This window comes from Lynx rufus, unplaced genomic scaffold, assembly GCF_022079265.1.
Source record: "Lynx rufus isolate CCGP_SWC_20201006 ecotype Redwood Valley unplaced genomic scaffold, mLynRuf1.p SCAF_10, whole genome shotgun sequence".
Classification (NCBI taxonomy): Eukaryota; Metazoa; Chordata; class Mammalia; order Carnivora; family Felidae; genus Lynx; species Lynx rufus.
Window position 1 is genome coordinate 70,576,452 of NW_025814824.1, and position 121,896 is coordinate 70,698,347.

Genomic DNA, 121,896 nt, shown 5'->3' on the forward strand with positions numbered 1-121,896 from the left:
GCAAAAATATACAATAGAGAAAGGACAGTCTCTTTAATACATGGTGTTGGGAAGCTGGACAGCCACATTCGAAAGACTGAAAATAGTTCACTCTCTTACAACACACACAAAAATTAACTCAAAATAAGGACTTGAATATGAGACCTGAAACCATAAAACCCCTTGAAGAAAACAGGTGGTAAATTCTTTGATACCGGTCTTGGTGATGATTTTTTTGTATCTGATTCCCGAAGCAAAGGGAACAAAAAGCAAAATAAACAAGTGGGACTACATTAAACTAAGAGGCTTACGTACAGTAAAGAAACTATCAACAATGTGTAAAGACAACCTACTGAATGGGAGGAAATATCCAAATCATGTATCCAATAAAAGGTTACTATTCAAAATATATAAGGAACTCATACAACTCGACAGCACAAAAACCCGCAAACAATCTGATTAAAAAATAGGCAGAGGATCTCAATAGACATTTTTCCAGAGAAAACCTACAGATGGTCAGGCACGTGAAAAGGTCATTAACATTAACATCAACATCATGAATCATCAGGTTAATGCTAATTAAAACCACAATGATATATCACCTCATACCCATTAGAGTGGCTGTTATCAAAAAGCAAGAAATAACAAGGTTGGTGATGATGTGGAGAAAAGGGAACCCTCATACACTGTTGATGGGAACGCAAACTGGTGCAGCCACTGTGGAAAACAGTTTGGAGGTTCCTCAAAAAATTAAAAGTAGAACCCCACCATATGACTCAGAAATTCTACTTTGGGGATTTATCTGAAGAAAACAAAGACACTAATTCAAAAAGATATATGCCCCTCCATGATCATTGCAACACTATTTACAACAGCCAAGATATGGAAACAACCTAAGTGTCCATTGATGGATGAATCAATAAAGATGTGTATATACACAATGGAATACTACTCAGCCATAAAAAGAATGATATCTTGCCTTTTGTGACAACATGGATGGGCCTTGAGAGTGTAATGCTAAGTGAAATAAGAGAAAGAGAAATACCGTATGATCTCACTTGTATGTAAAATCTAAAATAAAATAAAAAAGCCAAAACAATGAACAAACAGAACAAAACACAGAATGGTGGTTGGTGGGGGGAGGTGGTCAGGGAGTGGCTGAAAGGGGTGAAGGGGGTCAAGAGATACAAACTTCTAGTTATAAAACAAATAGGTCATGGGGATGTAATGTGCAGCATGGTAACTATAGTCAGTAATGTGATGCATATTTGAAAGTTTCCAAGAAAGTAGATCTTAAAAGTTCTCATCACAAGAAAAAAAATTTTTTTGTAACTTTGTACAGTGATGGATGGTAACTAGATTTAGTGTGGTGATCATTTCACAGTGTATACAATTATCGAACCATTGCATTGTGCACCTGAAACGAATATGAAATTGTATGTCAGTTATATCTGAATTAAAGAGAAAGGGCCAGCTACAATTTTGAGGCTTGTCTGCCTGGAAATTTCCAAAGGGACTTTGTGCCTTAGTAAATATTTTCAAATTGCCCAAGGTTTTGTAAGATAACAGAGCCATAATTGTGAAATTAGGTTAGAAAACAACAACAACAAATAGTATAGTGCTTTGGCTGGCCACATGAACATGCTGGAGCCAGCAGTGGTGTGGGTGCTCATGGTTGTCCACTCTGTGGATGGATGGCTTTTGCCCTTGTGGTCATATAAACTCCTGACCCTGAAATTCTCTATCTGGGCTACTTATGAGAAGCTGCTTGGAGAATAGAATGCCAATTGTATAGTGCAGGGTTTCTCAACTATGGCACTATTGACATTTTGGACTAGATAATTCTTTGCAGTATGGGGCTGTCCCATATGTTGTAAGACACGTAGTGGCATCCCTGGTCTCTACCCAACAGATGCCAGTAGCACCCCCCTGTGCCCTATCATGGCAATCAAAAACGTCTCCAGACTTTGCCAAGTGTTCCCTGGGAGACAAAATAAACTCTTTGAGAGCCACTGATACAGTATAATGTAAGGGTTACCTGACCAAATACATTTCTCGTACTTTTGTCATTAGAGATTCATTGCTTTAAGCCTTTGCTTTCTTTCATCCTTAGGGATTCATTCTTTAAGCCTTGAAGCCTTTTTTATTTTCCAGAATCTCCCAAGAAAACACAGTTTCTTGAAAAGGGTAAAGCCTCAAGCCTGGAATGGCAGGTGGTTTTCATCTCTTATGTCAACTCTGACCAATGGGTAGTAGGCATCCATAGTACTATCTTGGGAAGATTTCTGAGGCCGCATTGGAGTTTGGGGGAAAGGACACCATAATGGATGAGAGTTGTCTTTCACGTGTAAGAGGTGAGGGATACGTGTGTAAGGAGTTTTGTTACTTCACATCTGTGCAGAGATTCATTCATCAGGCCTTTGTCTGGGATTGTAACTACTCCCAGAGCACCATTGACACATGGTCACTGTGGCTTCGTGTATTTGTCAGGGCAGGTGCCAGAAAGGTGTCTGAAGACGTGTCTTGTCTACACCCTGCAGAGCTGTCGTAGGCACTAGTAGAGCTGCTGAAGTTGGTTTGATGGGAATAAGCCACAGGAAGCACAACGAGAGAGGCCAACAGGAGAACTTCCCATCCCTCTTGCCCACTTGGTTATAAGATTCTGGAGGGCAAGAGCCATGCCGTTTGCATCATGACCTACCTGCTGCCTTCTGTGGTACCTTTTGCATTCTGTCAAAACCTGCTTAGTGACACTAAGCAGGGTTCCTAACCTCTTCTGTATCTTGCACCCTTCGCAGTCTCGTGGACTCAGAATAATGCTTAAATGCACAAAAGAAAACACATAGGATTAACAAGGTAACCTCTTGTGCTGAAAGACAGAAAAATATTAGAAAATTGCAGTAGGAAACAGATGTGCTACTTTATGATTGTATTAAATAAAATCCAGTGGCAGCTTGAATACATAGTCCAATCTCAAATCATTGATGAGCATAAGTGATATTTTGAGTTATCCCAAACAGCTATAATGTGAGGGACAAAACTGTGATTTCTTTTTTTTTGTTTTAAGTTTATTTATTTATTTTTAGAGAGGGCAAGAGAGTGGGGGAGGAGCAGAGAGAGAGGGAGAGAGAGAATCCTAAGCAGGCCCTGCATTGTCAGCACAGAGCCCCATGCAGGGCTCGAACTCAAGAACTGTGAGATCATGACCTGAGCCAAAATCAAGAGTCAGACATTTAACCCACTGAGCCACCCAGATGCCTCAACTGTGATTTCTACCTATGACAAAGTCATTAGTATGACATTCCTGAGGCCTGTGCTTGTGTTCATAACTAAAGATGATGCTAAATTTTAGCTAGAGGTTAGTGAAAATAAGCTTTAACTGGATGCCCTGGTTTCTGACTTATCCCTAGATTCCCTAAATTCTTTCCTAATTGGGCCCCTGCATTAAAGGCTGCCTCCATTCTCTTGCCTGGCACTTGTCCTGCCAACTTCCTGGGGGCTCTTGCCTTGCAAATTTCTTCCATTTCCATCTTCCACACTCCTTTCCACCTAAACTCTCCCAGCTGGGTTATTTTTTGGTTCCTGTCTAAGTTCTCCCTGAGCTTAGCAAGAGAAGAGAAGCTTTCAGCCCTAGCTCGGGGGTTCCCTGAGCTCAAGATGAGAGAGAAAAGTGGGCACATCATAGATGCCCAGTGAATGCTTGTTGAACTGAAGAGGTCGCTTTGCCAACTTTGCCTGCTGCTGTTGGATGATTGGACTGTGTTTGAGATCCGTCTACTCTTGATGCCTCCCTTCTGCGTGGGGAGCAGCCAGTATTTCCAGTTAGAGCATGACCTTTCGGTCTGGTTTGCCCAGTTGCTGGAGATTGACAGAGTAAGATTGTGAAGTTTTCCTCTTCAGGAAGAGACAGGGCTGGGCACCCATTGTGACTTCAAAAGCCACAGTGAGCAGTGGGAGGGGTAGGACCTTGGACCAGCAATGAGCCCACCACCTGCGCCTGCATGAGCAGCTCTGCAGAAGCCACTCCCTTTCCCATCTCACACCTTGCTCTGGACCAGTGGGGCAAGGGGGCGTGCACTCAAACCAGGCAGCCTGGGGATTGATGATTGATCCATGAGAATTTCATAAGAAAAACAAACAAAAACGGGCCATCTCTAATTTACTTCCCTCTCATATCAAGGGCACAAAGTTCCAAAATGTGCACCTGTGGTTTTCGCCCAGTGAATACATCTACCCAATTTGGACTACTGTGGCTTCCCTGGTTCTTTTTGCGCCTGGATTGTCATAAAGGATCTGTAGTGGTTTCTAGAGCTGTCTTAAGAGAGTGCCACAGACTGGGCAGAAATGTAGTGTCTCAGAGTTCTGGAGGCTGAAAGCCTGAGATGAAGGTGTCACCAGGATTGGTGTCTTCTGCAGGCTGAGAGGGAAGGGTCTTCTCTAGGCTTCTGTCCTTGACTTGTAGATAGGCATCTCCTCTGTGTTTCTTCACATCGTCTTCCATGTGCATCTGGCTCTATGGCCAGATTTTCTCTTTTTATAAGGACACCACTCATACTGGATTAGGGCCCACCCTAATGACATAATGTTAAGTTGATTAGGTCTGTAAAGATGCTATCTCCAAATGAAGTCCTATTCTCAGGTAGTAAGGATTAGGAATTCAATATGCCTTCTTTGGGAGGACACATTTCAACATGTAACAGGGTCTGTGTGTGGTATTAGATGGCACCTGCCTGTCACAGTGATGGCTGTTTGCATCCTACTCTGCTTCTGACTCTTGCAGTAGAAAATGTATCCAAAGGAAGTGGCCCAGGAACCCGTAAGTAATGGTTCCCATTTGCCATTAATGCCTCAAATTTCTACCCTTTTTTCACACTCACGACTTCCTTTTAGCATCCACAACCCTCAGACCTTCTGTCTCCAGTCAAAGCCTTATACCTGGAAAGGCCCAGAACAGCATTTCACACTAAGGTGTAAGGAAGAAAGCTTAAACATTCTGTCCCTGTGAAAGCCAGTTAAAAACAGGGCAAGGCTATAAACTATGTCACAGGGGCTCAGAATGTCAACTCAGCCACCATCAGTGCTGTGTATGTTTTGTTTGGGACCCTGGGTTGTCCCTCTACGTCACCATAAGTAATGAAGAGAACATTCCTGGTGGGTTCACGGCTATTTAGAGTTTACAGAATTGTCTCACTTCTTTTATCTTGTTGGAGCCTCAATGAACAGGACAAGTATTATTTTCTGCATTTTATTTCAGAGGAAACAGCTCAGCTAAGCAAATGGTCCATGTGCCTTTGGGGCAACATCATCTACATCTCTATGCCAGCTCTCTTTCCACTTCCCCCAGCATACCCGTTCTGTCATCTTCCATTTCCCCTCAGAGTTCCCACAATGTGGTTCATGAAGCCTGAGTCTCTGTCTCACTGATCCCCTTGCTCTGCTCCAGGAGCCAATCCTGGTCCCTCATGCTGTCCTCGAGTGGGCAAAAAGTAGCCTGCCCCTGGTCAGGGTGGCCAAGGTGAGAGTCCCAGGTTTTAAGGCCAAAGGGGTAGCACGGGCAGAGGCACCAGGCCTGTGATGGTGCAGAGCAGCATCAGGAAACCACACGGAGTTGGGTATTATGGAGCATCCCAAGAAATGAGGCTAGGACAGGAGGTTCTGGGTGACAGAAGGCCAGGTGTGCCAGGCAGGGGGCCAGGACTTGCCCCGTGGGTGTTGGGAGCCACTGAAGACCCATGGTTTATCAGAGAATATTCTGGTGGCAGAGTGGAGGCAATATGAAGCAGGGAGCCACTATAGGTCCCACAGCCCCCGCCCAGGGCCCCATCACTGCCAAAGCTGGTACATTCCTGAAGGTTTCTGAGGTGGCCTCTCTGGTCCTTCCATGCAGAGGTCCTCTTTTGCTTTTATAATTGCTTAAATCACTGTCTTTATACTGAAATCCAGAAGCAGCAGCTTAACCAGCTTCAGCTGAATGCCTTAGAACCCATGGAAGCCAATTTGGAGGCTGAATGTTGGAGGTTATTTCTGGACATTGTGACATCCTGCTCAACTTTCAGAGAAGCCTGGGAATAAAGGGGTGACTCAGCCTGTGAGCCTATTTTTAGGGAAAGCTGAGGATTCAGTGTGGAGCCACTCAAAGTCCCCATTGCCGGCCCATGCAGGGTGTGCTATTGGTGAAGAGATTGCTGGGCAGATCTCTGGCCAGATTGCTGTATTTATCATCAACTGAATGTTACCCAGCATTCCCACACACCAGCAGGAGGTTTATTGATTTGAGAGGAGGGTGTGAATCCAACATAAACAAACCTTTAAATCAGAGGAACATGTTTCAGGGCATTTACATGTGAGAGCTGACTTTAGAGCTAAAGAACTAATACCATAAGAGCTCCTGTTTATTGGGTTTTTCATAGGTTTACACACTATGGTAAGTGTTCTGCGAAAGTGTAACAGGAACATCGATTCACTGTGAGAGGTATGGTATTGTTAGCACCATTTTACTAGTGGGGAAATGTTAACTTCAGGAGGCTAAATACTAGCCTGGGCTGGGTAGCTGAGTCCAGGTTTGACCTGAGATCTGGCTCCAAAGTCCATGCAAATGACCACTCCAGGTTTGGCAAATAAGTGGCCCCATGCTGCCATTTGCTGACTGTTTGGTCCTGGGAATCACTAATTTACCATGGAATTATTTCCTGCTCAGCTCAGATTTGCCCTCACAATTCTTCTTTTTTAAAAAAATTTTTTAATGTTTATTTATTATTGAGAGACAAGACAGAGCGTGAGCAGGGGAGGGGCAGAGGGAGAGGGAGACACAGAATCTGAAACAGGCTCCAGGGTCTGAGCTGTCAGCACAGAGCCTGAGGCGGGGCTCGAACTCAGGAACCATGGGATCATGACCTGAGCTGAAGTTGGACGCTTAACCGACTGAGCCACCCAGGTGCCCCCCTCAGGATCCTTCTTAACATAGTGCTCTAGATAGTCACTGTGACCAAGTGAGCAGCATTAGTACTTGAGATGAAGCCCATCTGTCATCTTATTTTTCTCATTTTGTTTGCTCAAAATAGAATCTTTAAGTCTGGAGACTTTTTTGTTGTTGATTTCTACTTATAATCTTTTGTTTCCTAAATATTTGTAAGAGAGCATTTAACACGATTTCCTTTTACAGTCCGTGGAGTCTGTTCTTTAATAGGGGATCCTACTGCCTTGGAGGGAAGATGATGTTTTAGGGTCCAAAGCCTTGGTATGGACAGTTAGCTTATGTATTGGTGTCTGTGGTGATGAGTGGAAGGTGGAGAGTGAACTTCAGAAACTTGGGCCATTTATAGCAATAAATCTTTCAAGTAGCCCAGCCTGATTAATTACAGTAGGATGGTGAAGGGGGTGGGGGATGTGGTGTGAAGGCTAAGAAAGCAAGATAACGGGGCAGACTCTGGGGGAACGCGCTCTGCTTCAGTTGCCGTGAAAAATGTCAACTCAGCGGGCAAGCTTGTTGTCCTAAAAGTATAACAACAGCTGGGGCTGGAAGTCCCAACAGGGAGAAAGGAGCTCCTTAAAGGCAAGCTCAGACAAGAGAAAGGGTAAAGGGAATCTCCAGGTTGGGGGCCAAGGAAGAACCGAAGAGCCATGCAGCAGGATGAGATAGCATCCATGTAGGAGGAAGTCCATGGTCAAGATATAAAACTGGAACATTAAGAAATAATGATAGAGGGGCACCTGGGTGGTTCAGTTGGTTAAGCATCCGACTTCGGCTCAGGTCATGATCTTGCAGTGAGTTCGAGCCCCACGTTGGGCTCTGTGCTGACAGCTTGGAACCTGGAGCCTGCTTCAGATTCTCTGTCTCCCTCTCTCTCTGCCCCTCCCCCACTCATGCTCTGTCTCTCTCTCTCTCTCTCTCTCTCTCTCAAAAATAAATAAACATTTAAAAAAAGAAATAACAATAGAAATATTTTGTTTAGGCTATTTATACATGGAGGCTAGCATGATCTCTTTCTAGCATGATTTCTTTAAGATTACAGATAATTGAGCTAAAACATAGTTGAAGAGTTGAAATGGATGGAAGGTAGTACATATGGATAACCAACACAGGATATGCTAAAAAAAAAAAAAAGAAAAGAAAAAAGAAAGGAAAACTATTTTGCTGTGCTTAAAAAAAAGAAACAACCATTGCCCCAACAAACTCAAGTCAAGAAGCAATGGAAGCCTGTTAGCAAGAGGCAGGCTCTCATTCTTAGGCCTGGGCTGTAGAATCAGGCCCCCTGGCCCTGGGAATAGGATGGGAAGAGTATGACAAGACTCACTCTGAAATCAGATCAGGGCAGAGCTGGAATCTACACACTATTGCCCGGACTGGGTACCCCTTGGTGAACAGCAGCCCTCTCCTTGCTCATTATGTCTCATTGAGCCTTATTTTTGGGTGTGGGTATAATGCAAGCTCAGAGGTCCTTTGGATCATTTGAATCCAAACCAGAAAAAGGACTACTTTGCAGATGGTTTTACCTTACCTCTGAAAGTGCTGGTGATTTGCCCAGCAGGGATCAGAGACCTGATGGCTTCCCAAAGCTCTGATATTAGACACATCCCATCCAGTTTCTCCTGTTTTCTCATCTGCTCAATAACTTGATGGTGGTGCTAAAGGAACTATGGTGTGTCTGTGGGCTGCATAGGAAGGCTGCAAGAGGCACAGACCCAGTCCCCCATCCCTCACCCTGCTTCTCCCTCCAATAGACATGGTAGGAAAAGGAGATGGAGAATGGAGATGGCGGCTTGGCATTCTTAGGGTCTGCATTTCATGGGTATGTGCTCCTTGGGAGATAAGGAAATAAATGAGGTTAATGGATATCCAAATGATGGCAATGGCCGTAAGTATATTCCTTGGAAGTTGAAGCTGGGTGGCTGTGTCCCAGAACAGACCCCTAGAGTCCAAAGAAAATCAAAGGCTGTCACATAATGTAACTGGCCACCCCTGAAGCCCCACCTTTTCCCAGGCAGCTTCAGAGAAATAATACCCAGCCCGAATCTGACGGCTGAATTGGATGGCTGGGTTGTGGTAATACTGTTGCCAAAACTACTTGGATTGTTTCCCCAGGGGGCTTAAGGAAGCAGCCAAGTTTCCCGCTTCCCCCTGAGTTAAGCAGAAATCCTCACCTGCCTGGATGTTGTTATGTCTGTGTCACCTCATCACTGCAGAAAATACATTTCAACCTCCTGTGGCTTATTTCATGAAACGGAGCACGGCATCGAGGAAATAAGATAGCCAGCATGGCATCGCAGCAGGTCAGAAATAGTATCATCTACATATTTTGATTATATTTTACAATTCAGTTTACACACAATTGGAGCTCAGTTAATTAACTCCAAGCCATAATATCAGTCTGAGTTTGAATGGATCTGCATTTCAATAGCCTCTTCCTCCAAAATAATATTTACATGCCCAATAGCAGCCTATCATTCTAATGCCAAAATCATGGAACTTGGTTGTCCTCCCCTCATTTTTCAACAATTGTTATTATTTATGCAGTAGTAGTGAAATCAAGCGGTTATCATTGGACTTTTTTGTAGATGAGGTTAATTTGTCAATTTCCTGCCAGTCTTCCATGACGTCTAGTTCACATTTTTCTGGTTAGTGGACAAACCGGAATGCTAATGATGGCAGAGCAGAGAGGGGTGGCCAAGTTTACTTCTGTGGATTTTACCCAACTCATGATTGGGTGGTTTTTTTTTTTCCTTTAGATTTTCCAGGATAGAGGATTTAAAAAATTTTTTAATATTTTTTTTTCATTCAAAAGCAAAATGTGAAATGGACAAAAAAGTGAAAAGGGTGAAATAATCTAAAAGTGTTCACTGTGGGGCCTGACAATAAATATTTTAATATTTTAAAAGAAAAAATGTGCATAATCTCAACGCCAAACAAATTTGGGGGATTTTCTTTGGATAGATTGTATGTATATGGTTGTAATTATACTCCATATAAATGTGACTTGGAGCTGTTCCATTTAACGTTTTCATGAACATTTTCTCATGCTGTCGTAAACTCTTCATAAGTACAATTTTAATTGGTTGTGTGTTCGTTGGGAGTACATTTGGCTGTGAGTACCAGAAATCCCAAGAAATGATAATTTGAGGGTTTTTTTAGTTTTGTGGAAGACGAAATGGGGACAGCCACGGAGGCTCCTGGGATGGTACGAGGAGCTCTTGATGCACCACCATTTTTAGGGAAGGCTGCCAATGTCCAGGCATGGGGCCTTCCCAGAAGAAGCTGGAAGTTAGACCTCCTGCAGACTGAGTCACATGATTGCCCTAGCTCAAAAAAAGTCTGGGAAGGTAAATTGATGACTTTCCAGCTTCTGCAGTGGAAGAATGTGGATTTCTTAGAACAAAGTGGCCAGAATTAGAATTACCATGTCACAGGGCAGTTGATTTTTGCGTTTTCAGAATTTCATTTGGATTGCTTGCCTGGTAAGTGGCAGGATTTAAAACCCTGTGCTCCATTTACAACCATCTAATTTGGTCCTGGAAGCACAAATGTTCAACCAGCCATGAAAGTGGCATCAAAGCTCACACCAGTGGATATTAGTTTCAGGGAGGCAGCTATTAATGCAGATAAGGAAAAATTCCTCAACGTTTAAGAGCTGGCCCAGCTTAGAACTAATTACTTCATGGGACGGTGAGCAACCTGTCCCAAGATGCAGAAACAGAACAGATACTTGGTATGGAGGTGGGTAAAGTGGACCAGGTCTCCTCTAACATCTGCATATCTCCATGCTTTTAAATTTACGGGATGTTTGGTAAAATACTTCCCCAAGCATCTAGGGTATTTGCTGTGTGGAGAGCCTGGCTCCAGTGTTGCTTCAGATCAAATCATAGTTACCTGAAATTATAGGATTCACCTATAATGGTTTCACCTATAGGATTCACCTATAATGGGAAAGCTCTGCCTTGGGTTTGGAGCCAACCATTCTGTGCTCCATAAACCAGCCCTATTCAAAGTTAGACACTTTTTCCCTCATCGCCTGTTAACATGGCTCTATTGTTTTCCTTGGTGCCATGGATTTCCCCTTTTGTGCCATCACAAGTTACATGTTCCTCATGTGGACTCTATCTCTAACATTACTCAATTATAAAAACAAGGAGAAATAGAAAAACCATTGTTCCTATGATTTATTTGCAAAACTAGTTCCACTAAAATAGAAAGTTTTACTAATTAAACTCATTTTACATGAACAACTTAAAGCTCTGAAATTAAGCATAATCAATAAACAAATGAGTTTCAATTTTTGTAACTCAGTCAGCAAATATCTTTTGAACATCTTCTATTGAAGAACAAATATCTATTTGAACATCTATTTGTGGATGCTGAGGATATCATAGTAAATACAACACAGTTTCTGCCCACATGGAGCTTGCATTCTGGGGTGGGGGGTGATGGGATGACTTGCAAATAGATGAGTGAATATGTGTGTGTGTGTGTGTGTGTGTGTGTGTGTGTGTGTGTGTGTGTGTAGTGATACTTTACAAATAGACAAGTGAATATATACTATGTCAGTTGGCAGTATGGGGGCTAAGGAATGCTGGGGAGGGGATGCCTTCATAGGATGGGCAGGGAAAGCCTTACTAATAGGGCATCTGCATGACTCAGTCGGTTGAGCGAGAAGCTCTTGAATTCAGCTCAGGTCATGATCCAAGGGTCATGGGCTAAAGCCCTGTGTTGGGCTCCATGCTGAGCATGGAGCCTGCTTAAGATTCTCTTTCTCTCTTCCTCTGCCCCATTTCCCACACATGCTCTCTGTCTCTCTTTCTCTCTCTCTCCCCCTCTCTCTAAAGAAAAAAGAGATGATTTTTGAGCCGTGACATCAAACAAAGGCATGAGCTATGTAGATAGCTGGGAAGAACACACTCTTGCAACAAGGCACATCAATGGCATTAGCCCTGATTTGAGAATGTACTTGGTGTGTTCAAGAAGCAACAGGAAAGCCAATGTGACAAGAGTACAGTGGTAGTAGATGTGACCAAAGAGGTGGTGGCCAGGTCTAGATTACAAAGGTATTTAGATACCAGGATGAAGACTTTGACTTTAAGTGACATGAGAATTCATTGGAAGATTTGGAGCACAATGTGACCTGTTTTTTTTTTTTAAGGATTACTCTAGCTGCTATGATGAAACAACTTAGGAACAGGGCAAGTGTGGAAGCAGGGAGACTGGTTGGGAGGATATTATGGTAATTCAGAAGACAGATGAAACCCATCTTGGACTGAGATGGTAGCAGTGGAGGTGGTGAATGATGGGTATATTTAGATGGTACAGCTTAAGGAGTTTTCTCATTGAGTGGAAGCAGAATGTGAGAGGAAGAAAGAAGTCAAGGATACTCCAAGAGTTTCTTTTTAAAGATTATTTTTTTTTGAGAGAGAGAGAGGTGGGGGGAGTGAGTGCACACAAGTGGGGGAGGGGCGGGGGGGAGTGAGAGCACACAAATGGGGGAGGGGCAGAGAGAGAGGGAGACACAAAATCTAAAGCAGGTTCCAGCGTCCAAGCTGTCATCACAGAGCCTGACGTGGGGCTCGAACCCATGAACCATGAGATCATTACCTGAGCTGAAGTCGGGTGCTTAACTGACTGAGCCACCCAGGAGCCCCAAAGATGCTCCAAGAGTTTTGGTTTATGCAACTAGTAAGATGGAGTTTCACTTTAGTGAGATGGCGACAACGACGTAAAGGCCTGTTTTGGAGGGAAAATAGGAGTTTAATCTTGGAAATGTTAAATTAGAGATGTCTACTTGATACCCGAGTGGAAATATTGAGTGGGTAGTCAGATGAATGATTCTGAAATTCAAAAGAGAGGTCTGGACTGGTGATGCAAAGGTGGGAATTATCAACATCTGCATGGCATTTCAAGCCAGGAGGTTGGATGAGATCATCAAGAGAGTAAAAGTAGATAGAGGAGAGGCCCAAAGATGGAGCCTGGGCGGTTGCCAGCAATGTTGAGGAGCCAGCAAATGAAACTAGGAAAGGGTGGTGGGTGAATTAGGAAGAGAATGAAGAGAAATGGTGACCTGGAATTTAAGAAACTACTTCTAGAAAGAAGTGATCATCTTTGTCAAATGTTGCTGATATGCCAAGAAATTTGAAGCCTGCGGATTAACCATTAGATTTAGCAGTAGAGAGGTTACTGGTGCCCTGGACTGGAGCTGTTTTGGTGGAGAGGTGGAGGTGACCACTGCATGGGGTGGATTTCAGTGAGAGTAAGACAAGAGGAAACAGCAAGAGTGTTGACTCTTTTAAGGAATTTTGCTGTAAAGGGAAAAAGAGAAAGGGGGGCTTAGATGAAGGAGAGCATGAGCTCAAAGGAGGCTGCTTTTAGAGATATCTAGTGGTAATAGAGCATGTGTGAGGGCTGCTGAGAATGATCCAGAGACTGGGAAAAGTTGGTAAGGCAGGAGAGAAAAGAGACATCTGGAAGGACATCCTTGAGTTGGGGAGTGAGGATGCCATCCAGGGCACAAGTGGAGAATTGTCTGTCCTCATCTGAGAGTGATGGCATAGCCTGCAGGACTGACCCATGGATAGATGGGAGTCTGTGATGGTACGTGTGGATAAGCCCTTCTGACTGCTTCTGTTTTCTCAGTGAAATCGGAAGCAAGGTCATCTGTCTGCACTGAGGAAGGGGGAAGAGGTGTTGGAAGTTTGAGGTGATAAAAGGTAATATAATCCCCTGGGACAGTTCAAGCACAATTAGTCTAAGGAAATGCAATTTGATTTCTAGATACCTCCAAGGCCCTTCTGCCATTTGAGGTCACAAAATAAATGCAAAACCAGATAACACGGTCCTGTATTTCTCTCCAGCATTTTCAACAGAATATGTGCGGGTACAAATACACAAAGTGCTGAGTTTCATCTGAGTCAGTCTTTCAGAAAAATGTGATTATATTTATTGATAGTGCTATCTAAAAGCTGGCCCAAGAGGGAAGGGAAAGCATGAGGTGGGTAAGAGGCACTGGAAGGATGATAGGATCAAAAAAGTAGAAAAAGAGTACTGTATTATGTTTTGAAACACTGCATTCTTTTTTATAAATCCATTGTATTTCCAATGCATGATGGAAATTAAAAAGAAAAGATGCAATCTAGTGCCCCAATGGCCAAGGGAGCAGCAGGCTTGGCTGCAATAATAGAACTGGTGATCAGTGGAGTGTCTGGTCAGAGGGACAGAGGCTGCTAATAAGGAGAAGGCAGCTGGCCTTCTAGAACTGGGATCTGTCCAGTCCAGGAAAAGCAAACTGGAAAGAATGGAGGACAGTGAGACATGGGGAAACACCATTCTGAGAAAGGAGCAGGGGAGTAGTGCTGTGTTCTAGACAGAAATGCAGAGGAAGGATGGCATGGAATCCTGATGGTTCCTCCCGAGTGGTCAGGTCTGGATATGGGGGCCAGAGTTGTCTGTGGAATCTAAGAGACAGCAGAGGCAGCCCAGGAGAAAGGGGCTCTCAGCTTCAGACACTCTCCCCGTCATGGTCTGCACTGGCTCAGGCCATGGGTAGGATGGAGCCCAAGAGTGGGGGCACTGATGGATCCAGCTATGGAATCTGGGAAAGGCAGGGGCAGAGGAAGCCAGGAAGGGTTGACGAGAAACAGCTGCTCTCTTTCCCCAGCACAGATGGAAGGCCTAAATACCAGCACACCATTCATATCATCCATGGCCAAGTCCACATTTATTTCATCATTGCCCCATTGTCCATATTTAACACAAATCGAGACACTGTAAAGGGGAACCACAGGTCCTTCTCTTGGCCTTACTGACGTTATTCTTGCCTGGGGCAGATGTGTGTGGTGGGTTAGTGTCATGAGATGGTGACTCTGCAGGGTTTGAGTCCTCATTCAAATCCAGCAGCGTCACAGCCTTGTCACGAGAGCTTCCCGTGTTTGAGTCTCCTCATCCTTGATAGGGAAATGGCATTACCTGTTGTCTCAGTAGCCCGAGATAAGAGATATGAAAGTGCTTGCAAAAGTGCGGTGTGAGGCACAGCTGGGAAGTTCCATGGTAGGTTGGGATACAGAGGCCCAGGCCTTGCAAAATGAAGTGAGGTCAGCACAGACTAAGCAGACCAAATCAAATCTTTGATGGTTGAGTGATTTTTTAAAATGATTGCAGGTCTGCACAATTTAACAGGACTGCCCATAGTGGCTGAAAACATTTTTCAGAGCAGATCAGATAAAGCCAAGTTAGAAATTGGTCGTCGCTGTAAATCAAGTGGTAGACTATCAGTGACCCAGATTTCCCCAGAAGTTTTCCCACAGGAAGTGAAAGAAAAACCACTGTATGGCTGCCAAGCCTTGATTTGTTGAGAGCAAAGAGATCGGCACAGCATTAAAAGATTGCTGGTCTCTCAGTTTGCCCTCGTGAATTGGGGTCCACTTAATTCAGAATCCAGTGAGATATGTAAATCACACCTGTAGAATAAATGGTCAGATTCCAACCCCAGTTGCCAGCAATCTATAGCAGCCTCTGGCTGCATTGTTCTTCTGTTAGCTTAGCTAACGGAATGCTTGGGTCATTGCTGAAGCCACTGCTTTTCAATGCCTCACACTGTGAGGTCAGGATTTTTCCCTTTTTTTGCCTTCCCTTAAGGAAGGTAGGGATGGGAAATGGTATAAAAAGAGGGGTTGTTATAGGCCCTGAACTGGGAGGCCCAGAGAGCTGGTCATGAGACAGGGACCTGGATGGCTGCTCTCATTTGCACTGTAGGATACGCAGCCATTCAGAGTGGCCCAGGGCTGTGGTAGTTAGTTCAGGGCATCCTGGACTTTCCAAGAGGCCCATAAGTCATGGGAAGAACTTGGAGCCAAACTCTTCCCATCTGTCCTATGTTAGCCCTACAAAGCAGTGTAACATACCACACCCTGTATCCCAGTTGATAAAAGTCAGTCATACTCACTACAAGATGGTTCATGAGGTGGGGATCCTCCTTGATGATTCCCCACCTGCTCTTGTATCAACCTTATTACTCCCACATTCTGAACTCTTGGCAATGAAGCCTATTTTGACCCCCTTTGGCCCTTTGGATTTGTGTGTCTACTATGATTGGGCTGGCTCCCTCTCTGGCTCTCATAACCTGAGGTGGGGGAGGAGTTTAGAGTGTCCTTGGTGACAACACAGAGCTCCCAGGTCCACATCAGGACATAGTGTGTGAGCATAGTTCACACAAAAATCAGCACATGGTGCATGCTTGTACTGCCACCTAAAATCTGTACAGATCCATTGTATGGCTATGCTGTATGCACATGAAGTGTAAACACATATGTATTTAAATGTATTCTTGACATACAAGTGTCAATGATGGACTTTTCAAGTGAAGAAAAATCTAAAAACATTGAAGTACAGGCCTAGAAACCCTATATGAGTGATTGTGGGAGGATTCTAAGGCTCTGGACGCCATATCTCAAGAACTTCATAGCAGCCAGATGTAAAGATGCAATATTTGGCTCTAGGAAGAAATGAGCTGTCCCTGGAAGAATTCATTCATTCTCATCATTTACTCATCTGCAGAGTATGGACTGGTGACCCACTGGGTGCTAGGGATTCAAGGACAGCCCTGTGGAATAGATGGACTGTGCATGTTCAAAAAGAGAGGAGCATGTGCTCTTATCCATGGTCACAAATTAGTAAGTGGCAGGGCTAGATTAGAACACGTGTCTATCTGACATTAAGACTCTTCTATCAACCATTAAACTGCATAACTTCACAAGCATTTCCCCATAACTAGATGGAAAGGTATGACTGAGGATTGGTAAGAGACGATGATAGAAAGGTGGATCAAGTTTTTGCTAGGTAAAGGGTTTGGATTTTATCCTGTGGGCAAGGGAAGCTCTCAGGGAGTGATATAATTGGGTATGCACTTTTGAAAGAGTATTTCACTGAAGTACACAGAGTAATTTGAATTGGGAGACTGGGGGGGGGGGCGGCGCGGACAGAAAGACCACTGAGAGGTGGTTTCAGTGATCCAGTGATGAACTAGTGAGAGCCTGAAGTAGGAGAGTAGCCGTGAAGATGGTGAAGAAGGCTTCTTCACCTGGGGTTGAATTGCCAGACCTTGGAATGATTGAATAAGCTGGGAGAGGTATGGAGAGATACAGGTGCTAGACAGCTGTCTGGCAAAGGTAAGTGGATGGGTTGTTGGTGCTACTCATCAGGGTAGGGAGCACAGGGAGGGGAAGATATTTGGGGGAATAGTGATGAGTTTAGTTTGAACGTGTTAAGATCATGATACCTTTGGGACATACATGTGAGATGCCTAGGAGAACATTCCGGTGTAGAACTCAGGAAGGAGATCTCCTGCAGGGACTTTGAAGACTTGCATGTAATGGTAACTGCAGCTGCGGGAGTGATTGAAGTTATCCAGGCAGAGAATGTAGGATGTGAAGTCAACCTGATGACTCACATTTAAGGGATAAGGGTGGCCAGGGAATCAGGGTAGGCAGGAGGGTGGTGAGCAGGATGAAAGAAGGACTTTGCAAGAAGGAGGGAGTGATGCATAAGGTTGAAGGCTGATAGGTGGTAACACAATTTCTGGAAGTAACGTGATTGAACAGACCCACTGGAAGGTCACTGGTGGTCCTGACAGAAGGGAAAGGCTGGTCAGAGTGGTAGGATTTGGAGCTGAGCCAAGAGGAAGTGAATGAAAGGAATACTGAATGAAGCCTTTCTCTGCCAGAGTGGTGGGGTTGTAGAAAAAAAAAGGAAAGGAGTGAGAGTTTGGCTAGGAAGGGTGTCAGGGTTAGATGGATTGTTTTTTGTGTTTTTTTAAAAGGACAGGAAGTCAAAATTTGGAGATGAAAGAGCAAGTTGACGATAGAGAAAGAGGTAAATGCTGCAGGTGAGTGAAAGGAAAACTGATGGCACAGGATCTCTGAGAGTCATGAAATGATGGAATTCAAGGCACTGGTGATTAGCTTTTTATCTATAAACAGGAAAAAAAAAACCCAAAACCAACAACCCACATTGAGTTCTTACACAAGCTAAACATAAGCTTGTTCCAGGGAGGAAGTATCTGCTACTGACGCTAGAGAATTGACAAAGAGCAGGTACAAAGATTGCTGGACAGTGTTGAGAGCCCACCTGAGGCTGAAGACCACAGCTGGGTGGTAGCATTCTCCTGCATGCTGTTCTGATCTTCTCCAGCACGCCGTGGCACCCTACATGGGTGTTTCATCTTGGGAAATCAGTCATCCCTGACTTGGAATTCTTCTGGGTGGATATAGATCGAGGTTATTGGAGAGGAAATTGTCAATGGACTGTGGGAATAACGGTTGGATGACTCATGCACACAGACACTGAGGTCACCCAGCACAACAGTGGGATTTGATATGGATACTGGGATCCAAGGAATGAAGTCATCAGTAGAGATGAAGAGGGTGACCAGAAGAACACTTGGTGACAGAGATGATAGGATGATAGGGTGGAACAAGGGAACAAGTGAGACTTTTTCCAGGAGGGCAGAGGAGTCACGGTCTAGAGGCAACATTAAGAAGTAAAAAAAAAATTGCCGAACCCACTTCCTGATCCTGGTACAGTCTGGTTGAAAGGAAGCCCTATTTTTAAAACTATTTTGTACTGTTCACTGAATCTGAAGCTGAACGGATGGCTACCAGTTTGCCTGGAGGTGGTACCAAACCTTAAAAAAAAAAGAAAGAAAAGAAAGAAAGAAGGCTGTAGGAAGTAGCCCATTCTCAGCTTTATTCACCCAGATTTATTCACCTCTACTGAATTTTCCAAATCAGTAAGTCCATATTTTAAGGAATAAGTCTTAGGCATAAAAAATGGTAGGAGTCAAATGACATGCACCATAACACTTCTTTTAATCAATCAAACTATTCTCATAAATCTCTGGTTAAAATTTAGACTGCAGCAGACACTCAAAACATGAAAACATTCCAGTTGGCACTTTTGTGGCTGTTTGACTGACACTTGGGCACAGTTGCTGGCCTTTTGGTCTGATCTGAGGCCAATTTTGATCTAGGAATAGCCCATGTGCACCCAAGGTGTCTTGTTGTCTTTACCACACCTTGGCATCTGAACCTGCCTGTTATGCTAAGAATGATCAGACGGGAAAAATGTAAATACCTCTGAATCACAGAGGTGGCAAATTTAATCTAAAAAATTATCTCAGACCTTGATATTTAAAGGGTTCATAGCCTTGGTACTCAGATTTTTTTTTTAATCTGAAAAACAAAAGCAAAAAACAAACACTGGGGTGCAAGTAGATGGTATAGGCTTGTGTACATTTGCAGTAGAAATGAGATCCTCTGGTGAGCTGTGCAGTGCATAAGGGTTGAAAAATGGAATCCAAAAAGTTGGCCGCCTCAGCCCACAGGGGTGCTCAGAACCCCTTACCATCATAATGGTGACCACTGAAAGTTTTGTGACTTGACTTACAGTGAGGAAGGTAGCACAGCTGTAAACCAGCTGTATTTCATTTATGCTTGGAAACAGGACCCTTTTGTCTGTTCCAAATGTTCTTGGCCCCCTCCCTCAATTTCATGGAGTTTGGTTGTTAGTGGATAAGTAGTTGTTGAAATATAGGTTCACTCTTGCTGAGCCTGCCACTCACCAGGACTTCTGGGGACCTTTGGGTATTGAATTTAAGACAGTGAATCTTGTTTATGATATGTGGCAAGGTAGAGAAGTCATTCAGTGGATTGACCGCATGTTCATCGTGGCTCCATTCATAGAAATGCATGGATTCCTGAAGTTAAGGGCTCACTTCCCAGTTGTCTGGGAACATAAAAGGATGTAGCGCCGCCTAGTGGAGGTGATTTGTTGGCATGTGTTCTGCCTCGCCTGTTTTTTGTTTTTTGTTTTTTTTGAATGAAGCAAGATGTTTTAACAAATGAGCTAGAGAATGCATTTATGAAATGTGGGTAGCAGTAGGACAAAAAGGTACAAATAAGCCCTTCCAAAGTTTTAATTTACTATGCAATCTTTTAATGGTGAACACAATGATTTTGAAACATGGCATCTTATAACTACAGGGGCTTTGGGGTTAATAATATGGAAAGGTTAAGGATTAAAGGCAAAGGCTAAGGTTGTGGTTACTTCTGAGTGAAGGGAGCGGGGTTGAAATTGGGATGGGACACATGGAGAGGCTTCTGGAAGTGGCTGACAAGTTCCATTTATTTTAACTGGGTGGTAGTCATAAGGGTGTTTGCCTCATAAGAACTCATTTAGCTAAACATTGATTTTATGGTGTTTTCTGTGCCTGTATTTAATTTTTTTAAAAAAAGGTAAAGAATATGGAAAGTTTTGACCAACACACTACCACCTAAATTTATAACCCTTGTAAGAGAAACCTAAAAAATCCTATGGGCTGTATGGTTTTGACGCTTTATTTCATCCTACTTTCAAAATAAGTCTTAGGTACTGATGAATACCTGCCTTGACAGGCTTGGTGGCATCATTCAAACTTAATAAGTTGTTTCCCTCCTTAGGTGTATGATGCTTTTGAGTACACTGTGTATTTTTGTCCTGTTGTGTATTTCAATATGAGCTTTCATATTCTGCATGACACAAATTTTCCCCTCCTCAGCTGCTCAGAGAAGTCCAAATTCAGTTATGCCCTTAGAACATCGGACTGCCATGGAAATGGCCATTTAGGTTCTAAGTTCATTTTTGTAACCAGTCAGAGAGAGAGAAACTAAGAATTACTTAGGAAAGCACCCCACCCATTAGAAAAATCCTTTGCAGGGTCCCAAATTCAGAGAAATTGCATTTTGTTTTAGAAGTGAGACATGAGCACGCCAGTGAGAGTGGCTAAAATGAACAAATCAGGAGACTATAGATGCTGGAGAGGATGTGAAGAAACAGGAACCCTCTTGCACTCTTGGTGGGAATGCAAACTGGTGCAGCCGCTCTGGAAAACGGTGTGGAGGTTCCTCAAAAAATTAAAAATAGATCTACACTATGACCCAGCAATAGCACTGCTAGGAATTTACCCAAGGGATACAGGAGTGCTGATGCATAGGGGCGCTTGTACCCCAATGTTTATAGCAGCACTCTCAACAATAGCCAAATTATGGAAAGAGCCTAAATGTCCATCAACTGATGAATGGATAAAGAAATTGTAGTTTATATACACAATGGAATACTACTTGGCAATGAGAAAGAATGAAATATGGCCTTTTGTAGCAACGTGGATGGAACTGGAGAGTGTTACGCTAAGTGAAATAAGTCATACAGAAAAAGACAGATACCATATGTTTTCACTCTTATGTGAATCCTGAGAAACTTAACAGAAGACCATGGGGGAGGGGAAGGAAAAAAAAGTTGGAGAGGGAGGGAGCCAAACCATAAGAGACTCTTAAAAACTGAGAACAAACTAAGGGTTGATTGGGGGGTGGGAGGGAGGGGAAAGTGGGTGATGGGCATTGAGGAGGGCATCTGTTGGGATGAGCAATGGGTGTTGTATGGAAACCAATTTGACAATAAATTTCATATTTAAAAAAAAAGAAAAAAAAGAAGTGAGACATGAGCAGGTGCACTAGTAATGCTGAAATATTTGACTGCTTTCCCTGACAGAGCATTTTACAGGGGAAATTATTTCCAAGTGATATAAGTGATGGCAAATCAACACGGGATTGTTATGTTAAATCTAACATAGTTTAATTCTGAGTTATTCAGTCGTAACTAGATTTCTTCAGGACATTATGTGTTTAAAAATTTACCTTAAAGAAAATCTCAAAAGAAGCTTTCCTAGAACCCAAATGAGGGAGGAGAAAAAAGCAATGAAGTTGAAAGGCCCGAATTGATTCCAGAAGCACTTGCCAAGTTTCCATAATGTCTCATCAGATGTTTGTGGGGGAGGGACGCTTGGGAAAAGCAAGGACTCTTTTCTAGGTTCTCAGGGTAGGAAGTGAGATTTTGATCTGGTCCGTCTGGTCTTGTATCCCCATTCATGTCTTTTCCCTTATCCTGGACAGATCTGGCCCCCTCAATAGATAGGCTATCATGAGAACACACATTCCAGGGACATCTCTTCTACCACATCACAGAACTGCACCAACCTCCTACTGGTTTGGATATACACACACATGCTCAAGTGAAGACTGAATTTATACATGTGTGTATTATGTACTTTAGGCTGGTGGTTTTGTGTGTGTTCCTTTTTTCATTCTTTTTTTAGTGTTTATTTGTTTTTGAGACAGAGAGAGACAGAGTATGAGTGGGGGAGGGGCAGAGAGAGAGGGAGATACAGAATCCAAAGCAGGCTGCAGGCTCTGAGCTGTCAGCACAGAGCTCAACGTGGGGCTCGAACTCACAGACCATGAAATCATGACCTGAGCTGCAGTCAGATGCTTAATGGACTGAGCCACCCGGGTACTCTCCTTTTTTCATTCTGGATAGCACTGCATATATGGAGATTAGCCACTGAGTTGGATACACTGTCCTAATTCATTTGGCATTGTGAGGCCACTAACTGTCAAAAAACAAGCTTTTAAAAAACAGTACAATTGAAACGAGAGCATCTACCCAAATAAACATGAATTAGAAAGTTTTTTTTAGGGGCGCCTGGGTGGCGCAGTCGGTTAAGCGTCCGACTTCAGCCAGGTCACGATCTCGCGGTCCGTGAGTTCGAGCCCCGCGTCGGGCTCTGGGCTGATGGCTCAGAGCCTGGAGCCTGTTTCCGATTCTGTGTCTCCCTCTCTCTCTTCCCCTCCCCCGTTCATGCTCTGTCTCTCTCTGTCCCAAAAATAAATAAACGTTGAAAAAAAAATTAAAAAAAAAAAAGAAAGTTTTTTTTAGCATTGTTTGTAATAATAAAAGACTGGGAACAATTCAATAGGACAAAAGGAAAATGGTTAAATATATGTTCACAATATGGAACATTATGCAGCAGCTTAAATAGTAAAGTCGATCTGTGTGTACTGACATGAGAGAAAGTCCGTATACATGCACACACCTTCCGTAAATACATAAAGAAGGGGCTAGGAATTTCAGAGAGGGTGGAGAAAAGGGACTCTGGTCTTTCCTGTATTGTTAGGATTTTTAAATATCAAAATTGTGTTCATGTATTACTAGTGTTCATTAAAAATTTAGCCAAACTTAAACATCTTTGGAATTGACTTTTTAAAAGTTATCTTACACCACTTGGGGGTAAACATATCAATGTAGTTGACGTTGTGAGGGTAACCTGAATTCTCATTGTACCTTTTAATCTAAAGACTTTTTCAAAGAGAGACTTAGGGTGTGTGTGTGTGTTGGTATGTGTGTCTGGGGTGCCCTAGAAGTGGATACCAGTGCCTCAGTCTGACATGTTAGTTGTCAGCTTAGGGCTCAGTCTTATCCCCTCCTGCCCAGTGTTAGCTCAAGCCCCCTGGGTATGGAGGGGAAATAATTACAGGCCAACCCATCTCAGTGTTTTCTGGGACCTTAAAAGCAGATGCTGTCTTACTCCAACATTTTTTTTTTCAAGATACCATCAGCCCCAGAGAGTCACTGGGAGGCACTCACCAAAGATGCTGGTGAGGCTAGCTGTTCTTCTGTCATTTGAACTCTGGCTTGTGGGTAGATCTTATGCCCCAGACATTGGAAATCTCAAAAGTCTCCTTCAGCTGTTGTCTTTGGGGAAAAGGAGTGGCTAGAGAAAGTGAATCCAGCCTTTTTCACTACATATACCAGTGGCTTTGTAGACCTGGATTTCATTGCTGAAATATTCTGTTCAGGGGCCACCATGGAAGCTGCCTGCACATTTCAATTAGAGCAGCATGCTGGAACTCATTTATTTGTTTGCTGCTTTGAGCTTGTCCAGGCTGGGCTCCCAAGGACCTCAGGAGCCCTAGATATAACATAGCATCCTGATTTTAGCCTAAGAAGTCAGTCTATGTCCATCTCCTCAACTTTCAAATTGTTTTTAAAGTACTCTCCTGTCGCCATACCAGGCATGACTAACCACTTCCAACTCCTGTCGCTGCCAATGGAGGTGGCCACCATGTGAGCTGCCAGGTGGAACCAGGCACAACCCAAAGCAGGGCCACTAGACCTCTCGGTCTGTAGACTGGGTGCTGAATAATATTCCTTGAATGGCTGAATGAACGGACATTCATATAATCTAGGGAAGTGAAAGGGCCCCCCTCCCCCACCAAACACTCTTAGTAACTGTGCTCCTAGGACCAACCTCATTTGGGAATAGCTTGGAGGTTGTTGTGTACCTGTCCATTCAACAAATGTTGATTAAGCCCATACTCAGTGCCAGATACTCTGCTAAGTGGTGGGGATATAGTAGTGGAAAAGGCCATCTTGGACTTCATAATTGAACAGAAACGTTATTCTGGGATAGACATAGGGTGTTGTATAACCCCACCGAAATGGTCATGTTGCTTCTCCTGTGCTCACCGATTAGCAAAGGACTGTTGGGGCCTGCCCAAGACCTCCAGCCCTGCTTTATCTTCTTCTCCTCCCTGGATATGACTCCTCCTGAGAGGGAGCCCATTCTTCTAGGTACCTTTGTAAACCGATCTTTTCGTGTCAAAAAATAAAATGCCTCGGATTCCATTGCTTATGATAGGCATTTGGGACCAAAGGCATTTTTTTTTTTTTTTAATGAAAAAATAGTTTTTCATAAGTTAATGTTTTTTCTTCTGGACCTGGGTGCCCTTCTCTTATTCATCCCCTGCCCATGCAGCTAATCAGATTTGAAGGGTAAAATAACACCAGACTCATCATTGAGTGTTTCAAGAAAAATGTATTTGTTAGAAGCCTGGGGTTCTAAGAAATAGAGACCAGATTGAGCTAGCTCAAGGAAAAAGAGGTGGGAATTGTTATCATAAGGATGCAGGGGTGTCTCACAGAATCAGAAACAGAGATGTGACTGGGCCTGTGGAGAGCATTAAAGCTGGAAAGCAGAAAGACACTGATGTCCTTTCTCTGTCTTCTCTCTGCCCATCTTCTTCATCCATCCATCTCCTCTTCCCTTTTCTCTTTCCTCTCCCCTTTTTTTCTCTGCCTCCCCCCAATATCTCTTTTTCCACCTAGCTTCTTTTGTTCTTCTGATGCATATGGTCAATCAAATATGGCAGCCTCACAGTTTCTAAGTTTACGTGTCACGAGCCCAGCCACATCACAGAGTCTCCCTTCATATCAGGTGTGGCCAGGAGCCAGAGTCATGTTGTTCCAAAATGCTCCTGTAAGTCACTCGTCTGGATGTGAGTTAGCTTCTAGACAAGGCGCACAGATATGCCCGATGGTATCTAGTATGCCTGAGTCTACACACACAGAAACACTTCTAGACCATATGCCAAAATTCCTTTCATGATTGTTATACATTTAATAAGAGATAGTCAGATGGGTCCTGCTTTGAACCCATGTGAGAGGATATGATTCTGACTTGAGCTGCAGAATTCCCAAGGTTCTTGTGATGTTCTGGGAACAGCCCTAGGTTCCAGTCATGAGCCAGAATACTTGGGTTCCAGTCACGGATCCACCATGAAATAACTCAAGGATCTTGGACAAGTCCTTGTCCTGGCTGAACCTTCAGAGAAGTAGAATGAGCCTTTAATGATATGCTGAGCATTGAACAGATTTTTTTAAAAAATCCCTGAAGTTCGGAGATTTGGGGCGGGATTTGAACTGGACCACTTATTTAAACACAGAACGCCAGGATTTGTGTTTTCCTTGGCATCTACATTTGTTTGTTTCTTGATTTGTTTTGTTGTGGCAACCTAACAGGCTATCTCCTAATTAATAAGGAGATACACTGCATACATTCCCATTTTCCAAATGTGACAGACTAAAATGCTTTCTATTCCTATTCTGTGAGTTTATATGCCAGGTATGGAGTAGCCATGTGTATCTCTTCAGGACCCATCCATGCATGAAACTCCTTGAATCAGCACAGTATTGTACAACCTAGTTTTGTTTTGCTCATCAAATGTCTGTCAATGATTTATTGACAACCCAAACAAGTGGCCCGTCCGTGTGAGTTCATGATGATTTGTGATTGATAGCACACTCTCCTGCCTCGTTTCTACCTCATTTCCAGTGGGCTCTATGATAGAAACGTGATAGAGGTATAAATAAGTCTGTTGGGGTGCAGCTGTACCATGAGCCAGAGATTTTTATTTGATGTTTACCATTATTTCACAAAAAGGGAACTCATTTCATAAAGAAAGTGAGCTCACACAGAGAAATTGCACTTTGGGTTTCTTCAGAGATGGCAAGTGTTGTGACATTGAGTTCATAGGTTCATGTTTTCTGATCCCATGGAAAGAATAATATCAGTTCCGTGAATGTAATAATGGAAGGGGGTAGAGTGAGTCTTCAGAAACAGATTTAAAATGGGCCACCTGGGTGGCTCAGTCAGTTAAGCATCTGACTTTGGTTCAGGTCATGATATCACAGTTCATGAGTTAGAGGCCTTCGTGGGGTGAGCTCCAGCCCCGCTTTGGGTGAGCCCCACTTCTCTCTCTCTCCCTCTCTCTCTGCCCCTTAGGGGATTCTCTCTCTGCCCCATGCTCACTTGTACTTTCTCTTTCAAGGAAGGAAGGAAGGAAGGAAGGAAGGAAGGAAGGAAAGAAAGAAAGAAAGAAAGAAAGAAAGAAAGAAAGGAAGGAAGGAAGGAAGGAAGGAAGAAAAAGAGAGCTAAAATAAGTTCAATTTATTGTTATTAGAAAATGGAGCTTGAAAGAGTCCTCCTGAAAGGTGGTGATGCGGCATGTGGTGTACAGGTTTTTCTGTGAATGGATCCTTTGATTCCAGTTTATCAGATGAGGTGGAAGAAATATGATTTGTTTTATAATGCTTTAGTTATTGACTTCGTAGGAGTTTGCTTTCTGCTTCAGCTCTGTTCAGAACCACTAAATAGCATACAGAGGAAATACTGCTCACTTATTTAAATGCTTTTTTTTTTTTTTTTAAGAAAGTGAAAATTCCCTATGGTTACACTTAGTTATTTATGTAGGCTCTGTTCTCTCCCTGGATGCCCACCTCACTTCCATTGGTCTGGGGAGCACATAGCCTGTTGTATCACTCTCTCCTATGAAGCCCTATGGCCATCCTCTCCCAAGGAGCCATCCCTTGCATTGCACCCAGGTGTGTCTTGTTATATCCATAGCACTTAGTGCATCTATTGCCTCTTCACCTGCTTTCCTCTATTAGATTGTGAGCACCTCGAGAGCTAGGAGAGTGACCTATTTATCTTGGTTTCCCCAGTACCCTGGAGCAAAGAGCACAGCATGTTGTAGGTTCTTGTGGCAAATGCAATTCAAGTCATCTTGGGGCTGCCCTGCTCCCTCTGGAGAGAGGATAAAAACTCAGGTTTCTAAGTTCTCTGCCTGCCACAAAATTCCGGGCCGAAAAATATGGAGTATCCCTTCCTGCGCACGAAAAAAGTCTTCTATTTCACAGTTTCAGGACTGAGATAACCAGTTTTGCTTGATAATCCTGTCCACTAATTAAAATCAATCCATTAGTCAATTATTAATTTTAAGAAAAGAGCCAATACAAAATAAACCTTGGTTTATAATTCAATCATATAAAAAGTTGACGAGTTAAATTAGGCAAACAAAAAACTGGAAGAAAGACAACATTGAAAGGAGAAATAATGACCTATTTGCACTGTGTGAGTGATTCTTCATGAGCATATGTTCCGGTGGGGACGGAGTGGGAGACTGATGAATTTACTGAAATCTCTACTGGCGTCTGGTTATGATTTTAGTGTTTAAAGGTTCAGTTGTTTTTCATGCCTCATGGCCCCTAAGCACAAGCCAGATTTATTTATCTGGTGGTCAAAGAAGCCAGGCTCTAGGTCACAGAAGGAGAAAGAAAGAGGTGACCGCATCAGACTCCATGGGAGACTCTGTGTTGGTGGCTTTATGGACATTTTAAGGGATTCAACGGGCGATTTTGGTGATAGATGATTTTTATCTTATACACTGACCAGAAACTGAGTGTGACTTTCTTGGAGACACAAAATTTGTTGTGCAGATAGACTTCAGGGTTGGCAGGCTTAGTGAACATGTCCTGTATTACATTGGGGCTGAAGGGAGGGCAGGGGAGGGCCTGGTCAGCTCACCAACCCCAGAGGTGGTGCTGATGTTTGATCAACAAAACACATCTAAGCCTAGGATTCTGACCTTGGTCCAGCTGCCAGCTGGGATTGAGTAAAGGCTTTTCAAGCCTGCCTTCCCTACTTCAGTTAATGGGGGTGGGGGGTGGGGAAAGAGAGAACTGTTAAGGAAAAGGAAAGAACAGCATCAGCCAAGCAGTGGTTGCATTCACTGAAGGGAATAGAGTTTAATTTTAACTGAAAACCCCCAGCCAACAGTTTTAAAGCTGGCTTGGAATAACAGAATGGCCTTGGGGGAGAGGGAGAGTGAAGGGGATGCTTGGTTTTTTAGTGTCTGCTCTACGTTGTGTGCTGTGTTTAATACTTGTGATGGTCTTCAGTGGAAGGAACAATTCTCTCCATTTTACCCATGATGCGCCTGAAGCTCATGGTCTGTGGAAGGAAGGTCACACGGTCAGCAATGACAGAGTCTAGACCAGAACCCAGGCCTGTTTCTCTTCAGAGTCTATAGCTTTCACACTGCAGACTCTTAAAATTGGCAAAGTTTGAGGGGCGTGTGGGTGGCTCAGTCGGTTAAGCGTCCAACGCTTGATCTCATGGTTTGCGTGTTCGAGCCCTGTGTTGGGCTTCACATTGATAGTGCGGAGCCTGCTTAGGATTCTCTCTCTCTCCCTCTCTCTCTCTCAAAATAAATAAATAAACTTAAAGAAAATTAGCAAAGGCTGAAGGCCAGATGGAGACCCGGCATGCTACCTCAGAGGTAGTCTGAATGTCAGGTTCGGGGGTTATGTGTCGGGAGAATGGGCAGATTATGACTCTTTGGGTCCCCAGAGCCTTGGAGGAAAAAACCTGCTGTTGGAATCAGGAGCTGTTCCATTGGAGGTGAGGTGTTCAGTAGGGGGTTCCCAGGCCATCTTTTCCTTCTCGTGGACAGCTGTAACTGCCCCCTCATGCAGAGGAGTGCTTGAGCCCGCGTGCACATGTGTATGTACACACTTACATACGAGGCGTTGTGTTTTCTCCCTTGTAAGGGCTCCTCTCCCTGCCCCCTCCCACCCGTAGCAACGTGCGCCTCTCTGTGGCTGAACTTTGCCTTGTATTAGGGCACTGACATATAGGAACTCTTCACCTAGGCCCCAGAGAGTGTCCCTCTTTCATCTTGAAGCCCCCGTGGTTCCTAGCACAAGGGTGATGAAGGTGCCTGTTGGTGTGGGGTGATTTTTGGCAAGTAGCATAGGTGACCACCTAACACCCTCGTGCTACCATCTGACCCATTGTGTGGATGCATGTGAAGTGAAACTGGACAACTTTTAAAAATCACAATAAGAGGGGCACCTGGGTGGCTCAGTCGGTTGAGCGTCCAACCTCAGCTCAGGTCACGATCTCACGGTTCGTGAGTTTGAGCCCCAACAATGGGCTCGCTGCTGTCAAGCCTGTCAGTGCAGAGCCCCTGCTTTGGATCCTCTGTCCCCCTCTCTCTTCCCTCCCCTGCTTGCGCTCTCCCAAAAATAAGTAAAATTTTTTTTTAATCACAATAAGAACATTCCTAGCACAGTCAGAAACTTCTGGGAGTTGTTTACAGACCTTTAGACAATGGTCTCCTTTCTGGACTTACCCCAAAGTGACAGACGTGGTTAAAGGTACAGAGTAAAATCTAAAATTATGCAAGCCCTCTTAGTTGTTTATAACCGATACACCCAGCATTTCTTGATGATCATTGGAAAATATTGAGGTTTGCAGTGCTTAAAATAATCAGTGCATCCCACTAATGAGCCACCTGTCTAAGTCAGTATAGAACTCTGTCTTTTTTGATTGCAGAACTAGTATTTTTTCATCTTGCTAGAGAAAATGATCTAAAAACTCCTTGTTTGGGTGACTTGAACTGTCAATTAAATTTTAAAAGCCAATTATTTTCAAGCAGTAGAGCCTTACAGATTCTAAAGTCGCACACTGGAAGCCAACCAAGCATCCAAAGTGTAAAGATTTCCTTTTGGGGGGAACACTCACGGATTCTTCCTGTTTCATTCCAATTCCAGTGCCCCACTCCCACCCACAGATGGGGACACGAGGGAAAGCTCACTAATTGGTTGAACAGGTGTAAAGGATTTAGTGCATGAAGAAGCAAGACCCTGGCTTTTCATGGGGACAAGCACAGAGCATGCCTGTGTGGGGCAGTTTTGGCTACACTGAAGTTTCTGGAAGGGTTCCGGGCTTGAGGTTTGGCGAGTCTCGCTGGCTGAGTTCAAATCCCACACAGTTCAGTCACTAGCTAGTATGTAAACATGGCCAATTACTTAATGTTTCAAAGCCTTGGTTTTACTCATGTTATGGTAGCCATACTTACTAACTTTTTTATTTTTTTAAAGTTTATTTATTTTTGAGAGAAGAGGGGCTGGTGGGAGGAGAGAGAAGGAGACACAGAATCACAGTGCCCGGCTCACACCTGATGCTCATCTGATGTCAGTTATTAGCTCGTTGGAGCTTTGTTACTTCAGTCTCAGGGGCTGCATTAATCCTTCTTTGCTGCCAAACAGTAATCTGAACCCATTTTGCCATTTTCAAAAGAAATGTTGTTTTTAAGTTAAGAAAAATGAACCTAGAAATCCAATTTCTGATTTAGCTTTCATACCTTAACAGAGTAACCCGGATACCTTAAAAGAGTTTCATGAAAGGGGCGCCTGGGTGGCTCAAGTCAGTTAAGTGACCGACTCTTGATTTCAGCTCAGGTCATGATCTCACAGTTCATGAGTTCAAGCCCCACATCGGGCTCTGTGCTGATGGTACAGAGCCTGCTTGGGAATCTCTCTCTGCCCCTTCAGAGCTCTCTCTCTCTCTTACACACTCAAAATAAATAAATAAACTTTAAAAAAGAAAGAGTTTCATGAAACACAGATTTCTCATCTAGAAAATTCATCATCAGAATGCCAGCAAAACCACTTCCTAGTCACAGATCATCTGACACAGTTTCATTGTGGTTCTCAAATGGTTAGAATTCGTTTAAAATGCATATATCTGAGGGGTGCCTGGGTGGCTCAGTTGGGTAAGCCTCTGACTCTTGATTTCCACTCAGGTCATGATCTCGTGGTTCATGAGTTCAAGGTCACTGACAGCACGGAGTCTGCTTGGGATTCTCTCTCTCCCTCTCTCTCTGACCCTCACCTGCTCACACACACAGACACACACACACACTCTCTCTCTCTCTCTCCCTCTCTGTCTCTCTCTCTCTCAAAATAAACTTAAAAAAGAAAGTTACGTGTATAAAAAAAGAAATTTATGAAAAAATAAATCAAATGCATGTATCTGAGCCCCATCACTAGACAGGCTGATGGGGCCTGGGAATATGCAGTTAACAAGTGCCAGGCCAACTCCGATGAGGCGGTTAGCGGACAACACTTTGAGATACACTACCCTAGGCCTTCAGGTGCCTCTCACCCCTATAGCACCTGTCTCCATAGGGCAAGTGCCCTTTGGTCTTCCTCATGATGGAGGAAGACCAACCACACCATCAAAGACAAGCTGCCTCATCTTTTAAAATCGCCTTCCCGGCCTGTATTGAGCATCTATATGTGGTAGGCACCACAGCGATCCTGGAGTTTACAAAGATGAATTTATTGTGGCATGTGCTGACATGGAGGTCACTGTCCAGCTGAGGACACCCTCAGAAAAGGGCTTCCACGTATAATAAAGGATCGTGAGATCAGAGCTGGCCTGGACCACCCTGGCAACCTAAGGTCTGCTCACAGGTCCCAGTTTCTGGTCTGTGGGCTCACCTAGTTCGAGGACTGCTTGAGCATCAAGGGATGTTCCAAGAACGATTTATGCGGGGAATTATTGTTATATATGGCAGGAAAATTATTCATTGTGTGGGACTGCCCAACATATCAGAGGATATTTAGTGTCTGTACCCTACTTCTCTTTGAAGTAAAGATTTATATCTACTTTTGTTAATAGTTCCAGTAATTGTTCATCGATATTGCTTACTTCATCTACAAATTATCCATTTTAAATGCCCATTTAAAATGCCTATTTTAGGGGCACCTGGGTGGCGCAGTCGGTTAAGCGTCCGACTTCAGCCAGGTCACGATCTCGTGGTCCGTGAGTTCGAGCCCCGCGTCAGGCTCTGGGCTGATGGCTCAGAGCCTGGAGCCTGTTTCCAATTCTGTGTCTCCCTCTCTCTCTGCCCCTCCCCCGTTCATGCTCTGTCTCTCTCTGTCCCAAAAATAAATAAAAACGTTGAAAAAATAATTTAAAATGCCTATTTTATAATGTGCCTATTCTTTAAAAAATTTTTTTTTATGTTTATATTTATTTCTGAGACAGAGACAGAGCATGAGCGGGGGAGGGGCAGAGAGAGAGGGAGACACAGAATCAGAAGCAGGCTCCAGGTTGTGAGCTGTCAGCACAGAGCCCAACGTGGGGCTCGAACTCACAAACCGCAAGATCATGACCTGAGCCAAAGTCGGTCGCTCAACCGACTGAGCCACCCAGGTGCCCCCCTTTTTGTTTAATTTTTAAAAATATAATGTGCCTATTCTATAACATGCACATTAGTCCAGTGGTACACATATATTAAATCTATTATTTGTGTATATGCAGATGGTACATACTAAAAATACTTCATAGATAAAGGTGTGTGAAAAAAAAATTAAAGACCACTGTGTATAATAATATATGTTCAGGGCCTGGCACACAGGACACATTCAGTAAATGTTAATTTCCATTCTCTGTCCCCCTGGACTGTAGTACGGAAGGGGGCCTTGCTGATGGAAGGAAAGGTCGGTGTGACTTCTGGAACAAGGTGCGTCTAAAGCTACCAGCTGTGCTCCCTAAGGCCTAGCCCCATCGCAGCTGCTTGTGCTGAACCAGGACAAGGCCAGCTGGTTGCCTATTAGTGCCCCTCTTCTGTCACCACTGTACAGATGTCCCAGCTCTGTCATTGAACCAGACTGAATACAGATTCAGATCTGTATTTCTTGGCCCCAGCAACCACACCCAATCTTTTGGTTGGTCATACACAAAAACTACACTTTTTTTTTTTTTTTCAAATTTTGGAGTCCACTCTTCAAACTAGCTCTGGACCATTCATTTATTGGTAAATCTGAATTTGGGGTGCAATTGCTCTTCCCATTAATAAGGGCAGACTGCAGTAGCTCACACTTGCCGAGTGGGGAGTATGCTTAGCTGGAGCTAGCACTAAGCTAACTAGAGCTAAGCACTCTTCCAGAATGACTTAATTTTCACAGTCATCCCATGATTAGGCTTTGCTACTAACTCCATTTTATGCGTTAGCAAGTTGAGACTCAGAGAGGTTCAGTAATTTTACTAAAGGAAAGTACACTGAAAGTGGAAATGAGGGTCTCAGTGTCTCAATGGCCTGAGAGTCATTTTCTCTGTTTCCAAAGCCTATTTTGTTAGGACTGGAGGAGACGTTAGCATCCTACATCTTCAAATAGAAATGGCCTACATACATTGTGGTATCCTGCATCAGATTCTGAAGAGGATATATATATATATATGTCTCCACACACACTGTTTTTTGGTGCTGCTGAAGCGAGCACCGTGTTAACTTGGTTTTGACAACCGCACTGTGTTATGCAAGATGCTGACATTATGGGAAGCTGGGTAGGTAAAGGCTGTATGTTAACTTTCAGCAGTATCTCTGCAACATTTTTATAAATCTAAAATTACCCCCAAGCTGAAAGTGTATTTAAAAACGGAAACACCAAGCTCCTGTGTGTATGTTTCTGGACATGCATGCTTGCACATGTGCACAGGGATGGTTGTGCGCATGCTAGGCTTTTGAAATCCACCCTGCACGCTGCTGCGCACCATCCTCTCCCTGCATGCCAGGAGACTCAAGCGGTAGGGCTTCCCCACCCGCCTGGGAGTTACAAGGGCGCCAGCTGGAGGGAAGCCTGCAAAACTCACACATGATATGCCCTGTTGCTGCCCTGTCACACCTCACCTTGCTGCAGAAATCCTACATCATGGGTGGCAGTCTTGTCCCCCAGTATAAGTGTCAGGAAGGGGTGTGAGTGTGCTGGTAGGATATTGTGAAGTCAGTCATAAAGATGGAGGGTAGGGGATCAGAATGACCAATTTACATCTTTCTAAAAAAATGTTTATTTATTTATTTAGAGAGAGAGAGAGCAGGGGCAGAGAGAAAGGGAGAGAATCCCAAGATGAGGGGCTCGATCTCATGAACCATGAGATCATGACCTGAGCCGAAATAAAGAGAGATGCTTCACCGACTGAGCCACCCAGGGACCCCCGACCAATTTATATCTTAAATGCTCTTCTCAGGTAGGACCGTTTGCAGTGGCCTTCTTTTGACAAGTGCATTTGAGGATTCCTCTGTTTTATCTTTTCATCCAACTCCCAAAAGGAAGCAAAGGGCCCCTGGCAGTTCTGATCTAAAAGGCAAGCCAACTGAGCTGCTGGCCACAGACTTTTGCTTTGTTTCTTAACATGTGTTGTGTTGATGCTCCGAGAATATTTTGATTGTCGTTCAGCTAATGGCTGTCTCCCAGGCAGCAGTGTAGGGCTGGAATGAAGACAGTTTGCAATTTAGGCGAGAGCAATCGCTTCCCCAGATGGCTGTGAGGCAGCCATAAAAAGTGCTTGATTTGCTAAAAATTGCTCGATTGACCAGATTCAGGGATTTTCAGGGTTTCTGGGTTAGACTGTGTTCATTTGGTACTGCTGCTCAGTGTAATTGCTAGAGGCCCCCCCGTGAGCCGAGGAAATGGGTATTCAGGCTTTCCTGGGTGACTCTTACCATGCAGCCCCCGGGGGAGGAAGAAACCCCACTCCTCTGAACGCTTTCCATGATGAGGCAGAAATACTGTGTGCTGAGAGCCCAGTAGGCTCAGCGTCCTTGCTGGAAATGGAGCTTGCCGGGTGTTTGTGCGCTCACTTGCTTGCTCATTTATTTGTCACCTGCCGTGTGCCACACACCATTCTAGGCATTGAGAATATAGTGCAGGACAATCAGAAGGACCAGCCCGGCTTGGGTGGATCAGGATGGTGACTTTGGAGTTGAGATCTGAAAAATGAGGAGGTCCTTGATTGGACAGTGGGACCACTGCCCGCTCCCCCCAACCCAGCTCTCTGAGGCCCTACACAGAAATTGGCAGGCTAGGGCCGCAGAGGAAGTCTTCAGGGTGGGAGGACCATGTCCCCAGGCTCAGGCAGCGGCCCAGAAAATCAAGGCACCCAGATTGAGGCCTGCAGGAATAGGGACCTGCCTCTAGAGGCAGCAAAGGGGCAGATTGGTGTCAAGGCTACTACACCGATCATTCTAAAAAGCCCCCGCCTCCTACCCCTGGGGGTGGACAGCCACCTTGTCCAGAGTTCAGAATCATATGGCAAGTCTTTGGCCATTGTGGTTCTTTCTTGCCCGATTCGCACACTCCCCCCCACCCCGCCCCGACCAGTCCTGGCCAAGCTTTGTGGTGTAGGATGCCGGGGTTAGAAGGGAGGAGGCCAGGCTCCTGGGTGGCTCAGTCGCTGAAGCATCTAACTCTTGATTTTGGCCCAGGTCATCATCTCATGATTCAGGAGATTGAGCCCCACCCACATCAGGCTCCACTCTGGCAGCACAGAGCCTGCTTGGGATTCTCTCTCTTCTTCTCTCTCTGCCCTCCCCCACTCTCTCTCATTCAATCGATCAGTCAACATTAAAAGAAGAAGGAGGAGGAGGAGGAGGAGGAGGAGGAGGAGGAGGAGAAGTCCTAACTACCCATATTTTTCCAAAGCCTTAGCTTTGGGGAAAACACAGGGAGGGCTCCAAACAGACAGACGTCAGAATGGTGCCATCCTTCCTCCCTCCCTCTATGCCCTGGGCACTCTGCCCATTGAGCCTCAGTTCCCTCCTCTGCAGAATAGGGACAATGCAGTCTTCTTGGTATCGTGAGGTTTAAAATAACATCTGATAGTTGCAGGTGCATGGAGCACTCTGTGAGAATCCGCTCCCTTCATCCTCCCTGGCTCCCTCCTTTCCTCTGGAAGTAAGGAGTACACCAATTCAGGACTCGTGAGACGTGATGCTTTTCCTTTGCCTATGACTGATCAACGTGTGCCCAGCCAGCAGCACCGCCGCTTTCAACACATACCCACAGCTTATTGCCCAGGCTGCAGTCTCCTAGTGCTTGTGTCAATAGCAGAGCTCAGGGGTGGTAGTCAGTTCCTGACGTGGTGTGGCCGAGGTCTGCAAACTACAGCCTTTGGGCCAAATGGAGCACACCCACGTCCATTTGTTTATGTATTGTCTGTAGCTGCTTTTGTGCTACAAGGGCAGAGCTGAGGAGTTGTGGCAGAGACTGGAAAGCCAAAGGTATTTACTATGTGGCTTTTTACAGAGCAAGTTGGCCAACCCTTGCATTAGATGATAGAGGTTATAGGACAGGATACAACATGGACTCCTTATAAAGAGAAGGGGAGTGATATAGGAGAGAGAGAGAAAGAGAGAGAGATCACTCAGATTTCACAAAGTCTTTTACTTCCTGAAAATGCAATGCTCAATATCTGGGCAGTAATTATGGCACTATCAGCCCCAAGCTTGAAGGCAGGAATCTTCCAAAGATCAAATGCACGGCCTGGAGCCGCAAGATCCCAGCGTGGTGTTGCTTAATAACTTCGGGAGGCAGACGTCTCAAAATGAGCCTAAACAGAAGGCATCTAGCTGGGGATTTGCAGAGAGATACGTTCTCTGTCAAGAAATTACTATGTGATGTCACTTAATCTTGTTTGTTTCTTGGATAGCCCCTCCCCCTTTTTTTTTTTTTTTTTTGGAAGTTAGTTGGCTTTCACATGTCAAAAAAGCATATAATAGTAGGGGCGCCATTTACCAAGTTTGTGATTTCCCATTCTTGTACTGTTGTTATTCCTTTTTTTTTTTTATTTTTTTTTAACGTTTATTTATTTTTGAGACAGGGAGAGACAGAGCATGAACAGGGGAGGGTCAGAGAGAGGGAGACACAGAATCTGAAGCAGGCTTCAGGCTCTGAGCTGTCCGCACAGAGCCCGACGCGGAGCTAGAACTCCCGGACCGACCGCGAGATCATGGCCTGAGCCGAAGTCGGCTGCTTAACTGACTGAGCCATCCAGGTGCCCTATTATTCTTTTAATTAGTTAGACCTTTATCAAATATCAGCCTGGGTTCTTCAGTCTTCCCCCTGATCAGGAATGTGCCTGAACTAAATGCTAAAATCATGGAAAGTGTTAGAACAAAGGAGAAGTGCTCATTATGTATAGGGTACCCCCAGGGAGGCTGAGCCAGCTCAGAGAGACCCATGGATCTCATGGGCCCTCAAATAGTATGGATTCCCTCTCCTGGTCTCAGGTTGTCATCAGCCCCTCAAGGAGACCAAATAGAGAATCCCATGAGGCTTTGGCGGTACACATGAGATCTACTGCTTGCTACTCAAAGCTGCGGAGGACCTACCCAGGTCACCTTTATTGCCTTTTCTCAGCACTCACCAGATGTTATTGGTGGAGGCTGCATAGAAGGAATCCATTCTCAGGGATGATCTTTTTCCTAACTCTGGTCTTCCTCAACTTTGAAATTTAGTGTAGCATTGAGGCATTTAAATAAATTTTCAAAGCATAAAACTTGTTTACTTTTGATCAAAGCCAGATTCAATTTGACCTGCATTTGAGGTGTTTTCTGTGGCTCTATATTGAACCCCCTGACCTCATCTGACTTGGTTTATCATCCACATTCTGGGGTAGGAAATAGTAATCGAAACCAATTCGAGAGGTCTCACATGAGGGGAAGAGAACTCAGACAGCAGCTGGTAAGGATGATAAATACTACAAAGAAGCAGTGTTGACTCTTGAGAGACACGGGCTCAGTACAAGCTCTGCAGCCCTTATGTCAAAACCCCCATCGACCTGTGGCTGAAACCCAGATTTTGAAGAGCAAAAAAATGTAAGGACTTAACTGCAAAAATAGGTGAGGGGCTGACCTAGTGCTGAGTCCGCTAACAAAATTTAACCAAATAGCTTATTTGGAACCAATGAAGAGAAAGCTCAAACCAGCTTGAGCAGAAGGAACTGCTTATCAGCCCGAACCATGGGATTGCCACATGCTCAGCAGTGACTTTTTCCACCTCAGCTAACATTAAAACTACCTTCACTGCCTCCAGTGTCAGGACCAATAAGACAAAACTCACGGGAGGTGGGGCCTGGGCTTGGTGCTTTTTAATGTTCTTCAGGTAATCTTAATGGTCATCTAGGGTTGCACACTGTGGGCAGAATTAAGGTCAAGATGTGGAGGCATCCATCTGGCTTATGCATGTTCAGAACTGGATGAGACTGGAAGCCAGATGTTAGAATGAGGTCAGGGCACTTCTTACGTGGTATTAATAGCCAGAAATCTTGAGTCTTGCCCCAAACTATATCCATAACTCTGGAGGGTTCCCCAGGGAGAGATACGCCTAGGGGATAATGGCAAAGGAGAGCAAAGTACCATTTTATTCTGTGGCAGACTTAGCATAGATCCCCACCCACCTGCCTGTCCTCTGTGCCTCTCCCATGGCCAATCTGGTTAAAGCCAGTGTGGCCGGAGTGGGAAGTGAGGAGAAAGAGAGACAAGATGAGGTGCAGGAGAGCAGGAGAGAGGCAGGCAACACATCATGGATGGGCTTGCTTTGAGTTTATTCCAAGTGAAAAGGGAAGTGAGTCATTGGATGGTTTATAAGATGCCATCTTATTTAATCATTTGCTGTTTGATTCTTTTGGTGTTGCATATAGCTCTAGGTTGAAGATACTTTACAAAACTCTTTGAGCATATCAAAGATAATTTTCTCTGCATAAATTCTTTATGATAAAGTCAATCGATACTTTTGAAATGGCCTTCCAGAAAGACCATTCTTATTTATAATTCTGACAGAGATTAAAGAGAGGGTCTTTTTCCTCACACCCTCTCCAACACAGAACACGTATATTTTAAAATATATTGTGGGTGTGTAGGAAGAAGGAGAGTACATTTCATAGTGGAAAATGGTATCTCAGTGCCTAATTTGCATTTCTCTGGTTACCAATAATGTTGAACGTTGCTCCTATATTTTGTTCTTTTTCCGTATTTCAGTGTTCATATCTTTATTTACAAATCATATAGTTTTGATTTGTATAGACTTTTATTTACTAAAGGTCTTAGCCCTTTGATGTATATATTGCAAATATTTTGTCCCAGATTGGCACTTGCCTTTGAGTTGTGCGTTAGTTGGTACTATAAAAACCACATTTTTAAGTTTTATGTAATTAAGTTACATAATGAGTTTTCATACTTTGTGGTTTCTTTCTATGCTTTATGTTTTTTAAAGTTCTTTCCCCTCCTAAAATCAGATAATCACTATATTTTCTCATGTTTTCATTTTTTACATTCCCTGAGTCCATCTAGAAATTACTTTGGTGGATGGCAAATTTTGTACTTTTGAATCTTGGAGGACAGCAACCACAGTGGAAGAAATAATCCCTCTTCCATGATAGACAAGTGATCACAGCTTAGCCACATGGTAATTCTGACATTAGCAGTGCAAGGAAAGGGGTACAAATCTGATTCCTCCTAGAAAACCAATGGAGTCATGATAGACTTCTGTTTGTAAGATAGAAAATCATCACTTTTTTAAACCTGAAAAATGTCTTTTTAAACCTGAAAACACAGAATAATAATCTGTGCTAAAGATAGATCACACAACTGTGTTTTAAGAACAGTTTGTGGTTTATTAACAAAGTGGTAGATATTTCCTTTCATTTAAACTCCCCCTAGATCACTAAGGATGAGGGTAATAAAGGAGAAAACTGTCCAAACCCTTATTAGTTGCCTGAGTCTTATTTTCAACTCAGATTTATATCATTTACAACATAGAGAAAATGTTTTGGGGAAGGCAGGTTGGTCCTATTAAAGTGTTAAATGCTCAAACCCTTTGACTTAGCAGTGCTACCACTGCAAATTTACCCTATGGATATAGCCACAAAAATACATTTAAGATGTATGTAGAAAAGATTCACTACAGTTCTGTTTACAACAGCAAATAAAATGCTGGGAACCCCCTAAATAATCTAGCAGCAGCTGGCCAGTAAAATAGAGTACATCTGAGCAGCAGTTATGAAGAATGACCCCATGTGCTGCTTTAGAAAAATCCCGAAGATACATCACTAAGAAAAAAGAAAGCTAAAAAGCAGACCGTGTATGTTATAATTCCTTTTATGTAAAGATTGAAAGATCTCTATGGGTAATAGGCTGGTATACGTGTGTGTGTGTGTGTGTGTGTGTGTGTGTGTGTGTGTGTGTTTCCCTAGTAGGATACATAGAAAACGTAAGGAATTAAATTGATGGGGGTGCACTTCTCTGTGCATTGTTTGAATGTTTTCCCCATGCACATTTATTAGTTTGTTTTAGATTACATTTTTAAATGCTATATTTATCTGGGCTATTTATAGTTCCTTCTTTGTACCTCCCTGATAGATACAGGAAGATATAGATCTGGGAAGATGGTCACCAGATATTGACATCTAAAGAAACAATAAAAGGGCGCCTGGGTGGCTCAGTCGGTTATGCGTCTGATTCTTGATTTCAGCTCAGGTCATGATCTCACGGTTCGTGAGTTTGAGCCCCACATCGGGCTCTGCATTGATAGCGTGGAGCCTGCTTGGGATTGTCTCTCTCCTTCTCTCTCTGTACCTCCCCTGCTCATGCTGTCTCTCTCTCTCTCTCTCTCTCTCTCTCTCTCTCTCTCTCAAAATAAGTAGAAATTTAAAAAAAGAAACAAACAAAAACGTGATTGGCAAGAGTCAGAAAACGTGCGCGCGTCTCTGTTTGGAATGGTGCTCCTTTCTTGGAGTCTGCATTCCTTTGTTGTCAGAATGTCCCACATCTTGGTCACATTCTATTTTTGTGCACACTATTTTCTCTTGTATTTCCAACAGCCACAGGTCTGTTCAGTTGCATCCCAGCCCCGCTGCTGTTCCATGGGCTGCTGCTCTGAGACCTGCAAGCAGCCAGTGGGAAAACTGCTTCTTGTGAGGTCTGTTCAGTGTCCACTCTTGCTTCCTGACGAGGGACATTTCCTGCAGGCCTTGCACTTCTTCCCAAGATAGGACTGTCAATTTTGCGGATGCCTCTGCCCCTTTCCCTTCCTGACATCTAATCTTAGAAAGATGTATTCTAGAACCTAGAAGGCCCGGACTCAGAGAGCTTCTCCACTCATGAGCCCAATGTGGTAAATTGAGAGCTTTCCCAGCTGCTGCCTCATTTTGCAACTGTCCCTCTCCGATGAAAAGTTCAGATGGGAGAGACATATTTTGCATTTGCTCTCCTTATGAAATCATTGAATCCCCTGGAAGTGTCTCCTGCAGGAATTAAAGTAAATGGATATTCTGGTTCACCAGAAATTGCTGAAGATTCTAATCCAGCCTCAGCCTACTTCTGTTTGGAATTGGGAAATGCTCACAGATTTTGTAAAAGGCCTCCGGTTTGGGGGTGGGGAGGTGGGGTGGAAAGATTTGGCATCAGGATGGTTTGCATTCTCAACATCTCCTTTGTTCTGGAAGTTTTGGGCACATGCACGTGAAAGTGGTGACAGCGTGTTCCATGTGTCTTGTGTGGAGCTCTCTCAGAGTTAAGCAAATATTCGTCACCAAAACACATCTCTGTTCACGATAAAGTGCTCAGGAGTCAGACTGTCTGGGCTTCAACCCCTGCTTGGCCACTTCCTTGACATGACCTTGGACATGTTTATTCACTTATGTTCAGTTTTGATGATTATCCGTAAAATGGAGGATAGTAAAGGTACCTACTTGAAAGTGCTCTGAGGATGAAATGAAAAACTGGAGGGGTCCTTAGGATAGTGCCTGGTACATAGCAAGTAGTCCACAAACGTAGTTACCATTATTATTCTTGCTGCTGTTGTCATTATTGTTTTTATCACCACCAACATCGTTATTCTTAGAGATGAATGTTGGTTCCATGAGTAGATTGCAAGTGCCTAGGCAAAAGCCCAAGCCAAAAACTTCATACTACGTACAAAGGAAGCACCTTTATCTATGGAGCTCCTGCATCAAGAGATGGGCTTCATTCCATTTTTTTTATTGTACTTTACAAACACCTTAAGACAGTTATGTTTCCTTGATTCATTCTGGGTTTGAATTCCGTTTGACACTTTGTAGGTGTGTGACCTCCTCTCTTTATCTCCCTGTACCTCTGTTTTCTCCTCTGTACAATGCAGATGATGATCGTACCTAATGCAGTGGGTGGTTATGAAGGTTAAAAGTGTTAACATGTATCAATCAGAACAGTGCCAGGCACATAGTAAGCACTGCTTAAATGCTTGGTAGTAAGACTTTATAGATGAGGAAGGACACGTGACCATCCGGAAGTGAAGCCATCGTTCTCCTTAGAGATGAGTAAAGCTTACAACAAAGCTGGTCCAACTTGCTCATTTCACATGTGGGAAATTGGAAGCCTAGGAACAATAGACTCCTCTAAGTCACCCAGGGGTAGGGGTCGAACCTGTACCTGAAGCTGAGTGTCTCGACTCCTAGTTCAGTGCTCACATGGCTTCATGGTGGAAATAACACCGTACTTTGAGAGTGAGGATATGGAAATTACATTCTGTGGATGAATTTAATTATGTTTTTTCTGGCATTTGGGACTTTCTTAGAGTTCTCTACCATTACATCTGTATAGAAAGTGCTCAATTCTTTTCTTCACAGTGGACTTATTATATGAGCTTTCTCATTAGAGCTGTGTCAGACCACCCTTCTTTTTGGTTTCCAGAAAGGACACTAAAGGGAGGCATACCTAGCAAAGAATTTGATGTTATTACCATTAAAGCAAAAATATAGCTATATGGTTAAATAATTATTTAAAGAGTAACACTGGGGGCAGACCTTAAAAATAGACTTAAGATAAAATCCATATGGGCTCTAAACTATCTACAAAAGACTTTAAACTAAAACTTCCCTGTGTTGTACATTGGTCTTGGCAGTAATAAACTAGCTGTGTTAACTGTTCAGTGTAATTAATAACAGTTTTGCATCTAAACTCTATTTAATGTTTCTTAAGAGTTGAGGTGTTAAAGTATCCTTTCAAAAGCCCATAGTGAAGTTTGAACTAATCAATGCTTCTTTCCTACTTAAAATTCTTTCTCTTTATAATTTCTGTAAAAAGCAGAAGGAAACAGGCAATTCCCTGTGTTACCAACAGATGGCAAGTTCAAGGCCAAATAATCAGTGGAATAAAAGATAATTACATAAATGGAAATGCTGGTCCAAACTAAGCAATGGGAATGAAATGGAGTTGTAGAATTCTCTGTTTGACGTGTTGATGTTGTGGATGAATGGGTGCATGACTGAGCAAAATGGTGTGATTATAGGAAATGCAGTTTACTTGTCCTTTTGGCCAAGACTTTGAGCTGACTCTGGATTCTGCTCCTTAGTTTTGTGGGATCAGAACATCGCAAAGCAACTTGGCTTTCACTCGTCTACCTAAATCCGAGTGCCATGTTACTCATTTTACAGCTGATGGACATTGCAGGGAGCTTAATAAATATTAGCCCTCCATTCACCTAACTACTTGGGAAGCCTGAATATATAACCAGAATCATGATTAGTGACCTTCAAGTCAGAGCCAGAAGAGACCATTTTGATATCTGGTGGCATTGGGATCAGATACCTGATCTCTAGTAGGGATGTGTCCACTAAGCAAACTCAGCATTCAAGTTAGCTGGACAGGCAGTTGGACAAAGCTGAGCAGGTACCTCCTTGATTGTTTTATATGTAATCACTGGGGTTCTCAGTTTTCAGACCGACCTGCTTCTCCTTCCTCAGATATATAAATAGCATTGGTTCTGCAGCAGCATTAAACAGGTAATTATAATTCAGCCACAACTGAGATGACAGTCTGATTCCTTAATAGAAAAAGCTCATAGGGCCCCCATTTGCAAGTTGATTTTCCATAATTTAATTCTCACAATTACTTTACTACTCAGTGTAACCCATATAAAAACTGGCACCCTGGTGATTCTGTTTCAGCAGGAAAGCACATTCAAAGAAGCACAGTCTGGAAGGAAAAGTCCAGTATCCTTACCAGAATCTTTGGGAGTGCATCCAAAAGGATCATTTTATAAGCCACAATAAAATATATCAAGATTCTCTCTTCCTGATCTTCTGATCTTAACATCTCAGCCCCCTTTCTTTTTAAATGGATGAACTTCAAGCTCTTTGAGTTCCTTTTTCTTCACTCCTTCTCTCCTTTTCTCAATCTTGTGATTTCCCCCCATCAGCCATATCCCCTGTTCCCTTTCCAAGTGCAGGCTACTTAAAACAGTCTCGGTCTGCAGTTCAGCACTCTGCCCTCTTTCTGATTCTGCACTGCAAAGCCTATGAACCAGTTGGGCCAAAGTCACTGAAAAGCCTATGTGGGCTCAGAGGAGGAGCGCACAGTTCCCTTTAGCTCATGATGGTAGACGTCAAAGCAACATTCTCTACCTAGCAATAGCTGGAGGAAAGATTGCCACATTTAAATTTTAATATATTTTCTTTTTTTCCCCTTTCCAGAATCTGTTTCTAAATTCTGGCATATCTTGAAGGCAATAGTGCTCTGTGTAAGTAGGTCTTCTGGTTCCATCCTGCACATGCTCCCTGGGGCTCTAAGTATCAGCCCAAGTCAAAGTGGGCCCCAGCAAAGGAAAGAAAACTCTGTATCTGTTTCTTACTGCCTTTCCTGCCCAGCCTCTTCCCCTCTCTCACTGTTTCTCACAGACTCCTCTGGGACTCCTTCCCCACCCATCAGCTTTCATCTCCCAATGCCTGGCTTGCAGCACAGGCAGAGGAGAGAAGAGGGAGTCTGCCTCTAGGTGCACAAGGGTGGACATAGGCTTCTTGATGACATCTCATGCTTTTTAGCCACACCTTTGAACAGAATGTGCTCCATTCCATGGGTGCTCCTTACTGTACTAAGAGTCTGCAGTTTCATAATGTTGCAATGCTTCCAGAAAATACTTGCCAAGAAAATATATAATTTACAGAAAGACAATGAAAGGGATTTGCGAGGCCTCCCAGATAGTAGAGGGATCTGGAAACCTTCCTAATGGTTTGAGATCACTTCATTCCAGATGTCTCTTGAGGCACATTCCCCCTGAATGGTTTGCTACTGGCAGCTCATTATGCTTTCCCTGGAATTTCCCCTTACCCTAGCTTTTCTCCCCAGAATGAGCTTTCCATGGTTCTTGCCCAGAGTTAGCTTTTTCAACTCCTTTTTTATATGCATGGCAATAATGGTCTATTCCATATGGGCCAATGTGTCCAACAGAAAGACGCTCCTGGTTCTGTTGATTGATTGCTAATGTGTTTTCAGTGGACATTGCAGGGAGCTTAATAAGTATTAGCTCTGCCATTACTGCCATTGAAGTCATGAGTGCAAATTCATAATGCATTTGAGTGAGGGATTTGTACAAACCGAACGTGATCAGAGGGGAGCAAGTATCTCATTCCATGCCTTCATCATGTGGTGCTCTAGGCTTTGGAGATGCCTCAGCCAAGATTTTTGTCCTCAAAGAGCACATAGTTTGGTAAAGAGGAAAGATGTGTAGAAGGTTAAATGTTTAAGTGCTAAAGCACTCAAGGACCCACGGCAAATAAAGGGAGCAGAGAAGGAGGGAGTGATGAATTCTACTTGGAGGGAGCAGAAAAGGCTTCTGTATTTGTCACTACTCTCTGAGTCGCGAGTGACAGAAGCACAACTCAAACTAGCTTAAGCAAAATGGAGAAAATTAGTGCACATAATTTAGCAAGCCCAGAGGTGGTTCTCGCTTTGTGCAAACTAGACCTGGGACCCAAAGAGTGTCATTAGGATCCTTCTTTCTCTGTCTTTCAGCTCTGCTTCTCTCTGCATGTTTGACCTTTCTCCAGCATGGATGCATTTCTTCCATGTGGCTTGGGAAAATTGCCACTCAGATGTACATCATCCAGCTTGACCTCAGTGGAAAAAGAGCTTTTCTCTCCCAGTATTCATGTGTCTCTCCCTAAAAGTATTTCTTATTGGTCTTACTTGGGTCATTTAGCAGCCCTTGGACCACTCACTGTTGCAATGAGATAAGGTAGTATGATTAGCCATACCCACCAGCTCCGTTTACAGTGAGGGTGGGTGGCTTCTCCAAAGGAAAGACTAGGCAGATGGTCACTCTATCTTCATTGATATTTAAGCTGTACTGTCAAAGAGAAATATGTATATAGATAGATAGATAGATAGATAGATAGATAGATAGATAGATATAGATATAGGTATAGATATAGATACAGATAGCCAAATGAAGCAGTGAGGGAAAACTTACTATTTTCACTGCAGGCAATGGGAGGCATTCTGGGATTTTTAAGCAAGGGATGGAGATAGACTTCGGTTTTAGAGTATCACTCTGGAAGCAATGCAGAGGGGGACTTGCTCAGAGCCACGACTCAGAGTCAAGGAGGCTAGTGAGGACACCCCTGCAGCAATCCAGATGGAAATTGGGTGTAACAGTTAAGTGCTATAGAGTGCTAAATATACTAATGTAGAATATTCTACATGTGCAGGTGGGGAGATAAAGGAAGTAATAAGGTAGTAATAAAGGTTGTAGTAGGGAAGCAAAAAGGTACGGAAAATGGTAAGCAGAATCAACAGGACTTGGTCTCTCAAGAAAGTGAAGTGTCTAGGATAGCTGCAGTTTCTGCCTTGAGTAACGTCATTTGCTGAGATGGAGAATACAGAAAGAACAGATGTGAGCCTAGGGGAGGAGGGATGGTCGAGATGATGCCGGTAAACGCTAAGTTTGAGGGACTGGATATGAACAATTCGCAGTTGGATATGGGAATTTGGAGCTCTGAAGAGAGATCTAGGCTGAAATGGGTAAGTTATCAACGCACAGGTTGTATAGTTGATGAGACTAAAGGGAATCATGTAGTCTAAATGTCTGGAGTGAGAAGAGGGCCCAAGAGTTAGTGGTTTTGCTTTGATAAAGGAAGAAGTCTAGAAAGCAGCAGGCTAGCAGGCAAGGAGCACAGCTCGGACCTCAGCAGTCCAAGCAGGCAGCAAGTGCCTAGGACCCAATGGTGCCCTACCCAAACTTGCCAGACTTTGGCTCATAACTAATTCTATACAGAGGCTGGCTGCACATCTTACCTCTTTTGTTGGGTTAAGAGTGACTTTAGGACCTAACCCCATCACCGTGGAGGGGGATTCGACTCATCAAAGAATCCTGTTACAGCCATGGATGTACAAAGTGTCCTTGTGAGGAGGCCAAGCCCGAGTCTTCAGCAGACAGAACGCAGATATGAACATGCTGATGCTGGTGCCTGGTTGCGTATATTAACAACTGTTTGCTTTTGAGCTTCAACCCAGTAAAGGGTTTCCTCAAGGAATATATGAATATGGCACAAATGGGAAAGTGTTGCTTTCCCACTGTTGCCAGTTCCCACACCAGCTTGCTTTGGTCTGCATGGCTAAAAGCTAAGACACTGCCTTGCCTGCCCCCCAAGATCCTATTAGTTCTGAGTCTCATCAGTTTTGGTTCCTGTATTTGTCCTTTTCATTCAGATTGGAGCAGCTTTAAGCTAGGGTGGGCTTAAGTTTACCCATCCCCACCCATACACCCCACTGCAGGGTGAATGTACCATCCTCCTAAGACATTTGGTGATTTTTTTTCATCCAGAGGTTAGCAAACTATGACTGCAGATTCAGTCTGGCCTCCCACCTCTGTTTGTAAATGAAGGTTTATTAGAACACAGCCACGGTCATTTACTTATATATTGGCTTATGTCATTTTTGCACTGCAATGGCAGCTTTGAGTAGTTGCAACAGAGATTGTATGTTCCACAAAACCTAAAATATTTGCTGTCTGGACCTTTATAGAAAAAGTATCCCGACCCCTGTTAATCCATCCTATACACTGGTGCCAGATTAGTGTTCCTAAAATGCCTTTCACCATGTCACTTTCTTGCTTAGAACCCTACAATATTATATTGTCTGTGGAATGAAATCCAAACTTCTTGGCCTGACATTCAAGGCCCTCAATGGTCTAGTCCTAGCCAATCTTTTGAATCATTAATCTCTATTCCAAAGAACAAGCTCTACACTTCAATTAGATTTCCCTCTTCATTGTCCCTGGAATATGCAGTATATTTCTACCCTTATTCACACAATTCTCTTTGCCTGGAATGTGCTGCCCATTTGTATCTACCTAATTCCCCCCCCCCCTCCATTCTAAATGAACTAACTGAAAACCTGCATCTTTCATGATCATATCTGTTCACAGGGACCACCGATGAGTCTACTGCTTGAACATGTAGAGGTTCACTGCCTGTACCCTCTGGTGATATTTTCTCTATTCAAGGCATAGTTCACTAATCCAATGGTGGGAAACTCTGGAGTGAGGATTTTCTATGTGAACAAAGGCACAGAGGTGGGAAAGCCTAGGTTTGCAAATGACCAGATGTGTAATTAGAACCCTGACTTAGTCCAGTCAAGTTTCTATAACAACATACCATAGACTGGGTGCCTTATACACATTAGGAATTTGTTTCTCATAGCTCTGGCGGCTGGGAAGTCCAAGATCAAGGCACTGGAAAATTCAGTGTCTGGTGGGGGCCTGCTTCCTGGTTCATAGACCATTATCTTTTCGCTGTGTCCTCACATGGTACAAGGGGCAAAAGAGCTCTCGGGTTTTTCATGTAAGGGCACTAATCCCATTCGTGAGGGCTCCACTCTCATGACCTAGTTGCCTCCGAAAGGTCCCTACCTCCTAACACCATTACTTTGAAGATTAGGTTCCAACATATGAATTTTGGGGGAGGGCGCAAATGTCCAGTCTCTAATGAATACATAGCACTCAGTTCCCATTTATGGAAGTATTGTGTCATCAGCGTCTTGTGTCCATGATGCACTATCTCTTGGTGCTGGACTTAAATTTGGGCAACTATGTATCTTGATCACCAGTGGGAATGAATGATAAAGCGCAGTAAACCTGCCCCAGAGGAATCCTAGGATATAGAGATAGTGACTGGTTCGGAAAGTCCTTGTTTTATCACGTGGTACCTCTGAGATACTGGATAAGTGTGCTCTTCTCATTAGGCCTCACTTTCCCCATCTACGGTCACATATTATACATACTTACACACACTCTGGAATGAAGCAGCATCAATAACACAGCACTGATCAGAGTTCTTGGTAAATGGTGAGTTCCTAAAATATCCTCAGGCCTCACTTTGGCAGGAGGGTTATGTCCCTGACTTGGATATCATGTCTCCCAGTGGCTTGAGATGATAAACTAACGTTTCTTAAGAGTCTGTGCATTGCACAGAAGAATTTGGTTATAACACTAATTATTGCTATGTTGACTTGAATAGCTGTGGTGCAGGCACATCCCCAGAAACATAGCAACTACGGAAAATAAAGGCTTCCGTTAACACAGAGCCCAGCAGCCAGCCTTCCACATTATTGTCCTCTCCAGGAATTGGCTGTCGTATTGTAGAATGCCACTATGTCTGTCTAGCACGTTTCCCCCTGCATATGAGAGTAAAGGGAAATAAGCCAGTGCAGTAAATGTCTCAGCAAACCTTCCCAGTGTGCACTTTGGAAACAAAATGTGGAACAAGTAAGCTATCATTAAAGGCAGGCCTTTTTATTCTTAAATTAGTCACATTTATATGATGTTTATTGTCTGCATTTGAGAAGTAGGGAGAAGAAAAGTATTACGTGTGCATTCCAGTGGGAAGGTTATGCTCCGAATACAGGAGAATTACATCCCTTTAAAACCAGCCTCTAGGCATTACCTACAAGTATACATGTGGCAACAATTATAATAATAAATAACATTCATTGAGCGTTTACTATGTGCCAGGCTATTGTTCCAAGTCCTTTACATGTATCGTCTCATTTCATCCCTGCCGCAAGCATAAGGTTTAGGACAAATTATGATCTCCTCTGTATGTGAGAGAAGGCTCGGACCCAGGGAAGTAAAAGAACTTGCCAGAGGTCACACAGGTAGCAGATGGCAGAGCTGGGAGTCCGATCCAGGCAGACCAACTTCAGATTTCATATTTACTGTAACCTCAGTGAGCCCCACCCACGTGCAATGCTCCCCCCAAGACTAGTTTAAGCAAAGACCGCCCATCAATTTGCATTGTTTGTGATGTCCAATGGGATGATTTGTCCTAGGAAATTGGAAATTATGTTGGATTATTTGTGTATATGATTTCCATAGAAGGAAGCTAACCCTACAGTTCCCCACTGTTACATGCTATCATATTTGCAGTTTATAACATCCTCTGTCTTTTCGGTTGAGACATTTTTATTCTTTGTCTCCAAATTAACACTGCATAGAACATGACTCTGTGAGTGTGTGTGTATGTGTGAGTGTGTAGAAACCGCCTTTTCTTCTGGATTAAATTGCTGCAGCCTGGCTGACTGAGGAGACTCTCCCACTCGCCGAGCCCACAGCAGACATGTTAGGAGAAAGCTGCTGGAGCCGGAGGGGCAGGTGACACCGTGCGTGTGCCCAGCATCTCTGGAAGTGTCTATACAGATGTGTGCTGCTGCTGCTGCTGCTGCTTCCGGCCTTAAAATTCCTGGAGCCAACACCCACCTACTCTTACAGCCTCTCTCTCTCTTTTATTTTCAAGGAAAAAAGAAAGAGGCAGACTGAAATAGAAGGCAAGCGACAAGAGCTTGACGAGCAGATACTTCTGCTGCAGCATTCCAAGGTAAGAGGCTGATCCCACGAACCTGTTCCATTATTAGACATGCAGATCACACTCCAGAGAGCCGGGCAGAGGCTGCCCTGGCGTGAAGGCTTTGCCGCTGACTGCACGAGCTTTTTTTCATTCAGTCAGGAAACCATCTCTTGGCTTTTCTTGTGAATTTCTCAAACCCAGGGCATTGTTACAGCATTCCAGTGTCTGTGAGCCTGATGAGATTATAGTGTGCATGTGGACAGCTTTGGGGGCTGGTGTGTGCATGTGAAATGCGCTGGTTATATATAGAAATTGGATGAGAATTTCCACATGGTGGGTGAGGCAGTGTTCCGGGGCTGCGTCTCAGTGCATTAGGTCCTGTGTGTGTGTGTGTGTGTGTGTGTGTGTGTGTGTGTTCAGAGGTTCCCAAGGATACGTTGAACATCATGTTCTTGGACACATTAAACATATTAATATTTTCTTTCTTGATACGGAGAGAAGGGAGAGGAAAGCACTGCGATCTGATAAAAGAGCAACACTGTGTGTTTTGGATGATTCATTCATTTTATTTCTACTTTAACAATTTTGGGAGTGTTCTCTTAGAATGGGCAATGGGTCAAAAGATGGCATTGCAATGATTTGACTTGGTTGGGTCTCCATTGCACCGGAGAAGAGAGAGGCGGGGGTTATTTATTTATTTTTCTTTAAAACGTAATGCACTTAAGCATCATAATTGAGTACAGCGTACGAGAAAGCTCTGTCACTGACACAAGAACTCCACGGGCTGTGGAATGCTGCTTTCTGCAGGCTTGCAGAATACTGTGAACACATTCCAGGGGCCAGCTGGAAGTTTCTGCATGCCTTCTCCTGCTCTGGGCTTTTTTTAGGGAAGCCTTCTCCTGCTCACTCGAGTTGCCGTGACATTCATGTGCAGATATGCATTGCTCAGGGGGCTGGTTGGGAAGGTTGGGGCTGACTCTTCAGGGTGATGCCAGGTATAGCTAATTTTGATTCTTTTAAACACGATGGGTCCTTGTGGTTGTATTTTCCATTCGTCTCTAGATTAGGGGGTTGTGCTAAATGAATCCTCGAGATGAGAATTATCAGCAAGCTGATTTCAAATAGCAGCATGACCTAAATCTGCTTAGCACATTTATCAGTTTAATATCAACTTTAACCAGAGAGATGTGTTTAAAAGGAAGAAAAGCAGCATGATGCTGAGAATATTGCCCACTTCTCTTTACTCATTGTGTAAATCTGTTTATGGACCTTTCTTTGTAGAAGCTTACAGTATATCCCACATGCTGTTCCTCTTTCCTTACACCATCCCTGAGGAAGCATTGAGGGCTGAAGTTAGTATTTTCTTCTTACAGAGAGGGGGACTTAAAAGCACTTAATAGAACCGAGTGGATTTTTCAAGGTCAGTCTGGACAGAGCTGGGACTCTGGCTCACAGTGCAGTCGACTCACTCTTTACAAGAGACCAAAATGTACCAGAAGCTCAGTGAATTCTTGGTTAAAGGTAGATTTTTTATGTCTTTGACCAGACAGCCCCTCTCCTCTTTAAGCTCAGTGTGGTTCTTTGCTTTTGCATTCCTTGAATCAAAAGTCAGGCAATAAATATATCAAATCAGGTGTTTTGGGTTTTTTTTTTATCCCACTTCTTTTTTTTTCAACATTTATTTATTTTTGGGACAGAGAGAGACAGAGCATGAACGGGGGAGGGGCAGAGAGAGAGGGAGACACAGAATCGGAAACAGGCTCCAGGCTCTGAGCCATCAGCCCAGAGCCCGACGCGGGGCTCGAACTCACGGACCGCGAGATCGTGACCTGGCTGAAGTCGGACGCTTAACCGACTACGCCACCCAGGCGCCCCTTTTATCCCACTTCTTATCAGATACTTCTTATAAGATGTCAAGGACTCATTCATTGCTGATTTCCGCACAGTATCCATCCATCCATCCATCCATCCATCCATCCATCCATCCATCCATCTTTTCATCCTTCCATCCTTCCATCTATCCAACAACAGAAATAACAGTAAAAAGGACTTAGTATTGCATGTAGAATCAGTGAGATTCCTTCAGAGACTTGGAAACAAGGGGATCAGATATTTCTTTACAGTCATGTTGGTAAAGTTCTCACATAGTTGATGAAATTGGCTATCTAAGGGAACACCTAGCACTTTTACCTAGGTGATCTTCCTGTAACCTGGGGAGAAATGACTGAAAGTGATGGCAATTTAGTTAAGTGGAGACCAATGCATTGTCATTTTCTCCCTGGGGAAAGGCCATGTAAACAGTGGGGGTGGATAACTAGCCTTGAACAATGGAAAAAAAAAAAGACTCATGGGTCCCAAAGGTGGTTTAAGAAAGACTCCAGCTCTGGCAGGTACCAAGTATCTCTGCTCTGGTGAGGCGGGGTCTGCAGTAAGGCCAGAAGAATCATCAAGCCTCACCTTGGCTCAGGTGAAACCTCCCTCATGACTGCCTCTCTTTGCTCTGAGCCCATCATCCCAAAATAACTGAGTTATTTTGGTGGTGCCTGACTGAGAGATATGATCACTGCAGGCACCAGAAAGGAATATGTTCTACTTTAAATCATTTAGCTGTTGACGGAACCTGATAGTGTGAGTCATCTTCCCTGTGATCATTCAGTTTTGAGCTTGGCAGCCTCACCCCTTGTTGGTAGTAGGTTCATTGGGGTTATAGTTCCTCTGTGAGCCTCTTGGTAGAGACTCGGCCAGCTTTCTCCTGGCGGCACGGCAGCCTTGTCATACCTTTGTCTATCCTTGGTAATAGTCATGATTTTTCTGAGTCCCTAGTACTTCAGACTAGTACTGGTACTTTACATACATCCCCTCAATAATGGCCACAAAGTGTTACTTTCCCTGTCTTACAGGGGAAGAAACAAACTTGCGAGGTCAAGTAATTTGCCCAAGAACATAGAGACTATAAGTGAGGGAACCCCAGTTGAACCCTAGGGTATGACTTTCTCCAAAACCAAGCCTTCTCTAGGACACTGTTTCCTTCAAGTGAAATGTTCCATTTTGAATAATTTGTCTAGAGAGATGCCAATTATCGTCTCTTTATTACAAATATATTTTCATGGATTCCAGAAAATTGAGAGCATATGGAGACATTATTCGTTATTAGTAGTTCCTTGAAGTACAAAATATTAAGAAATGTGTCAATAATTAATTATTTCACTAATGTATAAAATCTAAGATCCTCCCTAAGGAAAATAATATATGTGCTTGGTACCAAGTTAAATGGAAAAGCATTAGAATCAGATTTCATATTTATGAAGACATAATTCTCATTATCAAATAGTCTATGGATACTTATTCTCATGCAATGAGGTATGAATTATTTAGATAGATTTATCGGTCTCTTGTCAAGGCAAATAAATAGAATGCAAGACAATAGTTTTGATGCTTATTCGGCTAATATTCTTGGTAATTGCAATATTTAGGGCTATGCAGTGAGTAATGCCACAAAATGGCATATTGTTACTTTATATATGGACAATAAATAAATTCTACAATGCAATGAAAGACCAAAGTGTGGAATGTTGAAATATCCACTACACCCGAGTGATTAAAAACCTCCAGATCCTTTGAAGTCCTCACCAAAGGAAACTCAGATTTCTTTTTAGAGGATCTTAGCTGTATTTGGTATCTAATATTTGTGATGTAAGAATTTCCAAGAAGTGCTCACATATGGTACCAGTAAGCAATTTTAGTAGCTGAATTATTTTTGCTGATTATAAGAGAAAAGGAATGGACGATCATTGCAAAGGCAAAATTTTAAAGCACAGGAAAATATAAAGAAAAAACATAACAACTATGTACTTGTCAACCAGATGTAACTCACACAGAGGTATATCCTTCTATGCTTTTTCTCTGATATATTTTGGTAGAGTAAGGTATGTGACCCTTGATAACAGGCCTCATGAGCTTGTGAGTAAAATAAAATGGTATTAACATTCAGGTCCAAAATACATTAACCTTGACCTCTTTTTTGATTTTGGTAGATGGGCTGTTTTAAATTCTCATAAAAACTTTGTCATTTTTATGAAATCATATCTTCAATTCTTTTGCTTTGTCATATCTGACTTTTATATTGTCCTTGCAAAGAACATCTCCATCTCAAACACTTACCTGTGATGTTTCTTATCCTTCCAATAGTTTTCACCCATCTAGAATTTTTTTTCCATAGGAAATAAGATAGGAATAACTTTACTTTTTACTGATGGTGAGCCTCAACATGATTTATTGATTAATTCATCCTTGTTCTCACTGACTTAAATGTCTTCTTTATCATAGACATATTTCTCTCTTATGTTCAAGTCTACCCTTTGCGGATTCTTTTAATTCCATGAATCTGCCACCCCTGTGCCAATACCATCCTCATTTAACCCCCCTAGCTTTTTAATATATAATATGTATTAATAATATGTCATAAGGCAAGAGCCATCATTATTCTTCCTTTGAAGAATTGTCTTGGCTTTTTATTCCATGGAAACAATTATTTATTCTTATTGTTTTTATTGTGTGACTTGTGATAATGTGAGTTTAAAAAATAAATCAACTATTATATTATACCAGACAGACTAAATTTAATATTCCCTTTGTCTCTTGGTCGAATTACCAGAGATTTGTCTATTTTATTGGTCAGTCCAAGGCCCCAGCAAGAGTAGGCACACAGTATGTATTGCCACATGAATCCCTTTGGAACTGTCACATTTATAAAGGTTTGTATGACAGAGTCAGCACTGTCAGAATCAAATTGCTAATATCATATCTTCAATATATAAGCTGCCTTTGAATTATTTATTTATGAGCAGGGAACCCTGACTAGAGGGTTTTTTTTTCTAATCCAAGCTATGAAAATTGTCACTATATTTTAAAAACTACAGCCTTTTCTTTCAAGAAGATTGAATGAAAAAAAATCAAAGACTAAATTGTGACCCTGCGAGATATTTATTGTAAACCCACCAAGGTCATTTGCTGCATAGCCTGAAGGTACCACGAGCCTTGCTGCAAAGATGTTATAGTGTCTCTTGCTATTGTGAACCTTTAGCACTAATTTTAGACTTTTCTTGGTTATTAGTGTGTATGACAGGCCAGTTTAAATTTTAAAATCTTGACTAGGCAGGCAGGGCACACAGTGTAAAGGAACTCTATATCGCATCCTTTTTCCCAGCATGTCCCCATCTCCACTGGCCCTACGAACAGATTGAGTACAAGTTAGAACTGGGTATCCTCTAGGAAGTCTTGGGTTGGCTTCTGTGTGGACTGAATCATGTAACAGAAGCTCAATACCAAGCCAAGATCTTCCCAGGAGTCAATGGGGAAGAAGGGAAGTGTCCCAGGGAAGGAGAAGGAGAACAGAGAGGGGACACAGATGATCAAAACCACAACACAGCTGTCACCCCACGTTGTGTTTAAGCCATTTTCTATTAGGTGGGATTTCACCAGATTCCCAACAGCATCTGCCAACACAGCCAGTGTCAGTGTGACCCAGATGACAGGTGAATGTGAGATTTGGAATAAAAAGTGAACTCATAAAAGTGTAAAAAGAAATCACAGGTAAATATTTTCAAAGCCCTAGAATGAGGAAGCCTTATCTAATTATACGCCAGAATTATAAAGTAAAAATATGGGTAGGTATGACTTTATAAAAATTACAGTTAGAGGGCCACCTGGGTGGCTCAGTCGGTTAAGTGTCTGACTTCAGCTCAGGTCATGATCTCATGGTTTGTGGGTCGAGCCCTGTGTTGGGCTCCGTGCTGACAGCTCATTGCCTGGAGCATGCTTCAGATTCTATATCTCCCTCTCTCTCTGCCCTTCCTCTGTTCGTGCTTTGTCTCAATCTCTCTTTCTTTCTCTCTCTCAAAAATAAATAAACATTAAAAAAATTAAAAATAAATAAATAAACATTTAAAAAACTGGGGCGCCTGGGTGGCTTAGTCCCTTAAGTCACTGACTTCAGCTCAGATAATGATCTTGTGGTCTGTGGGTTCGAGCCCCATGTCGGGCTCTGTGCTGACAGCTCAGAGCCTGGAGCCTGCTTCCAATTCTGGGTCTCCCTCTCTATGTTCCTCCCCTGCTCGTGCTCTCTCTCTCAAAAATAAAAAAAAAAATTTTTTTTTAAATAATTAAAAATAAATAAATAAACACACAAACACTTAAAAATTTACAGTTAGGAAAAAAATTGGAGACTGATTAGTCTCAATTCATCTCCCACTGCCCATCTGGCCCCCCCCCCACCACCACCCAGTGATCACCCAGACATTCCTCAGTGCTTTCCTGTATCACTTTGAAAAATTGTGTCATCTCAGGTATCTTATCTGTAGATTTAAAAAGTTTGATTAATCATGTTGTATCCTTTAAATATTTCCAACTTAATTTGTCAATTGTACCTCAGTAAAGCTGGGGGAAAAGGTTTGATTAAATGATCTCTAAGGTCTTCTTTAGCCTTAATAGTCTAAGATTTTATATTTGCTAAAATACAGTGCTTGTGCATGGTTTTTTAATAATTCATTCACTCAACAAGTATTTATCATCCTCAACTATAGCCTTGTGCATCAGCCACTGTGGACGAATAGAGGATACAGCACCTAATTGTGGGAAGTCAGGGGTGAGTGGGAGAGGAGCCCACTGTCAGAGACCCTGGAGAGGGATCGTCTGAGTAAGGGGGAGGTCAGTGGTGCCTGAAGGTTTTGTAAATCCTATGTGAGAGAAAGAGAGTCCTTGGGCATCTTAGACAGAGTGCACCATTTGGCTTCAAGTCTCAGAGCCGTGTCTTACTAAATGTGTGCCCAGGAGTTAGTCACTTAATGTTAGCACCTACCTCATGGGGTTTTTGTGAGAGTTTAATGAATCTATAGGTGAAGTATTTAAAACAGCAAGAGTTCTATAAGGATTATCATCATCATTGTCACTCAGTACCATTGCTTCAAATATCACATATGAACCAATGACTCCCAAATTGATGTCTCCAGTCCCGATGGCCCCTGAACTCCAGGCTCTTGTATTCAGCTGTTTTCCTGACATGCCCACTTAGATGGGTGTTGCTTCCATTTTAAGCTTCTCAGGCATCATATGCCCTAAATGGAAGTTTTTGTTTTCTGCTCCTCTCGCACTTGTTCTTCCTCTAATCTCTCCAAATCTCCGGATGATGATACCACCATCCACCCTTTTGCTCAAACCAAATATCTATGTCACCTTTAATCCCACCCTTTCCCTCAACCCCCATGTCCAATCTGTCAGCAAGTCATGTTGACTCTACCTCTGAGATACACCTCATGCCTTCCATAGCTTCTGCTCATCCTCTGTTTGAAGCTAACATGCTCTATTACCTGATGATATAATAGAATCCAATCACTTATACTTTGTAATCCTGCCCCTCTGAATCTGTTTTCTTCCTGCAGTACTTAGGACAAATGCCAAATTCCTTAGCAAATCTGCAGTTCTCTACCTAATCTGGCCCCTTCCTTCCTTTCCATCTTCAACTTGTTCTACCTTCCCTTCCCCACCCCCTACTCACTATGGTCCAGCCACTTGGGCGATCTTTCTGGTCCACAAACATGCTAAACTCTGTCCCATATCTGGGCTGTTATATTTGTCAGTCTCTCCACCTGAAATGCCCTTCCTTGGATCTCAGATCTCAGCTCAAATGTTCAAGTACTCACAGAGACTTCTCCCACCTAAAGTGTCTTCCATCGGTCCCTGTTTCTCACATTGTCCTACCTACTTCCTGCAATGCTGGTATCACAGTCTGAAATGGTCTTGTACCCTTGTTTATTGGGACAAAGGCTCAGCAATGTTGGGGACCTGCCTGTCTTCCAGGCAGTGTCTTCAGGAGCCGGCATAGTGCCTGGCATGTAGGGAATGGATGAGGACACCACTGCTCCTGAGATGGGGATGCAGGAGGAGAGACAGCCCGTGGGAGGATGAAGAGCTCCTCTTCGGATCAGTGTTTGGCTAGCCAGTGGCGAAGCTTATGCATTCTCCAGACATCTGGATAGTCACAGGTTCTCGTGAAGGGTGACTCAAACCAAGGTCCTTGGACCAGTAGCGTCAATGACAGCATCACGTGGGAGCCTGTTAAAATTCAAATCCCCAGACCCTATCTTGAACTTTGAGAATCAACATCGCCGGGAGTGGGGTTCTGTGCAAGCTCTCCTGGTGAGCCCTACGCATACTGCAGCATGCGAGGCTCTGTTCTCCTTTTGTTTTCTGAAGCTGGACACAGGTGTGGAGGAAGAGCCAGATGAACCTCAGCGTCTCCTCCATCCTTCCCTCCAAGGAGCCCCTGTCGAGACTCTGTTTGCCCACTGCCAGCTCTCTGCCTGCCCTTTCCTTGTCTTGACTTCTCATCGTTGCATCCACTTGACAAATGTGAAGTTTTGACAGTTCTTACCACCTGTAAACTATGGTATCTGGTTTTGGTATATGCTCTTTGAACATAAGAAAGAAAAGTTTTTATTTTTAGTATTTTATTTTAGGCAGTCACTTAATTCTGAAACACTCAGGCAGCCAGTAAAGGCCAGAACACTACAGGGAAACCAGTGCTTCCAATGGGCATGTGTGATCAGAATGGACAAGTACATTATGTCCCAAGGCTATAACACAGCCGACCCTCAGAGACAATAGGAGGGGATCTGGTGTAGGTTAAGGGAATCTTTGGTGGTAAATGTATTTGAATTGGTGGTTTCCCATCATTACCACTTTGGGTCCAAGTGAAAAAAATCAACTCTGCTTTTTTGTTTGTTTGTTTGTTTGTTTCTGTAACATCAAAACACTTTTGTGAAACAGACTTCTCCGAGACCCACTGTCCTGTTGTTAGTGTCTCTCTTCTTGGCTCCAGCTGTTGGGGATGTTTTGGTGACCTCACTGGCTTATCCAAAGAAGAGACAGATCCGAGGGCGTATGTGCTTTCGGTGTTCATGGTCACCAGGCTGCTCTTTCCAGAGGTGCTGACAGATGGCTAAGGCTAAATCAGCCAGAAATGAGAAGTTAGACACTTTCTTGGTGGCAGGAGGCACAGTGTGCAGAAGAGCAGAGAGAACATTCCCGGGAGCAGCCAGTGTCATGTTCCAAGAAGCCCTAGCTGTGTAACATCCATGCTAGGGTAGAGAAAGCTGGGTCTGTCCATGGTTGCCTTTCCAGAAGGGTCCACACTCTAAGACCAAAGTTGCCAGTAGATCTGTCTCCCAAAATCCTAATAGGGATTTTACCCTCTATAAGTTGAACTAGGTGAGTGTCAAACATTTCAGCTGAGGGAGCCCAGTGAAAGTGTGATAGCCCCCTCCCAAGGAATTAGCGTGATAGAAAAATCAAGATTTTTCCACCTCACCCCTTTACTCATTCATTCCCTGGAGCTAGGCTAGGGGCAGCAGTGAGATGCAGAAGAGAATGAAGAATTGTCCCAGCCTTTGAGGAGCTGGGAGTCCATAGGAGGAAAGATATAAAAAGAAAGAATTTGAGAACAGTATGAAAGTGCACAAGAGTATGCTCTCTGCTAGAGGAGGCAGAGAAGAGAGCCATGGATCCTACCAGCGGTAGTGGAGGAAGGTTCCTCAGGTAGCATTTTACCTGCTCTTTCTCAGACGAGGGGAGAAGAGGCCAGGGGAACAGGATGAACAGCAATAATAAACATTTCTCTAGTACTACATGTGGGTTCAGCACTTTTAGCATATGAATGCATTTAATCCCCATGACAAGCCTGAGATGGGCTCTGTCATCACATTCACCTTACAGGTGAGGAAACTGAGGTTCAATGAGGGTAAGGAGACTATCTAAGGTCACACAGCTAGTAAGTGGCAGACTGGCTCCAGAATTCAGGCTGTTAACCACTGTTCAGCCCAGCCTCTCACCATAAGTGAGCATGATATCTGGGGAATTTTGAGTAGAGAACAATGCTTTTGAGTTTTTTTTTTCCCTATAACCCACTTAGGAAGAGAAACCAGTTTAACCCACTCATCCCCACTTTCCAGTGGAAGAAGCATCTCTGTGATAAAGCTTCAGAGAATGTAGTAGTTGCTAGGGCTGCTGTGACAAACACCACAGACTGGGTGGCTTAAGCCACAGAAATTATTTTCTCACAATTCTGGAAGCTGCAAATCCAACCAAGATCAACGTGTCAGTAGGGCTTGCTTCTTCACATGCTCTCTGCTTGGCTTGTAGATGGCTGTCTTCCTCAGGTGTCTTTACATGGTCTTCTTTCTGTGCATGTCCTCTTTTTATAAAGACGCCAGTCATATGGGATTAGAACCCATCCCAATAACCTCATTTAACCTTAAAGACCCTATTTCCAAACACGGTTATGTTATGAGGTCGTAGGGGTTAGGACTTCAACATAGGAATTGGTGGGGAAAGGGGACCATAATTCAGCCCAGAAGAAAAAGCAACCAATGTCAACAAATGATACTGTGAGTTTTTTAATGTTTATTTATTTTGAGAGAGAGAGCGAGCTAGTGAGTGCACGAGTGGGTGGGGGAAGAGAGGGGGAGAGAGAGAGGGAGAGGGAGAATCTTAAGGAGGCTCCATGCAGTGAGAGCAGAGCCCAACACAGGGCTCCATCTCATAAACTGTGAGATCATGACCTGAGCTGAAGTCAAGAGTCTGACGCTTAATCGACTGAGCCACCCAGCACCCTGGTACTGTGAACTTTTACACATGATTTTATATCATTAAACAATGCTCTATAAATTTTTAAAGTACTTTTTTAACACTGTCCTTGGTGGTAGTTGTAAATAAATTTGCAGGCACCAGGTTACCAATGATGTTTAGCTGTTTAAGTCTGTTGGGATGAGGGTGGTTCCTGTCTACAATCACTTTAGCATATAATCATGAATCACTTGCATATGAACAGACCCATGCCTTTAATGAATGGAAAGCAATAGGTCAAGTGCTATAAATATGCTTCTTTATGCATGTAAGAGTAATCAAACAGGCCTGCACCAACAAAGATTTATAAATAAAAAGCAAGAATCATTCAGTGAACACCATGGCTGCTTGGACACCATACTGATGTGTTGCTAAAAAAAAGTCCCTTCCGAAGTGTTGGAATTCTAAACATTGAAACTTGCTCCTATACATCCAGCAGGGTCTTCACAGCGCTGTGTGGCTGCTGGATTTCTCAATAGAATGGTGAACCAGAACCGTTAATGAATTCTAACTTACTATTACTAAATGTTGGCAATTTTTAGTAACTCATTTTATAGCTTTATAATAAGTGATTTTATTGCTTAATCTGAAGAAAAATGAGAGCCTCCGGAATTGTCTGTCTTTTGCTAAGAGCTGTAGAAAGCAAACTGAAGTATGATTCTGTGTCCACAATATTAGAAATATTCCACTCTTCATTTCCGTAAATCCTATTTAATTGGCTCCAAGCTCTGCATAGCCTGGCTCTTAGCCATCAAAAGGGTTCCCTTTGTTTTACCTTGCTCAGCCTGCCTGACAAGGTCAAACCAGATTCTGATGGAAGTGATGCCTGAAGCCAGGGAACCCAGTGCTTATTCTATGCATAATCTATGTTGAGTGGCTTCAAAGCCATTATAGGACCTGGGAAAAACTGGTCACATGCCCTGCTTCTGGCAGACTTGGGGGTGCACCCTTTCAGGCCTCCATTCCCAGGACTGCTGACCTGCCCAGGGGATGCTTGGCCATGATGCCCGGGGTTCAGCCTCTGCACACATCCAATAGCCACCATCTGCCTTCTCGGGACCATGTAATAGAAACCCAAATCAAAAATCTTCTCCCACGCCTTCCTTGCCTTGCTCTTCGTTTCAGGGAGTTTCCGCATGCCTTTCTTTTGAGCTGTTTCATTTCTCTTCTCAAAGCAGTAATCGCTCCCTCCCGAACTGTTGACCTGAGACTCAAAGCCTTTTTCTTTCACTCCACAATATATTAGTACACTGGTACAAGTGGGGTGCATTATTTTAATACCATTTGGAGACCACTGCTGAGTATGGTTGGGAATCATTAAAAAGCTTATTTCTTTTTTAAGTGTTTATTCATTTGGGAGAGGGATAGAGAGAAAGAGAGGGAGAGAGAGAATCCCAAACAGGCTCCCAGCTGTCAGTGCAAAGTGGGATCATGCCCTGAGCGGAAATCAAGAGTTAGACGCTCAACCGACAGAGCCACCCAAGAGCCCCCATTAAAGAGCTTCTAAGAAGAGCCATAACATAGATTAACCTTTTTGAAAAAACACCCTAAGATGGACTTGATATTGGGTGATCTTAAGAAATTATATAATGGAATTGTAGTTGCACAGAAAAATGTCCTTATGTTTTAGAGATTAATACTGAAATACTTATGGGTGCAATGTCATGATGTTTGTTATTTCCTTTAAAATGCTTTGGTGATAAATATGGGAAAATACGGCAAACTGTCTCATTGTAAAGCTAGATGAGGTACAGTGGCATTCATTATTCAGTTTCCTCTGTTAGAAAAACATGTTTTCAAAAACTTTTTATAGTAGAAAATGTAGAAATAAATCCCTCTGGTGGCTCTCTAGGAGTTGGGCCCCAGGGGAGGGAAGTAGGGAGCCAAATTAGTGAGGAGGCAAAGGCAGCAATTCAGGTGAACACAGATGAGGGGCGGAGCTAAAACCGAGGCACCGCCCACACTGAGAAGGCTGTGGACTGAAAGGTATCATCTAGTTTGTTCTCTTCCCTCACTCCCACAGTCCAAAGTGCTTCGGGAAAAATGGCTGCTGCAGGGTATCCCCGCTGGAACTGCCGAAGAGGAGGAAGCCAGGAGGCGGCAGTCTGAAGAGGATGAATTCAGAGTCAAACAACTGGAAGATAACATTCAGAGGTAGGTGGTTCCCAGCCCAGGGCACCTCTCCACCCCCACTCCCTACACTGTGGTGTTACAGTGCAGTAACCACTACCCTCCTCTAGGGGGCCTTTCTCCGTGCCCGCCCCCTTTCCCAGAGCTTCGGAATTCTATTCCTAAACAGAATACATTTGTATCCTTTAAACTTTTCCAGATAACCCTGTGTTATTACTCTGGGTACTAATTATTGCATTGGGCTGTCATTCGGTACAGTGTTGTTTTCCTGGACCAGGGAGGGGTTGGAAGCAGGCTGCCCCTTCAATAACTGCTCCCCTTTTGAGTTCTTCCATCAGCTTTTGTCCTTTTCCTCCTATGAATCAGGCTGTTAGCTGTTATTGCTGCTGGAGCGGGTCTGTTTTCAAATTTGCTACACTTGATCAATCTGAAGTGGGGAAACTATAGCAGGGGGGTTTGGAATGGAAAGGACAGAGTATAGAAGAGCTGAATGAGGGCACCCCTGTGCTCTAAAAATTCACTTTGTGTTGCCTGCTTGCTCTGCTCAGAGGGTGAGTTGGGTTCCTTTATGGTTGTCAACCAGGTTCTGAACATTTCCATCTGGGAGATAAGTGACCCTCCTGTGGCCAGTGGTTGGACCAAGAACATAGGTTTGCACTTGAAAACTGTAGTCCCACCAGGTCCCAGGACACCTAGCCAGAGATGTGAGACGGGGGTGGAAGGTGGTGATCAGAGATGCCTTGGAACCGAATCTCCCCCTCCATCCCATCCCACCAAACCCTGCCTCAAATATCAACTTCAAGAGCTTCATCTGTTTCTCCTGAGGTGCAAGCTCTCTTAGAACACAAAGGGTAAGAGCTACCTGGCTACCGGCCTTTATACCGAGGAGTGAACGAGGTCTGTGAGAGTACCTGGGGACTCCAATAATGTCGCCGGGGAAAACAGACCGGCCGTAAGCCCTGAAGGCCTAGGTCCGTACTTTGCTTGGACCCTAATGTCCCTCAAAGAGGTCTGAGAGCAGCTTAACTAAATTTTGCTTGTGGGGAAACTAGCTAAGAAAAAGCTGTATGTGATGTGCGTGTGTGCATATACATAGACACACATATGTGGGTGGGTGAATATGTGTCTATACACAAACAGTTTTTTTAGAATACACAGAGTAAAGGCTAAACTATTACCAGCCATTTTAGTTAGATAGATCGATATATGTCGTTAGAAGAAGAAAATTTTAGTCCTGGAAATATGGCATCAAGTTTGTGAGGACAAGTACCTCCAGAATGTACGAAAGGTCTTCCTGTTGGAAGCCCGGAAGGTGGACAGGGGAGGGCCAGGATGGAGTCACTCAGAATCCCAAGCCTCGGGGGTTTCTCTCCTCAGAAGTGGCTCAGCTGGCTGTGTCTTACACAACATGAGGAAGCCAAGGATTATTGAAACTATTGACAATATAATAGGTTGGGGAGGAAAAGGCCACTCGGAGAAATGGTGGAGGAAGTCTCAAAGTGGAGAGTCTACAGTGCTGTCAGCCAGAGGGACAGTGGATACAATGCAGGAGCGTCTCTTCGCCGTCGCTCTGGTTATAAGTTCCATCATTTTCCTGCCCCTTTCTTACTGGTTTTACGTCACCACAACAGATGGGTCTGGTGCAAAGCAGACACTCCACAGCTATTTGGTGAATGAAGGTTTGGGACTGGGTACCCCACATATTGGGCAGAGAAAGCCTGGGAGATTACTCTCCAGCCTAACTTGGCAAAATCCTAGGAGCCAAGTGGCTTGGACACAGTCTGTTCACTACCTCGGATATGAAGGGAGACAGTATACACTCCGATGGGCAGAAAATTTTGTTTAAAATCATTTTTTTCAGAAGCCGTGTATCTTTTCTCAGAGTCTGACAGGGTCACTTCATCTTGTAGGTGTTACAGATGGAAGGTGAAAAGGATTTGGAAAATAGGACAAAATTAGTTATATGACCTTTTCTATTTTTCTTAAACGGCATTAGAAAATGTGGTCCTCCCACCAAATTGGCAGTTTCTCTTCGGCTTGCACACGTATTAGATCACTGTTTTGGCCTCATAAGTGGTAACTCTTACCTGTGGGATGAGCCACCATGTGGAGGGAGAGTCTCAAATCGAGACTGAGTTTTGGCTGAATTGACCATCGGAGTGAAGTGTTAGAGTTAGGGGCTAGTATATTGTTTAGGTGGGCATCACCATATTCAGAAAAATAAGGAAAATCTCTTTTTTTATCTTTTGAGTCAATAGAATAAAGAGCTCACTCAACGTATGCAGGCCATCTCTTGGAGCTCCTTGAGGAGATAGATACCCAATCCGGAAGGAAAGAAATCATAGAAGCCTAAAAGGATGGAGGTGGGGTGCTTAGGCCTTGATTTGGCAGGTTATTTCCTTCTGCCACTTTCATGGCTCTGCTGGGCATTGCATTTGCTGGGGAGTGAACTGCATTCCCTGGAACTGCTTTTCTGTAGGAGCAGGCCAGCCGATGGGCATCATTTCCTGCTCAGGTCCCCCGGAGGAAAGAGTGTCTTCCTACCCTGGAAGTCAGTTTCTGCTTCCCCTCATATGCCTTGCAACTTCTCTACTGGAATGGTTAGCGTCTTTAAGTTCTCGTCTCAAGGGAAGAAGGGAGCTGTCCTGCCTCTTCCCTTAAAGGACCCTCAGCCCCCTAAGCCACTTTCCTTAGTCAGGCCTGGCTTAGTTGTCTCTGACAGTCCTAGCCATTTGAACAGCCCTGAAGGCTCATTGGAAGCACAAGCATCCTGCAGCTCTTACAGCCTAAGCGGACGGGGTATCCTGGCTCCGCTTGTTTCGGCTGAGCTCAGCCAAGTGACTCCAAGACATAGGTTGGACGAGTCTACGCTTGTCCCCCCTGCACTAATGAGCTAACCATGACTGCTTCCTTTTATGGCAATGGCAGAGGAGCAAGAGGGCGGAGCAGAAACAGAACTGCCCATAAGCCATTAGCCAAAGCAAGTCATGGCCACCCCAAAACCCAGGGGAGGAGATGGTCAACCTTCAGTGGGAGGAACTTCAGAGTTGTGTGGCAAAGGGCACAGATATAGGGGAGGGTGAAAACGGGGGGCTAATAGTTCACTCTAACAGCAGTGTGATTGTTCAATTGAAAACTGCAGGCATTAGAGAAAGTCCAGAAAGGTGAATCCATGAGGAACAAGATGAGCTAAAACAACTTGAGAATTCACAGGGACAGGGAGAAGAGAATGAGAGAAAATAGGAGTGGCTTCGAGATCAAATTTAGAATCTGATCTTTATAGAATAGGAATCCTGGAAATTGGCTACAGATCAAATGTAGCAGAACCACTAAATAGAGGGATTGTAAAAGAAACTTTCTCTGTTTGAGACAGATTATCACTCTTTAGGTCTTTAGATCTGGGTCTGCTTATCTAAGTCACTCCCGAACAGTAAGTTAGATTCTCCTAAAGAGATATGCAAACTGTCTTCAAATGACAAAGTATATTAGTACAGTTGTGCCCTGAAGGTATTTCAGTCCCTGCTGCTGAACCAGGAGTCGTTTGAAGAACCTGAAGGAACAATAGAGAATAGTAATCAAAGAGCAGGGAGAATGCCTACAAGGAAAGATGAATGGAAATTTGTGTCATTTAGTTTGGAAAAAGAAAAGGTAATGGCAACCTAATTTAGAACTTCAGTGTGTGTAGGATTTAGGCCATGTCTTAGTTCTGTATGTATGGGCCATTCTGAATTTGATAAAGACTTCAAATAAAGCATGAGAATTTGCACTTAAACCTGTCTCTTTCCTTAGATATCTTCAAGAAGAACATCACCATCTTTCCATTTGAGTCTAAAATTCTTTATAGTGCCAGTAATCATACAGCAAGCTCCAGGTTTACAGACATGTTTTTTCACCAAAGTGTTATTTGTAAATTGGTGGTTGTTTGGAGCTAAGAATGTTGTCTGTCTTCCAAGACTGTAATATGTGGTGCTTAGATTTTGAGGGCAGCCCATAAGGATAAGGAGGGAGGGAGAGATGAAGGAAGGAAGGAAGAAACGGTGGGAGGAAAGAAGGAAGGAAGGGAGGGAGGAAGGAACTAGACTCTTAAATCCTGGGTATTAGAATCACCTGGGAAGCTTTTTAAAAAAATACAGATTCCCAGGCCTTATTCCAGGAAATTTGGATTCAGTGACCCAGCTGAGGAGCGCTGTTTTTTAAAGAGTGCTCCAGATAATCTGTGCAAATCACAGTTCAAGAAAGGTTGCTGTAGGGGCGCCTGGGTGGCTCAGTTGGTTGAGCGTCGGGCTTCAGCTCGGGTCCTGATTTCACAGTTCGTGAGTTCAAGCCCCACATGGGGCTTGCTGCTGTCAGTGCAGAGCCCACTTCAGATCCTATATCCCCGTCCCTCTGCCCCTCCCCTGCTTACACTCCCTCAAAAATAAATTTAAAATTTTTTTTTCAACGTTTATTTATTTTTGGGACAGAGAGAGACAGAGCATGAACAGGGGAGGGGCAGAGAGAGAGGGAGACACAGAATCAGAAACAGGCTCCAGGCTCTGAGCCATCAGCCCAGAGCCCGACGCGGGGCTCGAACTCACGGACCGCGAGATCGTGACCTGGCTGAAGTCGGACGCTTAACCGACTGCGCCACCCAGGTGCCCCAAAAATAAATTAAAAAAAAAAGGGAAGAGAAGTTGCTGTAAATGGAAAAAAGAACAGACCATAAATAAAATTGAATTAATTAAGAGCACTAAAGCACTACAGTGATTACATGAAGGCAGTGGGAAAGGAAGAAGAGAGCTGGTCACTACAATGGATAAACAGACGGCCATTCTTTTGTACAGCTTTTCCCTGGCCAGTGTCAGGACAGCTCAGTCTATTGCTTATTTTCTTCACTTACTAGAAACCAGAGGTAAAATAGGCTAAATATGGTCAGAATTGTTGACAGCCAAATCTTTACAAAGATTTCTTTTTTTTTAAATTTTTTATTTCAAATGACACATCTTTTGTATGCTTTATTTCCTATTGGGGTGCCATATTGAGAAAGCCCAAAGGATTGTTTCTGGCTTGGGCTCATTGTAAACCATTTTCTTTGCTGTCACTATATGTGATGGGTCCCTGGAGCCACACATGGGCCTCACATTGATACTCTTGGAGACTTCTGACAGTTAGATCCATATGACACTTGCCTTCTTCACATCTGCTCCAGTCAACAAGTCCTGTTACTTGCCCTGTGATCTTCCCACTGAAGATGCTCTTTCTAATTTCATCAGGTTTTATTCACATGTTTGAAATGTAGTGTTCCAGTGCTCTCTTAGCAGCACATATACTAAAATTGTAATGATACAGAGAAGATTAGCATAGCCCCTGCGTGAGGATGATATGCAAATTCATGACGCTTTGAAAGTTAAGTGTTCTTAACTTTCTTTGATGAGTGAAAAATACGGGGAAATTTGTTCCCCCCACCTTGGAATTACCCCAGTGAGGATGAGGGACTTCAGGGACTAGTAAATGAAAATGGAACGAGCTCTTTTAAAGCTAGAGTATTAATGCTAGCTCTACTGTTAACTTGCTGTGTGAATCTGGATAAGACTCACACCCTCTCTGGTCTCAGTTTCCTCATCTTTTCAGTGAAGGGTCTTTCAGTATCTTCTAGCTCTGGTATTCTGAGAGTCTTTAATTTGGGAAGTTGGCTAGAGATCCCACTTCCTATGCAGAGAAATGCTGCTGTTGTAGAAGGAAGCGGTTTAGGAGACAGGCCAGAATTGGGGAAGGAGGTTAACTTCTCAGGAGACAAAGCCCCATGTGTGAATCAGTGACTCATCACAGATGACTAATTCATCTTATCAGCTGTCAGTTCTAAAATATGTCCCATCAAATATTGATTGAATAAACTTTTGAAGTCCCGGTTGCTAACCTAGATGGGGCATTGCAACTTTTAAAAAGAAAGTTCAAGACGCCTATGAACTGGCCCATTTCTGCTTCTGAATTAACATCCTTGGAGTGCTTCTGTTGGTCTCTGATGAATACCAGAATTCGCTTAATTTTCCCCATTCTTAAGAGGTTCAATGCAGAAGACTAGAGACATTAGGCATAAGCATGTGTGTGTTGTATGGTGGGATTTTGGCAACCAACAAGAAGACAGCCATCCACAAATAAATGTTCTAGAAAAGGCAACCACAGAAATGTTCATTGGAATCACAAAGGACACTTGCTTGGGATTCAATCTGTTCTTCATCCTGTCTATTTTTTGACTCCATGATGCACTGCTCTCCAGCAGCAGAGCCTGGAGCCCTTACATGGGCAATTCCAAATCTGTGCATCCCAGCCTGTGGCCCCGCCCCACATCCACATCTGGCACTCAACCCTGGTCTCCTTCCCATTCTCTTTGTTTCACCATAGTAAAATCATAGATACTGTAAACCACACAGTGATGTAGTGGGGTCACTTTGTTCCTTGGTCTCTTACTCTCTTCTGGGTCCCTAGCATTTTGGTTTCCACTGAATTCATCAATTTTCTTGTTTTTATCCTCATAACACTGCCACAAAGTAGTGGTAATGATGCCCATAATACAGTTGGGGGAACTGAGGCTTAGGAGGTAAAGTAACTTGTTGCCCCCAATGACCCCAAGTGACCCAAGTGAAGAAGTAAGGGGTGCCTGGCTGGCTCAGCAGGTATAGCATGTGACTCTTGATCTTGAGTCCATGAGTTCAAGCCACACATTGGATGTAGAGATTACTTTTTAAAAAACTAAGTGAATAAGTATTTCAACTGGCTCTAATGCCACCGCACTTTCTCAAACATCTGAACAAAAGTTTAGTTTAAGTTCAAAATTTTGAGACGTGATATTCAGTGAAATCACACTGAAGTTCACCTCAGGATGCAGTGGGGGGGGGGGCTCTTCCCTCCTCAGCCCCCACCAGCGTCTCCTCAGGAAGCAGAATAGCAAGTGTGCCATTGTGAGTGGTCCTCGTGGCTCGGAAGCCTGCCCCCCTCAGGTTCTGTCTGGAAGTACAGGTTCCACTTTAGGCTCGGTTCCTTTTTTCTCTTTCTGAAGCCCTTTGCTCTTGAGTGCTCTTTCTTGACTGTATACAGCCCGAGTCTCTGCTGCAAACAGTATGTTGTTATATAAAAGGCTCCCAGCACACTGATTAGGAACCTGGACCTTAGAGTCTGACTGACTGGATTTGAGCCCCAGTTCTGCATTTGCAAGTTGTTTGATCTTAGACACAGTGCTGCTGTCTGGACTTGAGTTTCCTCACCGGTACCCTGGGGATAGCAATGCCCATCTTGAAGGGTTGTTGTAATGTGTACAGATCATATGCTCTTGTGAAGTGGCAACTACAGTTGGTTGTCAGTAACTAAGAGTGGTGCTTTTGTTGTTGTTTTCTCCTCCATCCTTCTGGAACAGGGTTTCTTAATAGCAGAACTACTGATGTTTGGGCTGGAGAGTTATTATTGTCGGGGAGGGTGTCCTGTGTATTGCAGGATCTTTAGCAGAATCCCTGGCCTCTGCCCAGGAGATGCCAGTAGCATCCTCCCACCCCCAATTTGACAATCAAAAATGTCTCCAAACATTGCTGAGTGTGTCCCCTGGGCCCAGCCGAGAACCACTCCTTCAAAGGCTGAAATTACAGGTGTTGATACTAAAATTATCCCCCCATCAAGTTGCTTCAGAACACAGAACCCTGAAAAGATTTATGTGGCAAAAAAGACAAGAGGTAATACATGCTGGCATGGATGTGGAGAAAAGGGAACTCTCGTGCATTGTTGGTGGGAATGCAAATGGGTGGAGCCACTGCAGAAAATAGTGTGGAGGTTACTCAGAAAATTAAAAATAGAACTACCCTATGATCCAGTGATTCCACTTCTGGGAATCTATCCAAAGGAAATGAAAACACTAACTCAAAAAGATAGCTGCACCCTCATGTTCATAGCAGCATTATTTACAATAGCCAAGACATGGAAACAACCTAAGAGTCCATCCGTGGATGAATGGATAAAGACGATGTGATATACATATATGGAAGATTAGTCCACAATGGAATATTATTCAGCCATAAAAAACGAAGAAATCCTACCATTTGTGACAACATAGATAGACTTTGAAGACATTATGCTAAGAGAAATATGTCAGAGAAAGACAAATATTGTATGATGTCATTTATGTGTGGAATCTTCAAACAAAGAACAGACAAAACAGAAAAGCCCAAAACGTATTGGAAAAGAGATTAGAGTTGTGTTTACCAGAGGCAGAGGGTGGGAAGGAAGGGGAAATTGGAGGAAGGTGGTCCAAAGGTACCAACTTGCAGTTATAAGATAAATAAGTCCCAGGATGTAATGTAATGCACGATGACTGTAGCTGCCTCTACTGTAGGATATATAGGGAAGTTTGTTAAGAGATCCTAAGAGTTCTCATCACAAGGAGAAATAGTTTTCCTTTTTTCTCCTTTCTTTTGATTGTATGAGATGATGGATGTTAGTTGAACCTATTGTGATATTCATTTCACAATATATGTAAATCAAACCATCATGCTGTATGTCATAAACTTACACAACGACATATGTCAATTATCTCTCAGTAAAACTGGGGGAAAAAGATTTATGAAGATAGCATTAATGATTTTCAGTGCAGAATGACAGATGTTTCAGTTGCTTATAGGATAAGGCTTCTCTCAAGCAGTGAACCATGAAAGTCAGTTCTGAGTTAAAAAGAAATGATTGCCTTCTTGTGTGCGTGTGTGTCCAATGCTGCACTGATTTTGCAAAGGCAATGATTTTATGACAGCTCATAAAACCATAGAATCTTAGAGTATACATAACTGAAGGGGAATCTGGATCAACTCCTGTCTGATACTTGAGTTTGCAATGAACCCAGTGAGTGGGAGTCAGTACATAGTCTCTCTCAAAGGCTAAAAGTGACAGGGAACTCACATCCTTGCAAGGTAATACCCAAGTCCACATTGGAACAGCCCTCACTATTACACAGGATCCTTCTTTGGGATGAAAGTTACGTTCCCTGCAATTTCCATTGGTTCTCTGGTCCCTGCCCTCTGGGGCCACATAGAAAAGTCCCTCTTCACAGACTCTGAGGTGTGAATGCTTATGGTTTGTGGTTAGCTCTGGAAGCTAGGACAGGTCGGGGGGAAACACTTCCCTGTTGTGCTCAGCATGTCAACACTGCCCACGTGTCTCGTAGAGGCCATAGTGGAAGAGCCTACTTCAAGAGCCTACTGTGAGATCCCAGGCATCTTGCCTTACTTGGGTTTTGTAGGCTCCATTATGATCGCCTCGTTACTGGTCAGATAAATTGTGTTTAAGGGGTCCATAATAATGAAGATAGCAGGAGAATTTTGTCCATGCACTAAGACCACGTAAGAGCCACATTTGGGGAATGCTTGTATTCCCCTTAAAACAATTGCTATAGTTGAAGAAATTGTGCATAGCCAGCTTTTCTGATGGCTGGTTCCAGACTTTCTGGTCTCCCCTGATCTATCCTCTACAGAAAGTTCCCCCTCTGAAAATCACATTTTTCTGCCCCCTAGCCAGCAATATGGTCCCTTGTGACCTCTCTATATTCTTGATGAAACTAAAATATCAGGTGTCCTGTTGATATTTCCTTCCTTGCTTTTCCCTAATTGTGCATTGTGAAGGCAGTGCATGGTCTCTCAGATCCTTTTCAGCAAGGACAGCCTACGATCTTACGACATGGAGTCCTGACGGTGGAGTCTGGTAGCCGTGGTCCCGTGGCCACGGGGATGCAGGCGGGCTCTGACCTGGGCAGGGAGCAGACACGTGTAGGCAGGCTGGCTTGACGCTCCATCGTCGGGGCCTAGAGCCAGGTCTGTGTCCTAGCCACAGCCCCACCTTGTATCCCCTTCTTGTCTGAGGCCCCAGAGAAGAGTTCAATGGGACCTGAGGCTGCTTGAGACTTGTCACTGCAAGTCCTGCCTCCACCGGCCTTTCCAGTTTCTCCTTCCCCTCACCTCCAAGCTTGAGACCTCCACTGAGCAAGTGGGAGACGAGGTGGGCAGGTCCATTGCCATTCTAGGACCCCAGTTCCCTAGCACACTCGTGCCAGGAAGCTAGAGGAAATGATCCCCTTCTTTCTCCCACCCTAAAATCAACTTCTGCCCATCAGGGATTCTTCGACTCTCTTACCCAAGGTGTACACGTCAGCAGTGGGAATTTCAGGCCGGCTGAGAGGGAAGAGGTGCACAGTCATAGGTGAGTTAGGCTGGGACCCGTTTATTAGGAGGGATTTGCCTACATCCTCGTGCCTGTCCCTTTCCTGAGAAACTGTTTTTAGCACACTTGGAGCACATGTGCAGTTACATTTGCAACATGAATGAGTCAGGTTTATTGTGCCCACGGATTCTTTCTTTATTGAAGTATAGTTGAAGGCTCCTGTGGAGCCTCAGCTGGGAAGATGCAAATGGCTGGTTACTCAAGGGGCTGCGCTCTGTCATCACCTAGAGATTTCTTCACTCACATGTCTAGGGCCTGAGCTGGAGTGACTCAAAGGCTGGGACTAATGTGCAAGGCCCCTCCACGTGGCCTGTCCACAGACTTGGCCTTCTCAGCACAAGGCAGCTGGGTTCTGACCGGGAGCTCCCCAAGGGAGAGTGTCCGGAGGGCAGGCATTACAAGGGACCCAGCTGGAAGCGGCAAGACTTCTTCTGTCCTGGCCACTCAGAAGCGTCATAGCATCACCTGTGCTGTATTTTGCTGGTTTCACCTCAGCTATGAAAGCCAGCTCACTCATAGAGAGGGGAATTAGACTCATATCTCTTCATGGCAGTGGGCCACCACTTGGAAACACCACTGGGTGAACTCCAACCTGCTTTGCTCCCTCATCCTTTCGCAGAAGCAAGCTGTACGAGTATGTGCAGTGGCCCTGCCCTCTTCTTGGTCTCCACACACCTCTTTCTTGTTGGTCATCCAGGTATTCCCAGTCTCCCCCATTCGTACATAATCTCAGGAAAAGCCGGACGAGATGTGAAGCTTTTAGAGGCAGCTGGGGAATCCAAAATTATACATGGGAATCATCAGTTACAAAATTGTAGGAAAGGTCTGGTCATGGATGTTCAAAAAGGGTCTATAGGAGCATATAAGGGGAGGGGTACTGCACACTCAGATTAAGGAGTGCAGGTAAGACTCCCTGGAGAAGGTAATGTTTGAGGAGAAATGTTATGTGGCTGTTAGACCAGTGTTTTTCTCTTTTTTCATTCCATTCCACTCCATCCCATCCCATCCCATTCCATTTTGTTGATTCTTAGCTAGGATGTAAATTCTGTGAGAGCAGAGGCTTTATTGGTTACCCCAATATTAGTTTTTTGAGGCTTCTGTAACAAATTACCACAAACCTAGTGGCTTAGGATACCAGAAATATATTTGCTCACAGCTCTAAAGGCCAGAAGTCCAAAATCAAGGTGTCTGCAGAGCTGTGCTCCCTCCAAAAGCTCTAGAGGAGGTCCTACCTTGCCTCTTTCAGCTTCTGGTGGCTCCAGGGATGCCTTGGCTTGTATCTGTGTCCCTTTGGTCCCTGCCTCCGTCTTCATATGGCCTCTCTCCTCCCTGTATTTTCTTCTCTTCTATTTCTTATAAGGACACTTGTCATTGGACTTATGGTCCATCCAGATAATCTCAGGTGAACTCATCTCAAAACCCTTAAATTTGTTGCATCTATAGTGACCCTTCTTTTCAAATAAGGTTACATTTGCAGGTTCCAGGGCTTAGGGTGTGGACATATCTTTCTGGAGGCCACCATTTAACACACCAAATTCACTGTATGTATCCCAAGTGCCTAGAATACTACCTGTTGCCTAGTAAGTTGCTTAATAAATATTTTTCAGCTTAATAGATCTGCCTCGGCCTTAGATCATCCATAGGATTGTCATGAGATTCAAAGCCAACATGTCCATCTAGAGATGGTACAGAGCTGTGGTTATGGACTTGAGCATCAGCATTACACTTGCTGGGTTCAAGTCCAGAGGCTCCACTTGCCTCCTGTGAAATCTTAGGCAAGTTCTTCTAGCTTCTCTCTACTTCAATTTCCTCTTCTATGAAAAGGAGCTAATAATAATGAGATGAGCTTTCTTAGGTAGTGGTGGTAATTAAGTTAATATATGCAGAGTGCTTAGAAGGATCTAGGCCTTGGTACCCAATAGATTCTAGCTTTTATTACAAAAATAAAATAATGATGTGACAGGGTGCAATATGTTAATAATCCCAATTGTTTGATTTTACCTGATCCCCTCTCCACTTTCAGAAACAGCAGAGAGGGATGCCACCCCCCTAAGCTTAGCACGTTGTTTCAGACATGTGAGTCCAGTGGTGACTTGGAAATACCAGACCTCGCTGCTGACAGGTCCAGGGCAGTGGAGGGAAGTGGGGCTGAGAGCACAGCCCTGAAAGTGGAGTGGCTGCTCCCTGACAAGCGTGAGAAGTGGCTTCTGTCCCCAGGGCAGCTGCTGGTCTCTCAGGTTCCATCCTGCTCTGTGATCAGCTCATGTGTACCACCCTGAGGCCCTCAGCAGAAATTTTAGGGCTGCTCAGCCTACCCAGGACCTGTTAGCTAAAGCAGAGGATGAGAAAGAACAACACCAAGGGCAGAAGAAGTAGGACAATGTGATAGATGGATTTGAGAAGAATCCAGATCAGTTGTGGGGCAGACCTGGTTGAATAGGGTGAGAGGCTGGAGTTATCTCAGCAGGTTATTATTATTTTTTTTAAAGGTACTTTGTGCTTTCCAGTTGCTTATTAAAAAAAAAATCATGTAGGTTATCTGAGTGACGCCCTGCTCAGGTCCTTAGGAGACCTGCTTTGTTAGAGAAAATGGCTAAACCCGATGCTGTTCAAAGTATAGTCCATGGACTGCTTCTGGTCAGGCAACTGTTTATTACCAGTCTATGACAAGATAAGGACAGAAATTGCTGGTAAGGTGTTTGGACACTTTCATAGCAATTTGACATTGCCATGGCAACCAGGAAGGTGATGAGTGGACCTGTCTCACCAAACAGACCAGTTTGGGTGTTGTCACACTCCCTTGGTGAGTTGCATGTGTTGTGAGCCAGCTGCTAGCACCGGTGTGTGATGGGTGGAGGTAAAACCCTAGTCCCTGACCACAGAGAGTCTGAGAAAGCTCCACTAGGACCCAGATGGCAGAGGGATGAAGATGTGGCCCAAATCACATTTTTTTTTTTTGCCTACATGTTTAAATATGGCCATTGCCATCTTTGTGTATCATTTATCTTTAGATTCAGAAAAGAACTTGGAAAGTCCTTAGAATAGCTCCCTCCCCACACTTTTCAGCTTAAAGGTGAAGAACAGGACAGACCACAGGACTCTCAGAATGACCCAGTCAGTCAGTGATCTTCCTGGAACTAAACCCAGGTCCCCAGTGCTCTTTCAAAACTGCTGTTCTTTTCCAGTAGCTAATGCAAAAGCAAATTTCATTCCATAACAAGGAATCACAAATTCCAAATTAATACCCCAGAATGATAGGGTTTTCTTGGGTGCAGCTGGTTTATGAACACAACACAGGTCTTCCATACGGGGTAATCTGCTGGTGACGTGGTCTTCTCTGTTAAAACAAAGAACAGGAATCTAAGACACTGACATTTTGATACTAGCCCCACAGATGTCTTAGTTTGTGTTCTTGGGAAAATCAGTTAATATTCCGGCTGAATCTGCAAATAGGAGCAACAATAAAATTTGCTCTCCTTGGGAACATCTAAGAATTTTTGTCAGGCTATAAAAAGAGGCCCAGAGAAATGATTTGGTCTGGGAAAGCAGAAGTAAAACTTGGCTCTCCATTCTGTAAGACTCTCCATGGCTTAAACAAATCATGTGGATCTGTGGAAGACCCTTGGCAATTGGCTTGTTCAGCCCTCTGCCTTCAGGTAGGACTATATTTACACCATTTCTGAGTGATGCACTTTTCACCTGTTTTTCAGGAAGGGAAGGGAGATTCTACAACTGAGTGGCTTTTCATTTGGCGAGCACTGTCATGGCCAAGATGGTACTAATAGAGTCAGGGAGGAAGTATGGCTTCCTCAAGGCACAGTCCCTACTGGTTGAGAGTCAGAAGGGACATTTTCATATGTCAAGGATGGTGGCACATAGGTTCTCAGCATGTCCTTTATCTAGTGCAGCCAGATGCAGCTCTGATAAAGAACATGATTAAGATGTCCTCAGGCTTTTCTTCAGACGGTGTAATTACACCAGCTTTCAAATGTCCTGGCTGGAATTTGCCCCAGCCAACTTTTGCTTCACTTAGTAATTAGCCTCGAGTTCTTCTTGCCACTCCTTAGATGTGAATCCTATGCCAATAACAGGCAATGTGGATTTTCCACAAGGTTTAAATATTCACCACTCAACCTTTTAGCACAGAGAACTGAGGCCAACCTGGCATCCTTCACAGGAGACAGAGCGGTGTGGGGACAACAGTAGACGTTCTCACTGGATTTGAATCTTCACTTCCCCACCTTTGATGGCCTCAGACTAGTTACTTAATATTTTTTATCTCAGTTTCCTCATCTGTAAAGTGGAGATATTCATACGTATACTTTGAGAATTTTGAGGATCAAATGAGTTAGCACATTTGAAAGGCTCAAAATAGAATCTAGCCACAGTGGTAGCTGACATTATGTGTCATGAACCAAAGCCCGTGTTTGCTTCAAACAAATGGAATGATTCTCAGACCGAGTTTTTTCACTGCCCATTTATTGGGGAGGGGGGGGACTTAATTTGATTCCCAATTATGTTCCAAATCATACTCGTTTTGTTCAACATAAAAAGTAAGTATAAGTGCACAGTTGTGGTTTCTTCTTTTGGAAGGAGAATGGGAATGATTCCGTATTTCCATTTTAGAGGTGACCTTTGTGCCACAGCCTGCTCACCTCTCACCAAAATTCCACTGTATTTGCTGCCAGCTCATTCAGGAAGATGAGGGCGTGTGGAGGGGCCCACTTACTGTTTAGGTGAGATGTTCTTTAATCACTGGCATATGGGAATTTGCTTTAAAATAAATTATAGGTGATCACATTCACAAACCAAAAAGATTTGTGATTTGATCAGGTAAAATATAATTTACTTACCTGTCTTATGAAATCTATTTGTGGTTGTCTCTGATCTCTCAAGAGAATTAATATGGACACATTGAAAAAAGAATTTAAACTAAAAGTCCACATAGGCAGTGGTGCCCTACTTCCTCTGCAACAATTATACCCTCCACACCTGCCCCAGGTCTTTGCAATATCAAGGTTAAGCTCCCGATATTCCAAGTAAAAGTACAACTTCACCCATCCACACAAAGGCGCATACACACTCCTGTTCTTCAAGTTTTCTTTCCATACCATTTTAAAGATGAGGAAACACCTCTCAAAAGTCCTCTCTTTCTCAGCTACTTGAAGACACATTTTACAGAGTGCTAAATTCATGGTTCTGCTTTTATGTATGTTAGAAATATCCTTTGCCTGGACTAGTTTATGTTCACATTCATAGAAGCTGTTTAGTGTTTCCTTTATTAGGATGTACTCGACATTGCTTGTCGAATTATTGCACCTTTTAAAAGTCATTACAGAGAATAAATTTTAGGAGTCTTGGTAAGAACAAGACAATACTGTGTTAAAGCACCTAGGAGTGTGTAGCTTACTTTGGAACAGCCATTTGGTTTTGTTTTGTTTTGTTTTTTAATTTTTTTTAAGTTTATTTATTTTGAGAGAGACAGAGTGCAAGCAGGGGAGGGGCAGAGAGAGAGGGAGAATCTCAAGCAGGCTCTGCATTGTTAGCGCACGAACTCACGAACCATGAGGTCATGACCTGTGCCAAAATCAAGAGTTGGATGCTTAACTGACTGAGCCACCCAGGTGCCCCGAAGCAGCCATTTGTTATAAAATATTCTTCTCTTCTTGTCTGAGGGAATAAGTTCCCTCACACAAACTCCATTGACTCTGCACCTCCCCTGCCTTCACTGACTATCCTGTCTCTCTTCCCCTTCAGCCACATACTTCTTGGAGCAGCCATGCATGCTCTGCTTCTCCACCTCCTCACCTCCCACTCACTGTCCTACTACATGTACTCTGACCCTGCACTTGCCAAATCACCAGGACCATCTAGTGGCCAAGTGTGATGAAGACTTTAATCCTCACCTCAGTTGACTGTTGAGCATCAGGTGAGACTTCTGAGTGCCCCTATTTCTTAAAAAACCCTCCCTCCTTGGTTTACTTGCCACGATAATATCCTTGATTTTCTACTTCCTCTTTCTCTGTTGGTCCTCAAAATGTTGGAAATGTTGGTTCCTTGAGGTTCTTGTCTCTTTTTTTTTTTTAAGTTTACTTATTTATTTTGAGAGAGAGTGCAATCATGCATGAGAGGGGCAGAGGGAGAGAGAGAAATAATCCCAAGCAGGCTCCATGCTGTCAGCACAGAGCAGGACGAGGGGCTCAATCCCATGCACTGCGAGATTGTGACTTGAGCCAAAATCAAGAGTTGGATGCTTAACCAACTGAGCCACCCAGGCGCCCCTTTCAGGTTCTTGTCTTGATGTTCTTCTTTCTCACATTCTCTCTGAGTGATAGCATCTTCTGAAATACGTTCGTTCATCCCACTTTTGTTTTTCTCCTGAGCTATCCATACAGCCATCCACCTCCTGGCCATATCCATTTGGATTTCTTCCAACACCTAAAATTCAACAAGTCAGAAATTGAACTGTTTACTTTCTCTAATTTGTTCCCTCTCTTTGGTTCTTAATTTCATTGAAAACCACCACCGTGCACCCAGTTATCCAAGTCTAAAAGCAGGGGCAGCATCCTTAATTCCTCTCTGCTTCTTAATTCCATATCTATTCAGTAATTTTATATCACAAACATTTCTCTTTATTTATTTATTTTGAGAGAGAGAGCGAGCACACATGTGCATGAGCAGTTGAGGGGCAGAGAGAGAGAGAGAGAGAGAGCGGGAGAGAGAATCCCACACTATCAGGCCAAGGCCTACATTGGGCTCAAACTCACGAACAGTGAGACCATGACTTGAGCTGAAATCAAGAGTCAGACACTTAACCGACTGAGCCCCCCAGGCACCTCTATATTACAAATATTTTTAGAATCCTTCCACTCTTTTCTGTGCCCACCACTGTGACACTAGTCCAGGCCACCATTATCTTTCATGTGGATTGCTGCAAAACCCTCTCATCCAGTCTCTCTTCCTCTGGCATTGTGTCCTTTTAACCCAAACTCTACCCAGCCACCAGAAGTATTTTGCAGAAGTTATATCTCATGGTGTCACTCTCCAGTTTAAAAACCTTCACTCATTCCCCTTGGACTGTAAGATAAAGTCCAAACTCCTTAATATGGTTTAGAGGACCACTTATGATATGGCCTCTGCCCACTTCTCCAGCCTTATCTCTCATAATTGCCTCCACTTCCTTCCATTGCTGACTGCCCCAGTACTCTCTGCAGTTCTTTGGAGGTACCAAGCTCTCTCTGGGTCAAGTTCTTTGTACATGCTGCCCCTTCTGCCAGGAACACTCTTTAACTCCTCTTGACTTGGCTAGCTCCTACGGATCCTTCAGGCCTCAGTTAAGACACCACTTTCCCTGAGCTTGGACACTGGTTCAGTGTCCCCCAGGGACACTTTTAGCCCATAACTTACTGTAGCAGAGCACACATGAAGTTGTGGGGTTTTTTGCTCTATTCACCTCCAGCTTCAGCTTCCTGGAGGCAAAGAGAATGTAGTGTTCACTTTTGTATTCACAGACCCCGGCGTGCTGCTGGGACAAAAGGGCTTTCACTCATGTTTACTGGACGGAGGGAGAAAGGAAAGAAGGTAGCAGAGCGACATGCCCACAGTTGTTCTGAGTATCAGTGCTAGTAATACCTCTCTCTGCACACGTGTTTCCAACTGCAGGTTGCGCCTTTGTCTCTTTTACTTTGATTGACAGGTAATCGTGACATAAACTAAAGGAAGCAGACTATTTTCTTGACAAGGCTTCCATTTACCTAGAAGGATGAACAAGTACTGCTGTGAACAAACATCCACGCTCACAGCTGATTGCTCTGTAGTGGTTGACATGATATTCATTTGGAGTGAGATTATTAAATAGATATTCACTGAGCATCGTACATAGCAGTGGCCAAGTGTTGGAGTTATAGAAAAGAGAACAGAGTCTTCTTCCTGCCTTTATGAATCTAACGGTCTAGGTGCCTGACGGATGGCATATGCATGTGACAGGTGCTGGATACATCATACCTGTTCTCAAGATGGTAGATGTTCAGAGAAAGGAATGTTCATTTGAGGGTTTTAGGGTTTGGGCTTTTACCCCAGTGGGGTTTGGCTGATATTAATCTTTCTAAGACTTATTCATTCATTCATTCATTCATTCATTCAATAAACCTTTTTTTTAATGTTTATTTTTTGAGAGAGAAAGAGAGACAGAGGGCGAGTGAGGGAGGGGCAAAGAGAGAGAGAGAGAGAGGAAGAGAGAGATGCAGAATCCGAAGCAGGCTCCAGGCTCTGAGCTGTTGAGTCCCGATGCGGGACTCACCTCACAAACTGTGAGATCAAGACCTGAGCTGAAGTCAGACGCTTAACCAACTGAGCCACCCAGGCGCCCCTCATTCAGTAAACTTTTATCGAATGTTTATGATGGAGGCCAAGCTAAGTTAGACAAATGAAGATAGACACAACTGCTACCTTCAAGAGATTAATAATCCACTTGGTTATAATGGAAGACAACTCTTCAAAGTCTTTTAACTTTGAGTATTCAGAGATCTCCTGAAGCTTCTGGACTTAAGTTTCTTATTGGTCCTGAGTCCCATCATTTGATGTTAGAAGGTCCCCTTCCAAGAAATATTTATCACCCAGAGAGAGTTAACTTTGACTCTAGACAGTACATTATGTCCTAACCCAGAACTTTTAATACCTGAATGTTGTAAAGCAGTCATGATTTCACTTCTAAAAAATAAAAGATACTAAATCAAATTTAATATGCCTCAATTAAGCGGAAGGAAATTCCAGGTTCATGGGAAACAAGCTATAAAGGCTGTGTAGGCATGTGAGCTGAATGGCTGCCATTGACATGGAGCAAATGCTCGTGGAAATCATTAGATATAATCAGACTGGAAAACAGGGGCCCTTCCTAACCTCAGTGAGGCCTTAGCCCTTTTCAGCCTCATGTTGGGTCCCAGCTCTAGAGCTGGGCTTGAGCTACGGAATGATGCAATCATCAGAGACTGTGGCCACAGGCCTGCTGGAATGGAGCTTAACTGGCAAGATCAGCTGGTTGTCATGGACGCTCCATTTCAACCAAGCCCATTTGGCTCCTCACAGCCCAGCCACCTGTTGTAAACAGCTGAAAGGGGCCTGGTTCCATTTGGAGGTTGTCACTATCTCTGGTATGTTGTCCAAAGAGAAGGACGTGTGGAAACAGGAAGGACAGTAAACAGTTGCTTCTCTCACAGAGTCACTCTCTTTGTAAGGAGCAACGGTCCAGGCATGGCCTGCCCTGGGTGGTCTTTCTGCATAGGATCTGCCATCTCTTTGAAGACAGGATAGTCACAGGCCTAACTATAGAAGCATCTCTACAGAAAAGACCTGAATAGCAGGTTGGAACCAGATCACAGAGGGCTTTCAATGCTAAGCTGAGAGATTTAGAATTTATTCTAGAGGCTGTGGAGTATGATTGAAAGTTTCAGAGTAGAGGAGTTGTAATAAACCCAGCAGTGAGACTAGGATGCTGGCTCAGTGCTTCAGTTAGAGAAAGAGAGGGGTAGATGAGTCAAGGGTAGACTGGAACCAACTGGGCAGATGGCCAGGTTAGGTTGAATTGAGCAGGATAGAAGAAGACTGTCCACCAACAGAGGATGGACTGGGACACAGGTACAAATAAAACAGTTCAGTCAACAATCCCATGATCCTCACTCACACCTGGACCAGAGAAGGCATTGCAGAAGGCCAGGGCTCTGGAGAGTTCTCAGGGAGAGGCATTGCTTAACCATGAAGGAAAACTTCCAACCTTGGGACCAGTTTTAGACCTACTCAGTTGTGTGTTTTTTTCTCTTTTTCTTTTTTAGTCTCAGCAATACGTTGGGCCTAAATAGAGTTCTACCATGAATTAGGAGTTCCTCTTTCTCCCGGGTTCCAAAGGGCTGAGCAGGGGTTTATTACCGATGCAGTGAAAGGAGTGTTCTTCAGCATCAACTAACCTTGGTCTGAATCTCAGCTCTGCACCTCATTAATTGTATGGGACCTTGGGCAAGCTACTTAACTCATCTGTAAAGTAGGAATCAATAACAGGTATCTCATTTGGCTGTTGTGAGGCTTAACTTAGTTAAGTATGTAAAGTATCTAATCAACGCTCATCACATGATGGGTTCCCAGCTCCTGTTGGTACCCTTTTGTCTTTCTCTTCTTACAGCACAGAGTTTGTCCTCTGTGGATCCTGTCTCTTTTGAACTAGAGGCAGGGTCTTGATGGGAGGGATGTCATCAGAACTGTAGCATCTTTCATTATGAAGTCAGTGCAGCCATACCTCATTTTACCTGGCACTGGCTGCTGGAAAGACTGTGCAATATACCATCATTTTAATGCAGTAAAGCAACTGGCTACCCCAGGTATAGTCCTGCTTCTAGTCCTTTGTGAAGTGAGATATAGCACCATTCAATTCTCAATATACATTGATTCCGCCTAGTTTAATTCATCTATGGGTAGAGTGCATCTATAAGCTGTTTTAGCTACTCAGCCACTCCTCCGCTCTCAGTCAGAGTATATCCCCTGACCTCATAGCAGAGCCCGATTGTCTCTCCCTGGGCCCTGGCTGGACTTGGAAATTCAAGATGCCTATGGCCAGTTAGCTCTGGGTGGAACTGCCTGTCCAAAAGGGAGCATAGCTGTACTCTTACCCTGGCCCAATGAGAGGAGAACATGGGGGAATAAGTGTACACACAAGGCCCCACTCAATTCCACAGACAGCCAGGGTCTACTCTTTGCAGGTCCTTCTGTTGGGTATTGGGGTTCCTGAGATGACAAAGGTCGAGCGTCTGTACTGGAACCTCACAGACTTCATGAGCCCTTTCTTGTGCTTGACCTCATGGGCTGGATGTCCTTCTTGGCCCTGGTCACTGGGTTTCCAGATATAAGAGTGAAAAAGCTGCTCCTTAAGGGAAGTGTTGTGCTCCCTAAGGGAAGGACCAGGACACGCAGGTCTGGAGAAGTGTGTGAAGACAGCCTCAGAGACGGAGCATGCCCTACAGGGCCTCACTGCTGCTTTGCAGAAGCGGGAAGAGCCATGGGCCTTGGGATCCATGTTTGTACAAATGACTGGCCTTAAGTGGAGGGAAGAACACGTGTGTTGGGAGGGGTTGATATATGAGATTTTTATTCCCAATAACCACACAGTACAAATCTGCAGAATGACGGCAATTTCCTCCTAGAGGCTTTACCTAAATTCCCAAACATACTACCTTGGTTTGTGGAAGATGACTTTACTTGCCACTAGATGGCCCCCCATGTACACATAGAAACACACATAGAGACTTTGAAGTAGATTTTCTGTATTTTTTCAACATGTACACACACACACACACAATTTTAACTTTCACTATCTTTGAAGCCAATAACTGATTCATTAATTTTGCTTTTAGCATTCAGATGATAGAACTTACATTCTCTGGAAAGTTGGTTTAACCTAAGAACCTGTGGGTATTCTTAAATCCTCTGGGCCACAAACTACGTGATTAAGAAGTTGGATTTGAATCTGTTCTATTAAATAGTATGTTTTGGTTTGTCCTGTAAGGTAATATTCAGGGTTTAACAGAATAGTCTTTAAGTTCAATTTTTAATTTTTTAATTTTTTTTTTATTTTAAAGAGAGAGAGCACATACTCATGTGGGGCAGAGAGAGAGAGAGAGAGAGAGAGAGGGAGAGAGAGAATCCCAAGCAGACTCCAGTCTCAGCTCAGAGACTGATGCGGGGCTCAATCTTACAGCCTTGGGATCATGACCTGAGCAGAAATCAAAGTTGGATGCTCAACCGACTCAACCACCCAGACGCCTCTAGCTCTATTTTTTAAAAAGCACTGGAAGAGAAAGCAAAAACAAACATTAAATAATGCTTCCTCTCTGACAGGAAGTGTTCTGAGATATTTTAAATATTAACTTTATCTTCATAGCTTTGAAATAACTCTTCTGTATACATCATTATAAACATCTTATAGATGAGGGAACTGAGACTCAGAAAAGTAGGGAGTTTACCCAGGATTCCAAGCAGTCATTGGCAGGCTAACTGAACTCCTGATCCTGACTTGTTTGCTCTACATCCTGCTGCCCCCTACTGGCTAAAACAGTCATGAGGGGCTTAGTAGCAATCTGATTGTGACATGCAAGATATCAGAATTCTGGTTTCCCTTTTTTCCTTCCTCTCAATTTTCTTATCTATTATGCAGGAATAAAACAATCTCTAATTGCTGAGAATGGACTTTGTGTATTACACAAATGTCTGCTACAGTTATTATTGGGATACTTCGGGTTTTGTGGGAATGTGTAACTCTCCTGTGTGCCCAGGAGGTGTGTGGTCCTCTTTCAGCTACAAATCTGGTCCACCCTGAGCTGTTACGGTTGAAGGTCGCAATGACGTTTCCTGGTGTTTTCAGCAGGTAATTCTACCTTAGCCTCCAGATCCAGAAATAATAGACAATGGTAGGAAAACTTCAGGGGTAGGACTGCAGCTGAATAGGAAGATGATGGCCAGTGCCCTTTCTGCCTTAGCCAAACCACCAGAAAGAGGCAGGTGGGTTTTTTTTTGTTTTTTAAATCATCATTTTGGAACACAATGTATTATTTCTATATTCAAGAGTTTCCATTTCAAGTGGCCAGTTGGATCATCTCTTTGACAGAGGGCTTCAGTTAAAAGCACAAGTCTCTGGATAAGTTTTGAAGGACATTTGTCTTCTTGGAACCTGATGCAAGCTGCTTTCATGTTGCTTCTAAGAACTTCTCCAGTTTGGTATAAGTAATGCTGTCCGACCCAGACTTTGATTCCTACATGTGAATCATTTTGTATCTGGACATTCTCATTGGCAGGCTGTTGGTATAAGGAAAATTCTGTTTTCCTTCTGGATGTGAAAATCCAAAATTAGTCATCACTCATTCAACAGAACTGATAAGTCTAGAGGGATAAAGTTCATCAGAGAGAATATTTGTAGCTTTATTTTTAGTTCCTCAAGTTTTTATCTCAAAACCCCATAATAACTGTGGTATGCCTGACTTTCTTTACCTTCTGTAGGATCTCCTTGGGAGACTGACCCACACAGTAACCTTGAGCCAGGTTTGTCGGGGTGGGGAGGCTCATCCACCAACACCATTCCATCCCTACCTGTCCAGTCTGTGGGCCACCAGGGGGCATGCGTGAGCCAGAGATGGGAGGTGTCGCTGTTTCTGCCTCAAAACCATCTGTGCCATTTGTAAGAGGTCCCCATAGGGTCTTCTTGCTGGCATTTTGACAGAATGACTCTATTATATCTGTAAGATAGAAAAATGGCAGGGGACGTGCCAAAGAGACTGCTGTGAACATGCCAAGGGAAAGCAGCAGTGCAGAGCCACTTTGTACCTGCAATCCATGTGGGATGCTCAAGGAGGACAGTGTGCAGTGTTGACTCAGCCTTTTGGCTGTAATGGAGGAGGGGAGGCTCAGCATATGCCCAGACGTGAGATGACCCATTAGTATGTTACTCCACGCCCTTTCCTGCTGCAGCCATGTGGGAGCAGTGATGCAGCGAATCGGGCCAAGAGCTTGTTTTCTTGTAGGAACTCATGGGTTTCAGACAATTTCAATCTTTGGAACTTCTTAAATTAGGGCGTCCAAGTTCAATTTCATTTCCTAGACAACACATAGGCCATCAGAGGGAACAGAAATGGCTGGCTTCGGCTGTATTTCCTCCCTCTCCAAAGAAGATACCTTTCATACCTGTAACAGTTGGGCAGTCTCAAGGAAGTGGCCAAGAGAGAGGTGGGCAGGAGGGTAAAGCCCAGAGTCTTGCTAAACTACACAGACTCTAGGCACTGGGCTACCACAGCCTACCTTGGCATGTAGTTTCACAATTTAATGCGCTCACTTGTTTCAGCCCAGCCTGTGAGGCCACACCAATGCCAAAATGTTTGACTTAGAATGACCTTGATGTCACTGGAATATAAAAATCAATAAATGGAGCCCTTTTTTGCTTTTCACAGTAGGCCTCCTCACCCCTTGCCTGGACAACTCCTAATTGACCTTTATGCTTCATTCTGCACCTGTCCTACATATCCACATCCATTCTCATACAGCTGCCACAGTGATCTTTCTAGAACATAGCTGATCCAGGCACTCCCATGAAACGGACAAATAGACAAATGGACAAGTAGCTTAAACCGTCTCCTGTTGCCTTCAGGGTCAAATCTAAACCCCAGAGGTAGCATTCAAGTGCCATCTCATCCTGGACCCGACCCTCTCTGTCACCTTCTTCCCTTCATGAGCACACTTGGAATAGTCCAGTCTGATAGAGGTCCTCATTCATTTACTTGAACCCTACTGGCACATTGACTTCTTTGTGCATGCCATTGCTTTGGCCTGAAATGCCTTCTAAACACTTCTCTGCCTTGATACTTTTTCTCATCCCACTGAAACGGGATGAGGTCCCATTGGAATGGTCCCACTGAAATGTTCCAAGCCCCTGAAATCCTGCCCTTTCCACTCTTTAAGCAGTCAGGCTCTCTTCTCTGATTGTCTTGTGGACTTTGCAGTTTGGGCTCTGCCCAGCACTTTTTTGAAATTGTTCACACTTGCCTCCCCCTCAGAAGATGAGTTTTTTCTTTTTTCTTTTTTTAAAGTTTATTTATTTATTTTGAGAGAGACAGAGACAGTGCAATTGGGAGAGGGGCAGAGAGAGATAATCCCAAGCAGGCTCCATGATGTCAATGCAGAGTTCAACGTGGGGTTTGAACTCATGAAACCGTAAGATAATGACCTGAGCTGAAACCAAGAGTCAGACACTTAACTAACTGAGCTACCCAGGTGACCCAAGGATGAGTTTTTTAAATGTAGAGACTAGGCAACTGTCACTGTACCTAGCCCAACATATGCTTGATAAACACTGAATGAATGATCCAGAATATCTCATACCTCCCTCCCGAGGCCAGAGAGACCCAAAAACTGTGGTTTCTGCTCTAGCCAGCAACCACCCCTGTTTTCATTTCAGACCCTTTTCTCCTGGCCAGGTGCCTGATCTCAGAGTCTCACACACCTCAACCCATAGCAATGACTGCAGCCTAGGCTCCTGAGAGGAAGGGGCAGGGCTCAGTGACTGTGTCTCTGAGAACATGCTAGAGAACAATAGCAGGAAGCGTGCAAGGGGGAAACAATCAGCCGGCTCAGCCCATGTGGAGGAGCTTCCTGATTGGCTTGATTTGTTCGGAGCAGGAACTCTTAGAATAACTTTGGAATTATCCCAGTGGGATGACAAATTTCTCCACCAAGGAGGAGCTGTCACCTGGTAATATGAAGCATGGAAAACATGGTTACCAAAAAAACAAGAAAACATAAGAGGAAGATCCCTTTGGGAAGACAGTTTGGATTTGCCAAGTCTCCCAGCCCCTGCCACAGTTCCCCAGGCCAAATTCCTTCTGAGGGTCCACTTCAGGCACAGTTCAACTGTCACCTGTACCTTCCAGGTGGATAGCATTCTACCCTCTAGGGCCCAAAGGCCAGAGGTGTTTTCTGTCCTTTGGTGGCCAGTCAGGTAGCTCATGGAAATTCAGATGGTAGGTGGCCATAGGCAGGAATGCCCCCTTTCAGAACCATGTTCCTGTGGTAGACATTGGTTGAGTGCTGGCTGTGTACAATGCACTCTTGTATGCACTGTGGGGGCCATAGTTATACACCAGATGCTCTTTCTGCTCTCACAGAGACATGGTTTCCAAACCATATTCTGTTCTGTAGAAAGGCCCAGCCAAGACAAGGATAGGGTAGGAGAAGCAGGAGGAGCTCCCAGTGTATTCATGCCTCAACCAGAGCATATCTATTTGATCAATATATTGGAAAAGAAAATTCTATGCCAGAAAGAGGAAATACTGAAAACCTGTGGAATAGGAATAGTTTCATTTGCTCTTGGAAGGAAGCAGCACAGGGCAGTCTAATATCCCAGCCTGCGGCAACAGGCGGACGTAGGTTTGGGTCCCAGCTCTGCCCCTTACTGGTGATGGGCCACAAGTTACTGCACCTCTCTGAACCTCCGGTTCGTCATCAGTAAGGTGTGGATTGTAATAGCTGCTATGAAGATTGCAGAAAATTGAATAATGCTTCCAAACAACTTAACATGTTGTCTGGCTCATGGTAAATGCTCCACAAATGTTAGCTATTTTTACCACTACTACTGTTGCACGTTAAATATTTTTCTTCTGATGAATGACTCATTAAAATGCTACCTTGAGTATCTTGGAAGCTCCACTGATCTTCCAACAGTAACCTTCAATACAGACAAGAGGCAAAAATGTGTTGATTATTCCCAGTTTGGGCATTTATAAAGTCTGTGGCTGAAGCCATGTGGATACACATGTGCACGCGCGCGCGCACGCACACACACACACACACACACACACACACACACACACACACTCGGAGGCTAATGGAGAACTCTGACTCAGCAGGAAAGCTACCACAGTGCTGGATTTAGGCACAAACAATGAGTAAACAGGGATTTGGATGAGAGGAATGTGCCACATAAACAATTTTCACAATCAGATATGAACGCCCAGATGCTTCCTGCATGAAGGGCAAGCCCAAAGAGAATCACAGGGGGAAGCAAAGTAAGTGCTGAGACTCTCCATCATTCCAGCCCAGTTTCTGCAGAGCTGCGTGTCCTCTACCGGTGGTTTTGTATAGGTGAGCCCCAGAGGAAGTATTACATGTGCACACATGTACACACACAAACACACACTGGGGGTCAGGTGAAATTATACATTTGAGATATTTGGAGAAATGAATGAAAAGTCTAGAAAGCACAGTGGTTACCTTCTATATTTTCTTATGTCAGAGAAAGCTAATAAGACAAGTTGCTTTTCAATCAGTTCTTTTTTCTGGAGTTGCCGCTAACTTAAATTTGCTCTTTCAAGACTCACGTTTGGCTGAAGGCCTTGAGCCAAAGGGTCTGCCTTGAGGCTGCTTCCAGTTGAGAAGCAACGCACACATTCACTGAAACACGTATTTCCTAAGCCAGCATTTCTTGAGAACTTTCTCTGAGCCAGGTTCCTTGCTAGGTGTAAACTAGCTAGATGCTAGAAGCCACATTCAAAGAAAGATAAAGAAGAGATGGTTATTATCTTCAAGATGTTTGCAAAAGGGAGTTGGGAAGGGAGCCTCAAATCCATAAACAAGTGATTAATACACAATCGGATACAATTGGTGATAGAAATATGTTCACGGGATAAGGTAGCAAGGAGGAAAGGCACCGTCATGGTAAAGGCATCAGGGAAGACCTTCAGAAGAGATGATACCTGAGCAGATTCTTAATGAGCAGTAATTACCCAGGAGAATGGGAAGGGAGAGAATAAGGGCAATTCAAGCAGAGGCAGTGAAATGAGCAAAAGCGTTGAGGCAAGAAAGAGCACCCTGTGTGCAGGGATCTTTAAGAAAGTCATTGTTCCTGGAGATGAATGGGAGGCTGGGTGTATGTAGACTAAGGAACTTCTAGCAGAGAGCCTGTGAGGGTTTTCTATCAGGGGAACGCAACTGTGGTGTGTCCATGCCCATTCCAGATTTGAGGGTAATAAGGCTGGATAGAAGAAAAGGGATTGGATAGAAGGTTGCTGTAGGCATTTAGGAGAAAGAAGGACAGCACTCTTAACTGGGCTGAAGAGGAAGAGGTATGAAAGATATTTGTGGGGCAAGTTGGCAGGATTTAGGTGGCTAATATACATGTGTGGTGATTACCAGAGAGGGACAAGTCACAGGGCAAGGTAACATCCAGGTTTCCATCTTAAGTAGAATGGATTGATGGTGGTACCAGGATCTGAGGTAAAGAATGCCGGAGGGAGGAACAGCTTTTTGGAGAAAGATGAGTTTGGTCATGCATATGTTGGCTTTGAGGTACCTGTGGACTATCCACTTGGAGACACGGAAAGTGCAATTGTATGCAGTGGCTGGAATCTAGGAGAAAGGCTAAAGGTATAGGTTAGGTAGATGTCAGCATGTTGTGGGAATTATACCACGAGACTGGACATGATTAGCCAAGGATAAAACGTCTAGCGAGGACAGTGAGCCAAATGAACTTTTATGAAGGAGTAGAAGAGGCGCCCATATTGGGAATTTGGTGTCATGGCCTCTGAAGGAGATGAAGAGTGGTCCACAGTGTTTTAACAAATGGAGAAAGTCAGTAGATTCACCTTGAAGAATATTTCTTAGACTCAGCAGTCAGGAGGTCATGGACTTGAACAAGACCAGATACAACAAAGTGGTGGGGGCAGAAAGTAGAGTGGAGCCTGTCGGAGGGAGATTGGGATACAAGAATGTTGAAGCCACCAGAGGGGAGTGCTGTTGGGGGAATCTGGGAGAGAGATTCAGCAGTAACTCAAATGGGCTGTGGGGTCATAAGAAGTTCACCTGTTTTTAATATGAGAGAATTTATTCTTGTTTATGGACGAAAGCAAAAGAGGTATCTGGGGAGAGGTTGAAGCTACAAGAGGAGGGGATAATTGATGGAGTGCCTTCCCAGAGGAATCTGCAAGGTCAGGTGCACAGGTGGAGGCACTGGGCTTGAGGAGGAGAGTCTCTGAGTCAGAGTCGGGAGGTACAAAGGCTGGATGAGACTTCTTTCTCTTCTACAAAAAGAGACGCTTCTTGGGGAGAAAAGGGTTTAAGCCATTGAGAAATGTGTTGCTTTGAAAGGAGATTCATCTCACTGTCGTGTAATCAAAACTCTTTATTTCTGATGAAGCAGGCTCAAACAAGAATTATACCCAAGAAATCAATGCTCAGCACAAGCTTGGAAATGATTTCCTGTAGCAGAAATCAACTTGCACAGATCCTGGTGGTGTGAGCCATTTGATTCCAGATGGAATAAATACACGAGACAAGGAGTGATAGACTGATCTTGTGGGCTAAGGAAAACTTATGGAGAGAGAAATTTGAATTCATATTTACTTGGTATTAAATTTGGTTGCACCAACATCAGTGACGAAGTGTGTTACTATGTCCCAGCTGTATACTTAGATCAAGACATAAATAAGTCCAATATTAATTTTTTTCTCAAGGGATATACAAATTAGTATATTAGTTTGAAGGGGGAAGTAGCAAAACCAAGCCAAGATGTAAAAAATTAGATTGAATAGCATCAAGTTAGTTTTGCTATAGAATCTTTTAAAATGTTTATTTATCCTTGAGAGAGAGACACACACAGAGAGTGCGAGCGGGGAAGGGGCAGAGAGAAAGAGGCAGACACAGAATCCAGAGCAGGCTCCAGGCTCCGAATTGTCAGCACAGAGCCTGACGCGTGGCTCAAACCCACAAACCATGAGATCATGACCTGAGTCAAAGTCGGACACTTAACTGATTGAGCCTCCCAGGTGCCCCTCACTATAGAATCTTTTAAAAGTGTGTTTTTGCTTTGCCTTGCTTTTCATTCATTCAACACATATGTACAGGGAACAAAATAACATACCGTCTTATCTCCCAATAAGCCTATGCTCAGAAGAGGGCTGGTACAGCTAGGGTTGGGGAGGGTAAATACATTTTTAACAATCATATCAAATACCTAACAGGGCTAGAAATGCTCTGGGGATTTGGAAGGAGTGGACACATCAGGTGGAAATGATTTAAGGAAAACATGACTAAAAAGACAGAATTTGGTTTGGGCTTTGATTTTTAGGTGTGTTAGATGGGGATGAGAGTGGGGACTCATTCCTGGCTCTTTCCCAGGGCAGCATACTCTGTTCTGGCTGGAACACAGGGAACGGCATAAGGCTGGGAAGGGGCGCGAGAGTGAACTTCCAGCCTAAGAAGTTGAGATTCGGGAAGGAGGTGATGGAGAGCCACCAGAAGCTTTTCAACAAGGGAAAAGATATGAGCTGTACTTTAGGAATTCCTGAAGGGACATTCTCTTCTCTGCCATATTTCTGCCTCAGTGATGACATGGGGGAAAAATGAAATGGGCTTGAGTTTCCACTGACACTTTGCACTCAAGGAAGGTCCTATTCTATGATGAGGAGAAGTGGAAATCCTCTGTTTATTTAAGGGCTGTTAACCTTTTTTCACAGTAAAATACCAAACAATCTGTGGTGATTCCAGATACTCTCATCTAAGTAAAAGGAAGCCGTTTCCTTGCAAATTGAGTCACAAATGAAAAATATTTGGAGAGTGCCATAGAAACTAATGCACTGTCTTCCCGAAATACGCGAAGTGAATTTTGTAGCATCTATTTGTGTGAAAATAAACAATATTCTTCCCAATGTTCTCTACTTAGACTATAGAAACAGAGAAATTGAGATGAGAGTGAGTGACAGAGAGAGAGAGAGAGAGAGAGAGAGAGAGAGAGAGAGAGAGAGGCTAAATATTCAAAGAATGGAGGAGGGGTAATGGATGTTGTTCCCAAAAGGAAAGTGGTGGGGGATCAGGGCAGGCACAATTAACAGCTGCCAGGCCCCGTAGCCTCTCGCCATGTGCACTTCTGAACGGCGTACAATGTGTCTTCTGCTTCCATCCTTGTCACTGCAACTTTAGTGTCACTGGTGAGCTCCATATTGTTAAGTCTGATGCGTCCAGGTGGTTAGCTCAGCCGCAGAGGCGTTTCGAGTGCACAGACAGCACAACTTGCCCCTTTCTCCTGTTAATCCAGCTGGCGAAGGCACTGGGAGTCAGACTGACGTAAACATCCCAGCACACCAAAGAGATGCTAAGACGTGGGTGGTTATCACTGAGCAAAACTCAGGGAACTTCCCTTTGGAGACTTTGGATGGGGAGGGGATTTGAGGTCGGGGGTCTGTGACTCACAGCTTCAGCCAAGCCCCATTGACAAGAGTTGATTCGTCGTCGTGAATTCCAAACTTGGCGATTGCTCATTTTTTTTTCCTTCTGCTGCTGAGTCATTACTGAGGCTCTGGGCTGTGATTAGCTATGGCGCCACATCCTCAGCATACTCCTAAGAGCATCCATTCAAATTCAGCCGTATGTGCTAAATGTCTTGTATTAATCAGGATTAAATGTGGATGCAGGTGAAGAGACCCACGAGAACGGTGGCTTGAGCAAGATGTTTATTTCTCCCTCCAGTAAAAATCCACAGGTGGGCAGTCCAGAACAGTCTAGTGGCCCTCTCTGAATTCCTTGGGGACCCAGGGCTTCTTTCATTCTTTCAGTTTATCCCTCTCCTATCCTCATCCTCAGAGTTCAAGTGAGAGTTCCACCTCCGCACATGTGCATTTCAATTTTTTTTTTAAGTTTATTCATTTCTGAGAGAGAGAGTGAGTGAGCATGAGCAGGAGAGGGGCAGAGAGAGAAAGAGAGAGGGAGACACAGAATCAGAAGCAGGCTCCAGGCTCTGAGCTGTCAGCACAGAGCCCGATGGCAGGGCTTGACCTCACAAACCACGAGATCATGACCTGAGCCGAAGTTGGATGCTTAACCAACTGAGCCACCCAGGCGCCCAGCACATATGCATTTCAGACAGAAGGATGAAAGAAGGGCCAAAGAAAAAAGGGCTAAAGACGGTTCTAGAAGCTGCCCTACAGGGCTTTCACTTACATGCCTTTGGCCAGAATATGCTGTATATGGCTATAAAACAGGCTGAGAAATGTGGTCATTTTTCTGTGTGGCCATAGTCCTAGCTAAACGTCAGGGATTGTAAGAAAGGAGGGTGGAAGTTGGTGAACAACTAACAGTTCTGGTTGTGTGTGTGTGTGTGTGTGTGTGCGTGTGTGTGTTGGATACACAAAGATGTGGGCAGCTCTCCTCTCCTCTGAGTACAAATATTCTTCCTGAGGTTCTTGTTTTGGCAAGTTGGCCAGACAGGCACCCCACTTGACTGCTCAGCTGTGAACTTGCAGTTCAGGAGAAGAGAACAGGTCTAAATTCAGCAGCTCGGCCATCTGCCAGAGTCTCCTGTTATTCTGGGAGAATTTACTGAGACTCAAACACATGGCAACCGAGCTGCTGTGGTTGGCCTTTCACGTTTCTTATATGTAACCCTATCTCGGGTCCCTCAATGGAGAGGAAAATTGTAAAGACTCACTCCATTGTCAGGAACAGACTGATCTGGCTCAGAGCTTGTTCAGGAATACACTTGTGAACATTTCTTTGCTGCATTTCTTGCCTCAGCTGACTCAGTGCTGAGTTCCTCCATGGGGAAGCCCAGAAGTCCCCCTGCCTCTTCCTACCTTACCTTTCTACTCCTCCCATCACTCCCCTCCTCACTCCTAGGTCCCAGTTCATATCACCAATGTCCCCCATTGGGCGGCAAGTTCCATTTGCCTGGGTTTTCCCGTTTCCCAGAATGGGGCCCCTACAAGTCATGGGGATTGCTAAACTTGACCTCTGCACTTCCAAAGGATAGAGCTCAGGCAGTGAAAGCCACAGGGAAATTAACTTCGCTTCAATCTGAGCAATCTGATCTGAAGGTCAGCACTATTCTAAGAGGGCATGGGCTGCCTTTAGAGGTGGTGAGCTCCCCGTGTGTGGAGGATTTCAAGCAGAGGTAGGATGACCATTGAGTGGAACACAGCTCAGGGGCTTCATGTTTCTGAAAAGTAATTAGATTAAATAGCCTCTACTCCTAGCCTGACCTTCTTTGGTTCTATGAGCATGAAAAATACATTATGTTGCATTATGCACTCAGGAAATGAGGGAAAAAGACTAAGTGGTCATAGGGAGGTAGTTGAAAGAAGTGACAGAGAGTACTGGTCCTCCAGCCACACCAGCAAGGTCCAAATCCTGGCCCCACATTATCTTTGCAACCCCAGGCAAGTTAGTGACCTTTCTGTACCTTATTTCCTTAATCTGTGGAATGGAGTTCAAAACTTTCTACCTCAGAGGCTCTTGTGAAGCGTAAATATCGTAATGCTTGTAAAACACTTAGAAACAGTGCCTGGCACACAGTAAGCACGCAGAAATCCTAATCATTACCTGTTGTTGTTGCTCACAAGCCATATATACATCACAAAAACAATATTAGAATTTTTAGTATTACAATTATTATCCACGTCACCACTGATGGGGAGAGAAAAACGAAACACACCTGTGTTTACAGGCAAAGTCCTCTCTAAGCAGTAAGACTACTGGAAACCTGGTTTGTATTAGTCTGTACTCTTTTGGATTCACCTGACAGACACCCACACAAAGGAAACATTCATTGGCTTCTGTAAGTAAGAAGGTTAAAAGTGTAGCAGAGGATCTCGGGAAACAGGAGCCAGAGGGTCCCTCTCAGTCAGCCTCTTCTTTGTTTGAGCCTTGTTTCTTCCTACTGTGGAGGAGGGAAGGTAGGTTCTCAGCAGAGCCCTTAAGGCCAGGTAGCTGTTTCCAGGCCAGGCAAGGCAGAGCAGGATGCAAGCACAGAGAGCCATGGGGATGAGGATGGGAAGCCGAGGGCCTCTCTGAGGCCATCGTGCGGAGCCGTTTCGACTAGAGGGTAGATCTTGCCGTGCCTGAAAAGGCCATACAAAGCCCATGCCCCTGGGTAAGAGCAGGGACATATGATAATCTGGGCCGTGGCCTGTGCGGTCTCCTCCTTCTGGCACATTTTCTTCTCTTATCCACCTGGTGAATGCATCCTTCAAGGCCCAGCTAACATATCACCTCCTCAGTCAAGTTTTCCTTACCACCTTATGTAGCAGTTGGAAATTGCATTCAGCTGTGACCTCAACAGGGCCTTAAACTTGTAGAAATCTGTCGCCGACAGTCCAGATGCTTTGTGAGCTGTAACTTAACGTGTTTACTTGGCTGTTTTCATCACTTGACCAGGAGCTCTGATGAGCAGACACTGTGCCTGATGCAGCTCTGTCCCTGACGCTCAGCGCAGTGCCTGATGGAATGAAGGTGTTTGCAGAAAGTTGGATGGATGAATGCATAAATGGATTTTGAAAGGAGAGTGATCGATGCACTTCACAGAGCCATAGGTCTTTCGTATTTTCCCGTGAGGGAGGTCTGTTGAGGTTAGGTAGATTTTAGAAGACCAGTTGGCCATGATTGCACCTTTATCACCAGTAAATTAAACCCGCATATCTGCAGCGTGTCTGTTACCTCTGCTTACCACCTATTACAGTTTGCTTTTTGCTCAGAAGAAACTGAGCAAACCAGTCAGAGGCGGTTACATGCACCTGTCTCAGCCTCAGGAGCCTCGATTAACCTTGCATATAAATTACACTTCCTGCCCATTCTTTGTTTTTAGTTCAGCAGTATCTACTTGGCTCCTCCAGGAAAGTCTGCATTAGATTTCAGTCACGAAACTACAAAACAGTGGCATCTCTAGCCTGGCTGAGATGACTCTTATGAACCCCACGAGGCTCTGTTCCCTGGGACGCTGTTGGCTCCGGGACTCAGGTTTTCCACAGAATGATAGTGGCCTGGGCTGTTTGGCGCCCTCAAGACCGGGCCCAAGCCCACTTGTGCATTTGTAGAGGAATCTGCTCCTTGGATCTGACTTGCCTAGACTGTCGATTTCCCTCATTCGTCCCCTTTGGGTGAAACTCATTTGTTGCTATTGCAAAAGTTTAGTTTCATTGCTTTCTCTCTCTCTCTCTCTCTCTCTCTTTCTCCCTCCCCCTTCTCAGTTACACAGTATCATGACCCAAATCTTTAGTGCTTGAGCTATATAGCTGAGAGCTCTGAAACCCATAGGGCCAGGGGCAGGCCGGGGAGACAGTCGGGCCAGCCAGTGGGCATCAGGCCACAGAGAGGCTGCTTCACTGGGAGAGGTGAGCTACTTTAGAGTTGGCCTTTCTTCCCCCCTTTTTCAGTCAGCCATTCTTAACACGATTTTATTTATTTTAGAATCCCTTGCAGTGCCTAGTTCTGAGTCCAACCAAACAAGTTCAGTAAATGTGGGTCGAGTTGAATGTAAATCGATGTTGGCGTGGGTCCATTTAACCCTTCACGGACACATGAGAAGCTGGCTCCTTTCCCATGCCACAGCCTGTGAAATGCTGCCTTCTCAGCACTCGGTCAAAGGAGGACTTTTTCAAAAGCCATTTGTTGGTTTTATTCTGGTTAGACAAAGAATACGTGAGTTTTTTTTTAAAAAAGGGAAAATATTGAAAATTATAAAGAACAAAATTAAAATGACCCAATATCCCATTACCCAGAGGCAACTATTACTGATATTTTCTTATTATCTTTTTAAAATTTTATTAAGTTTATTTATTTTTGAGGTGGGGAGGAGCAGAGAGAGAAGGAGAGAGAGAGAGAGATTGAGAATCCCAAGCAGGCTCTGCACTGTCAGCACAGAGTCCAATGCGGGGCTTGAACTCATGAACCATGAGATCATGATCTGAGCCGAGACCAAGAGTCAGACGCTTAACCAACTGAGCCACCCAGTGCCCTGATATTTTCTTCTTTTCTCCATCTTAATCCTCATGAGAGTGTGCCCTGTATCCCTCCAGATTTCTCTGAGGATTAGGAGAAGTGGGGCAGGGGTAGTTTATATTCTTTCTAATCTTATATACACATACACACATTACAAATGTATATATATTATTATATGTTTTATTAGGGTATATATCCACATGTATATATCATATAATACATACATATATATATATATATATATATATATATATAGTATGTACCCATATAATATATAAATATTTGAGCTGTATCACTTAGCTCTTGTCACAATAGTACTATATGACTACTGTCAAGCTCGGTGGTTTAAGATGAATGCCATTTATTATTGCTCATACTTCAGTGACTGTACTGGGTATTTGCTGATCTAGGCTGGGCCCAGTTAAGCAGCTCTAATTTCAGGTATAGATCCAACTAGGCATGGCTTCTGACTCTGGATTGGGCTCCACTCTACTCCTGTTATGTTTTTTCTGGGGCCAAGGCTGAAAGGACAGCCATTGGCCAGACACACTCTTCTCTTGGTGCTGGTAAGGCACACAGGGACAAACCCAACTGGGCAAGCACATTCCGAGCCTCTCCTGTGTTGTGTCTGCAATATCCCATTGGCTAAAGCAGATGACATGGCTAAGCCAATAGTCAAGGGACAGGAAGGTACAAACCACCCACCATGAGACCAAAGCAAATCAAGTGGCCAAGACCAACATCAGTACGTCAGGGATGTATCTACTTTCCATGGAGGTGAAGAGGGGAGGGAGGGAATATGGTTGAGAATAATAGACTCTACCCACATCCTACATATCTTCTGAGGAACTCTGTTCCTTGAGATTCAATCTGTTCAGAACCCACCTGGCAAGTACTATCATCAGTCTTCCCAGGAAACTTCTAGCCCAGAGCTCCTCTACCCATTGAACTAATTCAGTTTCTGGATCATTTGCCCCATGTATGTTGCTCCTATTCCCTTTCCTTGATCCTCTCCCCCCCCCCCACACACAATAATTTACACAGACGTGGGTGAAAGATTTTACTGCTGATATGGAACAGCAAAAAAGAGTTGTATATCTTTTGGTTTATATATCTATGTCACTTGGCTCCCTCTCCTGTAGATTCCTGTAGACTCAAATCAAGGCTTGCTGAAGAATTCACCCTGGTCTCAGATATCCTGAAGGTCTCGGGGTGCCTGGATGGCTCAGTTGGTTAAGTGTCCAACTTTGGCCTAGGTCACGATCTCACCATTCCTGAGTTCGAGTTCCGCATCAGGCTTTGTGCTGACAGCTCAGAGCCTTGAGCCTGTTTCAGAGTCTGTGTCTCCCTCTCTCTCTTTGCCCCTCCCTACTCATGCTCTGTCTCTATGTCTCAAAAATAAACATTAAGGAAAAAGAAAAGAAATTCTGAAGGTCTCATGTGGCTGAGTCGTGTCTTTGGGCAGTTGGTTTAGTTTCTTTTTCTTTCACATATATATATTGAACACCTGTGCCCTCCACTCCATGATGAATTTATAATCTAGTGGGGGAAATTAATGATTTAGGGTTGCTAAACCTCAGCACTATTGAATTTGGGGCCAGATAATTCCTTGCTGTGCGGGCTATCCAGGGCGTTGCAGGGTGCTTAGCAGCATCCCTGACCGCCACCCACCAGGTACCAGGAGCACCACTTCCACTCTCCTTGAGTTATGGGCAACCAAAATATCTCCAGACATTGCCACATATCCCCTGGGGGGCAAATCACCTCTGTTGAGAACCACTGCTCTAACATTTAACCTCTGATAAATAAGAAGAAGAATGACCAAAATAATGTGCTAATAAATGTTCAGAGGAGGACAGTGTTTTTCCTGGTAGTGAATCTGTGAAAGCCTCGTGGGGTGAGTGGTGTCTCAGCTGAGGCAAGAATGGTTAGGGTTTTGAGATGAGTTTCTTGGAGGAGGGGGAAACATAGGGCACAAATGGGCAAGTAAGGAGTTGCTCTCATTGTCAAGAGTGGATGCCATGTAGGTACTAGGAGGCTAGCTACTATAGGGCCATCTAAGTCATTATAAGGACCTCCACTCTTACTGTGAGTGAAATGATAAGTACATCTGTGTTCATTTGGAGGCACTATGATTGTACACAGAGTTTGTCTTCATAACCCAGAGTAATTTCTGCAAAGTCTCATCCATCCAGAGGTCATTTTTCTGATGCCCAGGAAGGAAATCTCTGAGAGGCACAGTGCACCCCTAAATAAATCCATGCCTGTGGCTTGGTGTCCTTACCCCTCTCAAGATCTCACTCTGAACTCTTTCTAGTTGAACAAACTTGGTTAGCTAGTTCTCAACAGCAGATTAGAAGATGGAAGAAGGGAAGGGACAGATAAAGGCAGACACAGACTCTGCAGCAAAGCTTCTAGCACAACAGAGAGTAAAGAACCCAAAAGCAGAATTGAATGAGCAAACAAATACATTCAGACCAAATAATTCTTTAGGCAGGGGAACATCCATCCCTTCATAGCCCTAAGGATATTGCTGCATAACAGCGCCACCCTAGATGCCTACATACACAATATCTAGTGAGGCAGGAAATAATGTGACACACCGTAGAAACCATGTGGTAAGAGTTCAGCACCATGGTCAGGAGTAGTGTCTGGACTTCTGGCTTGAATCCTTGGTTCAAGGCTCTGCAGCAATAAACTAGTTCCTTAATCTTGGCAGGCCTTAATGGTTTCATCTGTAAAATGGGGATTCCTGATTCAAAAGGTCATTGGGAAGGTTAAATAAATTAAACTACGTGAATTCTTAGCTTGGTTCTTGGCAGAGATTTGGTGCTCAATATAAGTTAACAGTTAATAGTATCATTTCATTGAAAGAATAAGCTACCGAGACATCTCCCAGATCATGGCTGTTCTGGAATATTCCTAGAGTCTCCTGGCAGTGACAAAATTTCCCTTTCCGAAAATAGGATGGCTGTGAAAGTTGAGAAAGTTCCAGAAGAGAAGGGCAGCTGTATCAGTTCCCCCTCCCTTTTCCCTTCTTTTGGGCAGTAGAGGATGCGCCAGTAAGAGAGATGACAGACAGCAGGCTCCCAAGGATATTGGCCACCAGCCATTTTGTAGCAGCATATTTCCCTTGAATGAGACTAGTTCTTCACACTTTAGGAGAACTGATAGAAGAACAGTTATTCTGAGATAGCTAGGGGAATATGAAGCTATTTTCCTTTAGCCATTATGTCCTATGCTATGTAAAAATATCTACCCCCAAATTAAGAATGCGCACATCAATAGGGTTAGAGGGGAGACACCAAAGCACATTTTAAAGTGGTGGCGGTGAACCAGTGGCAGTAGCTCAGGGTGGTTTTCCTTTGGTCAATGTGTGCTGAGTGGCAAAGCTGAAAACACAGGATGCCCTGTGATGTGAAATCTGGCACCTCAGATGGCCAGGAAGTCACCCCACAGGAAGGAGCTGCTCTCTGTCCCCAGGATGGCAGGACAGTAAAGTAACCTGTTCTCTATTTGTGTGTTTTCCAGGCTGGAGCAGGAAATACAAGCACTAGAAAGTGAAGAGTCCCAGATATCTGCCAAAGAGCAAATCATCTTAGAGAAACTGAAGGAGACGGAAAAATCCTTCAAGGACTTTCAGAAGGTACAGAAAACAAGTGGGATTTCTCTGAATTTTATCCACAGGGCACTAGTGAGTTAGTCCCTGGAGACAGGGCCAGTTAATATCGATGAGAAGTCTGAGCCACACATCCTGTGAAATGAGGTGCAGATTGTATGAGGACCAGTGTCGTCCCTGACACTGAGAGCAGCCTGTCTTCAGGTGTGGGACCACCTGGTCTGCGGGGAAGCACAGAAGAGAGTCATTAAATTAACCCCGTCTACCTATTGTCCAAACCCTTCATGCGCCTCATGCCTAAAAAGTCATCTCCCCTTGGACGTTAGAATTCTAAAGCGAATTCTTATTAAGCAGACTAGCCCTGCTCCTTACAGCTTTAATTTAAGTCTTTCCTTTATAAAAAAGCCAGAGGCAAAACCGTATCAAATGGATATGAATTGCAAATACACAGCGTGTAAATACTCTGAAAACAGATGCCATGTAGCGCAGAGGAGAGAACTCATAAAGCCAAGAGTTTCTGAATGTCTCAGAACCTTCCTTCCATTTTATAACCCAGGTACCCAGACCGAAGAAACAATCTAATCACATTAATTTTAAGATGGAGTTTTCTGATGTCACTTCTCCAACATGGCTAAGGGTATTCGCTGGATAATCAACATGAATCCCTACTGGGAGAAATTCAGTATAAAGTGGGAATGATAAAACTTTTCGTTAAATTTCAGGATCCCAAACATATTTCCCAGAAGAAAAGAAAGCATTGGGTTTACCCACCACAGTCAAATTCTGGACCCGGGGGAGAAAGACGGGTTAGGTGGATGAGGGATTGTCTCCCCACATGTGTGGTGATGCTCTGCCCTGCTTTTGTTTCCACAGAGCTTCTCCAATGCGGATGGAGGTAAGTGTAAGTGCTCTCTGCCCCCACTCTGTAGAAGTGTTTTATCCCACTCAGCTTAGTGGGTTTCATGGACACGGGCTCACTGGGAGATGCGATGTGTTGGCGTGTAAAGACACCAGAGGGAAGGAACAGCACTCTGTGCAGGACACTGAGCAGGTGCACATCCTGAGACTCGTCTGCCTCTCTTCTTCAAGGACTGTTTCTCGACTCAGTGTTTCTAGTTTTATACAGTTTGCCTGGCTCTTTCTCTTTCCCATTTGATCCTCAAGGTTCGCTGCTTGGACCTTTCTGAAAAGGTGCTCAGCAAAGAGTGCTAATATTGGGACCAGGTCCCAGGCAGGGAAGATCCCATTTGTGGCTAGGTCTCCAGGTCACAACACACATCAGAAGGCCATCATCTGGTGTTTAGGAAACCTTTCTAAGACCTGTGGTTTTGCTTTGAATCGGAAAACTTGGCATTGCTCCAGGCTTTCAGGGCAACAAGGCTGGGCAGAACGTCCCTCCCTTTGTGGCCTAAGCTGGCCTTGAGCACGTGAAGGGTGGGAGCAGGGCCCTGGCTTCCTGACCCCATCCTGGCAGGAGCAGGCCTTCCTTCTGTCCTCCTTTCCCGTCCTTGCCCCTGCCCTCCGCTCTCCTTACCTGTGGCCTTGGGGATGAACGTGAGGTTGTATGCTTGACCTTGTGTGAAGGTTGAATGTTGTTGCTTCATTCTTCACCTTGCTCCCCTAACTTTAGCTACAAGCTCATGAAAACCACTCCATTACCACTTTCACTATGGCCCTCAGCTAGACCTGCTTTAAAAGGCCAGGACTCGTCAGAAGGATCGGATGCCATCTGCTCACCTGGTTCTGATAAAGCCAACCTCTAAACTATGAAGATGATCAGGAGCCAGAATAAGAGTTAGCATCAGTGTTTTCCCCATGTCATTTGCAAATATAAGGGAAAATATTTTTAAAATGCAGATATGGGTAATGTATTTTTCTAGATTAGCAAAGATATTTACACTAAGGATAGGTCTGACGTTAGCCAAAAAAAAAAAGGTATTGTGTTATTCTATTTGATTCAGGGAGGGTGGTGGTTTCTAGCAAATAAAAGGCAGGAAATCTGGATGTTTGGCCCCTGGATGATCTTTGGGAAGGTAGTAAATTAAACCTCATGTTCCTGGGTCAAACCAGCAGGGACTCCAGGAGGAAGACCTATGACATTCTAGAGCCTTCTCTAGGGTGTAGCCAAATTGGAGTTCTTGTTCTATGCTTTGGGGATAGAGCATGGACTGAAGAGGTGACCATGTCTCTCTGGGGGAATTGAGGGTGGCTTCATGGAAAGCATAGTGAGCTTCCCTAGTGCTAGGAGAGACCTGAGGCAGCATGCATAATCAGAATAATGCAGTAAATGTCAGGCTGGAATGGGGCTGTGGGGCATTGACCCACAGATGCCTACATACTGGAAGGTACACGTTGACCTTTCATGCTTTTACTTCTTTTTTTTTTTTTCTCTTCCTTCTCAAACTGGGACCTTTCCTAGACTTATCTCTGTAATTAGGGAAGGGAAAGAGCCTGAATGTCTTGTCTCTGGGAAGGCTGTGTGGCGCATGGAGACCCTCATAGCCTATGACTTGATAACAAGCAAAACTGAAGCCATGTTATAAACCCTTGCCACTCTGTCTTTCATTTTCACCCTGAGTTTCTTTCATTTCCTCCTCCATTACTTCCCACTATTTGCATCCATTCCCCTAAGTGGTTCATGGAGGTGGGAGGAAACTTGATCATGACTAAAAAGAGCCTCTAGAGAAAATTGCCATTATTACTCTGCCCTCACTTTTTGGCAGGGGTACCTCAGGCTCAAGGATGCAAAAATCTTAGGGATCCTAAGAAATGGCCAGGAAAAGGTTTCTGTGGTCTTAACCTGTCATTCTGGATTATGATTCCTGCCATCTCTGGTTATAACTAAGTCTGGGGGGACCTTTCTGTTGTACCACATCTACTGGCAAAGAAGGAAGTTTGAAGGAGGGAACACATCCTTCCAAGAATGCGGTCAATGTTTAACTCACACTGTGGGCTGAGAGTAAAAACTGAAGCATGTCCAGCTGAGGGACTCTGGAGTGTCTGATTATTTTATCATTCTTTGGTTTCAAAGGCCCTTTGATTTCAAAATTGCCAAGACCACTCTTAGAATTAACCACCTGTCGCTACTAAGAACTAACACAAAATTATTAAGAATAATAATGCCTTAAGAAAAACACCCTACTTCTGAAATGCCGATTATGGAATCCAAGGCCAACTAGGATTATATAACTGTACAACATGCTGCAGATAATCAGCAAAAGCATTCCTAGTTTAATGAGGTGCCAAGGAGATGGCTGCTGGTGTGTGCCTGTGTCATGACCCCCCTCAGGTCACCTGAGCATGTCACCCTAAGCATGTCAGAGGAAATAAAGGTACGGAACTGGTGGACCACCAATGGCTTCGGATTGTGTGGTAGTCCTAGCAATCTAGAGACATGTATTCCAATCTTGAGTAGAATTCCCTGGCCACATACGTTCTGACCCCCACCTCACTTCCTCCCCACCCCGTATGCACACTTAGTATATAGCAGAGTCTTCATCAGTTGGGTGGGTTTGTTGTTACCGCCTTAAATAGGCATAATGTCTTCTATAACTATAATTTGGGCATAGTACGTATCCTGTGCTAGTCATTATTTACCCACTGAGGAGCTGGGCCAGAACTGGCAAAGGAAAATGTGTATCCTGGGCCTATTTCCGCCCTTGCTGTATGATACTGATCTTCTTAGGTTTTCATCTTGTCCAAGTCTGTGGTGGCCGGAAGCCATCCCCCTATCAACACCTTTATACCAATTGCTGGGAAATCTCAGTGTGTCCTCAGGTGCCCATAAATTATGTTTTCAGGAAAGTGTTCCTCAGTTTTCTCTAGCTTTGGCTATTCATATTCTTCATAGCTAGAGTAATATTTCAGTAGTGCCAGAACTAATAAGAAGCACTGATCTTACATTTCTACTGTGGTAATGGCCATTCTTTACCTTCTCGGATGATGGACCACATTGACCTTGGCAGGAAGAGGGCAGTTTACAGATTGAGGCTATGTGAAGAAATTCTTCCCATGGAGGCTTTGGAGGCCCTGTTAATTATTCCTTGTGTTGGTCTATCAGCCACCTCCTGGATACATAGCTTCAGGTTTATGACTTAATGATGTATTGAGCGGGCTGCCCTGTTCTCCTTCTCATGCCCCACTCCTCTTCACTCCCTCATCTCAGCAGGAGTGTGTGGCCCCAGCCCTCCAAGAGCTGTAGTTCTCAAGCTTGTAGCCAGGGAACAATGGGCAAAGGTGACTCCACCCCCACTCACCGGGAGCTGCCTCCAGTGGAGGCTAAGACACAAGCCCTGGAATCCTGTGCTCTTTCTGATACAGGTGCCCTGCCTGCAAGTGCCTTTAGTTTCTGGATGCTAAAACTTTCAGTATCAGAGGTGCCCCAGAAACTCTGTATTTAGCATAGAATGTATAGACACACACGTGACCAGTATGTGGGTCCTCACCTGGTCTTAATGGCTTGACCCTTCATCTCATTTGACTACAGAAAGTCAGATTTACTGAGATCTCAATCCACAGATTTCTGGAAATCCTCAGGGAAAACTCACAAACTCTGCAAATCTTCTCTGGTCATCTCTTGTCCCCTAAACTGCCCCTCTAGCCACACACTGCTGTTCTAATCTTTCCCTGGGCTACTGTCAGAAGTCTACCCCTACACCCTCAAGATCAGCTTATCTGAAGCCTCTGCTCTCTTCTGGTCCTGCCTCATGCTGGTTTGGGGCCCAGACTCTTCCCACAACTCCCCAGGATGAGAGTAACCTAAGTTCAGGAATAATAGAGAACCATGTGCAACCTCAGACATGTGGCCACACTCAGAACCTTTGACTCAAACCAGGCCCATCTTCAGGGGATGCCCGCAGGCTGCCTCATGGCTGTCTCCCAGCCCCTCCATCACCCCAAAGGCCTAGTTTCCTTCCTTGCAGCAGAGGACCCTCAACCATGTGTGCCCAACCTAGGGCCCACTCTCCAGCACACATAAGGCCCCGGAGAGATAGTCACTTGAACCTCACCATGATGAAAGGCTTGCCCGACTACTCCTGATGTCCCATTCCTTCTCCCCAAATGGTTGATATGGAAAAACCCATTCCCTCAGTGAAACTCCACCCCACCTCTACCCACAGAGTGTGTTCCTCAAAATATAATGGTCCAATATCAGCACATTCTGGATTGTTGATACTCACATGTGAGTCAGCAAATGGTCTAGCTGGTGCAGAACTGAACTAATCCTAATCCTCATCCTAATCTAGTGTCTGTCCATGGTCCTCTCCAGCATGCAATTTAAAAAGGAAAAATGAAACCTGGCAGAACAAAGGCAATATCAATGGGGATACAGAGGATGGGACGGATGTAAGAGATGTGAAGGAGGTAGAGGCTAGGGGGCTGACTGGGCACCGAGAGGGAGCATTCAGGGCACTGCCCAGGATCCTGGGTGAATTGTGGTGCCAGTAAGCTGAGACACAGAGTACAGGAAAAGCAGCAGATGAGCACAGATGGGAGTTCTGTTTGGGACATGTTGAGTCTGAGGTGATTAGGAGAGATTCAGTGAAGAAGTGCAGTAAGCAGCCAGAGGGACCCCTGAGGAGCAATTGGCATTCCAGGATTCTGGGACATGGTCCTGACATAAGGAAGGAATCACATCATATAGAGCCCAGTGCTCTAGAACGTTCCTGCCTTCCCTTTCCCACTTCTCTCTGGGAGATACACAAATTCTTCTCCTTCACCCCCAGTGGTTTCCTGCTTTCCTCTGATTTGACACACCTGCTAAGGTTCATACTCCGCAGAGTCTCACCTCCCAAAATGGCCTTATCCAGCTATTTTCCCAACTGGAGCTGGTCTCCCTGCTTTTCTTGGCCATGTTTCCTACAACTGGGCTAATGGTGAACTCACTGGCTGTTGTTATTTGGAATCTCAGGGTTTCCTGGCTGAAACAATAACCTGAAGTATTGAAATTGTAGGATAAATTCTAGAGTTTTGGGGTTTTGTTTGTTTGTTTGTTTTTTATGTCTGTAAAATAGGTCTTCTGAATGATTCAGGCACCGGAAACTACATTTGCAGTTTAGGGATTGAGCACCAAGTCTATTTTTCAGTACTCTTTAAGGCATATTTCTAGTTTGATGTCTCATGTTTGGTCAATTCTACCAAGTCGATAATGGCTCTCACTAGCCAAACCCCTTTTCCCTCCTGAACTCATTGTACTCTTAGAATCTAGAGCTTTCTGATGAATCTTTTAATACATAGAGCAGTCCTGGGGCTTGAGCTCTCTGGCCAGGATCCCTCCTACCTCAGCTACTCTGCTGAATACCAGTCACTGAGCAAATGCTTGTCTTTGTTTACCCTGATCCTCTCGTTCAGTGGCCGCCTCCGCGGTCCATTATGTAGGGCAGACAAGCTGCTGTCTCGGCAGTGAACCCATTGGGCCTCCCGACACTGTGCCTAATTGTATTCCCTGTTCTCTGCTACCAGATGCAGTAAATTACATTTCCTCCCAGCTCCCCGACCTGCCAATCCTCTGTTCACGAACAGCAGAACCATCACCTGGGCAGGACGGGACTAGCAGAGCAGCTGGTAAGTCCTGGGGAGCTATTTGGTTTTGATGCCAGGACTGGACATGGGGCTTGGCATTTCTCTGAGCTTTAATAATAAGGGATGTCCAGATATCCTCCCATAGGGGACCTTGTCCTCAGCCCAGCCTCAGACATAGAGTTTACAGTGGCCACAAAGTGCAGGAACTAGGCCTTAATACATAATTAAGGACTGAATAGGAGGGAATATTGAGAAAATAATAGAGCATTTTCCCCCTAACTTTAGTGTGGTCTGTCTCTCATGGTCTTTGTATCTCTCCTTATTCTCAAAGTTGATCTGGACTCTGCCTGCAGGGGGTTTTATTTTCCATATCAGAAACATACAAGATCAAAGGAGCTATGGTGGAAACTGGGTGGAAATTATCTTCAAAGTATATGAGTATGTTGCCAAATCCTTTGGGAATAGAGCTGCTTGCATATTATAAACATATACTTCCAAGTCCCCCATTTCTGCAATGATTTCTTAGCTACTGTGGTATACTTAGGGGAAAAGTAGCAATTTAAAGAACGTATGTTTCTTGCTAATGTTTTTCACAATGGTGAATTTAAAAAAATAATACATTTATGAGTACAAAGTATATAGAGAGCTATGCTTTGCCTTATCCAATGTGAATGTGCCTCAGAAATAAGAACTGATGGACATGAAAAATAAATCTATACCAATCTTTTCACTCTACACAGAAATGCACTGAGGGCCAGCGGGCTAAATGAAAAAATGGCCAAGGTCAGTGACAATGTGGATGAGTTCAAATATGAATGTGAAATTATGCTTTACATAATCTAGGTGAATTAATGTCTAAAATAAATCTTATAATGACACTTTCCATGAAACAAAACAATCATGGACTTCTAAGCCAGAGAAATCTTTTATATGGGCCAATCTGAATATTTTGTGAAGCAAATACTCCCTCCTTATTTTAATATAAAAATAAAATAAAAGGGCAAGTAAGTGTTGACGCAGTTGTGCACTGATTAAATATCTGTGGGATGTCTCCATAAACATCTTAGCATATCAGTTTTACATACTGACTTATGGAGTTGTAGAGTTGGGTGGGACCTTAAATGGTGTGTGGTCAAACCCTGGCCAGGTCCACATGTCCCTGGACTGATAAACTGGATCTTGCGCCTACAGGCATGCTGTAAAGGGATCACTGGCAGTAGTTTAAGCCACAGACTCTCAAATGCTCCAAGGAGCACTTATGAGATCAGATAAGGTAATAACTGTTAAACAGTCACATACCTTCTGCTTGTTATTGGAGCCTTGGTTGTTGATAGTTCCCAATAAGTGTGGGTAAACAGCTTCCCAGCCCCTTTCTACAACATGTTCCCGGACCTCACAGGACAGGTGATATGATCCAACTAATGGGTCAGCTCAGGGAGAGGGTAGAGACAGTGTGTGAGAACTAATTTTTAAGGGGGATAAGAGTAGCATTGATAGTCGAACAGTGTAATATTCAAGAGTAAAATGTTAATGTGATTGTAGTGCTGGGTCTGTGGGGCTACGTGCACTATCACAACCTAACTTCCTTCATAGTTGAAGATGCTGCAGAAATATAGTGATCCAATGGCAAATGCACTTTCCAAAAAAAGTATTATGTGATGAGAATCTTCAAAAACAAGTTTATGTGTACTTTTGTTTATTACTGAAGAACAAATTTGCATAGATATATCTAACTGTGGAAATATATACGAGCAGAATTGTGGCTGGAATCGCATTTGATGTGGTTAACTCCTTTGTCTAGACTGCTTTTGGAATGGAGTGTCCAGATTCATGATCATTTATGGCCAATAGTGACTATACAGAGCATGGATAGCATACCAAATAATGGCACTCACCACTAGAATTCTTTTTCCTAGATATGATCCATCTTGCTTTATGAACATCCTTTTGGAAACTTTGCATAATCTTGGGGCCATTTTAATATATGTCACTTGTCATTACTCAATATTCTGGTTGTTTGGAGTTTGGGAAGTTCAGGATTGTGTATAAATGGGGATTTATTTAGCATCATTGCTTTTAGAATTAGGTGGCGTCTATTCCAGTCAAACATGGAAGCCAGGGTATAGCCGCCCTCCAAAGAGATCCTCAGACACAGTCACACACCTCTGTTATTGGAGCTTAGTGTCCCTCCAGGCAGCTCATTCTAATTGGTTCTGACCCTGGGGAAGTCCTTCCTCTGATGGAGCTATCATTCGTCTGCCTCCATCTCCCCCCGTTGGTCCTTATCCTGCCACCTGGAGCCACTCAGAACAAACCCAAGTTGATTTCCCTTTAACTATTTGAAAATGACTGTCATTTTCTGGTCTTTCCCAGATCCCCACTCTACATGCCCTTGACACCCTCCACCATCCTTGTCCCTCCCCTCTGAACACTCCTCACTTTGTCTCTAATCTTCCTGAGCTGCAGTGCTCAGAGCTGCTCCATGCACTCTTGGCTGGGCTGATCTCCCCCCAGCCCAGAGCATGAAGCCACAGACCATATAACTCACTTCGCTGGTGCCATAGCCTTTCAGGTTCAGGTTCTAAAGTAAAGCCTCAGAGTCGTTTGACATGTGCCACTGCTCATCCTCATTCCCTTTATCCTGTGTAGTCGTAGTTCCAGAATCATTGCCGTTGAAACATGTAGTCTGTTTCCTCTAATTGTGCACATATGGCTTCACCTGCTCAGAGAACCTACAAAGTTCTTTATTTCATTATCTCAAAAGGCAAAAGTAAGGATGAGCTATCTGCCCTTTGTAGATTTGATGTGATTGTTAAATTTCTTCATGTTAGATTGCCCCATGTAAGTGTCAGGAGCCCCTTGGGGGGTTACTGAGGAGGCTTCTTGAAAAGTAGAGGAGGGAATGGTGTAAGGGGATTTGAGAGTCAGGGCTCAGGTGTTCTCTCCCATTTCAGACACAGAAGCTCCTCTGTCCTTGGGTTTATATTGTATTTCTATATCAGATTTCCATCTGAATAAAGGGTTTAACAGTTTTAAAAATAGATCTTCTCTGTTGTTGGGGTCTTCACAGCTATTAATTTTAGCACCTCACAACCTTGCTTTTCTTCTCTATTTGGTATCATCTCAGATCTGAAAAGTAAGCTTCCATTATTTTTCATCATCGCATTGATGAAAACATTGCACAATTAGATCCAAAGTCAGAGGCCTGTGACATACTGTTGGGGTCTCCTGGCCCTTGAGAACCCTAAGTAGACATGTGTGGGGCATGATCATTTAACGAGTAACAAGTTCTGACAATTGTCTTGACACCCAAAGGCACATATTTCTGTCTTGTTCACAGGAATGTAAGGGACTTGATGATGATCCAGATATGCTGTGTCTCTGGCTTTGCCTAAATTGTCTATAAAGAACTGGAACAAAAAGAAAACGAGATTAATCTGTATACCTTCTGCCTGATGAATCCTCCCTGGTTCTTGGTGGTCTCTGCTCTTTGAAAATGAACTTCAGAATTTAGCCAGCCATGATCTCAAGCTACTGCTACATAGTTTATGTAATTCCTTCCTTCTATTTTTTAAAATCAGAACTTTGGATGTCTGCCTCCACACCTTTCCCAGTGTATAAGATTCTTTTTTTTTTTTAAGTTTATTTAATTTTTAGAGAGCGACAGAGAGAGCAAGTGGGGATGGGGGGGACAGGCAGGAGCAGAGAGAGAGAGGGAGAGAGAGAATCCCAAGCAGGCTCTGTACTGTCAGCACGGAGCCTAATGTGGGACTTGAATTTACAAACCATGAGATCATGACCTGAGCCTAAACCAAGAGTCGGATGTTTAACCCACTGAGCCACCCAGGCCTGCCCCCCGCCACCCCCCCCCCCCCGCCCCAGTGTGTAAGATTCTTAAGACACATTTATTGATAAGGGAACTCTGAAGCACTGAACGCATTTATATCCCTGGGTGCTTTATTTTTTTCCAATCTTCTCCACCCATCTGGGCTTCATTTCTCTCTTAGTGGTATTCTTTCTGGCACTTTTTGGACTGAAAACCGTCCTTCTTGACCAAGAAGGTAGGAGCAAAATCAGATATGGGAAATTGGCTTTTGCTCTTGTTATCCATGATATCACAACTTTGCTGACTTACTTTTGTTAATACTAAGGTATCCGGGAAAACAATTATTCCAAGAAATTTTTGATTACTGGTTTTTGAAGTTAGAGATTGCCTAAGTGTTGGGATGAGAGGGAAAATCCACTCTGAATCAGTTTCCTCACTTTCACTGTTATTTTGCCATTATGATAGCCAGTTTTATATTTCCATCCTCAAGAGAAGGTATGAGCATATATGTATATGCATACTCATAGGCCAGCAGGAGAAGATTGCATGTATGTGCATTCACTCAATAAGCCAAGCATGTGCACCGTTTCTCTTCTACATTCCCAGTACGATGTCAGCTACTGGATGTTCACTTCTGGGTAACAGTCATGGTCTGGCTGTCTGTTGCCCTCCTAACATACTTTATACATCATTGGGTCACAAGGCACACAGGCTGTTTACAGTGCCACAGGATATCAAAGCTGGATATCCTTCATTGTACAAATGGGAAAAGTGAGGTCCAAAGACAGGGTGTCACCTCAATAGGAATTTAGACCAAGTGTCTTCTTCCCTTTCCCCAATACCTCCCATCTTACTGACTAATGACAGTGGGCGGTGTCATTTTATACTTTACATGTGGACCTTTGGCCTTCTACCTCCTCCCACTGATCACAGTGGGTCAAAACAAGTGAGCTGGGAGAACCCTGATGAGTCAAGGGATGTGACATGATTGAGTTTTCCGTCCTCATGGAACACACTGTCTTGTTTGGTATGCTCTTGGCTTGTTTCTGAAATGGAATCATGTGATTTGTCAGCCCCACGTCACTTGTGTTGGGTGTTCTTGTTTCCTTTTCCCTAGGCTCCTTATAGTCTTTAGAGCTGCCTTCTCTTTACCAAAGCTAATGGTAACTAGGAACAAAAGAGTACATAGAGCCATGGGAATAAGTTTGAACTGGAATCAAGCATTCTCTGCTTCCCAGACCCATGTCTTTGGGCTCCGCAGCATGCCAGACCAGAACAGCTTCACAGCCCACCCTCGCCCTGGTTTTTCGGCAAGTGTCTTCCCCAGGGAAGATACTAGTCCCTTCTAGTCCACACCTGGCTGTTTTCAGCGCCTGGAGTCTAGTATTATCAACCCCCATTAGACCGCCTCTACCTCTTCAAGATTCTCCTTATTGACCAGAGAGCCATGGGGGAGCAAGAACCTAGTAAAGCCAATATCAAAGTGCCATTCCATCATTCACTTGTATCCCTTTGCAGAAAGTTACTGCTTTGGTTCTTATTCTTCACTGACAAAATGAGTATCTACTCACTCCCCTGTCTAGGTTCTTGGAAAGAATTGCACAAATGCTTTAAACCCTCCAACCTTATTGTCATCAGTATGTCATGTCGGGAAATCAGCAATTAAATCTATCATTTTGTAAAAACATACTTCCAGATTTCAGTCCTCCTATCACTGGAACTACCATCAGACTGTCTCCTTTCTTTTTTCTCTCCAGAATGCTCCTTCAGGAAATTTCAGAGAGCTTTTCTTCACATACTTTCTTGTATGTCCATGGGGCTCTCTCAAAATCTCTTTCAGGGGCTTCACAGAAAGCCTCCGCCCCTCAGCAGCACCCCTTCCTTTTTTTTTTTTTTTCCAATAAGCTGAGCACTGGGCCCTCGTCACTACACAGATTGTCCTGTTACCCCCGTGGCACGGGGAAGCTTGAGGGAAGAGGAGGGAAGATGAGGGAAGAGCAGGGGGTATTTTTTGTGGTTAGACATGAGAGCATGACGTAATTGAGAGACCTCTGGTAAACACGACTCGGCAGTAACAAGAGGGAGAGTTGTTTAAATTGTGTGCATGGCATCGAAAATAAAATGTCAAATTTAACATGTAAGTCTCATTTTCCTACTGGTTCATATCCACCCTGGTTCACATTTGAAATATTATTGGCTGAGAACTAGAGCAAAATAACAATGCTTGCTCATCAACAACACGTTTAAGATAAACGTTCATGCCTCCTGTGTGGTTTTCTGAATGTCTGATAATATTCTCATATGGGTATCCATGAAGTCAAAGCCTTTGTGTGAAGCAAGAGCTTCTCAAAGTGCTCACCTAAGTATCCCATCCTAAGAGGAGAGAGATGGAGACAAAGCATGTGAGGCTGGACCCTGACAAAACCTGCTAAAAATCTGTTTCTTTTGAAGCCTTATTTTATCTGAGGGAGGAAATATGGATGGATATTGTATTTTATGGCATAACATACTTAGGTTTATTTTATGAGCAAAATGTCTTCAGATGTTCTACCCCCATGTTCTAGAGATATTGCAAGAACAGTGTACAACATGAAAATGTAGATATGAATATGTAACCCTAATGAAACCATGCCACACGTGGTTCAGTCCCAGGGCCACAGCACATTTAACAAAATACAGTTTAAAATCACACACAAGAACAAGAACAAAACAAAACTAGAACAAAACTAAAGAGAAACTCTGTTCTTTACCTGTTTTTCCTGAAGGATGTGAGAAGGAATCCAATTCATATCCCCACCGGAAGCATTTCTTACGTTTCCTTTTCTTTCCTCTGCATATCCCCTCCACTGCCACAAAAATGTTCCCTCTCCATCCATATTGCACACAGCTTTTATGAGCTCTCCTTCTGAATTCCTTCTTTCTCAACTCTATTGTGTGTGTGTCTACTTAGCTGTTCGAGCACAGAACTTCTCCTCATCGTCTTTTCTGTCCAGTCTTTGAATCCAGGAACAGGCAAAGACAAAATGAGGGTTGGGGGTTAAGATGACGGAGAGAGGAAGATTGGACCAACAATGACAGCATTCTCATTGGTGGGCAAAAGAAGAAAGACATCTCTAAAGATTCCCATGTTAATAATTTGTATCCGATCACATATGGATATGAAAATGTTTTGTTCCATATTCTGTACTGATTACAGATCAAGGTGTCATTTTGTTCACATATTACTGGATGGATAATTAGATATTGTACCTATAACTGGCAATCATTAGTACCATCCTTATTTACAAATATGTCCCGTGAGTGTTTTAATAGTAATAGGACATAATAACCCAAAATGGTGCTTTTTAAATTATAAGTGTAATATTTAAAGAAGAGGCTTTGGAGTCCGTGCAGAATTTTAAATGCCTATTCTGTTTCTCTGGTGACACGCTTTGTGGAAAATCAGGAAATAACTGAGACAAATATTTCTCTTGACATCACCATCATTGTGTGAGCCCATGTGCTTCTGAAATGACAAAGATCGGTTGGTCTCTCACTGTGTCACTGAAGGAAACTCAAGATCTTTGTGCTGAATAAGTGAAACTTTCAAAATGGACATGATGAAAATCAAGCATTGGATCTGACTTCACAATCTTTTTAGTTAAGTGTGAACTGTGAACAGACTGTATCTTATTACCCAAGCAGATGGAACAGTATCGTTGCTATTTTCTTAACCAGTTCAAACATTAATTACTGTGTGTACCTTTTCATGGGTGTCGTGTTATACAAAGTATTTGTGACTAGATTAAGGCAACCAAAGTAGACTTTTCAATTAGTAGTGTTTGTTTCACAGGTGTGTATATCGGGTACCTTCTATACAAAAGACTTCAAGGTAGGTGCTGGTGGGGAGGGGGGCATCATAGAAAGACGTCAGGCAAAACACTAGCCTTTAGTGATCCTAAAACTCTATGGAGCTAATAAAACATTCCCACAAATAATTATACTACTGAGTGGAAAATGTGAAGCACCTTCAGAGAGGTTTAGAAATGTTCAGAGACTCTTAAGAAGAGCGAGAGGGGGCAGTGGCTGACTCAGTTGCAAGAGTGTGAGACTCTTGATCTGGGGATTGTGAGTTCATACCCCATGTTGGGGGTAGAGATTACTGAAAAAAACTAAGTTAAAAAAAGAGAGAGGGATGCCTTAGAGATGGAAGAGTCAAAGAAACCTTCTGGAAGAGGAGGCAGCTGACTGGGCATTGGTGGATGGGTCGTATTTGGATGTACAGAAACTTAAAAGAAGGACGTTTCAAAAGAAGGGAATCTTAAAAGCAGGAAGAGTTGAGGTGTGGGATGGTAACACCAGTTACTAGATTATGCTAGAGGAAAAGGGAGCCATTGAACATGCGGCTGCAAAGATCACTTGGATCTTCTTAACATAGTTGGGGAGCTTATAGTTATTCTGAAAGAGGTAAGGACTCATAAGCAGAGATGCCACATGGGAAAGGCAGGCTGGGCAGGGAGACAGCAGGCAGGGAAGGATGTTAAATTCTGGGAATAGTGAGTTTGCTGTGGCCGGGGTGTACATGGAATGAGAGGGGCTGTGAGGCAAGCCTTGAAAGGAAGTTGCAGACAAATTCCAAGGGGAATTATATGCCAAGCTAAGGCATTTGGCATTTATCCTATAAAGACGCAAGGAACCAACACAGGGTTTGTGGAGAGGGTGCTATGGGCAGAATGGAGTATAGGCTAGCAGGGTTGGCAGCCTTTTTCTATAAATGGCCTGATTATAAATATTTTAGGTGTTGTGGAGCACATATTCTTTTTTTTCCTTTTCTCTTTCTTAAATTCTTTTTTTCTTTATGTTCTTTTCTTTCTTTACCTTTCTTTCTTTTTTTCCTTCCTTCCTTCCTTCCTTCCTTCCTTCCTTCCTTCCTTCCTCCTTCCTTTTCTTTTAATAATATTTTAAAAATATATAACCACTCTTTGCTCCTCTGGAAATACAGAAACAAACCTTGGGCCCCTTCTGCCCCCTGCTATGAGAAGTGACAGGTGAACTTGGGCACAGCTGTCATGCAGAGAGCAGAAGGGGGCCTGATCTGAGGCAGTGGTAATAGAGGCAGTGGTGAGGAGGTACAAGGGGAGAAGTATGAAATGCAATTAATTTCTCACAACAATTGTTTGGCTATGGAAGAAATTAGGAAGGAAAGGACGAATCAGGTGTGATTCTGAGGCTTCTCGCTTGAGATACTGTATGGTGCTGGTGTTATGTAAAACCAAGGCTATGGAGGAGTTTTCAGAGAAGGTGGATTCAGTTTTGAAGCTGTGGAGGCTGATGTATCCATGGGTCATCCAGGGAAAGGGTGCCTGGGGACAGTTGGCCTTATGGGACCAATGGTCAGTTCCCTGGCATCCAGAATGTGTGCCTCTGGCCACAGAATGTGTGCCTCTGTGTAACAGATTTGAAAATATGGAGTGTCACACAAGACTAGAACAGGGAAGACCATGTCCTTAGGAGCCCCAGATAGGCAGCGGGGTTTGGGATGAGCTGGAGAGGGCTAGTCTGATTGGGAAGAGCAGGTAGCATGCCCTTCCAGTAATCTAGGGGAGCAGAAGTGGTGTCTCAGATTGAGTAGTGGCAGTAAAAGAGAAAGAAATTGATGGATGGGGCAGAATCACGAGGACCTGGCTCGTGTGCTGTGCACACGGCAGAAGAAGGGGCCTTCTGTAGTCATTGTCCCCGAGTTCCAGTGTCACAGGATGACACTACCTCTGTCTTGTTCTTTTAATGGTTCGTGTTTCAGAAACCTAGCTAAGCAATTGGAGTACTCAGAGCATGGAATCTGACTGCTTTTGTCACTTCAGTTCCTGCACACACCCTGTTTTACCAAACAGTGGAGGATAGCCAGGTCCCACCTGCAAAATCCTTTGCATATTCTTATTCTCCATTAACAGTAAGAGGAAATGCAGGAAAAAAAAAAAAAAACAACAGTAGAGTGCTTGGGGAAAGAATTGGAAAAAGATTCAAGGTTTTGGAATTATGGTATTTCATAACCAGGGCCTATAAAATTGCCTATAAGATAAGGGTAAGGTCTCAATCAAGGTAAACTTGCATGTCACCAGCCTCCCTGTAATTCATTACGTTGGATCCAAACAGTCGCTTGTGGTCTTATTTTAGCAGGTCTTCCTTAAAAGTATAAGTGCCACTGAGATATAGTAACTCTGTACACCTGGCTTCCCAGTGTATTAAGCTTCTGTGTTCAAATACATATATAACCACCTCTGTCCACAATGTGCACTCAACTCTAACACTCAAGATGCTTGGCAGTTAGACTAGAAAGGGCACAAAACCTTTTTTTTTTGTCTGTTTGGCAATTAACCATTCACTGGCTTTTTTTGTTGTAACATGCACTTCCTTTCTCTTGTTTTCATTCAAGCTGTGTACGCCATGGAAATTAATGTGGAGAAAGACAAACAAACAGGAGAGACCAAGATTCTCTCTACATCCACCATTGGCCCAGAGGGGGTCCATCAGAGAGGAGTCAAAGTCTATGATGACGGTACCAAAGTAGTGTATGAGGTGCACTCAGGAGGCACTGTAGTAGAAAATGGAGTGCACAGATTAAGCTCAAAGGATGTAGAAGAGCTTATTCAGAAGGCGGGACAATCAAGCTTCAGAGGAGGGCACGTGTCAGAAAGAACTGTGATTGCGGACGGGAGCCTCAGCCACCCTAAGGAACACATGCTCTGCAAAGAAGCCAAGTTAGAAATGGTACATAAGTCTAGGAAAGATCATTCTTCCGGGACCCCAGGGCAGCAGGCCCCAGCTCCCAGCACGGAAGGGCCAGAGGCAAACTTGGATCAGCCAGTCACCATGATTTTCATGGGCTACCAAAATATTGAGGATGAAGAGGAGACTAAGAAGGTGCTAGGCTATGATGAAACCATCAAGGCTGAATTGGTCCTCATTGATGAAGACGATGAGAAGTCATTGAGGGAGAAGACCGTGACGGACGTGTCCACTATCGATGGGAATGCGGCAGAGCTTGTGTCCGGGAGGCCAATCTCAGACACCACAGAGCCCTCATCCCCAGAAGGGAAGGAAGAGAGCCTGGCCACAGAGCCAGCCCCAGGTACCCAAAAGAAAAAGCGCTGTCAATGCTGTGTTGTCATGTGACCACTTCTTTCTTCCCTTTTCTTCTGGGCAGCCTCTGTGCTCTCCACCACTTACGTAGACCTCACTGTACCACTAACTGCAATACTGTGAACTGGAAGCAAACACCTGCCTTGCCTTGCAGTTGGATTGCTTTGGTCTTTCTTATTTTTCCCCTCTCATTTTTCTCCAGTTTCCTCACCTGAGAGACAGCGTGCATGTGTTTGCTTCATTCTTTCCAAGAACTTGCTTTTCCTCTACACCTTTCCTTGTGTCTTCGAGAGTGAATCGATTTCTTACTGCTCGATTGGAATGGACTCTTCACATCAGCCAGTTATCTAGTAGCCTTAATTCACTTGACTGGAATTGAACCCAGTGGTACCGGGGGTTTCATTTTGTAGTGTGTTCCTATAATGTAGTCACACGTCACCACGTCGCTGACTTCTCCCTTGCCTCCCTTGCTGTGGATCTTTGCTTTTATATCTCGTGTGGCAAAATGCTGTTGGCTCTAGCTGGTAGCTAGTGTGGCCAAAAGTGGACCTTACTTAGTCTGTTCAATCTAGGGTGATGCTTTTTGCTGCCTTACATAAGCTTCCAGATTACAGTATTGTGCATCTATGGCTTTCCTTCTGTTAAAACTGAAATGAAGTTGATGGAAAAGAAAAGAACCCAGTGCTTTGTCACGGCTGAAATGTAGGGACTGATTCCGTAACCTGCCCATCGGCAGCTGCCTCTTTCTGCGGCTTAACTGATGGACCCTTTATATATGAAGCACCATTTTTAATTTTCTAAGGACATGAAACAGACATTGTTTTGAGCATTAGTAGTGATCTCTAAACTTAGGCATATCCATGAGCCTTGCTTCTATTGTCTCAAAAAAAAAGTCAATTTTTATATTGTTTTCTTTTTCACGGATATTTTCTGATCATGTTAATGTATTTTCGACGAAGGGATCATTTTGAGGAGTATCTCTGCAGTGACCCTATTTCTAAACCAGTCTTTCTGACCTACAGTGGTCGCTGCCATGTTTCCACTTCATTGTGGACGGACGGTGCTGGAACTGAATTTACCTGTTCATCTCACCCGCCCGCTTGATTACAGAGCCTTACTTCTGGACTCTTTTCTTTCTGTCCCCATGAGAAAGAGAATGTTTCCCGTGACGTCACCATGGAGGTCTAGCCAGCCCTCAAAACAAACTTGAGAATGTAAAAAAATGTTTAACAAAGACCTGTCTTCTCCACGTTAAGCACTTAAACTCATTCTGCAAGTACCAATTGAGTGGCACATAGCTGAGCTGCCTATTAAGGCATGTTTCTTAAACTTTTGGGGATTTCGGAACATCAAAGATGAGGGGTTTTTTTTTTGTTTCTTTTTTTCTAGAACACAATGAACAGTTCTTTAAATAAATTCTTAGCATTCTCCCAAAGCAAACAACCACATGGGTTAGTAAAACCAAAGGGAAGCAATTTAGTAAAATAATAATACAGTAATAAAACAAAGATGTAAAATTTTAAATGATTTTAATAACAGAGATATCGCAACTTGAAGATATTTGCCCAAGTGTTCATGGCATTGTTGTGAATCGTTCACAAAATTTATCTATGTTCCGTAGAACATAGTTTTTAAAAACATACAGTAAGTCATACGACATCAAGGCTAACTTCTGTGGAAAGTCGATGAGAAAAAAATAAGGTCGTCTTGAGAGAATTTCTTAATAGAACCAGCTAAATTTGTTCTAAATAGCTTTCTCAGTG

General features: G+C 43.9%; 1 protein-coding gene and 1 non-coding gene across 2 annotated transcripts; both read left to right on the forward strand.

Moving 5' to 3' along the window:
* Positions 1–46,812: 46,812 nt before the first annotated feature.
* LOC124524507 (paralemmin-2) lies at positions 46,813–120,166 on the forward strand. The gene is made up of 7 exons (XM_047096814.1): positions 46,813–46,908; positions 50,679–50,759; positions 63,430–63,560; positions 102,579–102,693; positions 103,540–103,561; positions 109,129–109,230; positions 119,427–120,166. Exons 1-7 carry the CDS (start codon positions 46,813–46,815, stop codon positions 120,164–120,166), a joined length of 1,287 nt encoding a protein of 428 aa, XP_046952770.1.
* On the forward strand, positions 68,822–68,927 carry LOC124505545 (U6 spliceosomal RNA). The gene has a single exon (XR_006960676.1). It is a non-coding gene; the product is annotated as a U6 spliceosomal RNA (small nuclear RNA).
* Positions 120,167–121,896: the final 1,730 nt, after the last annotated feature.

Excerpts from the sequence above, each read along its gene's own strand:
- LOC124524507 (XM_047096814.1), top strand. The coding sequence starts at position 46,813 with ATGCCGGTAAACGCTAAGTTTGAGGGACTGGATATGAACAATTCGCAG. Across the intron at positions 46,909-50,678 it reads AGAGATCTAGGCTGAAATGG|GAAAAAAGAAAGAGGCAGAC; the intron begins GTAAGTTATCAA and ends TTTATTTTCAAG. Across the intron at positions 102,694-103,539 it reads CCTTCAAGGACTTTCAGAAG|AGCTTCTCCAATGCGGATGG; the intron begins GTACAGAAAACA and ends TTGTTTCCACAG.